This window comes from Strigops habroptila, chromosome 11 (genome assembly GCF_004027225.2).
Source record: "Strigops habroptila isolate Jane chromosome 11, bStrHab1.2.pri, whole genome shotgun sequence".
Classification (NCBI taxonomy): Eukaryota; Metazoa; Chordata; class Aves; order Psittaciformes; family Psittacidae; genus Strigops; species Strigops habroptila.
Genome location: NC_046360.1, coordinates 11697009 through 11841187, shown reverse-complemented (window position 1 = coordinate 11841187; position 144179 = coordinate 11697009). Strand labels below are relative to the sequence as shown.

Sequence of the window (144179 nt, the reverse complement as noted above, 5' to 3'; positions counted from 1 at the left end):
CCAAATACTCATCAGCCTAAGTTGAGATTTGTGATGGGATCACAGCTCACGATGGGAGGGCTGCACATAATGCTCAGTGTTCATTTAGAAGAAATGTGCTGTGTTTTTAATCCACAGTTTTAGTCTGTAATGTTCAGAATAACAGTTTAACTGTATTTACTGTAGTTTCAAAGTTATTGCCCCCTCGCTTTCTGCTTTTACAGAAATGGATTGTTTTATTGCATTACTTGTTCTGCTATAGAAAATGCTTACTCAGAATGTTTTTAAGTGGCAATGTGCATAAAATTGCGCTTGCTCTTCACCTGCGATGCCCAGGCTCATGTTCAGTTTGTCACTAGTGCAACAAGTTAGGCGCTGCCCAGCCGATACCTTGCAACACCCTCAGCAGTGTGCCTGAAGAGGAGCTTCTACTGGTCTGGTAAGGAGTTATTGCAGATGCAGATTGAAATGCTTTTATGAACATACAAGCATTGGAAAGCCTGCGCTCTCTGTGGCTTTCAGAGCAACGCCACATTGGGTTTCATTTGTATTTACAACTGGCTATAAGCTGGAAAAGGCTGAATTCTTTCTGTGTAGAGTCTAGAGCAGGAGGTGTTATTAGTTTTATTGATATAAAGGCTGTATGTGTTATGAAAATTGAATAAGCCATTTAATGAAACAGTTGCTAACAAGTACCATGATCAGAGCGATATGTATGGAGTTAAATTATTTGACAGATACGTACTTATTTTACTTGCAGCTCACAATATTTGTTCACCATGATCATACTGTAATGTTTGGCCTTAGAGAATCAAGCTGGTATAAACAGACTGCAACTTGTTTGCACCTCAGGGAACGAGACAGAGGGAGATGAGCAGGAAGAGTTAGCAGGAACACCACCCACCACACTGAACACAGTAGCTTAGTGGAGTGCACACATGGGTGTGCAGCCTTCTGCCCATCCTTCTAGCAATTCAGTTCAGGCTGGAGTTACACCAGCTTAGCTGATCAAGGGTTTGGCATCCTGTGTTCAGGAGTGCATGTCATTCCTCTAGTAAACCATCTCCCACTGAATTTACTTGCTTACCCAGTACAGGTGAGCTTGTTAACTGTAAAATTTGATCTTCTGGGACGAATACAATCCTTAGAATGATTCCTTTGAATTTAGTGAAGGTGACCGAGTGTACTTAAGGTATATTTAAACAGAATGTAAAAAAACCCCAAACCCTGGTAAATATCTAGCTTGTCTTTACCCCGATAGAAAGATTTCTGGCAGTATTATAGCTTCTTAATGTTTTTCTAGCACCTAAATTAGAATTAAGACAAGTTTACGAGTTCCTTTTATTTTTGTAAGTAATTTCTTATTCATCAAAGGCACCAAGAATCCCAAATCTGAGCTGTAAAAATTCAATTCCCCAATACTTTAATGGCTTTGTGTTACAATTAACTGTTGACCTTGAGTTCCTAAAGGATTTAGAGTAATTTAATTAGTATGTAGTTACACCAAGCTCTTAAAATATGCTTGCAACCAATTTCCTGTGTATGTAGCATGCTAGTGGGTCACTCGTTTATGTATGTCATTAACCCTTATCTATAATAGATTCCTGTAGAGAAATCTTGAAGTGTTCCATAGTACATTATTACTGCTCAGGAAACTCTTAATTTTCATACTGATAAAGATATTAACTTAGAAAAATAAGTCAAATCCTTTTGTCTAAATGACAATTGAAAATCTGTGTTGTGACTACAGCTGAGTGAAGCTCAATTACTTTAATAAATGTATTCCCAATTTCATCTCGATTACATTTGCATTTTAATGAATGATTCTCACCTACTTGTCAAATAGGCAGCCCTGCTAAATTCGTTAAGTTATTGTATAAACTGGGTATTGTGAAGCTAGAATTTAAATGGAGAAATAGTTGATGTCCTATTCCAGCATTACACTGTAAATCTAAAGTGTCAAAAAGCACGTTGGTCACCTCTGTATTTGTCTTTATTTTACTGTTCTCCTGACAAGAGTCCATTCGTATATATCACAGAAATAATTCTGTGGAATTTTGGGAGGATTTTTTTGTTTAAATCAGGTGGTTACCACAGCTGCCTTTTTTTTTTATGCATTTCTGTTAATTTTTTTTTATTTCTTTTTCCATACTTGGAGACTGTAGACCTACTTTTTGTCATACCTGGGACTTGAAGGAAACCACAGACTAAAAATGTTCATTCATAAATGTGCATAATGTTTCCTATTCCTATGGGTATACGAGAGTGATCATTGATTTTGGTATACGCATATTAGTCTTCTGTATTAGATAAACCTTTAAAAATATGATTGCACTTGCCATTTATGCATTTTTCTCCAGTAATACTGGTTATGGTTGTTAGTGTAAAAGAACTTCCTGGTTTATAATTATCTTTCTCTACCACTTGTCTTTGGTACATGTACTAACCTCACAGTTCACTATTTGTGGCATTGTAATACACACCTAGAGCAGGGGTTCTGGTCTTTAAGAAGGATTACTTACATCAGTGTGTGCAGAAATGTAGGAAAAGCACTGTGAAGGGGAAAAAGTACTTTTCCATACAAATATGTATGTAAAATATGTGTGAGGGTGCTGAGGCACTGGCACAGGGTGCCCAAATGAAGTGGTAAATGCCCCATCCCTGGCAGTGTTCAAGGCCAGGTTGGACAGACCCTTGGTGACATGGTCTAGTGTGAGGCGTCCCTGCCCATGGCAGGGCGTGGGTAGGTACTGGATGATCTTAAGGTCCTTTCCAACCCAAACCATTCTATGATTCTATATCTTGATCATTGGCAGAAGTCTGTTATGCAAAATACTGGGTTCTTGTGAAGAACATTAAGCCAGTCTGACACGACTCTAAAATCCCTATGTTTTTTCAAAACATGCATTATTTCTTATCAGGGACATCTTATTTTCTTATCGGGTTGGTTTGTTTTCATTTTCCAAAGTTAGTAGAGAAATATCTAGCAGACAGGTTATCTACCTGAACAGGCAATGTGTTCAGGCTTGTATTTATAGCTGCTGGACTGAAAAATAGGATCAACAAAACCAATAACCTGAATAACCCATCTCACTGCGCAAGTGTGTTTTCATCAAGGGAAGCAAGGAGGGAATAAACTGCTCCCCTTGAGAACTAGTGAATGCTGTGCCTGAAGTCTGCACGCTGTATGACCTTTAGGTGCTTTAATACATGTCTGGTAAGAAAAGGGAGTTACTGCTTGCCAGTAAAACAAATGAGGCTCAGCTTTGAAGCTTAGACTGTGTTTGAAAGAATCAATACAGCCTGATGACACTTGATGCAAAAGTCAGCAACACCTTAAAGGGATGTGTCCTGTGCCTGGGTAGGATGCTCATCTGACTTGGATCAGTTTGCTAACATTTTAATCAAAGGCAGTAGAGTAATTGTGCACCATGTCCCTTTCACTGCCCTGGCTATGGTTTCTTCTTTGTTTTTTAATCTTGCAGTAACACCCTGTTGCCTTCAGCTCTCTCGCAGGCTTCACTGGCACTTTCCCTCTTGCTAACAATGCAGCCTTCTGACAGCAGGTGGAATTTAGCGGCTAACAGGCAGCTTCAGGGCAGCACTTGTCAGACTGTGACAACTTGAGTTAAGACAGTGAGGGGCCCAGTAGTCAATTGGCTGCTATCAATTAGAATTAGGCAGGGAGGTTTTAAATCAAGTACTGGACAAGGTGATGCTGAGTTCAAGACATCCAGTAGTTAACCTATGCAGTGCTGGAAGAGATCATGGAAAGATCTGTCATTTCGTACTGGGGAATTGTTGTCCTTTGTTATCATACTGCAGAAGGAAATACTAATGTTGAACTCCTGAATATAGAAGAATGTGAAATCTCTGTTAAAATTTAAGTTAGTGAAATAAGTCAATTTGATAGTATGTCGTGAGCACACTGACCAACTTGTGATGAATTTTGGCAGGCATCATGTCAATTCTGTGAAGCGAGGTGGAGGCTACTTTCGTATCCTTCAACAAGAATCACTGGAGAGGAAGAATGCACTGGAAGCATCCCAACAGGCTCAGACCCTGGTATGGAGAACTGACTTCGAGCCACCCATGTACTCCCTTGATGTGGAGGGCCCACAAAAATTAAAAACCACGTAAGTCACCTCGGAGCAGAGAGCTTCTGGTGGTCTGGGGCAATGGTTTTAAAAAGTGACAGTTTCCAGCTTCTGTTGTTACTTGGTATTGAGGCAGAATATTACTACTTGTGTGAACTAGAAAGAAAAAATACTTAAAACCTGGGTAAGTGAGCTGCTGGAAACTTGGCAAGCATGGCAACAAAAAAATATGCTTGAAGTGCTGTCTAAAAGGAGAAAGTTTGGAAGGTAGAAGGTTGGTGAGCTCGGGAGAGGTTTCATGGGCAACTCAAACTGATGCTCTGAGGAGAAAAGGAGGAGGCCTGGTGAGTTTGTGCCATGCTTTTCTTCCCACAGTGGGACCACAGTGTTAAGAATGAAAAAGAATTGCATTCAGCAGAGTAAGTGGCTTAGCTTGCAGAGTTGGGTTTCTTTGCTAGTTCAGACCTATTACTTACTATCTTCTTCATGTTCTCTCCATTTGATCATTAAATGGTCTTCAATCCTTTGGCTCACGCTAGTCTTTTCAGTGCACCTCTAATGCCTGTTGAACTTTGTAGTTGTCTTCCGTTTGTCAACCCTCACGAAGTGGTGATTAAATAGTTGCTCAGCAGGACAGAGTAGCTCTTCCAGAGGTTACACACCTTTGGAGCCTCATTGTGCCAAAAGCTCATTCACCTGCAACAGTCTTTTCCCATCAGTTTCCTATGGCTTTTGTCACTCTCAGGTGCCAGCTTCCTCTCATTCATCTTTCTTCCATGAACTGACTCTTAACTTGGAAAACTCAGTCTCAGAGCCATCTGAGATGCAATTCTCCCTTCTGTGCAGTCCTAATGAACAACAGAATGCCAGGACAGCAAGACTATTGTATACCCATTGAAGCATTGTATACCCATTGAAGACCATTGTATACCCATTTCTTGTCAGGGTCATAAAGTGGGACAACAATATATAAACATTATTAAAAAATAAGAAATAAAATCTTCACTGTTTCATGAAACTCAGACCAAGAGCAAACAAGCAGCAAAGGCAGACTGAGAGGTTCTGAACAGAAGTATATTTACTAGAATAACATTTACTATCCAACATTCTGAAGGGTCACTAACTGAATAGCTAGAAAAGGTGGGGAAGAAATAGAGTATTACTGAGAGATAGTGTTATGGAAGGAGAAAAGGTCTGGAGTATTAGTTAGAGTAGTTTGGACTCTTAGCCTGCAATGTCTGCATCATCTGAAACTTTCTCCTCACTTAAGTTGCCTACAGCTGTGTTATTTAAATGGCACTGTTAGTGCTTTGATCCTGGGTTAATGAAGCCATGTGAACTTTATAGGGAAACAAAATGATTGAATTAGAGAAAAAATGAAAGTACATAAGAACCTGCCTGAAAGCTTTGTAAACTCCCTGTTCATTATTCTTTGTAATACATAACGGTTCCATCTACCCATAACTGAGCCAATACACATTTATTGCAGGCAAATACTTTATTACACATATGAAAAATGTCATTGCCTTTGTTATTGTGGCCATTCAGATTATTGAAGTCATTGATTTTTTTTGCCAGGGAAGATTTCTTTCTTCAGCAAGGCTGACCTTAAAAAGATTCAATATTCCTCTTTTTCCTTTATGAAGGTATACATATATAGGTGAAGCCAGATACAAAATATAGGTGCTGATGTGACCACAATAAACAGTTTTATTGACTCTGTCTTCATTTCACATACTCCTTTTTTAAGTTCAGTCTTTGTCCTTTCCCACAGTTGCTCTCAAGCAGAAGGCAACCACCTTGGGATGTCAGAGAAGAAAAAAATGACCTTACAGTCCTTCATTCCTGCTCAGACCAATCTCTTGATTCCAAGCTCCCCTGAAGCAAAAAGGTATATCTGAAGGCAGATTTATGTCCTGCCCTCCTTGGTGTAGGACATAAGCAAAATTCACAGCAACACAGACCCATAACACACATACCTACGGCTGCTGCTCAGCTGGTGAATGTGTATCCTGAGAATTTCAGGAGTTCATGGTGAAATAGTCTGGCTTTACTAATAGCAACTGTTAAATTCGAACATTAGATGAGTGAATCCTAATGAGTTACTGAAAGCCTTGTATATGCACCTGTACAGAAACATGCATCATTTGCCTTGCTGATCTTGACTCAGCAAGTTTTAAGTTGCATAAGACTTGCTGGTGTAATATAGCTTTCAAGTCTAGACTCATTTTAAGGAAAGGCTCTCAAAATTCACATTTAATTTGCCTAGTTTAAAAAAAGGCCTATGGAAGTGAATGGGAGAAGATGATATTTGTATTGTGTACCCTTCTGTATATTTTAGATTAGTCACTAATACACGCTATCTGTTTTGTTCCAAGTTCATTAATCCAATTTCTTACCAAAGTATCTTTACGTATTTACATTTGAATGTGGAATAAGCTAAAATGCCAAAGATAATCTTAGTTCAAAAGAAGATGGGTCCAATGTTTCAAACTCTCACACTTTTTGTTAAGCGCAAAATTTACCAGCTACTGTAGATTCCAAACCCCATAAAAATCCATACCTGAAAGGGTAAATGCCAGAATCCTCACAGGTATGAAATCACTGAGCACACCTCCAAGATAAGGCCATCAAAAATTTCACATCCAAAAATATGCTTTCAGTATCTACAGTTCTGTGTCAACATTGCAAAAGTTTGAGAGGTGTCTGGAGTTCACTGGGACAATTAAAACAGGTCATCTGCTGCAGAAAGGTTCAGATGTACCTATTTCAGCCAACACGCTGCTAGTTTGGCTGTTTCCCTGATGCTATACTATAACGCATTTGTTTCTCCTTTTGCAGTGAACATCTCTTCCGACAACTGTGTGTCATACACTGGCTTTTGGAAGCTTTGACTCTTGAATCCAACAGTTCGATGCGTCCCATATTGACCTGTTGGAATCCAAAGTATGCGCGCAATGCATGAGGATAGATGGAATGAGGAGTTTAGGATCTTTTGTTCTTAATATGTTGTTATTTCTCTTCTTTCAAGTAATAACTGTTGGAGTGAAATGGTATTAATTCTGTGCCATGCAACATTAACAAATCTTGCATTGACTTTGCCCGCCTGCAGTCAGCAGGGAGTTGTGCAGTAACATCAGCAGCACAGCATGGTCCTCTGTTGTTGCAAGCTGCACAGCTAGGAGAAAATACTGAGCTATCCCAGTATATAACAACAAATATTGTTGTGGGGTTGTTTTTTTCCTTTTTCTCTTTTGGTTAATAACTATGCAAATTAAATACATACAGTAATAGATGTATGTCTATTCCCTCAGCCTTAACCCAGTGAAAACAGGAATTCCATATACATTATAATTACAGAACAAAGGCAGCTGTTAAGGGGTATTTAGTGGCCGCTTTTATTCTGTCAATTATGCATGGTAGCGATGGGTACTTGTAAAAGATGCATTGCTTCTGAAATTTCATACTGTTAAAAGTAAATATTAATTTAAGCTCCAACATTTCTAGTCATGTTGACATAACATGTATTTAACTTATTCATGAGCATTTGGAAAAACAGTGAGCAGTTTATGCTCTGAGTTGCAGGGCAGAGCTCTCCAAAGCTGTTCTGTTTTCTCTGTATATTCTCAGTCCACACAAACTGTGCCTACGTATAACAGAGGTGGAAGAGTAGCATTATATAGAATTAGCCTGGAGAATCAGTCCAGTATGTATTTTGGATGGATTTTTCACCCCTTTACATATGAGGACCAACAAATAGACTTGGATTAAAAAAAACCCCAGTTTGTCAGCGAGTCTCACAGATACAGACTGAGAACAGAGTATAAACGCATAAAGCTCTGGGTTCCAGGCTCTAAAGGGTGCAATCTCTTGTGTACTTCCCTTCCTCTGCTCTCTGTTGCTGTCTCTAACCACCACTCCCCTGCTTCAATAGCGTTTGAACTGACCTGCACACACACATTCTCATTACACAGTAACCATGAAGAATTATGCTTACATTTAGTACATTTAGATCAAATAATCTATTTGCACAAAAAGAGGATGAGGTTTAAATGTGAAGGAAGCAAGCTTAGAACACTCATGTACTTTGTAATACCTTTGTTTAGGTGGGGACTAAATGATAAATGAGACTACCTCAGAAGCGACCTCTTGTTATATCACAGCTGCAAGGACCGCAGCTTCCACGTTTACCTCTGTCAACATGATGGAACACTTAAACTTTTGGAACAGGATAGGTCTTCATTTAGCCAAAAGCAGGAAAAGTCAAACTTGCATTTACCTGCTCTCCTTTCTATTCATGAAATCTTGCTATACTGGTCAAAATTTTTGAGTACTTGCACAGAAGAAGTTGAGAGCCACATCTGGCCCAGTACATGATATGAGAGTTTGTAGAACATCTGTGCTTTCTGGAGGTGGTTCTTAACTGTGACTATTGACTTACTCGTGGCTTATACACCTTGCATTTTCTTTCCATGTCTTATAAGCAAACATATACATCATGGTAGCAGTCAGCCACCATTTGCTCTGTATTTGTTGCATTTCTTAAAAGAACTTATAATAAAAGCAAGACTTTCAAAATGGAAAACTAATAATATTGTTTTCACCCAGGGATTGTGGTGGTTGCAAAAAAAGAGTAAAAGAAGAGGAAGAGTTAAAGTTAGCAACATACATGTGGGAACACTTTATTACAAAGAAAAAGGTAACTTCACTGTTAATGTCTTCCATGGGACCTAATCCAACTTTTCAAGCATTTGTTTTGTTGCTTAATTAAACTCCATGATGCTACATTTTATGCTCTGGATCTTGTGATCACAGAGGATTTCTCTCACTAGGTTTTAAAGAATAACAATTTGATACCAGGTAATAGGAAAAGCAGTATGTAGATTGAAACTGTGGCTTGTTCCTAGTGATAAGTACTGATGTGGGAAGAATTAAATATTCAGCTAAAACATAACTAGCCTCTTGCTTGCATTTGCCCTCTTTTTAATGACCCAGAGCCATGTAACAGTACTTGTTCATACAAATACATCTTTTTCAGTCAAATGGGGATTTCAGACTAGTATCCTGGAAGCCTTATTCTAGGATGTTCTAATCACGATTTGTTTGGTTGCCTTTTTACACAGAATTTAAAGCTAAATTTGGAAACAAATGCCAAATGTTAAGGCTTTTAAAGAAAGCAGGATTCACTTGCCACTTTCAAAGCAAAGCCAAGGAAAGACGAAAACAAGCAATTCAGATGAAAACTTTTAAAAGAAAAATAAAGTTACTACCTGAAAGGAAATTAAATAGTATAAAACTATGTGTAACACTTGGTAACTGTTTCACTGTCTTTCTGAAACTGGAGAAATACTTTTCTTTCTGAAACTGCTGAAGTGACTGGTGGAAAATGAAGGGGGAATGAGCGGTGTTTAGGGGTATAACCAGGAGAACTCGATAAAGAACCAGTGGGTTTCTCGCTCTGAAGCACATCTTCCGTCTTGATCTGCATCAATTTGCCTAAGCTTTTAGTTCCTTTGCCCCCTACAAGCTAAATTAAACAAGTTTTGTCAAGTACTTTTAGAAGCCCAGGCAAGGCACTCTTAGAAATATGAGCTATTGTTGCATGCAGGCTATTTGCTCTTGTTATTTGTCAACACCTCATGACATAATTCAAACGATTCAATAGAAGATTACAATTTCTATTGGGGAATAAGCAACAAAAGTTGTGAAACTTTTTGAAGATCAAGACTGTGGTTTTATGCAAATATTCTTCCTGCCGTTACCAAACAGAGAGGGAAAGTCAGCAAGTCACATAAGGAACAGAGTTGTTTCTAAATATGAGGCTGTCTGATTTTTCCATACTGTTGGGTCCAAATGAACAAGAGCAGAAGAAACCAAAGAATGTGTCAGTCTTCATGTGTCTTTCAGCATTTCCATTTTTGAGACTTTTTTTTTCCTCCCTGAATTAATGACGATTTCCTTTGTGCCATTTATGCTAATATTACTTGAAGACTGCTTTTCATATCTGATATGAAACTTCTAATGGAAATAGTGGGTTCCTTCAGAGGCACTTGCTTTATAATACATATTGTTCTGATTATCAAGCCTGCAGAATTCAGTCTGCTTTCAGACTCCAGTTTTACATTCCTGACACAGGAAATTCATTTGCCAGGTTGTTGGGAGGAGACCTGAACATTTATCAAACCACTTCGACCTATTCTTCTGTGTACAGGAGAAGGTTGCTGTATTACCAACCCTTTCTGCAGCTTCAGTGTTCCTCATTTATCAATTAGCTTAATCTGTTGCCATTAATGCTGTAGCAGAGGAGTATTGAAGAAAGATAACAAAATCTGTGAGGTTACAGGAAAAACAGAAGGATCTAATATTGGAATTAGTTACAGAAATGTGATTCTTTGTTGTCAAATCACTATAGAAAACCCCTCCTTTCTATTGATTCTTTTTCTTCTATCTACAGAAATACACCTGGAAAGCAGGATACAGACTGCTTAGCAGGACGATAAACAAGAAAGTTACTCCAGGTTTCTCTCAGTTTAGCAGTCAGTCATCTCCCCGTGGTCAAACCCCTCAAGGCAGTGACCCTTCCACTGTACATTGCTCTGAAGACAACATCAAGATTAATGATGTGAGTGAGCCAGCACAAGCTAAAGAACGACAACCTCGTTTCCTCTGTAAGTTACTTTTTCTTGACTGCCAGTATCAAATGGAATTGCTTGCAGTGTTTCTGGGGAAAACCTATGTCAAAGACACTGCTACATGTACCGGGGTATTTCTCTTCAGGCATGTGGAACTTTGTATGAGTCACTGTGCCCTTCCCATTAGCAAATTGGCTTAAAGACAATATAATCCCCTATGAGTATTAAGTAAGAGTTTTAATTAATATTCAGTTACAGCAGCTGTATAATCAAACTGTCATCCACATCTATAAGACCCAACAGGCAGTGAAAACAGTGAAGCTGTTCTCTGCTATAACCAACTGATCTGCTGAATATGTATCTGTCTAACTTAGGGGTTTCTTGCTCTGTATTCCTCCTACTCATCCATCAGTGATTACCTGCGCTTGATAGACCTGATAATATTTTATCTGTTAGCTCTGCAATACATTTTAATTTTCAGTCTTTTCCCTTCCTTCTAAATAAAGCTGGTCTAGAAAAACATGTTAGCATTTAGTACTGCAAATTACCTTTTAACTGATAGCTATATTATTATTATTATTAGGCTGACATAACACTAAATTGCCACTCAGGACAGAGCTCTTGGAGTCATTTGGTATAGTTCTGTGAAGGTTCAGTAGCTACCAAAAAGGCAAGAAGAACCCTAAGAATGAAGTGGAAGACGAAGCAGAAAACATGTTATGCAAAAATACAAATGTTTTTGTTTGTGCTGCTTCTGTTCTGGTCTTTCCAATGAGACAGGCTGGTATGAGGAGTGGTAAAGTTTGATAGGTAAAAAAATGGTGAGGTCTGGTAGAGATACAGAATAGCTTCCATAGAAGAACCAATTAAATAGACTAGGGCTCTTTGGTGCAGAAAAGAAACATCTGAATACAATGTTTTGACAGATCTCTAACATCATGAAGTGCGTGGAAGAAGTGATTGGAGAGTGGCTGCTCCCAGGTTCCCTTGACACCAGATTTATGACACACCAAATTAAATTATCTGGCAGAAAATTGAAGGCGATGGGAAGTGTCTTCATGCAATGAATGATTAAACTTAATCATTCATTGCTGCAATATATTGCTGGAAGTATATTCAGGTCCAGAAGCAATTTAAATTAATAGAAGAAAAAACAATTAGTTGCTCTTAAGCGTAAAGGAATTGACACATTCTCTGGGTGTGAAAGACCTTTAGGTTCAGAGCACCAGAAGCTGGGTAGATACATCAGGAAGCTTGCACTAATACTGTGTACTACCTACACAGCCCCTGCTGCGTGTGGCACTGAGCACAAGTGAATGGCCTTGAATGGCATGAATGGGAGTAGTGGAGAATTCAAAGCTATAATTTCAAGCAGTTTGTTTAGAGATGTATGTGAACAATTGGGTTTTGTGTGAGAAGAGATTTGAAAACAATCTTGAGAGCCGTAACAGCTGGGACCTTTGTTTGCTGTGGGACCTAAAGAAGTGTCTTGTCGTATGTGTGATACATGGGTGGGATGTTCAGTGTACCCTTTGGAGCAACATCTCTCACATGATTGCCTGTGATTTCAGGGGACTGGTTACTGGGACTGAGTTACCAGGCTGGTCATCTCAAGGATTATGTTCCTAGCTCTAAAAAATGGTAGAAGTCAGTTTCCACAGGGCAGAGGTTGGAGTCTGTAATGAATTCTGAAGCTGCTAGAATGATGTTTAATCCAGGATATTGGTTATAGGATGCTTCATGGACAGATCAGAAATGGATGGCAAGTACAGCTGCCCTGTAGCCTTATACCCCAAATTCACAAACTTTCATGTAACTCATACAGGCATCATTTTGAGAGCATACACAACCCTAACCCACATGTACACATATATCTGTATATCAGAAGTGGGAAAGAGATTCTGTAGTAGGAATCTGATCGGTAGATACAGCTGAGTGTGACTTTTACAGCAAGATTTCTTTTAAGGCAGGAATTCATAACCCAATATAAAGCTTTTTGTTGAACTGTAATTTAGATGCTGCTGTTTGGGCACTGCTGCTGTAGAATGTCTGCTTATACAAATTTGATTTTCCAGTGCTGTTGGCTGAGTGAGGACCTGTACTAGGCCAAAAGTTTAAATATTCCATCATGTTGACAGAGGTAAATGTGAAAGCTTCAGTCGTCGTAGCTGTGGTACAACAACAGGTCACTGCTGAGGTAGTCTCATTTATCATTCAGTCTCCACCTAATTGGTCAAAGGTGTTACAAAGCAGATCAGTGTTCTAAGCTTGTTTCCTTCACCACATTTAAAAAAATCCCTCCTTTTGTGCAGATAGAGACTATATGATCTAAATGTAAGCGTAATTCTTCCTGGTTACTGTGCAATGAAGAATTTGTATATGCAGATCAGTTCAAATGATGTATATTCTTCACACTGAGAAGTGTAAAATATGAGACCTGTATCTGAGATATTAAACACTAACAGGGTGGTATCCCCAAAGCTTTCTGGCCAGCAGTTTAACTTTGAATTCTTACTTAAAAACATACTTTTCAAAAAGGATGTATAAATATTAGTGTAGAGGATCTTCTTTATAAAACATACCCGAATTTGAGGGATTTTGATCAACGGCTTTTCAATTGATTTATCACGGCTAGATTCCTGCAAAACAGGTAAATTTTAGTACCCCATTTCACAGATGATTAACTAAGGCATAGAACTCAAGGTCGAGTGAAATTACTACGTTCTTCTTAGTTTTTTTCTCTTTTCTAATTAATGTCTGGCTAGCTCACAGCCATAGAGGTTAATATTTAAACAATATTATGAATATGGACAACCTTGAGTATTGTTTTCCCGATTTATCCAGCTGGAGAATTGGAACAGGTTCTAATGCTACAAAATGAAGGGCAGGAAGGTATTGCGCCCTCTGTTTCTGATGATCAGCCAAAAAGAGAAGCTGTATCTTTGTGGTATTAGCCCTGGTTTGCTTCCTGTCATCTGTCTCCAAAATGTGCCAACAGGGCTGCTTTCAAGATTGGCTTTAAACAACTGATCTTGGAGAAAACATCAAATGCAGCCACTGCTTTGCATAGCCCTCTTCCCCCAAAGCACCAGTATTATCTGCAGAGTATATTGGTTTCAAATATCCAGCTGCTCAATCTGCCCAAATGGTTACCATAAATAGAAGGGACTGGGTTTTTCTAAGAAGGATTCTGACCCTGCATGCCAAGAGCAGGTGAGGTTTGTATGCAGCCTTAGCTCAGTTTGAGCAGAAGCTCCCTGCCCATATCGATGTTCCAGACCCTGTAAAGACCAGCCTTTGTGTTCAAACTGCTCCTCAGGTCTAGAGCTCCAAAAGGTCCAGTGGTGCAACTGCATCTCACAGGCTTACACTTGCAGACTAGTAAGGATCACAGTGGAGCCATGGTTAGAACTAGTCAGTGCTAGAACTTAGGAGTATCTGACTGGGACCTTGGCTCTCTTGAAACTCACCTGGCCACAGCTAATAGAGGATCTTCATTATAAACATGATCCTTTACATTTTTGCCCATTAGGTGGTGCCCAGCAACTTCTTCCATCCATGTCTTACACTTATCAATTCACAGTGTAATATCCAAATCTGTGCTTTTGACAAGCAGAAATAATTTGTGCTGCTATTTAACAGAGTCAACATTCAGCAGTCATTTTCCGTTATACTATATGTGGTGCTTCACAAAAATGTAGGAATTTGGGGGTTACGACTTCAAGGTGTTGAGTGCTCAGTAAAATGTCACTTATGACCATGTAGGACGTATTGAAGGCCTCAGAGGATGACTTAGAATTTGACAGCTAACACTGGGATTTTTAATGACAAGTGTGGCAGCTGTTTTACTGCAAGTGTGATTGGAGGGAATAACACAGAGAAGATGGCCATCTCTGCCTCTCCAGGAGTTTGGCATCAAAGCATTAATGAAACAGCAGTGGGAAGGAAAACAAAGATGTCAATTTGAAGAAAACCAGTGAGTTAAATTGGCTTTTCAGGTATTCAAGGGAGAGGAGAGTATAAGCATTCACATTACAGTGGAAGGCAGAAAGAGTAGAGAGTGTTATTAGTGAGGGAGGTCTGCTCAAAAGTGGGTAATCCAGAAACTATAACCAGTGAAGGGCTACTTGAGGACATGTCTTTAAGTTTTAGTGGATGCTGGTAAGGAGACACAGAGACGTAATTAGATACCTGTTGATGTTAAATGGATTAAATTCCATGTGACACTTAAAAGAAGTGATACAGAAGACTTAAAAATTCAGAAGAATTGCTAGTTATGCCACTAGAATGCTAACAGCACAGTACAGGAACTGAAAATAGACTTTCTGCGTAGTTTGTTCAAATCCACCTGGTTTTCTGATATGCTATTTTTAGAAGCATCTAGTTTAAAAAATATTCAGTATCTTCTACTTGATTTTTTTTCCCCAGCTTATATTTTCAAGTGACTAATGAATTGGGAGCATTCATATTTGGGTACCTATCTTGAAACCTCTTTAAAAAGCTGCTTTTCTTTGAAGAAACTTTAATTTTTAGAAACAATGAATAGCAGATTTCTTTAGGATGTCTCATTCAGGCCGGCATATATGGCATCCTCTCTGCAAGGAAGAGAGGAATGCCCTATTGAGTTGGCATGTTTTGGTTTCTTATCAGCCCTACAGAAATCAGTCCAGATAGCACATGGAGAGATCTCAAAAGATGTCTGTAAAGAAAAAGCTATGGTTAAGAAGACTGGACCACAATGGTACGTTACCCGATGGGTTTCTGAATGACTAGAAGCAACTCATCAGGACAGAGCTTATCCTTTTCTTCCTTTCTTTCTTTTTTCCCCCTGAACAACTGAATTCAGCATTCAGTGCATTCAGATGACATTCACATATTTTGGCACGGGAGGTAGAATAGCCCATCTTACTGCTGTGCAAGCAGTATGTACGTTCTGGAAAGTACCACATGAATCTTGCCTTTGTAAACAGAAGAGATCTTCTGCTCCAGCAGCTTTATAGAAAAAGTGATGTTCTATCTTCCTCCAGTAAATTGTTTCTGTTTCAATCATTGCATTTTTCAGTAGTGTCTCTATTACATTTCCAGCGAAGTTTACATTAGATTGGTTGCCTCATCACTCAATTCTGTGGTGGTTTCCACAGCTGTAACATCAACCTAGCAAACCATTCTTACAATTAGACTTTGCTGAAGCATTTTTTTCTCCTTGGTTTGAGGTGAGGAGCCCTAACTTTGTACCTGGATAGCTCCAGCAAGTGTGTAATAGTAAGAATGTTTCCTCAGCACCTGTGAAGGTTTTCATTCTGGAGCAGGCATATTGCACGCTACCTTAAACCTTGTTGTGTCTTACAGTTTGCCAACGGTTCAGGACTGCAGCGTAAACATGCGCAAGGACAGTCAAACACCAGGGAAGCAGAGACCCAGAAAGGAGGGGTAAGGGTACAAATCTGCTTTGAAGCACATTATAAACTCAGTGCTTTGTGTGCAAAGCATTTGGCATGCAAATGTCAGAGAGCATTTTATTACAGGAGACCAGAGCAGGCCAGTGAGACCTCGCAGCATATCTAGTACACTTCACTGCAATGCGAAGGCACTTTCCTGGAAGGATGTGACTGGAATGAAAGACTGTAAAAATCCAAATTTAATATAATTTTCAATTTTTTAATTCATCAAATTATTAGATAAATTGGCTGAATTTAAGAAGAAAAAGAAAACCAACATGTAAATTATGTTAAATTTGGATTTTTACTGAGAATAAGGACGTCTCAAAATTGGTGGGCTCACATCACTGTGTGTTTCAAGCAACACGTGCTTACCACAAAATGGTTACCACAAAATGCTAATTCCATGTTTCTGTATTGTTTTGGTTGCAGCTGCCAGATCAGCTCTTTTGTTAAAAGCAAAGCTAACCTGTGTGCTGATATGAGGCAGAGGTTCATAGCAGTCCGTGAAGAAGCAGCTTGCTGTTTACATGATATCCTCGTGAGCCTGGAGAGGTAGGAGGAAACTGGGTTTTCTGTATTCATAAAACACGACATACCTTGCTTCTGACTAGATTTAGGACTAGTCTTCAGGCCTTTTAAAGATGCATTTATATGGATTGACATTAAAATAAGAATATAGGGATAATGTTAGAAAGTTTTATGACTGTGTATAAAAAATATTACAGGTGAAATATTTACAGCAGTGTTTTGGGATATTTCTGAATGATATTTATGGAAATTGCTTTGCTAAAAACATTGAATATGTTTCCTTTGGACATTGCAGTCCTTTACACCAAAGACTGAATAATAAATTCAGTCCACATACAATCTGTGTGGCTGTCTTGTGTTTTCAGTTCAGAGATCACTGTATTGTTCAACATTACTTTGACTCTTCTAATAGGAACAGTTACAACATCCTCTGGCAAGGCCTTTTCCCAGATCAGTGACATTTCTACCTTGTTGACCAGCCAAACCCTTTTCCTTTCACCCAGAAACATTCATCTGTGATGTTTGTGCAAATTCTTTTGTCTCGGTGAACACCAGACCCAAGATCCTTCCCTACATTGCTATTCTGAAGGGTGTTACAGGCACACTCCCCCCCCCACTTCCTTCTTTGCATTCTTATGTTCCATTTTGTACTTAAGATTATTTTTTTTTGTCCTCAGAGCATTCCTTATCTGAAGTTGAGTCCTTGTTTTTTCCCTGAGCAGCTGTTGTGACTGCATTATCAATCCAACATCCCACAGTATGGAAGGATAAGTCAGATGGAAACTTACTACTTGCAGCTATTTTGCCATTGCTATACAGCCACATAAGACTATTCTGTTTGGTCAGCTTTTGGACACCACTGCCATGGTGTCCTGGGTTCAGCTGTAGCAGTTGTTTTTCTCTTTCCTGGTAGCTGGTGCAGTGCTGTGTTTTAGACTTTAGCCTGGGAACAACGCTGATAACACACCGATGGTTTTAGTCGTTGCTCAGTAATGCTTGCTCTGATCAAAGACTTTTAGTCTCATGCTCTGCCAGTGAGGAGGGGCAGGGGGAGCCAGGAGGAAGCAGAGACAGGACACCTGACCCAAACTGGCCAAAGGGGTATTCCATCCCACAGCACGTCATGCCCAGTATAGAAACTGGGGGGAGTCACCCGGAAGGCCCAGATCGCTGCTCGGGTCGGGCTGGGTATCGGTCAGCGGGTGGTGAGCAATTGTATTGTGCATCACTTGTGTTTATTGTTTTCTTTTCCTTTTCCCCTTTCAGTTTTATATTCTCTCCGCTTGTTATTTCCCTTATCATTATTATTATTGGTGGTAGCAGTAGTGGTTTTGTATTGTACCTTAGCCACTGGACTGTTCTTATCTCAACCCGTGGGATTTACATGCTTTCGATTCTCCTCCCCATCCCTCTAGGAGTGGGGCGGAAAAAGGGGGATGTGAGCGAGTGACTGCGTGGTTCTGAGTTACCGGCTGGGCTTAAACCATGACACATGGGCAGGGACACCTACTGCTAGAGCAGGTTGCTCCAAGCCCCTGTGTCCAACCTGGCCTTGAACACTGCCAGGGATGGGGCAGCCACAGCTTCTCTGGGCACCCTGTGCCAGCGCCTCAGCACCCTCACAGGGAAGAGCTTCTGCCTCAGAGCTCATCTCAATCTCCCCTCTGGCAGGTTAAAGCCATTCCCCTTGGCCTGTCCCTACAGGCCCTTGTCCAAAGCCCCTCTCCAGGTTTCCTGGAGCCCCTTTAGGCACTGGAGCTGCTCTAAGGTCTGCCGGAGCCTTCTCTTCTCCAGGCTGAACCAGCCCAGCTCTCAGCCTGTCTCCAGAGCAGAGCTGCTTCAGCCCTTGGAGCATCTCTGTGGCTTCCTCTAGACGCAACCAAGCAGGTCCACGTTCCTTTTGTGTTGGGGACCCCAGAGCCACTCCACTCTGTTCCACCTCTCTTCTGTTGTATTTTGAATAGTATTTTACCTTAAATCACTGTACAGTATTCAGTTTGGTTTTAAGTAGTGGATACCTGTAGAAAGTGGAGGTTGAATTTCAGTTTAAATGTTTTGATTCTGAAGTTTGTTTCTTACCTACAGCCTAGAGCTGATATGAACCATAAACATTTGAACCATAAACATATGAACCATGGTAATATGTTTGTAGAAATACGAATGTATACAGAATACTGCAAAAGCCAAAATTGCTATTAGTGTCCACAGACTGAACATACAATGTGATCTTCACATTCATGGTTTTCTCCCTTCTTTGGTATCTTCCCAGTTAACTATGTAGAAGCATGGTAATATTTACAACACAGCTTTAACTTTGAAGAGGTATTTTTGTAGGAAGCAGGAAGAGCGATGTTACCGAAAATACGAGGCTATGAAACAATCAAAGAACTTCAGAAAAGAACTGGACAGAATAAGACAGCTGAGCATGAGAGTTGAGAGAGAACATGATGAAGATGAACTAAACTGGTAAGGAATCATAGAATCATAGAATGGTTTGGGTTGGAAGGGACCTAAAAGCTCATCCAGTTCCAACCCCCTGCCACGGGCAGGGACACCTTCCACTAGAGCAGGTTGCTCCAAGCCCCGTCCTACCTGGCCTTGAACACTGCCAGGGATGGAGCAACCCTCGTTCAGATGAGATGGTCAGAGTTACAGTACAGCCTTTAGTACAGAAGAGCTTTTTTCTTTTCTCTTTTTTCCTCCCTAAAGCAAAGTATCACTAGAAACTATTGAATCTGTTGCTGGAAATGCAGACTCTTCAAACTGGTAGCAGCAAAAATACAGGAGCAGATCCTGGCCTGCTCAGCAAATAGGTTAATTGGAAATGGTAAGAAAGGGGAGAACAAAGAGTTCTTCTCCAGTGATATTGGGCAAAAGGCACTCAGTGCTTGCATTCACACACCATCCCCAGTGCAGCTTTATAGGAGACTTCCTCCACCAGGAAGTGTGTAAAATGCACTGTACCCCAAAGATGAGTGATACTGTATAAATGTTAGATTCACAGCTTCTTACTGAACTGAACATTCACAGTACTAAAGCTGATGGCAAAGGAGACTGACTCTAGCTGTCCATCCATGATAGAAAGCAAAACATTTCCCTGCCAGCGTTTGAACTCTGCATGGATAATACTGCAACATTTACAAGGACAAGCAATCACCTAAATGCTTCCCAGTTACAACAGTTCTGCAGATTACTAGGGTGCTAGGTTTGAAATTACTAGTGGTTTATGTTTGAAAGAATATTAGTTGTATCCAGTGATCAGCTGCCGGATCACACATTAGAAATAGCCTACCTGAATACCTCAGCGAACTCCCAGCATGTTCTTTACTGCCCTGTCCATGAGAACTCCTTGGACATGGGATTACAGAATACACAAACTGCACAGAATGTCTGTTTTCAGCCTGCCCTCTTTTGATCTCATAGGCTAGTAAGCTTTCTGCCCTTCATCATTTGAGATAATGAAAAAAAGTCCATTTCTCATCTCGGGTCCAAAATGCAGGTGGCCCAGGACATGTCAAGCACACATCAGTCATGCGTTAATGAATAAACCTAGTCTTGGCCTATCTAGCAGAATGCTGGTTTTAATTGTCAAATATCTATGCTCCAGCTGTCCCCCAGATTTAAGATCTGGCATGTAAATAAGTCTTGAAACTGGAGTGGATGTGGTTTTGCTTTTATACTTATAGTGCCACTGGAAGCCTCAATTTGGACAAAACTCCATGAGCATAAAGGAGACTATAGTAATATGGCTTTTTACTGTTCTACCTATGCAAGAAGAGTACTGTGTGATATTCCTTCGCACGGAAATCGTGAGGAGGCTGTCTTGCTTTGACTGCCAGCATAGTTACTCGAGGACAGCTTTCCACGCCAGGCCTGTTCTGCAACGTGCGGTCCATGAGGGGTATGGAGCGTGAGATCTCTAAAAAGGCTGGTCAACCCCCTTGTGGAGACACAAAGTCGTGCCAGAGAAACTGCTTTCACCACACCACTTGCTTCATTTACAACAGGGCTGTTCTTTCTTTTCCACACTCTTGCAAACACTGCCTTGCCAAGAAAATAGGAACACTTCACTAGTTTATGCTGTCGGTCTAGTTGTCTCTCTCACGAAGTGAGAAAACCCCAAAATAATACAAAATATGAACAGTGTGATATGAACAGTGTGATATGAGAGTGCACTGAGCATGGCTTCCTTTCTCAAAGTATCTTAGTGCATGGATGGGTCATAAAAGGCCTGTGTGTGACATAGTTATGGTAGCCTGGGTAATCCAGGTAGTGACAATAAGAAGTTGGCTCTACAGCTACCAGCAGCATACTACTGAGTGTAGAGCTGGCCCTACTGAAGATGAGAACCTGCGTTTCCTTTCTTTACTGGTTTAAGGAAGAAATTCCTCACCCCTCTCCTGCTGTCCCAGTGACATGTATCCTAAACTGGAGGGATGCAGCACTTCCTTCTGATGTGCTGCCAACTCCTCAGCCCTTTCCAGTGAAAACTACAGCACGCCCCAGCCATGCACATTCTAGAAAGATTTGAAACATTAATCTCCAGGACTGTCAAAGCAGCATTGCAGAATTTACACAGAACATTAAAAGAAAAAGCAGTGTTTTCACAAGAGTTTTATTTTTGTTGTAATGCGTAGTTTTCCTTCTGAATCTTTATATTCAGAGTGAAATGGTAAAGACTGCATGTTACATCAGTGAGATTTATGTCAGCACACAGAGAAAGGAGAATGATGATAGCACAGGGAAAAGGGATAGTAAAGAAAATCAGAAAGTGTGTCAGATCAGGCACTGACTGCACTGGAAAACCCCTAGAGACTAAACAAAATAAATAGAGAAAAGATGAGAGGGCAAATGGAAACATTTGTTAGGATTTTATTATTTCCTTTCATACCCAAGTTTGTCATCCAAAATTTAAATGGACAATGAGAAAGCATCTGTTTCGGTGCCCTGCAAAGGGAATTGGCGTAGAAATCCAATAAAGTAAAGCTCTTTCACATTATTCACATTAAAGGTCCCATCCAACCCAGACCATTCAATGATTCACTCTGAATTACACTGTGTATTGCATTCCCCAAAGAGCCATTTTTCCTGTGGAAGTTATGGAGGTGGTGAAGTGGCAGTAACGCAAGCTAAAACCCAGAGTTCCTAATCAGATATGCAGTTGTTCCCATGGCTTCTCTTTTATTGCTGTTCTTCTTTCTGCTAAAGGGCTCCTCTATTGCTTGCCAGACTCCCAGAGTCTGTGAAGAATGACCATTATATCCAGAAAATCTTAAAGAAACTGGAAAAATACGGCAAGAATCGTGACTTGAAAATTGATCCAGACGCCTTTCTTAAGGTTCTGGATGAGCTTCGTGTGTGGGAGCTGTGTTCTCCAGAAATTGCTGCAGCTGCGGAGGTGAGATGAGTCCAGTTCTTGCCTCTCTGTGTGAGGGGGGTGGGGACAGCAGGTACCTATGGGTGAAATTCATGCAGTAGAAAGTTACCAGATGAAATCATTTAGGATCTTACTAAATGAAGATGCTACTATTCACCTCTTACAAGGCACTTTGAACTGCTCAGAAGAAAGATGTTACGACAAGATTGGATTATTAATCAGTATCATTATGTCATTGTTGCTTTATTCACCACTGCAGTAAAACTGACATCTGCCATAAATTGTTAGGGCACTTGGCAAGAAACATTAACTTGTTGTGCTCTGAAAGGCCTGTCATTCCCAGTAGTTACATCCATGAGCTATTCAAGTAATATGTCAGTGATCCAGGCACTCTGCAGATCTTTGTTTTGCTTCAGAAACATTAAAAAGAAAATAAATCTGCTTCTCAAGATCTCAAGTTGGGCTCAATTCTTGTAGCTCTAGAAGCAAATGGTAGAAGAGGAAGGATACAAGAAAGGGAAGAGAACACATTTAGAACGTTTATCATACGTAGTCTAACGAGGTAACTCACAAAAAATGGCAATGATGCCACCTTGTGTTTTTTCTTCTCATCACAGTTATTTCCCCTCATCTACAGGACCAACAGAAATCTCTAAGAGGCAGGAGATTATTGTGCATCTTATATATATTGTGTGTTCTCATGCCATACGAAGGCAAAGGTATTTTGCCTTTGATCACACTGTCTGTATTTTCCTGGTGTTTTGTAAAAATAACTATTTTGTCTTGTGCACTAATTTGCACAACCAGAGAGGCAGCCTTGCCTTAATATTCAATATGCAGGTCTCTATTGCTAGCTGGTTTTAGATCTATTTCTTTGCTGTTTCCATTCTCTTCCTTTTGCATTTTGATCCCTAATGTTAGTGTAATAGTAAGAGAGAAAACCACATGAGCCTAGCTGAATCTCCTGTCTGTCTATTTATAAATCTTTTGAAAATAGCCACAGAGGAAGGAGGGCCTTGGTGCTCCTTCTGACTGGAATAGATAAAGGAAACTCTCACATTTTAGGAGCAAGAGCAGCATCACTGAATGTGGCCTGGCTGCTACTGACGGGGATTCCAGATGAAGTTCTCATTTAACTTCAAGTTGCTTTAACGTATGTACTGCAGTGGTATGTAGAACACAGCTGCAAGTTTAAAACAAAAGACTTGGAAAGATTCAGGATATAAATTCCAATGAAGATTGTAGAGTTTTCCTTTTATTTCATTTTAGAGTATATCCATGTCTCCAGAAAGCTACACTAAAAATATTTGGTGATACAAAGAGTTCCGTTTGCAGAAGCCATTACATTTATTCTGTTGTTACAATGGTCACATTTTCCCACATATTATCTCTCTCTTACATGTAAGTCAAAAGCTTAGGAAAAAACCCTTTTTCTGTTTCAGTTTGTACGTGAGAGTATCGTGCGGATGCCAGAAGCAGATTTCAGCAAGTGGTTTCAGACAAAAGTAGCCCCCCATAGTGCTAGAATTCCTTCACCTTCTAATTCCTCGGCGGATTAGAAGTCGTCCACCTTCTAATCAAACAGCCAGATGAGATGGTTTTCCAGCTACAACTGTCTTCAACCAGAAAACTACTGCTTATTGAGATCTGCCTCGAGGAAGACCAGGGAAGGGGAGGTAACTTTAGGAAGTCCCACTGACCACTCTTGCACAACTGAAATTTGTCTCTCTACAGTGCTCTCTTGGCTGTAGTCAGGTAGAGAAAATAAAAGCTAAATACTGTTACTCCTTCCTGTATGATGTCTTGGACACACCATCAAATTTCAATCTCATCTAACCATGCAGGATGAAGACTTGAGTTTCTAATCACAGGCCAGGCCATTTCTTCAGATATTCCTCCAGCATCTACTCAGTTGGAATATACTGATTTCCACATCTAAACAGCATTGTCTCTGTTTTCATTTTATCACTCCTTTATAAAAAATATCCCAAGCACAGGGTAGTTGCAAGCTTTAAGACAATTCTTTGTTTGCACTCTTTTATGCAATTCAGATGTTTTATTTTTGCATGGAGTTTATTCTGTAGTTATTCTGTGATTGTGGATTAATTCTTGCATTATTAAATCCAGTATTTCAAAACGAACCATCTTTAGATGCATTTCCCAGGTTTTCACCAGAAGATATGTTCTCCCCTGATTACCTTAGCATATGTTTGCCATTACTCTGGTGGGTAAGACATCAGAATGACACCCCTGAACTCACAGACAGTGATAAATACATGACCTACATGAACCTGTCTGGGCTTAGCCATGTATTTTTCATGGTGGGTCCAATTGGTGGGTGATGGAATCAGTGACCCAGAGATCCTCTAAGCTGATGATCTTAATGAGCTGCTTACCTGCCTGTCAAGCTTCCAGAGGACCCATGGGGAGAAATGCTGTTGATCCTTCAGTGCAACAATGCCAGCTTACAGTCTAGGTGAGTACAGTGACCACTCGTATATCATGTTATTGATTAAAGGCCTTATTTTGTCCCCTCCTCCTTACCAAGAAAGAGATGTTTTTCAAGTAAAAGAGCCAAGAACACAGATTCCTTTGACTTACAGCCATCAGAGAAAAGTAAGATCTTAAAGTTTTGTTGTGCTTCCACTTTTCTCATTCTCTATGTGGTGTTGATAAGCTAGCATTTGTACAGGTAGTGAAGCCATATTTTTCCCTGTCTGTGCTTTTCTTTCCCTCCATCTCAATATCCAGTGGCAAACTTCCCTCCAAAGCTCTGTAGGCCTGATCTTGTGCCCTGTGAAATCAGTGACAGTGCTTCTGGCAGATGAGCAGGATGAGCTCTTATTCTGATCTGTGAGACCTCAACTCCGCTGTTCACTGTATTCTGCCATTTCTTTTAACTTCCTTGCAGGCCTCCATGCACTTTGAGAAACCCCAATTCTGCTTTCTTTTGGGATCATTTCACCATGATCTGAGTCAACTTTCATTGACAGTAGTCTTGTGTTACCCTGTGGCAAACAAACAGAAATCTTAATTTAGCACCTTGGGAGCTCCTGGTTGAACTGTGGTTACACAAGGTAAAACCTTCATCTTGGTCCTTCCTCACTATATAGAACTGCAGATAATAAGGTTGTGAGTTTTCCTTACCTTAAAAAATGGAAACAAAGGTGCTTGTCCTCAGCTGGAGTACTTGAACCATGCTGCCAAAATCAAAACTTCACACCAGCCGAGCACAGGACCTAATTTGTCTGCCTGCATGCAAGATGAGATGATTGTGCCAAATGCAATTAGCTAATGTCTGAGCAGCTCTTTGAGCTCCCCAAGCAGGATGCCCATGCTGAATGTTAGGAGTCTCTAATGTTTTTTGTGGGATTATGAAATATCTATGTTTTCATTTGGCAGTGACTCTCCTGTCTCTCCTATTGCCACCAGGTAACAAAAAAGACTCTTCCTCTAAAAAGAAAAGAGATCATCTTTTCTCCTCCTCCAGCACCATCTTAATGAAAAATTTTCTGCTTTTACTCTGAGGTGGAGAAGAGCTGCTCTGGAGCAAAATAGCAGCTTCTCTTTTCCTGCTTCCCAACAAACTTACAGTGCCCTCAGGCAAGATTCTCAACCTTACTCAAGTGATTGTCTGCCAGTTTAAAGGGCTGAAACCATACAAAGAGGTTAGAGGTCCATACCCCGATAAAAGGGGCTTTTAAAACTTTGGGATTATTTCCCTGCAGATATCCTGGATTTTTCCAAATACTTCTGTGAACAATCTCACAATTTCCAACTCACTGCTTCAGTAGACCCTTGTAGGTAGGTGCAAAGTAACCCATTGGAGATGGATGCACCAAGAGTCCAAGCAATTTGCTAAAGGTCAGCAGAGCATGTGGGAGACCTGCTTGGATTACTGTTCTGTCTGTTCATCCTTCCTCCCCTTCTGTTCTGGTCCTTTATAATTTCAGGTAATGGGCCAGTCATTCACAATTTCCATTAGCCAACACAAACCATGCAAGCTTGGGTTCACCACTTGCTTCATGCACTGGAGAGATGTGGGTGGGATTCAGGCACTGAACTCACATTGAATCTTGATCCCGTTTCCTGCTGCCTGATGTATTCCCGGTGTCATCCAAACCCCGCCCTCCTCAGGTTATGCCTCTGTGGAACTGAAATAAGAACATTTTCCTGGGTGTCACTAGTAGCAGAGCAGAAAGTTGTTGTTGCAGGAGAATTGCTTGGGTATTAGGCTGACAAGCATTACAGGAAATCTCATCAATTAAAATAGTGAGTATTGCCTCTTTGACCATTCACCCTCTCCTTCTGTTTCACAATGGTTCTGAAATTGTCATCCTTACTCTCTTTTCATAGGAAAGATTTCACCATGGTAGAAGAGAAGCCAACCATCCTATTCTATCATCACCAACAATACTCCCACTGTGGTTTACATTAGACATAAAAAGGAGCATCTTATAAATAGGGATTATAAAATCAACAACTCTGTCTTGCAGATAGGCTGTTAGATTGTAAATAAATGTCACAGTCATTGTGGGAGGATTGAGAAATCAGGGTACATCGTTCTAATCGGAATTTCAGCTTTATGTATCACCACTCCGTTCTGCTGTCTCGTATATTAATGGCACCATGCCAGCATGTTAGAGATGCAGCTATATTTAGCCTCACACAATAACAGCAGCAATTATTTTTGCTAAGTTTCAATAAATATCACTGTTGTAGCACTGCAGAAAATAAAATAAAAACTCAGGTCAACAAACCCCAGGATATTTGGGACTAGATGTAGCTCCTCCTATTAGGGTCAGTGGAAAGGTTCTTATTTACCATGTTGAGTATTAATTACTGTCAAATCAGAATAGGTTGTTGTGACAAGTGTGGTGGCTGATGTTGTAACCAGCAGCTCTAGCTTTTATTCAAGGCACTGAGTGTTTGTAGGCTTACTTTTTGCAATGTAGCAAGCCTACACAAAGCAAATTAAAATATCCTTTCCCAGTTGGAAAGCTGACCAACCACCAAAAGAAAGTGGTTGAAGAGTTAAAAAAGATGGGACAAAAAGAATACAACTGGGAAGAATTCTCAGATGCCCAAACCTTAATTCCCTCTCTCTGGTGAGATTTCTTCTCATGTCAAAGATGGGATGTAGATGCATTTTGGTCTCCCTTACACTTATGTTTTATGACAAAATTTGAGAGGGAGGGAAAAGTCGAGAATGTTTGGTAACAGTCCAACATACCAGTGTCACTGTAGCATGTTTGAAGTTGTATTTATCTATTCATCAGGGTAACAGGAAGCAGAAGGGATGTTCATTCAGGAGCCCTTTCAACAGAGAGAAGCAAGGAATACTCTTTTGCTGCTATGCTCAAAAGAAGGACAGGGACATGGCAGTATTCATCCCATTGAACCAGCCACTGAGTCCCATGTTTTGAGGATGCCACCACAGCTGACTGTGACTCTCTTCCTCTTCATGGTAAGTGGCTATTTCCACCCTAACGTGCTGTCTTAAGGAATAAAAGGCAGATCCTACGTTATTCTGCAGTCAAGAAGGGAAATAAAGGGTGTATTTCACTGGAAATGAAAGAACTTGCTCTTGCACAGAGCAGAGCAACCTAAAAGCTAACTCTTTCTCCAAAGGAGCTGGCACACTATAGCTACACAAATCTCCTGCTGGCTTTAGACTGATCACTGCATCAGCACCACACAATGACATCATTTTCAGTGGTGTCAGTCCTGATTAACAATGTCAGTTTTCAAGATTCTGATTTCCCATTGTTGAACTAGACTGCTGCAGCGCACTTCACAGGGGCAAGATTAGACCCTAAAGGAGTGAAAGGTTGAAAGAGAAAGCCTTGTCTCTTTATTGACATGGCTTTCCTTCTTTATTCCTGGCAAACGGCTGTCTCTTTTCTATGTGATTCATACAGCTTTTTTTTTAGGGTGGCTATATTTCAGTACATTACACTATAAATTACACCCAACTATATATGATAGATTTAGTCATTGTGCTATAAATTGGAGTGTATTTTTAAAGGAACCCATCAAGGTTGACAGCTGGAGCATCTAATTTCTTTTTAGTACCAGATTACTATAAGAGTCATCAAAACATTGTCTTGCACACATAGTTTATTAGAACATTTTTGAGAATATTCTAATGAATACTTGCCTTTAAGAGGCTGTTTCCTACCTATGGTTCTTTAAACCATGTTTACAAAGTATGGCAGATTGCAGCTATGGGAAATACATATTGTCTATAATGAAAACTTCACACAAAAAGTGTGGAGGGAAGATTACAATGTCCAACTGTTCCCATTTGTTATAGGAGAAAAGGAAGAACTGTAACCCATATAATCTAAGTGACTGAGATAAAAATGACAAAAAAGCAAGCTTTGACTCTTGGAGGAAAAAACAGACTTGATGACTGCAGGCTTGTAAAACGAATCTAGGACATAAGCAAGGACTGAATATTGTTCAACTCTTTTAAAAGCCCTCTCCAAATTCCACAAGAGAATGACCAGGTTTTCTCATGCATGAAGTGTAAAAAGAAAACACCGGAAATACTAAACAAAATAGTATAGAAACTGTGCAGAGATGAGCAATGGGCAATCAGACTCCTCAGTCATAAGCAAGGAACATTAGCTAGGTAGTCTTTCTCTACAGCTACAGCCCCCTCTGTAGCTAAAGGGGACAAGAAACCCCTCCACAGAAATCCAGGCTCACCTATGCCCACACAAGTCAGGGTAGGTACTCTGGATTCTCATCAGTTCTCTCACTGTTAGCTACAGAGGGTCCTAAGAGAAATCACCTGGCTAAAGGTGCATGGCTAAAGCTCAGTTCTCTGAGTAGCCCTCCAGGGAGCATTATTTCTGTGATAGGATTGCATCTGGATTTTTGACAGCCGTGGAGCATAACATGGTTCTGTCCCAAAATAGAGTATGTGTGCATATTCATCAGTCTGACGTGCTGGTGTCTACCCAATCAGTAGATTTATCTGTCCTGCAACTTGGCTTGACATCACGGGACAAAAGTGAACACTGACTTTATTCATTTGAACAGCTTTTTTTGGAATGGTGATAAATGTAATGTATAAATTGGGAATGAGAATCATGTCCTCTTACATCTACATCCAGGCTATTTCCTGGTGGGCTGCATATCCCAGAAACAGTGTCTCAGCTGCTTTTTCCCATTAAATGATCTCCTGATGTAATCGTTAAATGAGTTCTGGGTCATGTTCACCAGTGCACTCTGGGCCACTGCAATTACATTGAAATAGAGCTGGAGAGGCATTGATCAGTCAGATCCAAATTTGATGACTGCTCTAAATACTGTATTTGAGAATTCTTAATGAAAGAAGAGTACATGTGTATATGTGTGAGAGGAGAAAAGTTTCCTATGGGATTCTATACAATGGAAAAGTGCTAGGTGTATTATTTATAGAACAATTAGTATTCAGCTTATCCTACAGTTCAGGTCCAAGTCTAGATCCAAACTGTCCATAATGGGTGAATTTAGCCTTTTGATTCAAGCCTTCCTCTGCTTGTAAGTAGCAGAACTGACCTAATCCAGCCACAGAGCAATATGTATAACCGTGCCTGTGTGTTGCTCTTGTCTGTATTGTGAGAAGCTGGAACTGATCCAGAGAAATCTATGAAGAGATTCTAGACTGACTGTGGGGTGAGTGAGAACTAATTACATTCATTCTCTGCATCAAATGTCTTAACAGAATATGAAACAAGCTTAAATAATCCTGAAACACTTTCATAAGCACTTGAATTTGTGAAAACAAACCTGCAATTTTCAGTTAGTTGCTAGTACAGATCAGTTTGCAATTTCTTTGTTAATTCAAACGCCACTCAAGCTGGCAAAATTGTTCAAATTCCTACACTAACAGGTCTGTTAGATGTTTTCAGGAAGTCCTGGAAAATAAATAGCACTGCCATTTCAGTGCTACTAAAAGACTGCTACAACAGACTGTCTTGACAGTCACAAGGAGTAAAACTTCCAAGAACATGAACTCGTTTGCAGGGAAATGGAACACTGAGACAAAACAAGGACTCCTCACAGCACAGCACAGGTCTCCCACAGCACTGAGCAGATTAGTTTCCCTCTGCTTCCCTGTAGAAGAATACTTCTGTCCAAGCTGAAATACTTGGGTTTGGAATATGGGAGACCTCCATCCGATCTCGTGTGGCTCATCTCCAGGTGACCCACCTTTTGGGGGCAGGGGAGAGTCAGAGCATTGAGCTACTTAAGAGAAGTACTAGCCCTGCTGTGCACATACAGCCTTAATCCCCATGGGCTTCCTTGTTCCCTTTGTAAAACGTGTGGGTTTACTATCATGAGATACTGTGATGAAGTAGATGAAGAATTTTAAATTACTGTGCAATGGATACAGCATGAGAATTTTAGATATCACATTACTTAATTTCCAGTTTATAGTTTTCCTTTGGGATTACAAGGCAGCCTGGTTTACTGTTCTCTCAAAGAAGGATAAAGTATGGCTAAGTGCTGGAAGATGCTTGGGTGGGTTTTTCTTCAGGTAAGTAGAACTCAGTCTGGAGCCTTACGTGGCCATGGACTGTTCCTGTGACCTCCTTTCCTAGAAAGTGGTGTTTAAGGCTGGGTGGGGAAAGGTTTCTGCGGACATCCTGCCTGCTGTATTTGGAAAGGCCTGAGTCCATGATCTAGCCAGAGAACAACAGCTCTGTGGAAAGTATAGAAGTGTTGCTCACAGGCCTCCTTTATGATTTCTACAGTCCTTTTCTCTGTTTAATAACCCAGAAGGGTTGGAAACAGAGGCAATGTTGTGTCAGTTGTGTGACCATACTGAGAAATAACAGATAGTTTGGTTTAGAAAGACACTGTTTGCATTACCACCAGGTTTCCATTCCTCTGCTGGGCATACTGCACTCTCTTAAAAATTTCAGTTACTTTCTTTTTTCCTAAGAGTAGTTGGGAAAGAGCAATGTGCTCATTTTTGCCATAGGACAGCAGAGATCATGGTCTGAAATTAGATTTGTTTGAACATCACCAGCTCTGCTGCATCGGGATTGACTGTGCTAATCAAACACAGTCCCATGTTAAGGCCAGTTTGTTCCAGCAAGAGCTGTGATCCAGAAATGCCTTCCTCATCTCACATGGAGCTGGGGAAGCCCAGCCCAGCTGACCAGACCCTCAGGCCAGTGCAAGGCCCCGACAGCATCTTCTGGTGTGACTCTGCACTTGAGAAGAGTTCATAGTGCTCAGGATTTCCAGCAACTCTGCTCTCTTAGTGCTGTGGAGAACCAATGAGGAAGCTCCTCATATCATGTCTTGACATACGTGTTAGTCCCAAACAACCTCGGAATGTTAAACTACCATTTTGATTTTTATGTGAACTTTGACTTGTGTGTGCAGCCACTGGAGCTTCCCTCCAGGACCACTGCAAGCCATGAACATGCCTTTGAGGAGAGTCTTACCAGCTAGCAGTACAGCAAAGCATACTGGAGAGACCATATTCTACCTTACAACAAATCCTACTGTCAAGCTATAGCATCCTCTGAAATCAGGGAAAGAAGACCTTTAAAAAATATCTTGAAACTGTCGTGTCTTTAGCCCATCTGCTTTGCCCATCACGATAAGCAATTTGTCCAGCATCTTGCCTTACTCATATCACTGGGGAAATCGCTGCTCTGTGCAGAGTGATCAGTTTCTTTTTCAAGACTCAGCTTGAAGTGCAAGGCTGTAAGCAAGAATATTGGGTACTCTGACTCATTTTCTTGGAGGGCTATTTTTATGAGTGTTCCTGGAACTACATCTTAAAACTCTCAGTTAATGTTCTTAAATCATTTTCACAGCTTTTCTGCTGAGCCATCTCAGCACAGTGGTTACCTCTGAGGTGAGAACCTTTCCCAGGTTCCCAGGAATATAACTACCCCCCATCAATGCCATCTGTGAAACCAAACTACTGGCTGAATACCTCCTTTTCCTTTCCCTCAGTAAGTGGCTAGAAGTCAGTGCCATTTAAAATTGAATCTCTTATCCTAACAGGATATACTTCTTGGATTTTAACCGATCTACATAAAACAAACCACTAGATTCAGCTACAATAACTGCCTTATGACACAACTCTTTGTCTCAAGAACCTCTTAATGAACTCTCATTATAACAAATTGTCCCTGAATAATATCCTCTGTAGCTCCACACATCTCGCCACTTCCTGTCTCCTGCTTTCTTTACAATCCATTAGCATCCTTTAGCAGCCTCATTTGAACTTTACCGTTTCTAGAAATGCGCAATTCTACTATTAGGTCTGTGCTGTGTCTTTGAGAGACCTGGGAAGGGATTCACATGGTCTGATTTAACAGATTCCTCCTACAGTTCATGGTCCTCTAACAAAGAAGTAGTGCAGGTTGTTGGCCTGATGTGACTGGTAACTCCACCAGCCTCTGAATCACCCTCTTGGAGGTCCCCAAAAGGCACTTAAACTTAAATGTCTGACGTTAGACGGGGAGAATCTACATCCTTTACTCATACCCCAGTTTCAGGTCTCCCTGGCTAATCTCTGCACACAATTTAGTCTCCTCTATAGAGCTGATGTGCAGCAGCTTTTTGTTGTTAATGTTCAACATTAACGGCTCAAACTGCCCTAAGTGAGCTGGATGTTCTCATTCACATGCCTGATAATATGTTATTTACCAGTGTTTCAACTGCAAGCAGGCAAACTCACACTCATGAAGGCACTACAATGTTTCCCTGAAAGTACTCGCATGGATTAAAGGCTTGAGTGGCCCTGGAAGGTCCTGATCCCTTGCGGAAGATACGTCCGTGGTCTCCATCCCACTGAAATCAATTCTCAAAGTAATTGCGTGTTGTGATGTGAACTGTGTTTTCTGAGCTTGTCTGATAACTATGCTTAAAGTCCCCTGAGCACAAACGTATCAGAGATTTTACAGCTACAAAGAGCTTGTGCCTGAACACTAATGGATACATTGGCAAGCACGATGTAACTTGGTATTTCTTACTCTTTCCGAAAGACATAGACTATGTTCTTTTGACATTTTGATAGCTCAGCAGGTTCTCATTCTATGTTATATTCCAGGCATGCAGTTGAGAGATTAATTCATGTAAGTAAAAATATTGCACCTGCCTTTCTTATGTCTTTACTGTGTTGACTGCATTGTGTCTCGTAGGATGACATCCAGAAACTGGAAACCATGGCTCCATTCAAGTCATTTGCAAAACTCCCAGTGACAAAAGGAGCTCATTCATAAAGCTCATACCACACATTACTGTTTTCTGTAACTTCAGTTAATGAAATGCTCTCAGGAGGAGCTAGGCAGTGCAAAATCTCAACTCCATCCTTCATCTGATCTCTCTCCCTTTTGCTGAAGCTTCATTCAGGAATAAAGTTCTTTTTTCCAATATCATATGGCAGAAACAGAGCCCATTCCTTTCTAGGTGCAGGCTGTCATACTTTTCCTCACCACCTTCAAAACCATGATGGAAGCAGATCTTTATTTACTTGTTTTTGTGGGGTTGGGGTTCGTTGGGGTTTTTTCCATAGATTTGGGTTGGGAAATAATACAGATTCATTTGCTTCCTCCTCCTCCTGCAGCCCCCAAAGTGGATTTCACCTTAGAGGTGTTCAGTGAGGACTGAATCACTTGGTAAAATTGGCAAAAATAGCCATCAAACTGCTTTCAGTGGGTCATTTTCTGCGAATCTTCAATGTTTTCGCTAAGTTTAGCAAGTCACTGCGATTAGGAGGTGACAAATTCAACCCAGCTCAAAGGAAAAGCCTTTTGCTGATGGTGCCCGCTGGCATTAGAAACGAGGGTCTAAGAACACAGCAAACTTCTCCCCGGGGGTAATACAAACTCCGTTAAAGTCGTTTAACTGCAAACGGTTAACAAGTTTTGGGAAAGACCGGAACAGCCGAGGGCCATGTGGCTCCGGACCCGCCGTGCCAGCGGCGGCGACGGCTCCCAGCGCCGGGCAGGGGCGGCCGGAGGACGGTGCTGCAAACCCTCGACGGCTTCTGTTGGGTTATTTCCCCGATAGCTCCGGTGAATTTGCTCCCGGGTTGGAAGGTTCCGCCTAAGAGGGGCCGTGTCCCCGTCCGCCCCCCGCCGCCCTGCGGCGCTGCCGGGCGCGGCTCCTTGGCTCGGCGCCGCGGGTCCCGCCTGCCCAGTGCGCGGCGCTGGGCTTTCCCGGCCGCCCGCCGCACCGCACCGCACCGCACCGCAGCCCCATGTCCGCGCTCCCCCCCGGCGCCGACATCAAGAGGGCTCTGGAGAACAGCCCCGAGACCAACATCGAGGATGAGCTGCCCGACGGGCCGCCGCAGCCGCGGCCCAAGAACTACCTGCTCCTCAGCATCCTCGCCTGCTTCTGTCCCGCCTATCCCGTTAACATCGTCGCCTTCGTCTTCGCGGTCATGGTGAGTAGCCCCACGCTGGGTGCCCGAGCCACCTCCGGCTTGGGGCTGGGTGTTCGGCGGGGCGACCGCCAGCCCCCGGCGCGGCGCTCCCGGCCGGGACCTGCGGGAGCAAAGCGGGGCTGGAGGAGCTGTCAGGGTAACGGGCACTCAGCCGCCTTTTAACCGCTTGTCCCGGACGCGTGTGGATAAAGGTAGGTGAGGCAGCGAGCCTGAGGGCATCAGCAGCCCCGGCCAGGGTGTCCATGTGGCTGTCCTAGCAGCAGATGAATGCGGAGTAAAAGGCTGTTCAAATTAAGTTCTCAATAACAGGCTATGTAAGGGAGGAAAGCTTATCCCAGTTAATGGGATTTGTTGCATCAACTAACTTGCACACTGAATTGGACACTAGATCTATGTGTGAAAGGAGCAACTGGGCAACTGAAATCTGATTTGCAAAGGAACAGATGTGGTTTCTGCTTCAGCTAGTCAAATATGATTTAAGTGCCTTTTTTCCAGTAAACAGGTTCTTCAGCCTCATCCAAACTCTTTGCTAGAATAAAACACACAACAGTTACAATTGTAGGTTGGTGGCAAAACCTTTTATAAAATTGAGTATTTAGCACACTGAGAGAACAGCCTTACTCCTACAACCCGTAATGATTTGCATAGTCCTTAATAATCCAGCAATCCCGTTAACTTCAGAAAGATTGTTAGAACAGAATCTTCCTCTCTGAGTTAAAAGTTGCAGAGTCAGATCCAGACTTTTCTAATAGTATACATGATCAGTGTTCTCAGTAATACTGCAATGTATTTCTGTTGTTTAGGAGCTGAAAAAGGTTTAAAACATGTTGTGTATTTTCATCCTTTTCTCTGACAGCCAGGCTGAAAAGGTAAGTAAAAATATTATTTCTTTTTGCAATTAAGTATAAGAACAATTCCCAGTGTCTAAAATATACTAAAGCACACACTTAAAACTAGTAAGATTGGTCACAAATCACATTGCTTAAGCTTGAAAATTACTTAAAGGAACTCTTCCACTTTCACAGCCTATTTTGACCAGATAAGTATTAGCTGACTTCCCACCCCCCCATGTTTATTTTCTTTGTTGTTAACTTTATAATATGCTCTTTTCCCTGATTTAGGAAGATTGGGTTCTGCTGGTACCCAGCATCCTTTATCTGTGGACACTATATAAAGTAATGAGAACTGATGATCTGGGGCTGTGAGCATCTGTTCACTGTGATGGTACTTTCACCAAAGCACTGGGGCTGAACAAAGTTAACTGTCAAGGACACAATTTGGCCTCTAAAGATTTTTGCACCCCATATGGAGAAATCTCCACCCACACCCCAGCTGAAGTTCATGCAGGCTTTTGGAGTCAGGCTTAAGTAACTGTCACTGGGGGATATGTAGAAACCAGGGTGGGAAGAGCACTTCCTGAATGCTAAACAGTCTGTGCAGGTCTCAGCTGCCCACTCCCTTAAAGGGGGAAAACAAAAACCAAACCCATAACCTCCACTGTATGTGAATCCTTTGTTTCAACATATTCCTACCTAAAACCTCTCCTTTTCCATGAAAGTAACATGTCCAACTTCTTTTCCACAGCCCAGTACTCCTGCCTTTTAGAGCTGCAACCTGTACCTGCTCCATTAACCTCAACTCCAGGTTCTGCATTTTAACCTATGCTGGGTTTATTTCCACATCTGCTGGGATCTACATCTTCCCTCTCTTTCTCAGCTTGCTTCCTAGAGTTGCTAAGGGTTAACACTGAGATACAGGAGCAGGTTATTTTCTTTTCTTGCAGAAGATACCTTTATAATTTGCAGAGCTTGCATGGGATCTTATGTCAGAAGAGAGAAAGACCCATAAAAGTAGAGTTGTCTATGAATTTCCACTTCCTAGAATGGGTCTAGAAGAAAAAGTCCCATTGGCCCCTAGAAAGAGGGGCATGGTTCAGCACCCTGTTTGCCTGTGTCACGTCCTCCTTAAGTGCTCTCAATTCAGACGATGTTCACTCTAAAAGTAGAGTCTGGGCTCTAACACCCCTCGAATTAAATGACAGATTTGTCTTCGGTCTCTTCTGCTGCTACATTTACAACTCCAGTACTGGTTTCCTCACATCTTTCTCACCTTAACAAACACACACACAAACCTTATCATTTCAGATCTTACCTTCTTGAATATATTTTTAGCATCAACCTCTCTCAAGTTCTCCCTATTGTGATAATAACTTTTCTTGTTCCTTACCTCCTTTGTGAAGGAAATCTATTTTTTGTGATAGGGGTAAGAGAATAGCTGGTAGAATGGACACTCCATGGCATCAGGGCATTGATACATTGGCATTACAAGAGGAGTCCCCCAGTTGCTGGTCACTTGCAGGTGTGAGGATTGCTTGGTGTTTTTAGCAGATGGACATCTGTTTTCCCCAGGGTCCTGGCCAGGACTCCTGGCTGCAGGAGCACTTAGTACTCTCCTGCAGCTCCAGCCAGATGCTATCAGTTCTTCTGCTTCCTATTGCTTCCAGCTGCTATGTAATGCTGCTGCACAATTATTTGGCTCACTCAGCCCCCAGAGGTGCCTCACTCAGACCTTCCCTATTCTTTTCAGCATAGGTGAGACCACAAGCATCAGGGCAGGAGTGTGGGGCAGGTATCACGGTCAGGAGGCTCATGTGACAGAGAGACTTCCACGGTGTGGCTCCTTGTCTGCAGTGATCTCTTTTCCCCCTATTGTGAACCCAAAGAGCACTTAGCTGGCAGTGAGCTGCCAGTTGTATCTGAAACCTGGCTCAGGTGGGTTGACTGTGTTCAACTCATGGAATCAGAGGGAGACTATGAGACAACTCTGGAAAATGAATCAGATACATCTACTACCAGCACTAAGGACTGATAGTTGAACTAACTTTGGCCTTTCTCAGTATGCCATCTTCAGTTGTCTCTATTTCAAATATGTGTATGTCGGACATCATCTAGTTTTATAGAGCCTTAGATTTGTAACAACTTCATAATAGTCTCTCAAAAGCTATTTCTCCCCTGCCTGTTTGCTGCTAACTCCCTCTTTATGTTGACACATTTCTGTTTAATTATTTGCATGTTTCAAACAATGTATGTGGCCAAGCTGCAACAATCTTGGCTCATCTGCCTCTCATAGTAACAAGCTCTTTGCATTTGTTACCCTTGGATTCACATGCCTTGTCTGTAGATTAGTTTCCCTAAGCAAAGACAACAAACAAGAGGGTGGTAGAAGTCACGGAACTTGCTTTCTGAGGGGGTCACTCACCTCTTCTAACTGGGATCCTAAAAAGCCTTGTTCAGTGCGTTGGCTTTGGTTAGGTCAGTGACTAGCACAGTGACCAGTGTTCCTGTACAGCTGTACTTCTCTTTAGGTAGAAAGTTTATTTGGAAAGTTTTTTGTTTATACAGCTTTTCTTAAGTAACTTGTGGGTACCTGGACATCTGACACCATATGGGACAGCCTGTACCTACTTCAGGAGTATTAAACAAGGCTCAGCTGCTCTTCTTAAGCATTTTTGCATGGCCCTTTCCTTTGTGAACTGGTAAGCTTTTCCTCTGCAAACAGACACAGAAGGCCAGCATTGTTTGCATGCCACTATACAACCTGCAGAGCAAACTCCCCTTTCACTGTGCCCTGCTCATCACCTGCTTGCTTGCCAAAAAGCAGAGATCAAGCCTGGTTCTTAATTGCTCCCCGAGTCCCCCTCTTCTTTCTCTTTCTCTGTAAGTTGCTCTTACAGTGAGGAGTCACACTGACCCAGCATGTCTCATTCTTCCTTTGGTCTGAACTATAGAGAGTGTCTCATTTCCAGGCACAGCCAGATAAGGTTTGTTACAGTCCGGCTCATACAAAGCCAGGAGAATGTTGATCAGAGAACATCAGTCTGGTCTGCCCTGGTTTGAGAGATGTAGAGGAGCATTTCTGAAGTAATTGAGTATTCTGAATTACAGCACTCTGGGAACATGGAGCAGAAAATGCACATTAAAAGGGATTAATAGTTTGTAACTAATTCAGTGAATTTCTGCTCATATGAGGTGAAGCTGCTTCATTGTTGAACTGTGAATATCTTTTATAAATAGATGTGTGTGAACCTGGTGAAGTCACTGAGGTTACTCAAGTAAATAAGCAGCTGCAGAACTGTGGCTTTAATTTAGCTTATGACTTCATAGTAAGTGAGGTAGCAGAAACCTGAGAAATCATATGGTATTAGGTTGAAAATGGCTGAAATTGGTTTGAAAAGTTGGACAGCCAAAATGCCTCACACAGATGCTATATTCTGTATATATTGCCTAGCCCTTGGAAACGAACAAACATGACATTTAAGGCTTTAACTGTTAATGTTGTCTATGTCTAATATTGAAAACTGGATGCTTGATTCAAGGGCCGTCTGAAGCAAACAGAAGTAAATGAATTTCAAAGAGCTTTGCATCAGACCCCAACCACTCCCCAAATCTCTTTTCTTCTTGATCGCTGTCTAAGTTATGCTATTTAATTTAACCTCTTAATAAAGCAACTTTCGTCTCCTTCCTGTCTCTCCCAAATCCTCCTCTTTATCATTAATGCCGTTTTTCTCCTCTCCATCATGGATTTGTATTAAAATGACATTATTTATTAAAGTGCACAGGGTGAATTATTTATGTAGTACCTGCAGAAATCACATGGACATTCTCCAGACTTCCTAAATACATTAGTAAAATTGCACAGAACTGCAAGCTGGTGCTGCTGTGTCTTGCTTACAACTCTGTCAGTCTTGATATTGCATATATAGGGAACCGAGTTTAAAGTGTTTGCAGGACCATTCTCTAGATGTCACCCAGAGTGAGTGATGGGTGGGGAGAACAAAGCACGGGGCTGGGGTGTCAGTGATGCTTCACCATCTTGCTCCCTGTAGCCGCAGCTGCATTCATAGCTGCTGAGGGGCAGAAGTCAGCCTGCTCAGGGCCAAGTGATGTTTCTCCTGATACTCCTTTTGTTGATCTTCCCAAATGTATTTTGTGAAAAACCTAAGCAAGCTCTTCTGCAAACAGGAGTGTTGAGAACAGTGGAGTACCTTAGGTGAGAGGAACTATGCCAGCCACCCTTTGTAACAGGAGGCTGCACTGGTGAGGAATCAGAGGTGACATTATCTTATTTGACTAGGCGTTTGTGTCCATCTGCAATTTCCATCTCTTCCCTCTTTCCCCACTATATCGTTTAAGTCCAGCAGCCAACCTCAACAAAATCTGACAGCAGAGCAGAGGTATTAGCAATATTCTTTAGGGAAATAAAATAGAGAAATGTTTAGGCACGCAAGCTTCCAGGAAGAGAAGAAATGTATCAGTGCTCTCTTTAAGGGCCAGAGTGCCTTAAGGGCCAGAGTGCTGCATGAGCAGCTCAGTCTTTCTTAGACACCAGAGAATAAGTACCTGCACTTATCCATGAGATACAATTCTAGGAATACAGGCTTCATTGCTTTGGGACAGTCTTGGCAGAGCGATTTTACTGCAGTGCTAACACCAAGGATGCATCTAGCCCATTAACTTGTGTGTGCTCACTAATTGACAAAACACACAGAGATAATGTCCCTAATTATTTTTCTGCTTGGGAAAAAAGGCTCTGCAACAATGCTTGGTGTCCTCTGAAGTTCATTCCTTTCCTGCCCTCCACAGTCTCATATCTTCACTCTGTTGAAGTAGCTGCTGTTCTGTCTTTGCCGCAAGAAGTGATTTCGTAACTAAAGCACTTCCATGACAGCACTTGGCAATACCTCATCCAGTCGTTTTCTAAAGGCAATATCTGAATTATTTAGTGCACAGAAGAGTTAATTTGATCAGGTCCCCATATTTCTCCCCCTGTATCTCTAATTTCTGGGATACTTCCTGGAATACTGAAGAGATACTAAATAATAGTATGACAAAGAACTGAAGAACTTCCTCAGGGAATCAGGTTAATTATAACCTGATTCCCTGAGGAAGTATGCTGAAATAGTTCAGTAGTGCAATCTGATTAAGAAATTTTCACTTAATGTCATGGTTTATGAGCTCAAACTCTCCTGATCTTGCAAAATAATTCACAGAATCATAAAATCGTAGAATAGTTAAGGTTAGTAATAAGACTATTTTAAAAAATTCTTTGGTAATATCTTATTATTGGGATAGAGTTACTACAAAGTGCATTAGGCTCGTGTAGGAGAATACTTCAGTGTCTTTCACTGAGTCTTCCAAAAATACGGTCTGGTTAAACCAAAAATGAATTCAGAAAAATCTTACAGCCTGTCTCATAAAAGACTTGCAATCTCTGCATGTAATGAATATAAAGCATCTGCTAAATCATGGGTGGATAAAGTGGAGTCTCTTGAGCTAATATCCGTATGTCTGGTGCTATACCTCAGGATGTAGATGATGATAATTTCCAGTGTGCTCAAAAACTTCAAAGGGACAGAATTTCTAGCCCATGAAGATGGCACTTGGATCTTTTGTTCAGATGATCTGTATTTCTTTGGTTTGTTTTGGGTTGGGTTTTATTCACCACCAACAACCTACCTATTAGTTCTTCAAACTTTTTGAAGAATAAACCGTTGGAAAAATAGGAAATTAGTAAGCTTTTTTTTTAAGTTTTCCCGAGGCTTTCTGTAAAAATGCAGCTTACTTATGCTCCTTTTCATGCTTACAGGCCTATAAAGTGTAAGAGTTTATTTCACTGCTGGTGAAGTGGCCAACTAACAGTTCACATATGCTATAGAGATACTCCCAGAGATAAACATAACTAATTTATTCAAGTAGGTGGATTAGACTTGATCTAACAGCTTTTATGCTGTTGTGTACAAGAAAACTCATCATATGACTGTAGCCTCACTACTGAAAATAACAATGATGAAATGAGCAGAACAGAAAACTGGATTCCCTGCTTACCTCCAGCGGGTGGCAGTGGATGTTACAAAGCAAATTGCCATTGTCTGAAGTTCTTCCTACAGGACCAGTGTGCAGAGAACTTAATGTTAGTTCAAAGCAGTCACGTTAGTTTGTGCACAGATTTCTGTTTAAAAAAGTCGCAAGCTCTGTTTCTCTTTTACAGGCTTTAAACAGTTATAATCAAGGAGATATGGAAGGCTCAAAAAGACTGGGTCGCAATGCCCTCTGGGTTGCTGTTGCATCAATCATCATCGGCCTTGCTGTCATTGGAATCTACTGCGTAGTTCATTTCACAACGGTAAGCACAGTGCTGCTAGTTCCAATGCAAACACTTCTCTGCACAGGCTTCAGAATAAGAAACTAAAGATTATCAGAACTATCCACTAACGTTAAAATGCATTTTTTCCAAAAGAGAAATTTTTACTTCTTTTGCAATTTAGGAAATTCTGTTGTCTGTGGTTAAATGCAAATGACTCTGTCTCAGCAGCAGTGATTTTCTAGAAACTGCTGCAGCTCCCATTGGTGTTTCCAATTTAGGCCAGTTGCTTTTTGTTTACTTCTGCCACTCAGTTTCATCATGTGCAAGACCAAGTGCACAGAAATCCTTAGATTTCAGGTAATAGAGTCCCCAGGTGCTAATTTTCAGTCTCATAATCTGTCCAACATATATTCTTAACTTTGCAAGGGAAGGTGGCAGCCGATTACTATTTTAATGTTTGATGCTAAGGTGACCATAACTATATCAAAAGTGACCACAAATGTCATTTTGACTTGGCTTGCTATGGGGTAGGGTTGTTCACTCTCAGTGATGTGTGATTGTGACCTGCCTTCCTACACCTGGAACAACAGTGGACAAATGGATCTCTATGTACAGTGGTCACCCAGATGGATTATAAGCTTGTTTGGAAAAGAGGACAAAAGTAATGGGGTTATGATAAAATAAGCAAGATTATGCAACAGTATGTTCTTTTCTCCATAGTAACATGCACTTCCCATTAAAATAACCAATTTAAATCCATTTATTAATGGATGTTTTTGCTGAAGACCCTTTCAGTGCACTGTACAAACTTATGTATAAACTATAAACAGAGATCACCTCATCCACCACTGAAATGCAAACATCTCCAGAGAGTGGAATGGAGTGGCTGGTTAGAAGAATGCCATGCTGAACTACAGCAAAGTTAGTGGAGATGGGGTCCATTTCTGTAGGATATTAGTGCTGCAGGATCAGAAGCTTACTGTGTATTCATTCATTTCCTATGCATTATGCAAGCATGAATCTTTCTTTGGTTCAGCTTGTGTTCAGTTTGCTCAGCCCTCACATATCTAAAACCAAGCCACTTCAGGCGGGGTGTGCCAAGTTTTGTAACTGACAGCAGCAGTAAATTCCTCTCGTTGCTTCTGCTACCTCACTCATCATTCCTCAGACAAGGATAGCAGCTCAATAACTGACAGACAGCACTGACCTGAAGCATACAAACATTAACCAGGGCACACTACCTACATTTAGTTGTAGTCAACATTTCACTTCTGCTACAGTAAGACCCTGTGTGCTGAACATGTGCATGCTGCTTTGTGCTCACTGCCAGATATTAGTGGTAGTTAGCACTTTATATGTAGCTAGTATTTGTAAGCACCTCTCTCTCCCTACCCTTAAGGAAGTAAGTAGCAGGGTACTACCTGTAATATGTGCCTTCCTGTCATATGACTTTGGTTTTTTCTCAAGTTTTGTCTTTTGAGGATTTTTTAAAAGTAGTTTTAGTTTCCATGACCTACACATGATTTTTTTTCCTGAAAGTTAGTTTAGACTTCAGCAATATCTATGGAAAACTTGACCTTTCCAGGGTTCATTATTGCGTATTTTATCCACATGAAACTCATCAGCTACTGTATTACCCAGTTGCTCTTGCTGACATTCCTTATGGCTTCTTTTGCTCTTCAAAGGGTAAAAACTCTTATTGCAAATTACCATTGGGAGTATCCCCTTGTATTCCATATTCTTATGTATCTCTCCCTAGAGCTTGTTTACCATCCTACCATCCCATTTCTAATCTGTGCTGGTACTTTATCTTCTCCCATGACTGCTGGAGCTTCTCACAGGGGATGTTACTTGAGTATTCATAAACCCTTTGATAAACTTCACTTGCTCATTCTGATTTTCTCATGATCCTGCTGGCAGTATCAAAGATGCAATGTGTAATTAGCTTCAGGGCTGGATAAGCCTCAGGAGTTCTTCTGCCATGTCCCAGGCCTGAGCTTCTGGAATGCAACAAACTTGAGACATTCAAGTCAGGTTGGCAGGAGGGAATCTCTATCAGTCGTTACTCAACTTTTCCTCTTGGTACAGAAACTTGGTTCAGGGTCAACCGGCTCTGAATTCTCCTTCAAACAACTCTTCAGTTTCACCCAGGGGGCTGGCTGCACGTGTCGTGGAGGATCTGCAGGAGAAGAAGGAACCTTCTTCTGCAAAGTCACAAACTTCAGGCCTTCTCCATCCTGGAAGTCTCCATTCAGCCCTAGTTCAAGTGTAGTCTTTAGTTGTTCATCCTTTACTTTGTGGAGCTCAGGCACTCTCCTCTGCAGAGTCTCTGTGCAGACCCTGTTGGTCTCCTGTTTGTACATCCTGATTCCTGCAGTTTGCTCACGTCCTCCTGAAGCCCTTTTCTCTGGATACTCAGTGCTTCATTCAGAGTACAGCTCTCACCAGAGAGGCCACCAGTGTCCCAACCCCAAAAACAGGCAGCAGTCACTCCCTGCATCTGCAGCGTGGACAGCTTCATCTTCCTTCCAAAGCTCCATCTGTGTCAAGGCATCTGATATGCCAGACAGTTGCTCTAGCAGTTTTGGGCACCGTGCCCTGTGCCTACTGCTGCACAGTCTCAAGCAGTCCTTTGCTGTCTTCAATGGTTTCTAGGTCTCCTTCTGTGCAAACTCACATCTTAATGGCTCAAAACCCTCTTTGCCACTCTTGAGCATCTCTCATTGAAAGCACTGTGAATGAGCACTTGAGTACTTCTCCATCTCTGGATGCAGATTCCTTCAGCATCCACTGAACAGTAATTTCCTCTCTATGAATGGTATTTCTAGACCACTTCAATGAGATCATTGCCTAACTTGCTGAATTTCAGTAGCCTCTGAGTATCAAAACCCATATGCCCTATTAAAAATTCAAACCAAAGTTATCTGTTCTCACATCTCCTCTTCTGGCTTTCCAGTACCCAAACCTACTACGTGTTTCATCTTGCTTGGGAAAGGGGTTAAGTCTTGTGCTTTAAGCAGAGCTGAGAAGGGCTCCCATGGTACTTCACATGGCTCATGGTTGAGGTAGAAGCTGCAGAGAGAGGAAGTGCAAGAAATTATTTCTTTGAACAAACAGTGACATTATACCCCCAGTAATACCCTCACTAACGCTGGTAGACTTTGGGAAGAGGAAGACCCCTTCAGTTCTCAGAAAATTCCTACCTCTGAGCCCCAAGCTGCCCCGCTTGGCTTCTTTGGTGTATTTAGTTGCAGAGCAATGGTAGCACAGGAGTAACAGCAGGTGACACCTACATCTGCATGGAGAAACAGCCTTGACTTTTCATTTTGGAGATTTACTCAGGGCTTCTACTGGTGCCTTGGAGAGTCTCATTTGTCTTTAACACTGGCATGTTATCTTTAGCAAACATATATTAAGATATATAGTGATACACACACATATATATAGCCTGGAACAGGCCCACCCAACACTTGGGAACCATTTACCTTCTGCAGTCATGACCCTGCATGTAGACAAGGGGGAGCTGTCTCTTGCATCACTGGAGTTAACAGCCCAGCAGTAAAACTTGTCTGTCTTGATCACTGTAAACTGGTGTGTTCCTTGTTATACTGAGGAATCACTGAGTGCTCAGCTGTGATATGTGCTCAATCAAAGCTGTCCCTCATTCCACACCAGGCCAAATTTATTCTTAATCCATTCTGTAACTTTCACCCTTTCCTGTCAGCTTCTCCTGCACTCCTACCTTGCCAGTTCTGAATGCTGAATTACACTTCCACTGCTTGCTCAGATGTAGCTTAAACCAGTATTTGCATCACCACTGAGTCTAGCCCTGACTATGTGCCCATAGGCATGTTGTCCCTCAAGAACTGCAGTGAGAAAAGGGACATATGTCCTCCATAAGGAGACATCCCTAGGAACTGCAACAGTGCAGAGCTGCGTGCCACAGCCTGCATGTGGCCTTAGTCTGATGTCCTTGGCTTAAGACACACACACACCAAAAAAAAGGGGCGGCTGCAAGGTATGAAAAAAGTTTCTATTCAGACAGACAAAACAGACACAATCTCTTTGGCTTGGGAAAGACTTAGGAATCTGTAGTTAAAGGCAGTGAAATAGTGATTATTTGTTGTCTGTTATGGATGTGATGAAGGGGCACCAGAGGAAAGCAGCTTTAAACGAGAAGGAGGTACTTTCCACGTGACATAGAGTGCAGCTGTGGGACTTCTTCCTTCCAGTTGCTGTGGATGTAAAGAATACTAATTACTTGAAACAGCAACAAATGAAGTTACAAAAAGAAGCTTAACTTCAAAGATGCAGATATAATCTCAGGCTCAGAAAGTTTCTAAGCTTCAGATTGCCAAAGCTGGAAGAGAGAAATATCTCCCTGAGTGTAGCCTTTTCTGATACGGTCCCTTTAGGCGTTTGTAACATGTCACTGTCAAAGATGGGATGCTGCAAAGATGACTGTTTGCTCTGATCCAGTACCATGCTCTTTCATGAAGCCTCTTAGTAGCCTTTCCACTGACTTGGATAACTTTGGAGTCAGCCTTCCTGCCTCTTCCCAAGTATTTTGATCAGTAAAAGCTGATGCTTTTGTCAGTGAATGAGGGCTCTCCAGTAGTTCACAATCTGTGTTTTCAGAGCAGACTCCAAATTTTTGGGACAGATTGCGAAGTCTGTTTTGTTTTGCTTTTTGATAACACAAGACATTTGGTATCTTTGGTTTCCATTTGAGTCCCACTGGTAGGAGTTAGGGAAACACGATCCTGGGCCGGAACCACCTTAATTGAAGGAGACCCCAAGTATCCCAAATCCTTTTCTTAAGCGGTTCTCAACATGTCATATTCTACTTCATGCTACCACAGGAATCATGCATTGTTCTTTCATGGCTGGGTTTGCTGCATAGCCTCTTCTTAGTCTGAAACACTATGCAGCTTCTTACAGCACATACTTCTGGACTATCTATCTCTAGTGTCTGAGTGATGCTTGACAGTGCTGCTCAGGGCAGAACTAGAGCTTGCCTGAGTTTTGCTTCCCAGCTGAGCCACAACACATAGCATATAAAGCCCATGGGTTCTGTACACCTCTCTTGTGGTTCTCTGCAGCCCAGGCAAGTAGGAGCGAGCCAAGTAGAAATGTGGAGAACTACTAAGTAAAGTAAGTAAAGACAGGAGTCTTTTCTGTAGAGCTCTGACTGAGGCTCTTTGATACGAGGAAGGGTAGCCAAAGTACTGAAAGAAAGGAATGCAAGAGACTCCTGCCAATGGACCAGCATGCTAGACTTCTTAAATTCACATCAGAAGTTCATTGTTTATGTTGAAGCCCAGGGCCCCAGGCAGGGTAGAATTATCTTCTGGTAATAACTTCTGTAAGAAAGGCAGTTGTGTCCAGTGACTACGGAGTTTTGTGCAAGCCACTGTGATATTTTAATGCTTTCGTAGAGGAGTGTGAACTTCTGACCCCTTCTTTAATCTCACTTGATCTAGAACTTCACCCCAAGGAAGTCATAGAAATACCACCTGTCAGCATGGCTCTGAAGGAGCACAGAAACAGCCAGGCTGTGAGGGAAGTACTAGCTTGTACTGTAGGGTCTTTAATCAAGCATACGTGCAGTAATGCTACATTGGTGATTACTGGTAGAAGGAAAAGGAGTAAGCATTTAGCCTGTGCACCAGGGACATGTATACATATATTTTTCCTAGAAATAATTCTTCAGGGGGAAAAGGCATACAAGATTATTTTTAATATCTCTGCTGTCCCCTTCCTGAGGTTCTCAAAAGCCTTTGAAGCCATTTCACTGAGTGACTGTCTCTCAGACACAGAATAAACTGAGTAAGGTGACAGGAATTGCACAGCCAGCCTCCAGATTTTTACATTGCCAATCCTCTTCATTGTACCTTACCATAGGGATAAAAAAAACAGTCAAGGAAGACTACCTGCCTTTTGCTGCAGGGATTGATCTGCCAGTAACTGACAGAGCACAAAGTCTGAGGTCAGGGAATTCCTATTGTCTTTTACCCACATTAGTTCTTGGTGTCCACCTAGCCAGTGTGCTCATACTGCTGCTTTTCTCTCAGCAGTGACACTAACTGTTCACCTCCTTGGTACCCTGCTGCTTGTTACTGGGTTTGTAAAAACCTAAGAGCTTAAAGTCCTCCACCTGTCTATCAAACATGTTCAGTGAGCTCAGAGGCTGAGTAGTGGGCAGACACATATACAGGCACAGAGGCAAACCACCTTTCATCTGTGAAAGGAGGAAATGTCCCCACAATAGATTCTGCCCATTGGAGTCCTGAGTAGCATCCAAGAGACAATCAACAAAGGAGTTAATGCTGTATGGAGGATATATTTACTATTTAGTGCCTCATGCCCTAGATTCCTCTGTAAGGAGCTGCTAAAAGGCAGCTGCCTGATGGAGAAGATATCTTGGACTTCAGTAGAGAGCCCACCATCCAGGGACAAGCCAGTGGGATCAGTACATCCGTGGGTAATGTCTGAGACCTACCCCTACACAAGAATTTGAGGGAACTTCTCAGATCTTTCTTAATGCAGATACATGAGGGGTTACCCAGTCCTTTTAAAATGTCTGTCATGTATTGTTGTTGTATTTACTAACTTGTCTACTGCTGATAGTATAGTTCTTGCCTGACTGTTTTATGTACCACTCCAAGGAAGCAGAGATGCTGTTGACCTCATGAAGCTTTGTCAAATAAGAGCCCATTTCCTGGCAATGAAAGATGCTAACTTGCATTGATTCAGGTAACCCAGTTTAAAAATGCAGTTCAGATTGACAGATGACTAGTGCCATTAGAAACTTTGCTCTGATTCAAGTCTGTATTGAACCACTAATCTACAGGGATATTTGTTAAGAGAACAAGTGCCACTAATGTGGAATAATGTATCCATTAGATCTGTAGAATTAATAATTTAAGCTCACAGGGCAAACTCTCTGTCTTTTCCTCCTTTAAAAATACATATTTCTGTGTCCTTGCAGTATGCTATATGAAGACCGGGAATGCACGTGGATGATATCATCATGTAAATCTCAGGAGGGGAAAAAGAAGAGAAGGAAACCATTCCAGACTGTTAGATTTGACCCTACAAGTCTGCAGAGGCATGTTGCTGGTGGATGAACTGATAGTCCAGTTAGTTAATCAGCATGACATGACCAGGTTTTCAAATTATTTATTTATAAGAAATCTCAGTATAAAGCAGCATTTTCTCTTTTACCCTAATGTATAACGAGATCTTGCCCTAACAACTCCCTTTTCTTTCTCATTTACTTGGAATGTAGGCTGGATCCATGACGTTCCCTGGCTGACCCTAGCCAGACAAAGCCAACATATCTAGACTGTTTATAGTGCACAATGTAAGATCTGATGCACAGCCCGCTGAAGCTGGTAGAAGAATTCCTGTTGTCTCTAGTGGGTTTTGGATCAGGCCATTAAGGATTTTTTCAATACTTTAAAATAGTCTCAACATACCACAGTCATAACCATGGGTTTGTGATTCGATCCTGCTGTGAGATATTATAGTGCCTGGGCGTACTCTGACTCAGCGGCTGCTTTCTTCTGTCATCCTCAGCTTTTAGGTCTTTACCTTGGATTTTTAACCACCTGGGACCGATTCAATCACTTGATTATTAAGAGACACTCTTCTTCCATAGCATCCGTGTTTTATTTCATGTTTCAGTTTTGTTTTGTTGTCTTTCATTGTTGAACTCCCTTGACTTAGCTCGAGTCCTGCATTAAAGTTGCACTTGATCATATTTTCATCTTTAAACTTCACATATGTAAAAAGCTCCTTTTTTTTTTTATCTGACAAAAGATCTTTTTAAATCTTCGTCCCTTTGTTATTGTTCCTCTGGCAAGTCACATTATTTCATTGTGTTCTGTTTTGTCCATGTCTTTTTTCTTTAGTTCTTCCTCTCATCTTGCTATGAATAATCTATATATCAATGCAGTTAGAGGTGGACAGACTTTTGTACCCTTATACTCTTGCTGATCCTAAGATATTACTTAGTGAACAGCCTTAGGTTACAGAATCGATGGCCTCTGAATTACTGCAGTTTCTTGATAGCTTAGGAAAATTCAGCATGGGACAACTGCTTTTATTTGCTGAAAACTGTTTCAAAGAATATATTCGTTTTGTCACACAAATTCGCCATGTTAAAAGGAGTAAGCTCTGGTGAGCATTAAGATACGGCTACATCTTCAGTGGTTGTCACTCCATTTGCTGTAATTGTTACTACATCTTCAAGCAAGCTATACCAACTTACACTTCCTGTTCTTGCACTAACATAACTCTGGACTGACTACCCAGAAATGCATGGGAGTTTTTCAGGTGCAAGTGAGAAAACAATCATGCCTGGCAGGAGTACAACTACCTGTTTAAAAAGAAATAGTCTCCTAGAAACCTTTACCTTTTACAGCATATGCCTGGAAGTAGCATGTATTTTCTGTGCCTTGGTATTATTCTTGTAATGTGCTTTTTTGCTTTTCTTTCTGTTTTTCATTGAAGTCAGTGATGCATTGCCTGTCCTTAATGATTCCAGTGTAAAACTTCCCAAACACTGGTGAAATCAGTTGATTTCTTCAGCATTTACACTGATTGATTGGATTTGTCCACATGGGAATCTTGCCACTGATTTTGATGATCCCAAGAACTGGCTGTTTTGTGAACTCCTTTTTGGTTTCTGAATACTATTTCAGTGGTCTGATATGTCTTGTGGGACTTTTAGTAGCTTGCCTTATTATCAGATATGATAGAACTGTAATTGAGAAGTGGAATAAAATTACTTTTAATTCATGTCCATTCTGGTATGTGGGAACTGTCTTTCCTAAGTGTTGTTGCCTCTTCTATTTTACAGAGTAATATCCCTTTTCCTAACCTGGGATAGTTTCAGAATAAAGTGAATCAGAGCAAAAGAGCAAAAGCAGGATTTCTGGCCCATGTGATACTATACAACCAGCCTGTAGGGGAGATAGTACATATTCAGAAGTTACTAGAGATCACTTAATGCTCAAAACATCAACAAGGTAGGCTCTTTGCTTCATTTTCAAAATTGCATCCAGAAAGAGTGTTGAGGCCTTTTCCAAATGGTCCCTTTGGGGCTTTCCTGCCATGAGAGGAAAGTAGTCAAAGGAGGTCACCAAAGGAGGTCTCTCAGCAGGTAACAGAGGTCACATTTCCACCACTTTGAATTGCTGGCATCAAAGTAAGCACTACTGCATTGCTGTAGTAATAGTTTTCTACGTGAGAGAAATCAAAGCATGTACAAAAAGTTTCATCCTTCTGCAGAATATTAAACTCCAGTACTGTAAACTGAACCACAGCTAGTTGGGTGAAAGGGGAGAAACATTTCCAAAGTTACCTGGGTACTAGAGGATAGGGTTAGGCAACTTGAAATATGTTTTGAAAGTGCCTAACAAGGATTTAGATCAATAGGAGTTAGACACCTGATTTGTTCAGATGCTTTTGAAAACCATACTGGAAATCTAACTTGCATCTTGATGCTCGTAAATATCTTTGAAGTCTCGCTCTCAATATAATTGAGGATTAAGCCATTGTATCTTCAGTGCTTCTGAAGATAAATGTTGCTACCTTGCACTGCTATTGATTGGTATAAAAATAAAGGCTTTATATTAAACCACTTAATGTGACAGAGAGGGGAAAATGCAGCAATTCCTCTAACATCCTTTAGTGCTTCTATGTCATAGGTAATCTTATTTTTGCTTTACTAATGTACTGGTATCTGTTCATTTATTTATGTTTACATAAATTTTAAAGCATGTTTGAGAAATGCAGTCAAATGCAGTCAAACACAGCTTGTGCTGGAAATGGATATAATCCTTGTGCAACCAAATGGTTCTGGCATAGGTGTGACAGACCCATACAAAGTCAGGTAACGGACACAGGAAAGCTAAATGGCATTTTACTGCTCAAATCAGCAAGACCTCTGGTGACAGCAGTGGGTGTGGAAGGAGAATGCAGTTGTCTGGCTGAAGAATTAAGGGGGCATATGAACAAATTTCATTATCTCTGGCAGGCTCTGGAAATTGCTTGTTCTTCACAATCATGCATCTAGATTTAGACCTGGTCCATTATTATTTTGCATTGCACTTACCATTTTCTGGTGAAATAAAAAAAGAAGAAAGACCTCTCATGTGTTATGGTATTTCATGAAATAAGGGGGGAAAAGCAGTAAAACACATTTCAACTCAACATCTGTGTCCTGGGCAGCTGAACAGAGTCTTTCTTCCACAAAGCTGCTCCAGGCTTCCATTTTTTGATGCAGTCTTCCTGCATGCTGAAGGCACCAACTAATGCCTGAAGTCCAACTCTCTTTTCCTTCCTGCATGTATTACAGGCAGAGACAGATGGAAACTTGAAAATGCTGGCCTCAGCTCCTGGATCATGTTAGCATCTTCCACATCTTACAGGGCAGCTGCATTCTGCATAACACCGGCGTGCATGTATCTTGATATGTAACCCTAGAAGAGGGCGTCTAAATATAGGTGGAGTTTCTTTGCTGCCATGTGAAGGGGGTCAGCCAGACACTTAAACAACATGTGGTGTATGCTCCATCAGATTGCACAGAAAAAAACCACCAAGGGGACAATATGAAATGAAATTCTTAGGGTGCCCCCCTGCAGGCCCATGCAGGAGTTTACAGCTTGTGACTTCAGGATCAGTACTGGCTCTTCAGTTTATGTGATTGCAACCATAATCCACCAACAGTGTGGCTCGAGGCTCCAGAAGCTGTTGCTTTTGTACCTGTATCTTTAGATATGTGCTCCCAGTGTGAACTGTGTTCTGCCCCGCTGCTTGGAGATAGGTTCTATCTGATTGCTACCAGAGACTGGGCCATCTTCCAAGTTAGTTTTCACTTTGTGTGCATTGTGTGCACACATGCACAAGAGGATGCTATTTGAAAGACTGCATTCCCCAAGGCAGGTAACATTTAAATGCAAAGCAAGTCACTGGATTGATTCAGGGCCAAGCTGGGAAGCCACATCCTGCTTACCTGAGAGCTGTTCAGAAGCCTTTTATAGAGTGTGTTTTGTGTAGAGAAGAGTCCATATCACCAAACCTTCACGCCTGATAATGGGGTAAACTAAGAGGAAGCTGAATAAATGTGGATCCTACCTGCACTTTGAAGGAGATGCCTTAAGGCAAAGTCAGAGACATCAGAAGGCCTGTGCAGAGTAGTCTGCATAGCTGCTGCCTGACCCACAGCACTTCTGAGACTCAGCCTTCAGACTTTCACAGGTAGTACCTTCAGGCTGAAACACTACTTGAATGTTGGTTTCCTCTTACTACCCTCCCATCTCCAGCCTCATCTTTAATTAGCAGGTCTCTGAAGGTGTGCAGTGTTATGTTGGAGTAGAGGAGTTGAGAGGGGATGCAGTAGTCTATCTATCAGTGATTATTATGTGCGCTCACAATTTTCCACTTCCCAAGCACAACGGCATGTTCTGCATGCACAGCAACAGCATGTGTCCCTGAAATGTGAGTGAGCCTTTAAAGAGGCTGCCCAACTTCCTCTGCATCATGCCCTGGCAGCCTGGCAAAATGGGCTAAATTCAGAAGTGACCTAAAAGAAGGAGGGGGTTTGGAAACAGATCACTCAGCCAGTGTAAAAATGGAGGAACAAACTTGGGAGCCCAAGGCAGAAAGAAAGGTTGTAGTAAGAAATTTAACTGGGAGGTTTCTGCACTTAAGTTTATCCTGTCTTGCTCTCTAGGGTAAGTGCTGCTGCTGCTACCACGTAGCTCACTCTCTATGGCACAGAAGCTACAAGAAGCATTTGTATCTTGTGCGTCCTTTATAATGTGATTTATGGCACGCCTGAATTTGATCTACCATCTCCTGACTGAGGATGGCTCTTCTGTTTTTGTCACATCTAGCTGTAGGACTGAGTCAGCTTCCAGTTCACTTGCAATAACTTCTCTCTGGCTAAATAAGCTTGCATCATGTAAAGGAAAAAGAACTTTACCAGACAACAACAGATCCATCAGAACTTTAAACTGCACAGTCTGAGACTTCAGGCCACTGCATTTCTTTTTTCAACACGTACTCTGGAGTAAGAGAAGGGGAAAGTCCACAACCAGAGCAGGCTGTGTGGTAATGGTGAGCCACAGCAGCCTCATGTACACATACCTCAACCAGGATTCAATGGGGGTTTAACTGCCTTTTGATTTTAACCAACTCCAGGAGATAATCCAAATAGTGAAAATGAGATTCTGAGCTAGAGCACAAGTGGTTGGTGAGTGCTGTCCCTTCCTTGAAAGAGTTTAGCTTGAACTTTTTGAGCCTGAAACTTTTGCAAGGCCGTTCTTCACCCCACTTAATCAAAGGCATACATTGCCCTAACATAGGTCTGTCCTGACCCGAGATGTTTGACCTTACTGTCTTTCAAAAAGAGCCACCTAGGAAGAGAAGACGGTAAGTGATATCTCCAAGGGGGTAGAATAACTCAGTAGTAAAGATGTCACTTCACTTGACCCCCAGCCTGTACAACACCAAAAGTGCTCTGTCATGGTTGTTAGAACTCTGACATCTACTGATCCTCATGATCTTATGAATCAAGAACCAAAATGCCTTAAAATTAATTTCTGAAGAAGATGTTGTGTGTGAGTTTTAATAGTCAGGCCGGGTCTAGTTCATATTTATTAAGGAAGGTAGATGTGAGTAAAGGAGAAAAGAGCTGACCTTTGCCTGCAGATAGTGACATGGTAAATAACACAGAGACCATGTGGCTCTTCATATCCTGCAGGTGTTTTACAAGCATCTCCTTTTAAAACCCCACATTGCCCTATGAGGTGGTGTAGCACAGTCGTGACACGTGATGAAGCCTTTAATCAATTACTTTTACCTTGGTTTATGGGCTGTGGACAGTCTGAAAGTAGACTATGCTCCTTTTCAAGGGAATTTCTTATTCAAAATTATTCAGTTACATTTTCCACCTGACCCTTTTACCCTCAAGCCTGCCACTTGCAATTCAAACTGTTGATGTGATTCACCACACGATTTATTTTTCCTGAGCAAACAACCATAAATCATGGGACACTCACACTGTTGGTGTCATTGCTAAATGCCAAAATTTCCTATTTGTTTTTGTGATGTCTGAATTTAATGTTTACTTCAGGTGAGTATTTGTTCAATGGCAACGTGGGTGGTGAATGCAGGCAGGGTTGTGAACACGTAAAAACAAAATAATCTGCAGCTCTGAATTTGCACCTAAAAGATTTTGCAATATTCGCCCAACCTAATATCACCTTCCTTTGGCTGATGGAAAGCTAATAGCTAAAGGCCAAAGTGATTAAAAGTCTTCTTGTTGGTCATGCTGGCAGTTAGTGTCAGAATCAATAAGGAGATTTCTGTCTAATTCTTTTTCATGCTTACAGTCATGATTCTCGGGCATCCCCCAAAATTGTAAAGCAATGTACACAGCTAAGCAGCTAAGAAATAAACTATTCTGGTACCAAAGCCAGGAGTGTTTAGCAAGGGCTGAGCCTAAGTGGCCTGTTGCTGTCCCCCCTGTTTGAGAGATTCAGCAGTTTAGAAAAGGAGAGAGTTGTTGTGATATATTCTTGTTGTGATATATATTCAATGGCAAGTGATACCTCTGACGTTCTCACTAGGGAAGTAAACCAAGAACCAGGAACTCCATTTGTGACATTTCTGGAAGTCTTGATGGAAGAAGTGAACCACCTCCCCATCTGTTACACCCTCATCTGGCAGTAACAAAAAGGAGGTTAAGACAGATATGTGAAGGGGCAGGAGTAGAAAAGGTATTTTGTAGTCTTCCTTTGGAATGTGGAGGCTGGTGCTGAATGGGGTGGAAGAAGGGGAGGTTGCAGAGCATCGAAGGAGGCAAAAAGTCACAAATGCTGTTAAAGGGAGGAGCAAAACTTCAGGGTTGCAGAAAATCAGTAGGTGGATGAGCTCTGCCAGGCCCTTGTGACATGTCTAGCTCATCTCTCACTTCCCACATCTCCTGCATTAACAGCTGTAAGGGAATTGTGCTCCCACACAAACTGATGGGAGAAAACAATCCTGCAGCGCCTGTGAGGACCATGCATACGAGCCTGCCTGTGAGGAGGCAGGGTGGTGATTTAGTGAGCAGCAGTAAACCCCACCATGTAAGGCTCATTGTTCACGGTGTAAATGTCATCCAGCCCTCCTAATCCACTGGGACCAGGTGCCTCCCAAAAAGAGTTTCAGGCTGATTGCTCTAGGACTGTGTTACACCCACCTGTCACAACCGACCACGAGGGAAGACAAGAATTGGGGTTGAAGAGGAAGCAGTCACGGGTAAAAGAGGGAGAAGGTGATAACAGTGAAGTCCAACCACCAGGAGGCTGAGATGCCCATGTCCATTGCCTCTGCCTGCCCATGGGTCAACAACTCCCAAAGGTTTTGGCACGGACGGTTCATCACCGTGTAGGGAGGGACCATCACATTTTAATACCAGAACTTTAAACTCAGTAATGCTTGGAGCTACCATAGTCTAGGCACCACAGCCCTGTGAGCTACTAGGAGTCCTTACCCTGCAGTTTATTACCTTTCTGTGGTTGTTGGAAGTAACAAAAACCATTGCAAAGAAGTGAGCGTGGTCCCCAAAGTGAAGATGCCATTGCTTGAAATGAGCCTGGCTAGCCATTGTGTGGATCATCACAGGGCGAGTGATGGACAAGACGTGGTTGTGCGGATCTCCAATCCACCCTGCAGAGGCGTGTGCATCACTGGTGGCCAAAAAAGAACTGGGGAGAACAAAACTATCAGGTTTGGAGACAAAGGCTTTAGGAATGCTAAGCTGTGTGAAAGATCAGAAGAACAGCAGCTGCACTTTACAGCAGGGTGACTTGTGGAGGGGCTGGTGCAGAGTTGCCCACATGCATTCCTCTGTGTCAGGCTGTCCCGTGCAGAGGCATCCTTCCATGAAAGACAACTTGGAGCAACTGTTCCTCAAAACACAGTGCGGGAGCCAGGCACAGTGAATCTGTCTATCCCAGCAGAATTCTTCCCACAACATAACACCATGCCAGAAGGATACACTTTGATCTGGTAGGAATCCTTCTGTCTGTTGGCAGGTTTAAGATACAAGCAATTTCCTTGTATAGAGAACTGCTGACCAGGAACCCGCAGTCCTCGCAGCTTTGTGCCTGTTAGAAAAGTAGGAGAAAAGACAGCGACAGCTGAAGAGCAAAGGGTAAAATAAGAGAGTGTAATTGGAAATGCTTAGAGCGTTATGTTGGAGTAATATATGAGTGTAATTTAATTTGGGAAGCATTTACCAATTAAGGTCTTAGATTTCCAACTGTGCTTCAACAGCAGGAGAGCCGTGTGTGTGTGGCTTCGGGGCCTGAAAGGGCTGACCTAAGGGTCAGCGCCCGGCTCTCGCTGCCGCCCCCAAAGAGGAAATGTATAGGAAATGCATTTGTTTCCTAGCTCCAGTGTCCCGGTGCTCCCTCATCTACAACTCTGCAGCTCCAAAGCCTCCTTGCGGTGGCGAGTTGGAGCAAACGGCCCCAGAGGCGGGTAAAGAGCCACCACCCCTCCCGCTGCCCTCGCCCCTGCGGCACCAGCTCAACAGACGCGGGGCAGCGCCGGGTGCGGCGTCCCGCTACCGCGCCGGAACCTTCGCGCCGGGCTCGGGTTGTGCCCGGGGCGCAGGCGGGCGCGGGGCCGAAGGAAGCGGAAGCAGGTTGGCGGTGCGGGGCAGCGGCGGGCTGGCGGCGGGCGGTGGGTCCGTGCGGCGGGGCCGGGGCGCGGCGGGGCTGCAGGGCCCGGGGCCGCTCGGGTGCCGGTGCTCCGTGCGCGCTGCCGGGTGCTCGGCGCGGCGCTGACCCGGTGGTGTGCGCTGAGAACCGCAGCCGCGTCTCACTGAGGCCTCCCAACAGCTCCTCTCACAGGCTCTGCGGGTCTCTGCTCAGAGCCGATGCCGGGCGCTCCGAGCTGCTGGAGTTGCGCACAGCAGTTGGCATTGGCGTTTATGCTTGTTTTTGTAGTGCCAGTTAGAATAGTTGTTTGTTTACTCAAGCCGTGCCCGCTGAGACGGGTTTTGGGTTGTGACCCAGCTGAGATCTGTACATTTGGAAGTCGGGCAGTGTCTGTAGACAGGACACTGTCCTAGGCATGCACTTGTACCTTACAGGGTGCTCTGCAAGTGGTTCTGTCCGTGTGGTTCCCCACAGCCCCCTAGGCCACCTCTGAGTTGCTGCTCTTCACCTGTAGGTTGTCTTCCAGACAAGGCATGGCATGCACATCCAGTCTCATCCCCTCTGCATGTGGCCACATGGGCTGTGGGGTGGGAAGAAGCATTGGTGTTTCTTGCACAGCAGGCCCTTCCCTTCCCAGAGTCAAGTGGAGGCTGGAGGAAGCCTCCAGTGGGACATCAGCAGGACTGTGCTGTTTGTGCTTCGGAGCTGCAGGCTGTAGGGATCCTCAGCAGGTTGCCACCTCAGATAACTATTATTCTAGTGAAATCACGTTTCTAGTAGGCTGGTTTTGATGTATTCTGACAGAAAGTTCTGCTGGTGTTTCAACTGATGTGGTAGAGTGTTACGTGCACGAGTATTCGGAAAGCCAAAGAGCTTGGGAAGACAGAGTACAGTGTGCTGCAGTGACACATACCTGCTTGGTCAGCTTTTAGAGAGGCTGAGACTTGCAGAGTTGCTTGTATATTGAACTATAGCACAGCATTTGGGGTTAATCAAGTTTCTTAGACTCTTCAACTCAGAAACAGAGCCCAGGTCTGCTGATGAGCCTGCTTTCCTGCACACTGGTGTTCTAGCTTCAAAAGCATATGTGGTAATGTGGCTTTTCCTGCTCTTTTAGGTTCTTAACAATGGGAAACACAAGCAGCGAGCGAGCTGGACTGGAGCGACATGGGCATAAGGCATCCCGAGGGGACAGCTCAGGAGGAGCCATCAGTACAAAAGAGGGCGATAGACCCAAAATCTTAATGGATAGTCCTGAAGATGCAGACTTGTTCCATTCAGAGGAGATGAAGGTATTGCTGGTTTGTTCTTGTCTTCTAACATGACTAGCGTGGGCATGCTGTGGTGCTCTTAGCAACCCTCAGTAGTTCTGGAATTGAGTTTATATACAAAGCTATCTATCTCCCTCGCATCCCATGCCAAAGAGAGGTGGTGCATTGATGTTCTGGCAGATCTAATGAGTGTAATGTCATGGCTTCCAGCAAGAGCTGTTTGTAGAAAAACTAAAATGTAGCTGGTTCAAAGCTCTAAGTGCAGTGCTCCAGCTTCCTTTGGATCCTTAATGCTCTTGCAGTTACCAGTGATATTTTACCTGTCTCTTATTTTCCATATTAAAGGCTCTGTTAACTGGGTTTTTTTTTCACTCAGGATTAGATGTCTTGCTGTGTATCATGTTTCATAAGTATATCTAACAGAAAATTACACTTCGACTGTTGGACAGAGCTGTTTCCTCCAGACAACTCATAATCTTTCTGCCAACTACAGATTTTGTGTCTACCATATTTGTATAACCTAAATGCTTCTTAAGCATATTTCTTCTTAATGATTTTTCTCCCTGTTCTTATATCTGTGTATTTTGAAAACTTTCGTGAGCTCGAGTAATTTCTTTTTAACCTAATTTAGCTGGAGGGGGGGGATTATTTTGCCTTCCACTTCTGCAAATTTGAAGGCTTTAACATCTTTGCAGAATTAATGCAAATGAACTTGTGAACAGCATCTACAAATGCACAGTTTCTAATCTCCGTCTGACAAAAAATGCTTGTAGGCTTGTACCTTAGGGATTATTTAAGTCTTTTGATGAAGACATTGTGCTTGTAGGCTCCATTGGAGAAAGAAGAATTCCTAGCTTGGCAACAGGATCTGGAAGTGAATGATAAAACCCCCACACAAGCTCGACCAACAGTCTTTCGCTGGACCGGAGGAGGGAAAGAAGTTTATTTATCTGGGTCCTTCAACAACTGGAGTAAAATTCCTCTGACAAGGAGGTAATAAACTGCTGCTGCTTTATCAGGGATATTCCACCTGGATTGGGGATGCTTAGTGAAGTGAGAAAGGTGGTCAGCTGTAGATTGGTATTGTGCTTGGATTTACCACTCTTATGCTTCTCTCCTCAAGCCCTTGATGAGAATCTGACTTTTTGATTCTTGGGTGGCACAGGGTGAAAGTTGAGCTGTGTCAGTTTTGAAGGGGTGATTTGTTCACTGGGCACCGTGCATGACCTGAAACAATCCTCGTTGTGCAGTCTGCTGCCTGGGGTCAGAGTTCAGGCATAGGAGGCAAAGTTGGATTTAAGCGTAGTGTCTCTGATGGCACATGTACTTTTTTGCCATATTTGGCTGCTTTTGCCCAGCTCAAGGGGGCCAAATGCTGCTTAGGAAAACTCTGAGCCTGGGACACCTGCTGGTAAATTACATGAATGAGAGAATAAATCTGTGTGAAGGCACCAACTGCTTTTTCCTGCCGGAGAGCTCTGGAGCTCTGTTTAGTTCTGTACTAGAGTATTTCATTTAAACCAATGTTGGGTTTTTTCCAAAAATTTAAAACTTAATGGATGGGCAGAGAGGCTGAATTTAACTGTTGATCTGAGCCCTGTTGTCCATCAAAGGTGACATATCCATGAAAGATTGGTCTCCTGCCAGTTTCTGGCATTTCTCATCTCAGTGAGTGGCTACCTGCATTGTCATTGCTGCAGAAGGGTCTTAATTTCTTAGGAAACTTAAGGCAGGAACACAGTGGCCTAATGGAATGGTGTGGGAGGACTGTTCTGTGTATGAATGAAGAATGGGTAATAAATTATCAAGAGAGGAGCTGGAAAACAGGCCCGTGGAACATCAGTATTACTGTCATGCTCTAAGTAGGAAGCCTGGGAGACAGGAAATAGTGAAATGAATCTGGAAGAAGGACAAAAATGTCTCTTTACCAAAAAACCCCAAAAGGTTTGTCTCTTGTCAGATTAGGTGTTCTGGGAAGGGAGGTGTCTGGACCTCCTTAGAGGTTGGATAAAATCATGTTACTGAATCAAATATGCTCAAGTAGAAGAGTTCATTATTTCAGACTGAAATTTCAAATCCAGTTCCGTGGTGGTATGCTTGCACTCCTCACCTGAGAAGTAAAGAGAGATACTGGCATTGCGTAGCCTGTTTGTATTGTTCATAAAGCATGAGCTGTTTCTCTGCTCTTTTGAGATGCTGGTAAAGACTTCTGTAGAATCAGGAAGTTCGCAGCACTGGAGTATCAAAATTACCAAGCAGCAGCTACTCAGCCCCAAAGTGACTCAGAAGTATTGAGCTGCTTTCATCTTCTACTCATTGTTTACTTACTCGATAAGTAATACTTGATATGCCTTCATAGGTGTTTCTGAAATGCAGTTTGTGATGGCAAATACTGAAAGGTGAGGAAATCTGAGTAAGCTGATGTTGTTCCATCAACAGGAGTCTCGCAGATAAAATGAGGTCTCACGTACTGACGAGCAACTTGAAGATGTGAGGATGGCTTTACAAAAACTCAATTACTTGATGTCAGGAATGCAGATACTAATTTTGAATGTGTAGGGACTTACTGTCACAGAGGAAGTTTTCATTAACATTAACCTTAATATGATTCTTTACCTTCAGATTGCATCAGGGGTTCTCTTAAGTCTTTGCACGTTGAGGAGGCTTGTACTGTGAGTTACAGTGTTTGGCACAGTTTGTTATCAATGTACTTCCCAGAGTATTTCAGGGCTGATTGTTTGTCTTAAATTCCAGTCACAATAACTTCGTGGCAATCCTGGATCTGCCGGAAGGAGAGCACCAATACAAGTTCTTTGTGGATGGGCAGTGGACGCATGATCCTTCAGAGGTAACGTTTTCTTTGATTCATTGTATTTATTCACCTGAAGATGAGAAACAAGTGGATTCTCTACTAGTAACTGGCCAGTTCAGAGGGAAGGTTTTGGTTAACAACAAGAACTGACTGTTGAAGTTGGTGAGAGAGAGAGTTCTGATACTGGCCTAGGTGGGGTCATCAGACTGACAGCCTCAAAGGACAAGAGATGTTGTAACAAACGAGTGACAAGATCTCTTGGGGATTGGTTTATAAGAGGTGGTGAGCTTTACTAGCCTAGTGCCAAACTGTCTCTTAAAGCACTTTTTGTAGCGTTGCTGACAGCCCAAATTTCTCTGTGCTGTACCTGCTCTCTGTGCCAGAGTGTTGCTATTGCTGCTCTAGATCTTTTCATAGTCCAGTAATTGTGCCAAAATCTACCAGGCCTTTTCTTCCTCCTCTGCCATAGAATGAGGGTTAACCCTCACCTGCCCATCAGTCCCTTGCTGCTTCTGAACTAACCATTCACAGGTCATGGCTCCAGTCTTCTTGCTGTCTTGGCAAACCTTGCAGGTTTTACCTTGTAGTAAATTTAGCTCTTTGAACCCTCTGTCTTAGCTTTAGTAGTAAACCAGCAATACCAACTATACTCTGCCATGCAGATCGTAGCCTGACTCCAAAAGCCCTCCAGAAGCTAGAGGTAAAGCTTACTTCCTTGTGTTGTCACTATTTAACTTTAGCCCAAACCTCATCCCGGGCCTTATCTATAGCCTAGAATTTATCAAGTGCTGTGGACCTCACAGGCTCAACTGACATGCCGTCCCCCAGTCCTAAATGTGCCCTTGCTCTTAACCTCACACTAACTGAGCAATGTTGAGCTCTTTTCACATCTGGTACTGGCATGTTTTAAAAGCAATATATCTCATTTTTGATAATGCCTATTGTGTAGTTTTGGGAATCTAATAGTCCCACAAGCTTTTTATTCTGACTTTTGTATCTTGTCTCTTCCCAGCCAGTAGTAACCAGCCAGCTGGGTACCGTCAACAACGTCATACAGGTGAAGAAAACTGACTTTGAAGTATTCGATGCTTTGATGGTGGACTCCCAGAAGTGTTCAGACATGTCTGGTATGAGCTTACTGGTAATTTTCTATCAATCAATCACACTTGTTTGAGATGTTAAAAATTTCATCTTCCTATTTATCTGGAGTTAAAACTCCAGTATAGATTAATCTCCACTTTTGTCAGGCCCTGTGGACATGTACAAGAATCACAGATGCGCAAAGGGAAAATATGGAATGCACAGAAGAAAAAGCCTCTGGCAGAGCAGCACAGGTCACTGTACTGTAGATCTGGTTAGGAGGAAGTCATGGGTTTTTAGTAGCTGTTAGTTTGCCTGTATGATGTGAAATCAGTGGATTAGTGGATCAGTCTCTACCTGACAACATCAAACCAAGGTGGACAGTCTACACTGCTCCTAATTCCATCTTCCTCTGCCTAGGTGGTGGGCTGGGGAGGTCAGAAGTTGCACATTAAAAGGTAGGCATTAGGTGCACCTTTGCAGTGCTGACAGAGGGTCAGGAATATATCGTAGCCTCCCAGTTTAGTATAAATTATGTATATCCTAAACTAATTTAAAAATGCTATTTTTGTCTTAAGTTTCATGTTCTAGTGTAAGAGAAGAGAGAGAAGATTTAGCTTGAGTCATCTCTGAAATCAGCTTTGCTGCCTGTTCTTTGTAGACCTTCGTAGGGATGGAGACATGATTGAAGTAGTACCTTAGATGCTCCTTCAGAAGCCCCATCCTTTGAATCTGAGGCAGAGGGTGCATTTGGTTGATTTTTGCTCCGTACAACTTTGCCCGGGACAAAGGCTTTTTGGAGAAAAAATGTGGTCTGTGAGACTTGGACACTGCAGGGAGCCGGGAGGAGATTCTAGTAGATGCTTCCCTGCAATGTGATGTAACAGCCTTTCCTTATACTGATACAGACTCTGAAGATCTCTTTCTGTTACTCTGTCCCTGCATGGGAATAATACTTGCCTTTTACAGGTGTGTACCATGTTTCTGGTACTTTCCTTGGAGGGAATGTTGTAGAGCAGTGCTTAATAGTAAGTGTTTGCTGGAGAAGTGCTGGGCAGAGATGACAGTGCAGTTCTGGAGTGCAGTAGGTCCCTCCAGACTCAGCTTCCCAAACCTTCACAGCTAGTTTCAAGTCAGACAGAGTTTGGACATCTTAAGTCACTTCTTGGGCAGTGACTGCATCAGCTGCTGCAGTTCTTGTGTTTACATGCCATTGATTTCTTCTGTCTGCATGTTCCTGGATGTGAAAATCAATTTGGAGTACTGGTAAAAACATACCTATAAAGTGCAGATATTCTCACAGACTATTTAAGAATAAATACATAACATCTCTTTGGCAGAGTTGTCAAGTTCACCCCCAGGACCTTATCACCAGGAGCCCTACGTTTGCAAGGCAGAGGAGCGCTTTAAATCACCACCTATTCTTCCCCCCCACCTGCTGCAGGTCATCCTGAATAAGGACACAGGCATTTCTGTGAGTACATTTGTTTGATGAATAATGGCCTTGAGGGTGTGAACAGATGGGGAAAAAACCTGGGTACAGACAGGGGACAGCTTAGGAAAACCCATAGAATAGTTGCCTCGTTGGTAAATTCCGTACTACGTACGTTGAGATGGATTCATCTGAAGTAAATCTATTTTTCTACTTGAGTCTCTTCAAAATTGAGAAGAAAACTTGATTGCTATTTTACTCCCAGAAACCTGAATCTTCCCACTGCAGCACTAATGTCAGAAGCACATAAGGATTAATTGAGGCCTGTTTCACAGTGGCAGTGAGGTGCAGAGGGTTTCACCCTGGAGGGGTCTTGGATTGTCCTGGCACTTTGTCTGCATTTGCTGATGGACACAGTGTAAGGAGCAGGGTGGTGTATGTGAGGGTATGGCTAGCTACAGACAGTGTTTGGCACCCAGCAGCCGTGATGAGTAAACTGTGAGTTCTGTTATTTTCACACTCATTTCCCCTTTTTCCCAGTGTGATCCTGCTCTACTCCCTGAACCCAACCACGTCATGTTGAACCACCTCTACGCGCTTTCTATCAAGGTGAGAGGCCAGGCCGTGTTCTTTGCACGTGCAGTTTTTAGATAACCATGTGATGTGCTCACTTGTTTTCCATCTCCTGTAGGATGGAGTGATGGTGCTTAGTGCTACACATCGTTACAAGAAGAAGTATGTCACCACTTTGCTGTACAAGCCAATATGAACATCACTGTAGCTTATGACCAATTGTTCTGGGCCAGTGCAGTCTCAGAAAAACAAATCTTCTCTTAACCAAATGTACTCCTGCTCTGTGCTGTAGCAAATGAACTCTAATTTCATCTCATTTCTGAGACTTCCAAGTTCTCCTGTATTTGCCTTATTTTCCCAGTCCTACCTTGGAAGTTCTCAGAGATGGCAGCTTCATGGCAACTAGACAGATGGCAAAGGGTGTCAGTGCCCATTGTCAGCTCAGTTAAAAAACCACCAATTTAATTAGGCTGAAAAATGTGAGGGCAGCAACAGATCAAAGACCTTTAGGAGCGAGGCAGATTGTAACAAACAAGCCAGCCCAAAGTCTAGGAAGTTTGGGATTCTTGTGGAATCTCATTTGAGCTCAACACTCAGCAAGAGCAAGCCCATTGCTGCTTCCATAACTCATCAAACATGCAATTATTTCAGTAGCAAGTTCCAAACTTGCGTGGCTGAAGTAAGTGGGAATATTGATGATCTTTTTGTAGCAGCCTTTTCTAGGCATAATCAGCAACACAATCACCTACACACTCAGTTTTATTGCACAGTAGACCGGGGAGCACTGTTTCTGAGCTCTGTAGTTTTTCTCTTCATGAGAACTGAAATACAGCTTTTCCTCTGGGGAATTTCTGGTAAAGAAAGACAATTGTTTTTAATGGCTGGATTTTTCCGTAAATCATAAATGTGTCTTGCAGTAATCTGCTTTTTGAAACCAGTTTCTCTTGCTGTCGCTGGTGAGGACAATCCTCACAATTGTCCTTAAGGACAATCCTGTTCCTTAAGCTGGGACAGGTAGCTGTGAGGAAATCAGTGTGTTCAGTTTAGGGATTAGTTCTTCAGAAGGAGCCTGAAGGTGACTGTAAGTCAGCTGTGCCCAGTGCCCAAGCTTCCCCTCAGTGTAAGCAGTGGCAGTGCTGGGTACAGCAGCACCGTGCCCATCTGTGCCCAGGGTGGAGCAGGGCCCCTGCTCCAGGTTGCAGCGTTGACCGCAGGTATAAAACCCCTGCTGCTTCCACAGCGAGGGCTGTGGGGATCTCTGCAACTTTTCATTCTGTTTCTATTTTCTAAATGATGATACTGACACCGGGTTGCCTGTACTGGGTACTGACAGCCTGTTTTATCCCAAAACACATGCAACATGAATGCAAAACTGCCCGCCGGTGTGCCTCGGGCCTGCCCTGGAGCAGCCAGCTCCGGAGGCGACCTGCTGGGTCCTTCCCTCTCCTTGTTGTTTGGTGCCTGAGAGTGCCAGTGACTGTGCCAACCATAACCAGCCCCGTCCCTCGGTGGGAAGAGCACATTGCACAGATCAGGCAGGAGTCTGAGCAGGGACAAAAGCTGCAGCCGTCAGCGTTCCACAGAACCAGCCATGGCGCAAGGGTGCTTTGCCACCCTGCTGCAATAGCTCGAGTAGCCGAGTAGATCTGGGTCTAGTGCAATGGTTTTCTCTGAAAACTCTTTCTTCATTCTGTGCTATAGATAGTGTTTGGTATTCTGGAATATGGAATTGCTTTTGTTTTCAGCCTCTTTAGAAACAAATAAAACATTTTCAAGAAAAGTGGGTGACTTGCTTTGTTATTATCCTTCCCAACTCTTACCAGAGCTTCCGTTAGTTGTTATTTCTTCATAACCTGTGTTTGCAGTTCTGTGCCTTGGTGGATTGTGTAAGCTTCTCATTCGTAAATGCAGCTTAAAACACTTTGTCAGTTTGCAGTTAATCAGTAAAGGAGAAGAGGGAGGTGTCAGTGTGTATTTGTGACGTAAAGTTTACAGGAAGAACAAAGCTCCAGCCATCAGTCTTGGCCTTCAGCCTCCTGGCAGCTTCTCTTTGTTCCATCCACTGTTCCATCCACTCTTCAAGCAGACCTTTTATTGCCAGGTGTAGATTGGATGTTAGACGTGGGCTGTGGTGCTGCTGTAGCGTTTATTTGCACTGGTGAGGCCGGGGGTGCCCGCTCAGGGCTGACATTTGCCAGGCAGCACCTTCTGCAGGGAGGCCTCTGGGCCTTGCCATGGGCCGGAAGCACTGAGGTTCCTTTGTGCTTGGGCTGGTTGTGCCAGGGCAGTAAACAAAGATGCATCTGGGAGAGCAGGTTTGAACAGCTCCAGTGAACTGATGTGACGGGAGTGCCTTGTACTGAAACGGGAACTCGGAACACCGAGATGGGTGAATGCAGAGGTGGATGCTGGTAAACGTGTGAGCACAGCCCTCCTGTGTCATTCCCTGCCTGATGATGCCCTTGTTTGTTAAATACTGGCCTCTCCTTCCATAGTGGCATCAGCAGAGGTGTGCTGGCGCCCCGTGTCCTGTAGCGCAGCATGTTGGGGGGCTCTTGAGACAGGCTTTGCTGTTGGCATAATAAAAGTGGTGCTGGGCTGTCACCTGAGCTGGTCCCTGAGCAGACCATGAGAGGTGGCACCAAGTGAGCCCTCGTGCCACTGCCACAGCCAAGGCACGGGCACAGCGGGCTGGGTGTGCTTGGGCAGACATCATGGGCCTGGAGCTCTGCATGGGGCCAAGCACAGGTTAAATGCTGTGGAAGCAAACTGGGTGAGGGCTTGGGGGGTGGGATGAGGGTCAGCAGAGGAGAGGCGAGTGTCAGAAGGAATCTTTTTCAGCTGTGTTCAAAGAAAAGTAGATTGAGGGTGTACTGGCAGACAGGTCGTGTGGTGAGTCCTCCTGAATGCTTTTAGTGCCAGCAGGGAAGTGGCACCACAAGTTTCTTACCGGAATGACCTAGAATTAATTTTTTTGCTAGAAGAAAAGAGGAGCTTTAGAGGCAGCTTAATGAGTCTGGTTGGTTTCTTTGGCTGTGGTGGTTTGTTTTAGTTTCAAAACAGATATTTCATATGTCAAAGCCTGAAGAAGCTGATACTTTGAGAAATGAAGCCCAGCCTGGAAGGTGGCAGTGTGCAAGATGGAGCGGTATTTATGGACTCGGCCTCGTTAGTTCCTGCTGAGCTTTATGGATTTGTTTCCAATCACGTATATGCATGACTCGCTCCAGGCTTTTCCTCAGCGCTGGCTTGGTGGGACATGGACACAACCAATTACTTTATAGCCAGCGTTGGCTGTTTGTTCACTGTGCAGCCTGGAGCCTGGCTCAGTGCTGGGCACTCGGGCCACCAGGAACCAGGCTGAGGGCCCAGGCCCTGCACAGCGCCCGAGGCCTCGTGATCCACCACCGTTCCCTGCTTGTTGGGATGAGGGAATGCAGCTGCCCACAGGCTGATCCCTGACCTTTCCAGGAGCCACCCCCTGCTCCAGGTATGGCACAGCCCTCTTGGCCCATGGCTGGGGGGGATTTGGTTTTCACTGTGGGGTTGGTTTGGGAGGGATGGGGCGGGGAGGGGTGGGTGTCTTATTTATTTGGTGGTTGTTTTCTTCGTGACAGGTGAATGAATCAGATTAATCACATTGTGTTGTTCCCTCACTGAACCGGGATGAATCGAATCCCTCCAAAGGCAACAGCTGGATCAGGAGTTGGATGTATTAGCTCGCTTCCATTCCCCACCCTCAGCCCGCAGTGTGTGGTGTTGAGGTTATTCCTGGCTGTTGCTAGGAGAGCACAGTTTTAAGGTCGATGCAGAGACTTTAATCATTTTGGAGGACTCTGGAGTCACCAAACCTCCAGTACCAGGAGCTCCCTGCCCTCCCCGGCCCCCTGAGGTTCAGTGGTCAGGCTGACAGGGATTTGTGCAGGGTTCTTGGTAATCAAAAGGCTCAATAAATAATTTAGTTTTACTCCACCAGTTTCTGGATTATTTTAGTTGTGTTACAATTCTGATCATGCATCATAGGACTGCAACAATGAGCTTTAAATAAGTATTCTTTGTGCACAGTAAAATAAAGGAACATTTAACAAGTTAGCATTTCATCATATACATCAGATAGTAGGCACAATAGATAAATCAAGCAGCTTGGGGTTTATGTTAGAGCATTGTTATGAAGAATGTCATGTAGACCAGAATGTAAGAGTTGTTGTTAGTAACCCACCCCAAGGCCCTCCAACAGCCCTTCCCTGGGGCAAGGGGGTGGTTGTGTGCACAGAACCAAACCCACGAATGGTAGGAGGACAAATGAAGTTACTGTAGGCAGCAGTGTGAATATTAAAAACCTCTTCCTGTGAAAGAATACTTCAGACCCTGTAAAAACTGGTTCAGTTAAAAATAGATGTATTTACATTTAAGTCTGATCTAGCAAGTTTTCCCAGCAGGTGTAAGTTCAGATGTACAGTAACTGCAGGTTGTTATACTCAATCTGACTTGATTTGTGAATGGTTTTTAAGTTGCAGCTATTAGGCCTTAAAGCACCAGCATATCACAGCGGTGGGATGAGGAGCTGTCTCCGTCCGCTTTGCTACCAGTACACTGCTGGGATAAATCCCAAACCTGTCGTTAGATCACACTATGGTTAATTAAGATGTTTTTTTCCAGCTCAAGATGTGTGGGTCATTTAGGAGGGCACGATTGTTTTCCCAGATACTCACACGGTTCTTAACCTCTACCCCTATCAGGAGTTCAGGAGGCGAGGGCAGAATTTAGCTGTAGGTGTCCGCAGCCAACTGCTGCTCTAGTGAAAGACTTGGACAAATCCACCTGTTTGAGTTCCTATGAACATGCTTTGTGTTTGTGAAGCCACTTACGCTACTTGGCCAGGGAATTACAACTATTCAATGCTAAATGCCATCGGGTGAGCTCTTTGGTAAGCGCTGACGCCTATAGATTACACAGCCTCTGACGCTGGGGCAGCGGGACGAGGGGCAGTGTCACTCTGCGTAGAAGGAAGCGGTCATTTCACCATGCCAGTCGAGATAGTTATTTGTTTTATTTGGTTATCGTTCAACAACAAAGTTCAATACTTTCCAGGTGGAGCTTTGAACTGTCCCTCTGGTTCCCTCCCTTGTTGATAATAAAAAGGTAATGCAGAAAAATCCTGTACTTTTAGAGACCTAAAACCTCATTTATGCTAACAAGCTTCAATTGCAAGTTAATGTTACAATAGTTCTTCATGGGAGCAAGGAGGACTAAAGCTGAGGCCCCTCCAGTGTCTGAAGATGGCTGTCCACAACCACCGGTAAAACAAAAAGCTAGTGTTGAAAAACACACAGTTTACAATAAAAAAGTAGAAACCAATTCAATTCCCTTTTGTTACGAATATAAAGATTCTTGTAAATATGTACAGTCCTTTGAGCTATTTCTATAGCAGGAAGCATTTCACGAACAAGACACAAGATAGATATACACTTTCGGAACTCAACAAGCCCATTTCTGAGGTCTTGAAGATCTTCCATGAGATGCAAAGATTTAAAGACTGATCTCTGACCTTTCAAAAGATTCAGACCAGGAGACAAAAACTTTCAGCAAGGCTCCTGCCAAATCATCTGGCCTAAAATAACCCAACAGACAAGAGAACGGAATACGATATTCATGAAACTCGCCAAAGGACACGGACAAGGCATTGGACTTTTCTCATGGGTTTCTAGAACAGGTTAGCACAGGCTCGCGAGGGACTAGCAGAAGTATCAGTGGGGCACCAAGGGAAGATTGGATGCAGTTTTGCTCTTTCCAGTTGTAAAGAACGTGGTTGTTCACTTAGAATGTTGCTATTGCAGACTGAATGGTCAAAACCTGCTTTGAAAATCATTTGCGCTCTGCTTCATGTTCACAGCAAAAGAGAATAGGAAGCAACACATGGCTCGAGGTCCGACAGGCAGAAGCAAAGGCGGAGGTTCAGTAACCGCTAAAGCTGTTCACTCTGAGCATCCTCTTGTGCCATGACATGTGGTTCTTATTGTACGACAAGTTACAGGTCACGGGAGGAGCCAGCCCTGGGCCACTCCTCTCCGTGGGGACCCTGTGACTGCCAGGGCTGCAGCAGCCTTTCCGCAGGGACCCTGTGCAGTGCTGAGGAGAACACCAGTGTGACTGTAACTCTTGTCATAGAATAAGGCTTGGTAACTCTTCGGTGCCAAATTTCCAGAGTAATTGACTCTTATTTTGCAGCGTAATCTAAAGGTTTCAGTTAACTTACAAGTGAGGTACAATACACTACTCAGCAAAGCAACCTAAAAGGAGAGAGCAGCCAGTGATGGTGCAGCAGCATGCAGTGAACTGTCATGCAGAAGACCTGGATAAAGTCTTACAACCCAGTAGCAGATAGGTAATGCACTTTGTCTGAGGGCCGGGCGCGGGGGTTCTCCCCTCCCCATCAGAGCTGCTCTAGAGCGATTGTAGTGAGAACAAAATAACTTTCAGAAGTGGCAGGTGAACAGACTGATTGGAAGTAATTTGTTCTGTAGGGAATATCCAATCACACCTTCTACTGAAGGGCTCACTCGCCTCGGCCTGTCTGTTTCCAGGCCATCAGGAATTCCCAGTATGTCTCAGAACTATGATCAATTCTCTGTAAGGGGCACTGACCACATTAAGGATCTGGGGTGGGACTCCTGTCCCGCTGAATTTCCTTGATGAACTACTAGGGACTAAAGTGAATACAAAAAGTTCATGAACTGCTTGAAAGAGTAACAGTAGTACAAAGTGCAAAAACAGGAGTGCAGGAAAGTGCAGAGAAATTAACTGAGCTGCGGACGTCTCCCGATGCGGCGTGAGCTTTGGCCCAGGGATGCTGTTTTGGTGCCTGGGCAGCAGACACATGGAGTGCATATACTCAGTGTATTTCCTTTTTTTTCCTGCAGGTCAAGATGAGTAACTTTGTCTGGCTGAGACTTACACTGAAGACTGGTCCCAGACCTGGCAGGGAAATAAAGTGACAGTGAATGAGTCGCACGTATTTTTGTCACACAGGCACCGGTGCCAGCAGCAGCGCATCACCTCACTGCTGCTGCCACCGCTGCGCGAGGGCTCTGCGCCTGCTTCCTTCTAGGTGCCATGGTTCAGTTCACTGGCAAAGGCAAGTGCTGTCAGCATCACTCTGGACACAGCAGGCTCCCACCTTCCTTGCTCCAGACATTGTTCCCTTTCAGATTCTCAATATCATGATTTCTGTTGGTAAATGCCCCTTTGCTTTCAGATCTGGAGGACTTCAGCCTGTTCCAGAGTGAAGCTGCTTTTGCAGTTGCAGAACTGGCATGAGGGCAGGTGTTCACAGGAGCAGTGCATTACACCATATGTGCTGTTTTAATGGAAGTTGAGGGGCAGGGAATGAGATTTGGATTTGCTCTTGTACTTCACAGTACCACCAGCCCTTCTGCAGCACATGCCTCTTCCTGGGAACAGGAAAGTTCTCCAGGCTCCTGACTTACCTTATTGACTTGAGCAAGAGGAGTTCTGGCACCACTCACGGGCACCCGTCCTCGGCTGCTCTCGTCGAACAGTCTCCCTGGGGACCTTTCTCTGCGGGTGCTCAGAAGCCGTCCTGGAGACTTCTCCCTCTCCAGCGGTCGCCCAGGTGACTTGTCCCTCCGCAGCTCCGTCCTTCCCTCGCGGTACCGATGGGGTGTGCTTGGTTCTCGAGGGTGGCTCAGACCTTCTGGTGGTCCTGGGCTTGATGCTACCCGCTTGGTTATGTGCTCGTTGTATGTGGGAGGACCCCTCTTGTTTGGGCTGCTGTCATTCAAAAATAATGGACGCGAACCGCTGAGCAACAAAAACCTCATGTTACATTTTCTTTTACCAGAACTGTAACTTTCCGCCCAAACACCCAGCAGTGTTCAGGTGAAACTATCTGACCTCCCTGAGCCATGATGAAAAGCGCAAAGACTTTGGTAGCTGAGCATCTGTCACACTGGCCCCACTGGGCAGGGGCCTCAGTGAATCACTGGTGTAAGTCATGTCTGTGTGACGGGCCAGAGAACTGTGTGTTTTCATACACTCAGCAGCATCTTTTTCCATATACACTAAAATTTGACTTGTTTTTTCCCCATACAAAATTATCAGTGGCTCCAGGATGTTCAAGCCAGGTTAGGATAAGCTACAAGCCTCAGTTTCTCAGTTTCCAATGCACAGTGGCACTATCAAGCCCAGAACTATCGCTGTTCTGCTGACCAGAACAAGATCACATCACCACTTCCCAGCGCTGTCTCCCTAAGTTGTTTAAGAGGAAGGGGCTCTAGCTTTAGAGACTGTTAAAGTCAATCGATGTTTTGTGTCATACTGATAGCATTTAAGCTCACCAAGCTTTGAGGTCCCAGCTATATCCCAACATAAACCAGCTGAAGATCACAGAGTCTGTGTGGAGGTTACCCACATACTTCTACAGAGCTGATGTTTCTTTGCCTTCTGTATTTTAAAACATCCTTGTTCTATGCCAGCATTACAGTGACTGCCCACTGCCAACCCCTCTCTCTAGGAATGGAACATGGGCATTCCACAGCATCTGAGGGAAACAGCCACCTGGAGCTGAGGCTGCTAATGAGGCACACAGGGACACACTGACGTTATCGTACCTGCGTGTAGCAGAAGATCCTCTGTGGTGCTGCTCATTGTTGGTCTCCTTCACTAGATTGCCCTTACAGCAAATCACCCTTAATTTGTCTTGGTAGGAGGAGGCCAAGTAGATAGCTCCAGATGAAATTGCAGGCCCTAGATACCGCGGATTTGGGATCTCCAAGTGGGCTCGTGCAGGAGTTCTGGGTGAAAGGGTAGGAAAAAGTATTTACAATGACAACATGGTGCCTTTTCCTGGCAAATCATGTTTTCTTGCAGCACACGCTGGTCAAAGTAATGAAGAGAGAACAACTTACCCTAGAGAAGCTCGTGCCTGGATCTCAATCACTTCAAGGGAATTGAAGTGGGTCACAAAGAGATAGGGCTCCCTGTAGGCTGAAGGAGCATCACAAAGGCAGGAAAAACACAAAATCAATTTCTCTATTAAACAAAAACTTCTCAAAAGGATCAGTGAGCACAGCAGAGCTCCCAGCCCTGGGGAAGCCCAGGGAGTAGATTTGCTGTAATAAGACACGATGCTATGACTAAGCAGGGAGATGAAAGCTTAGAGAATTGCTGCTTTGAAACTATCCGTATCTCAAGAATTCTACCAACCAAAGACTCATGAACAGGCATTAAAAGCAGACTATTAACTGAATAACATCCCACTCGGTAGTGCAAAAGGGCTGAGGGAACCAGGCTGACATTCCATAGTCCTGACTATTTCAGAAACTTCCAAGCATTGTTACAAATCCCATTAGCTGGTTCAGTCACTGTCGGACTGGGAACATTAAGGAAACATAACTTCGCTTTAGTTCTCCTTGAACTGTTTCTCCTTCAGTTTGTCAATTTGTATTTATAATGATCTTAAATTGTGGGAAAATCTCCATAGTTTCTGGGAGAATTAGGAGAGGGAAGAGGAAACGGAAGCGCTGAGTGAGGAATATCTGTCCCACAAAGATGCTTCCCAGTTTCAATGATTTCCATAAGTCAAGAGCATGTCCCTCAACACCTACCAAAAGCTAAGGGCAAGCGATTCCATTTCAGGTCGTCCGTTCTACTGCGTCTTCCATAGGAATCCACAAAGACACCAAACTCTGCCAAGAAAAGCAATGCCGTGTTGTGAGCAACACCTGAACTGTGTTCCTTTATTGCTGAAGGGACAAAGGCAATAAACCCTGGGCTTTTTAGCAGGGACAGGGTGCTCACTGTCTTGCAAACCCCAGAGTGAATTTCTCCAGCTAATGCCAACTTGGCTACATGTAGGAGTACTTTCAGGTAGGAGTACTTTCAGTACTAAACAGTACTGCAGTTCTAGGTCTTGCTACTCCCAACAAGGTAAGGTTATTATTTAATCTACAGTTGAGAAGACTATGAAACTCCTCCTGTTACTCACTCAAAATTACTGCTAGTGGGCTTTTGAAAACCTCCTGTGCATTTCCATGACACTATCCTAGAGGGCCAACAAAAGCAGCTATACGAAAAAATAACACCCTCTTTTATTTCATCTCAAGAAGATTAAAAAGTCTCATCTGTCTGTATGGAAAGCAGAGGGAGAAAGGCAAAGGCTGAGAACCCCTTAACATTTTATCAGGATAATCAAAGACCTGGTTGCACCTGAGTTTAATCCCTTCCCTTCAGGCACAGAAGCCGGCACATGGCAACTGATCAAAGGCATGGAGAACCTTTAAGACAGATGCAAGGTGACCGACAGCACCTCAGCAGGTCTATTTTAGCATCAATGCCCTGTGTGTGTCTTACTGTTTGAACCACCAGCCACAACTCCCCCAGGGCTTTTGGATTCACAACAAATAATCATCAGCAGGCACTAGGAAGTCAACTCTGGCTTTCTTTTATAACAGTACTCCAGTACCTCCTGGCTGTTCATGTACCAGAGCAGATACAGTGCAACAACTACACAACCAGACAACACATACCATGGAAACACAGCAGATACTCCTCCCTCTGCCCCGTTGGGTTAACTTGGATAATACTGACTGGAAAACTGTTGGTAGAGGCAGCAAACACAGCAGAGGCCAAAGTGTGGTCATTTTTATCCAGAAACTCTGCAGAGAAAATGGTAAAAAACACCTTGATTGGCACCAATATTTTTTTCTTAGACTGCTTTAGAAGAGCCCCACCAAAAGAATGTGTGGAGCCAGTTGGTATGTTCCTCAGGAAACATCTCCTACCCTCCAGAGTGTACTGCTTCATCTCGATTTCATAGAATTTGTTGGTTCCAATAATGATGCTGTAAGTGGTCAAATGGATGCAGCTGCAAGGCTCAGAGGTTTCAATCTCCTGGAAAAGAAGAAAGTATGGACAGGGATCAGCTCCCAGTAACAGTTTTCAAATTTTGCTTTTTCTGGAAGGTTATATATTGCCACATTTATCTTTATAAAAGGGAGAGATGACAACCTCAAAGTCACTAACAGTCTCAAAAGCATCTGGAAAAGTACTCTTGGTAGAAGAGTTTTGTTATGTTGGAAGTGAGACTTGCTTGAATACAGACTTGCCTATCAACACAATTCCAGGTGCTAATCTAACAGGAACCTCTTCCTTTTGGAAGAAGACCCTATCCAGTTTTCTGGAGCAGTGGGGAATGGCTCCCCACCTACAGCAAGTCACAGCCATGCTGATGACTGCATGGCTGAACAGTGTCTGGAGGTGACACAAGGCCAGGACTGAGCAGTTAGGGTTGAATGACAGACTTGTCACTAGGAAGTCCATCACTCAAAACTGACCCAACTCCAGAGTAGCTCTGCTGGAACAATCACTCCCAGGGCTGGAACTCACCAGGAATCAGGGACAGCTGCTGGAAAGGCAGGCAGAAGATCCCCAGACAACTGCAGCAGGACTGACCCCAGTTAAGTCCCAAAAACCCCTGTCAGTAGGCACGTTCCCCCCTCCCAGCAGAAAGAATCAGCTCCCTAAAGCATCTCTGCTTTTAACACTGCAGAAATAAGCTTGATGGCTCCTTAAGCGAAAGGATGACAAACATACACAATCTTCCTTCCTTCTCTGTGCAATGTAACACACAGAGATGCTGTCCACCAAGATTTGCAGTGTGATTGAACAGCTATGATAGCTCTGCAGGTTAGCCTGACACAACACACAGATCCCCTGATCTTCTGAGGACGAGATTCCTTGCATAATTCCTAGTTCATCTAGAAATTCAGTTGGCAGAACAGAAGAGCAGATTCTGGGCTTGCTGCCATCTTGTTAGGATCTAAATTCAGTTGTCTGAATAAGGATAAGGAAAACCTTCCTTCTAAAACAGGCCATTGCATGTTTTGCATGTAAGCCCTTGTCAAGGCACTCAGCACTGTGGGGTGAGTGGCAGCACAAGCAGAGGATGGGGACTGCACATCTTCAGTGCTTCCTGCTGGCTGCTGCTCCACTGTGAGCAAGAGTTGGTATCAGATACAGTGCTTGCAGCTACCCCAGGTTTGCTGGTATCCACACTGTTTGTGCCAAGATCTCCATCAAACATGTCTTTACTTCCAAGGAGGGCAGCATCTGAGTTACCGTGCCGGCTCTGCTTCCCTACAGCAGTGCCAGTGTAGCACTCAGTGCGGATAAATCCCCAGTCAAGCTGTAAATTGAATCGGTGCCTTCAAAGTAACCTGCAGAAGCTCACAGGGAACTGCAGTTTGACCTGAACATTCCTTAATTTGTGACCTGGAGAGGACATGAGTTTCTGGTTACAAGCCCATTTTAAGACAGGCAGTGTTTAAACTCTCTGTTCTGAGGAGAGATCCCTATTATTTAGGGTGTTTTTCTGGATGTTTGTGAGCACATAAAATTTACTCATGACAATTTATTGGACTTGTCTTTAAGAGGAATAGTGGGTCAGGTGCTCAGGGCATTATCTGCCTGCAGTTGGCTGTCTGAAAAGAGTTGGGCTGTAACAAGACGTGTTCCAGCCCAAGGCAGCGCTGGTGCTGGAGGCAGGCAGGGTTATGTACAGGGGACCTGTGTACACAGCCAGGTGAGATCCATATCTCACTGCCTCTGCTGGCCAGGAGAAGGTACCCATGTATCAGGATAAGAATGGGAAACAGTTGCCTGCCCTGTGCTGGGATAGTACCAAATACCCTTTGATTTTCACTAGTACAGTAAACAAATTCAGATACCCACTGCTGCCTTAATTGGAAAGGAGAAGTCAATTGTTATGGACTTCTCCAAAGACAACAGAGGTGAGGGAACACAGCTGGGCAATGAAGAAGAAAGCCTTTTTTTGGGTAAATAAGCGAGGCTATGACTACAGCCAAGTCAGTATCTCAACAAATCACAGCCCTGTTCTGCATCTCTTCAAATATGCCAACTCCTGTTAAAGGAAATTGCTGCCTACTCCAATTTTAGTCAGTGCACGTTGCAATTTGTTATCATTTTAGCTGGCAACCAAATGTTCTCATGCATGCAAAAAGGTTTAAGGCGTTTGCTCCAAAGCAAAGTCTTAGTGCAATACATGAATTATGTGAGCTAATTACTAAGGGAATTAGTAAGCTTACCTTTCTGATACAGAACTTGCTCAAGCTCTCATTGTATCGCAGAACAACCACTTTACTGGGCATGGCTGCGCAGATACAAAGACTGTTCTCGACCTGTAGAGAAGATTACAGGCAGAGTTCAGGTTGGTAATAGAGTAAATTCTAATGCTGAGCATGTGAGGACCTTTCACCACAAAGAACTTTGCAGAGATAAGCAGGTACATTTTTAATAGGGTAGTTATTGTGAATTAGTGAAATAATGAAAAGCCTCTTCACATTCTCAAAAAAGAATGTGAATTTGAACTGCTTCTATGATTCAGTTAATGAAAAATTGGAAGGTTTTCCACAGAACAATGTTTCATTAAAAGGGATAAGAAATCCAAATAGGTTCAGTTTTAACCCTTGAAACTGCTACCTTAAACATCACTTTGAAAGGAATGATGTTCAGTTTGTTATTAAAGTAATCTGTAAAAGTAATTGTTAATAAGAATTTCTGTGGTGGCTAAATGGTCCATTAATGTAAATATTAAAGAGTTACCAAGTGACCCAAACCTAAGTAAATTTGCAGCCTGGCAAGTGTTACATGACATTCCAGAACAAATGGTGGATGGAATTCACTAATTATAAATCTCAAAATTGAAGTGAACTGTGAGGAGGCAGCTATGCTATGCTGTGTTGTATTTCTTATTACGTAGCAGTTCAGGCTCTACCATCTTGTCATCCTGACTGAATTTATTCATATTAGTAGTAGGTTTTCCATACTGCCTCCAGCTCAGCCTCTCTTCAGCCCCTCCACTCTTCTTAAAACAAGAATACAGACCTTGGATTTGTTGCCAGTGAAATAAAGATGCTGATTTGATTAATATTGAACTCAGTGCAGTGTAAAGGGTGGTCTGGGGGCAGGAGAGAGCTGTATCCTACCTTGCCAGCAGCAAAAAGGTGACATCCTTTGACAGTCTCAAAGACATTTGGTGAGATATCAGGCTGGGCTGGGAGGTGTGACTGGGCTAGAGATTGCTTCACTTTCTTCACATCAACAAGACACAGAGCCCTTTCTTCTCCTGGAAACAAAAATGGCTACATTTCATCACGGGAAAACTCCCTATTCTCTGCAAAAGTCTGCTCTATTACCTAAGCAGCAGCTCGTGGTTACAGGCTGTTACTGTGGTAACAGTCACAATGTACCATGCAGAATTCGTTCCATGTTATTCCTATTAAAAGTGAAACAGAAAACTTACAAAACCAGACAGTAAATCCACTGGGAGAACAATCAATCTCTCCATGGATTATCCGTGTCACTAAATTCAAGTAGATGACAGTAGCAGTGGCCTCATTAGGACACTGTTCAAAATTACCCAGGAAGTTCTGTTTTACCCTTCAGAACTTAAAGGTGGTTTGGCCTCTCTGTGCCACCAGAACCAGCAAGGGGTTTCCAAGTGCCCTACTAAACTGCATTATAGACCAAGCCCAATTCCTCTCCAAAGTCTAGCAATAGAATAACATTGACTTCTAACTTTGTGAGAGATTCATTTTTCCAGTTGCTTTTTTTCTCCGAAACAAATAAAGCATGGACAGCTTAAATCTTGACAAGGGGAAAAACACAGAAGAAACAGAACAAAAGAAAGAATTTGTTTTTCATTCTCTACAAATGTCATATAGACACTTGATAATTTGGGCTTTCAGATGAAGATACGCCCTAATGTTCAGCATGCCTACATCAGTGTGGGAAGGATTTTCTCTGGAAAACCACAGATGGAGAGATTAAAGCTGGTGTTCCTTTCATAAGGGAAACTTAAACCATGAAAGAAGTCCCAATTTTGTTACATGAATTAGGAGCAAGAGAAGAACAAGAGCAGTTTAGAGCAAGAGAAGTTAACAGCTGTTGGCCCTAGGCCATGGTTACCACATTGTGTGGTCCTCAAATGGCTAACTACATGAAAAGAAAGGCTCTGTAGTGATTAGGAAGATACACTCACTGACTTCTCTGGTTCTTCCCTCCCTCAGCTTTAGAAACTGAGAATTCACTTTCTCTTGAAGGTTTAACTGAGCCTTCATTCACATCTTCATTTACAAGAAAGCCCCAGACAATACTGTGTTAACCTCGGGAAGTGGTTCCTGACGAAACACTAATAAAAACAGGAATAAAGCCTGTAGTGCATCTAAAGGGAAGCAGGGCCCTTTGGCACTGCAGTACAAAGCCACTGCCATCTGTTAACGGCAGGACAGATGGTAACGTAAAGCCCCCTACCTGCTATCATGAGTAGCTTCTCCAGATCCTTGATGAGGTGAATTTGGAAGACAGCACCCATTCCTGGGATGTGCGTTAAGGAATTCTTCAGTACATTTAGGGCATAGAGACCTTCTTCTGCCCCCACCAGTACTACCTACAGTGACAACAGGGAAAAAAAATCCCACTACATGAGGATAACAAGGAACACTCTAGGAGCAAGCTTGGACAATACTGTTTACCAGTGAAGAGAAAAAACAAAGTGACAAACAGGTTTGTAATTGCACATGTTGCTGTTAAGCTGCCATTTCCATGAATGAAATAGCCAATACCCAGACAGGCCCAGCTGAACATTAGCGTTACCTGGTCACTGAAGGGCATTGTGCAATTTATATCCAAACGGTCTTCACCCTCTAGCTTCAGCAGGGAGTTTCCCAGCAATTTCTGCAAATGACAAAAAAGATGTATTTTTTTTGGAGTTAATCTTGATGTCTTTCTATATTAGCATTTTAACAATGTAAGGTCATCATTTCAGACAGGCAAAATGCTTGGCACAGATTTCTTTTCCTCAGAAAACTAAATGTTGCAGGGAAACCTCCTACAAAAGCATTAGTAAACTTTTATCTGCCTGAAACATGGTTAGGAAACCAATCAGAATGAACTTAACCTCAGATAGAACTGATTGTTGTCCCTATCCTTTCCATTTCCCCCAATCTCCTGCATTGTAGCAGTATAATTTTCCTAGGGGAAGAATTAACAAAGAAGTCCAAATGCTGGAGGGAGCATGTATTTTTCTCAGAGACAAAAGGAATGCTAGCATGAGAAAAGAGATGATTTCCTGCTAGTCAGATACTCCTTCCCCTAGGGCTAACATGCTCATATGCAATGCCATAGAATCAAATCTCCTTTTATCAGAAAATAGAGAGTAATCAGTGCAACAATGATGAAAAAGGCTATCCAAAACCAAAATAAATCCACTTAACCTCTTCTTCTTACCAGGAATAAAACTTAAACACACACACACACCTCCCCCCGCAAGAAACAAAACCCCTGGCTTTGTAAGAATGGGAGAGGGAACATTTTGCTTCCTTTCGTTTAATGTTTGCTCATTCCATGCAGTACATTATGGGACTGGATTTAAACCATGTCCTGACTGCTCGCTCTTCTTTTTCTGTTTGCTGGAATTAGAGAGATCTAATTTTGGGATCCTTTTACTACACTCCCAAGTCTGAAGCAGGGTACTGCAATATAAAGCATCAGTCACACAATGAACTAGTTCCTGGTACTCATTGCCCCTCGTCAGGCAGAAGTAACAACTTACCTGCAGTTAAACCTCAGTATGTCAAATACCGACAAAATATTTTTCAAAACTCTGCTCCCTCCCAGAATATTTTATGATTAAATGAAACTTTTATACTCACAGCATCAGCCTCAGCTTTTTCTCTGGAAACTCTCCCACCTGCCACTATTGATTCCAGTGCTGTGACCCAGCGCTGTTTGTCAGGGAAGCTGGGTGCTAACAGGTAGAGTGTTCTACCAGGCCAGCAAGTGGTGTGTGGATGAGACTCCAATTTTAGGATATATGGCACATCTGAGATGTTATATAGATAGAATAAGACTTAGATTAGTTTTTGGAATATTGCCAGTGGACTTAAAATCAACACCTTTCAGCCTCATCGGAGAGAAGTTGTATTTATCATGACGTGTTACCATGGCAATTTATACATAGGTTTCTCCTTTACAGGTCCTGCACAGGCTAGCTACTTAAAGCTACATATTAACTGGATGTTTGCAATCCATACATACAACGCTGCCTTTACTAAATAAAAATAACTTCTCACCTTTTATTCAAAAGAGAAAGACATTTCAGCATGAAAAAAAAAAAAGTACAAAACCAGCCACTTGACTAAAGTTTTCCCTGTACTGTTCAAGAAAAATCTGGTTATGGAAACCTTTGTTTTTAACAGTCTGCATGCTTTAATGTTAAAGTCAAGACATACATAAACTTATCATTGGTTCTATTCGGTACATACAAATGAAAACATCAACATTTTGTCATAACAACAGACTGTACACACCCCACAGTATTTCTAATTCATGACTTTCTGGTAAGAGCACAATGGTGGTATGAATTATGACAATTCACACTTGAGAGAGAGCATTGAGAGAAGGAATTTAAATCAACCGAATGCTTTTGAATATATTACAAAACTCTTGAAATTTACTTCCATTTGGCTTGATGATTATATTATTCGCAGTTCAACTACCATGACAGAAGCAACAGCCCATGTGTAACTAAATCTAGACGACTGAGCTATTCACCTAATTCAAGTAGAGGTAACCTCAAAATGACACAGTTACAGAATGAAAGTTAAGGGGAGAAAATTCTGTTCAGCCAAACGGAATGCCAACTGATGGCAAGCCAGATGAAATCCATTTGACCTCATCTACGTAAGACTCTCACCTGTCTTTGCAGTATTGGTAAGCTCAGTAGCTCCTACAGCTCCATGAACAGTTACATCGCCGTCAGGAAGGCAGAGCTCAAATTCCTCCAGAGGCCTCTGTCCAGCTGCAAAGACAATGGGGAGACAGAGGAAGAAAGAACGAACAAGTAAGTAGCAAGAAAATAACTGTGATAGCAAAATGACGTGGATACACACTGGATGTTCACAGCTGGATTATTATGACATACCAGCTGATAAAACTATTAAGGATCTAGAAAAACAACGACGTTGCCTTATTACAGAAAATGTAGCTAAATTAGTATGGCCACAGCAAACAGTAACAACCTTTAAGCCTCTCAGCTCACCAAACAATAGCTGAAGATTAAAAAAAAGTTCTTCCTAGAAATGCTAAGTTACCTTCTCTTGCTTCTGCATCATAAATGAGCACTTTTGTTCCTTCCAGGACAATATACTTCCTGTCCCAGCCCTGTTGCCCACGTTTATTATTCCTGAAGAAAATAAGCACAAAGTTACGTTGGATTTTCTGCCTGGATTCTGAATAAAACAAGCGTGCAACTCCTAGAAAGACAAATTTCAGTGGTAGTAAGTAATTGTAATGGGCATGTATGGATTATCCCATTGTAAGAGCCAGGGTAATACAAGGAACAGTTCCAAATATTTCAGCACCTGATACAGCACCAAGATTCATGTTTATACCTTGGCACCTTCATCCATCCTTCAAGCCGTAGACTGCTGCTTGGCTCCTTTAGCTGCAGACCAGGAGAATTCATTTTATCCCGGCAGAATGCTTCAGAGAAGTGCGTGGCATATTCTGCTGGCAGTCCACAAGTAGCTGGCAAGCAAGCTGAGCATTTTGGGTGACACATCACCTGGCATTCTGACAAAAGGACAGAGAAAAACTTCTGTTATATGACAAAAAAAATCATGACAGAGCTGCCTCATGTTCTAACGCAAACCCCAGCTTTCCAAAGAATCTCCTTCCACTCTAAACCATCAGATGTTTTCTGATGTAGAATGTTTGCACCAACTAGTTTCAAAGTCTTCATACTTGGTTCTTTCTTCAGCTTTCACTGAAAATCTGTTCTAGATGGCTGATGCTTTCTCATTCTCCCATCCAGTGACACTGCTTGAGCACATGCTCTGCTCTTACCAAGACATTTAGATGCTTGTCTTCCAAAGTGCACGGTATCCAGACACACGGCGCATTTCGTCGCTCTCATGTTTAGCCCCACGTTGAAGCGATGGGGGATATTATGATGCATCCGCTCCTTCAGGCGCCGGCTGTACTCTGGAAGGGACAGGATTTATTATCAGGATGAGCACTGTGATAGGGATGAAAATCAATAGTAGATTTTGGCATTTTAAGGCCAAGGTAATAAAAAGTGACTACATATCTCTATCAAAACTCTGCCGAACACAGACACTACTTCCCTTTGCAATCTGTAAATCTTACGCAACGTTACCACCTCAGTAATTACCTGATACAGATGCACAGAATGTGCTGCTTGAGCACAGACTGTAGAACTGAAGTGGCTAATGTTTGGTGTAGCAAGACTATGACAATCAAACCACCTAAATTTCAAGCCTGCACTCAGCTCCAGTTCTTACAACGCGCTAAACTAATTTCTCAATTTTGCTTATAGCTGAAAACTCTTCAACACCTATACTGTTGTGATCAACACACAGCAGGCTTTCTTCATACAGCCAACCATCAGTGCCAGCAAATCTTAAAGCATTCCTACAGTCCCTGGTAGCAAAGTTTATCCTCCAAGGCATGGTCTTTTACTGGTGAACATGACTCTCTTCCCTGCCCGTGACCTGCCTCTGAGGACATCTTCCCATGCCAGTGTTAACCATCCTCACAGCGCCCTGTGCCTCAGCTGGATGTGATCGCTGCTCCAGTTTGTGGCTTCTGGCTTTTTCCAGCTAAAGGCTGGAGGTTTTAGTTCCGAGTCCCAGGGTTCAACACTCACTCTGGAATCCTGGTTATCTAAGAACAGCTGAGCAGAGCCCTCAATCCTTTAACTTTTTGTGATGACCCTCTCCCCTCTACTCTCAAGTACATTGAAGGGTATCCCCTTTTTCTAGTTAACAGGACATTAATATTGCCTTTGACCTGGTATCTTCCTTTTATGCCTTACCAAAGTCTTTTCCCTTTACCAAAAGTCTTGTTAGAAACATTCTGCTAAGCAGAACAAATCAACAGTTTAGATGAGTAAAAATGCTAATTGGTAAGGAAACAGCTATGAATCCTTTTGATCAATGCAGAAAGTAGTACAGAAAACATCCTCCTTTGAAGAAACACATGCTCTTTAAACAATTCCTGCTAATTACTGCTGAAGAAATAAATTATATAATCCAAATAGAGAATTTAAAACAAAAAGTAAAGCAAAACGTATCATCTAATATTCCTAGCATAAAAAACATCTGGTTTTGAAATTAAAACAAAATAAAGAAGAAGAAAACAGAGATGGCATTGAAATAGGAGACAGGAAAACAGTAACAGAAAAGTTCCCCCAAAACCTACCCTCTGGTGTGGAAGATTCCTTCCTGCGACTGGAGGGTGGAGCTAGCAAGCTGATGGGAGTAGGCTGATGCTCTGGTGAGCGGACTATGGCAGACATGATGATCTGCTGCCTGGCTGTGGCTGGAGTAGATGGATGAGGGTGGTCTGATATCTTCCGATGAGCAGCTATAGATGAGATAAATGCCACTCGTTAACACAACCGGTATTAAACCCTCATTCACAGCAGTGGTTCTGTGTAACCATTCAGTGGTTACTACCCGCAGATAAAAGTGTAGCCTTACTGCACCTTCACAGCAGCAGGCAAGAATTAAACAACTTATGTTACTGCTAGAGTGACACACAATTAAAGGCACGTTTTCAGACCAAAAACGTGTGTCTCCTTCCAGATCCACCTTTTCTGTTAACCCCTACCTTCTTCACGAGCAGATCTGAGTTCAATGCGTGTTTTCTGTAGAGCCTCTTCCAGCTCGGCAGAACGAGCCTTCTCCTTCTCCAGTGCCACTTTCAGCTCATTGTATTGCAGGGGAACCTGTGTGGGTAAAGAAGGGTCCTCTTTCCGCCGACTAAACAGGCCCTAGCAACAGAAACACACAGACAACTCCTAACTCCTAGTAAGAGATGGCTTAAACTAGGCAAAGTGCAACTAGCTAGTGGCAGTCCGGCCAGAGGGCCTAATGGCAATTGTTATGTGTAAGGATGGATTTTTAGTTCATATTGGCACTAAAATGCCAATATGATAGAAAAGAAAGAAAATGTTGAGATATGGATTAATTTAAAGAGGGACTTACATTACCTGTTAGTACTCACACCTTGAGTTTCCGAAAGCATCTAAACAGAGGATCTCAAAATACGTGGTTAAAATTAAATAACTTACATCAAAATGACAGAACGACTCATGACAAAGATGCGACACAAGTCACATCACCTGGCTAATCAATCCTATGCTCTAAGTACAAGACAACCACTCTACATACACAATGTGTTCATACACACATACATACTTACCATTAAAAACAAAGCATGGTTAAAATTCTGTATTCCTACAGCCTCACTGAGGTGTAGCTACTGAGTTGTAACCTAAGTATAGTAGGAATAACAAAATGCTGGAAAAGCCACAAAGAACACATTGTGCCTAGTAAAGCTTGTATTCAGCAACTCAGAATGCTCTTAAATGAGGGCACATCTGTGTTACACAAAGAAAGAAAATGCTATATTATGAATATACATAACTAATCACAAAACCATCCTTTTGCACTGTGCCTCTTAAACCTCTTTCACCCACCTTTTTCTTTTTCGCTGGTTGGTCCATCTTTGCTTGCAGAAAATCAATGAGTTTGGTTTGCTGGGAAATAGTGCCCTCCATTTTCACTTTTTCATGGGAATAGAGAACCTGGGAACCACACACACATAACACATTCCATCTTAACAGAATAAACAAACAGATAACTCAATAACAGAAGAGCTAAAAACAGTATAAGGAAAATGTCACACAGAAACAAGCGGGTCACATCCTAAAAAAAACCCCCACACAGGGAGTGGGGTTTTAGGATGTGGAGCACAGAGTCCAGCGCCAGTTTCCTCACCCTCACCTGAATGTTTTCCAGCTGATACTCCAGGTCACTTCTTTCAGTCTTCAGGAGATCTGCTCGATCTAGAGCCTCTTGCAGACCTTGAGTTAAGCGGAAGATGTGATTCTTTTGCAGATCCATTTGCTGCTGCAGCTTTGCCTGCTGTTAACAGGAAAAGAAAGGCCAGTGTTTTGCTTTTGTTGTTTGCTTGGTTTTAAATAAAAGCTATTTATCACTCCTTGTAAAATAAGCATCATCTCAGATGATGTAAAATTGTCTGTAAACAGACAATTCTTTAAAAGCTGGAAAATTACATTCTAGAAGTTTGCCTTCCTTTCAAAAGGCATTATGACTAAACAAGCATTTCTATGTATTTTATCTTAATCTGTACCAACACCACTTCTTTCAACGGCATATTCATTTGCTTTATTTGCTTTTTCAAGCATTTAAAATCTTGCAATTGTTAGTAAGACTGCAGACACATGAAGAATTTCTGGATGCTGTTTTCTCAAGCTCTCTGTACAATCACCAGAAGCCATCACAGCACTTTGTAACAAAAAAAAAAGAATCTTTCCTATAAGCCAGGATAAACTCCTTCCTCTATAGTCATAAGAGATAAGGAAAATAATGTCCAATTGTTTACATATTTGTCTACAATTAACAACAGAAAAGGGCACATAGACTTATAGAATGGTTTGGGTTGGAAGTGACCTTAAAGCTCATCCAGTTCCAACCCCCTGCCATGGGCAGGGACACCTTCCACTAGAGCAGGTTGCTCCAAGCCCCTGTGTCCAACCTGGCCTTGAACACTGCCAGGGATGGGGCAGCCACAGCTTCTCTGGGCACCCTGTGCCAGCGCCTCAGCACCCTCACAGGGAAGAACTTCTTCCTTACATCTAATTTAAAACATGACAAACTACATCTAATTCTTTCAGGTTTTATACTTTCTTGATAAGAAAGTCCCCGAGTATGAAAACCATTAACACTCATATGTTATGGAGCAAGAGTCAGAATAATTTCACTGCGATGCATAATGTGGTTCTCAACTCTGGGACGACTTGTCAGTACCCCAAGTACACCAAAAGGCTCTAATTGCCTGTAAGCACCCTTCCTCCGAAATCCTCCTCTGCAACCTCTGCCCCCACTACCCAGGTTTGGCTGCCTGCATTCAGTATCTCACTGATACACAGTGCAGGTGTGTAACCTTGGATCAGACTTCTGTGAACCAAGCTACATTATGAAAAAGGAGCTCTGAGAAGCCTTACCTGTGGCCTTCACCCATGCTCCCTCAGCACACTAGCTCCAGAGCTAGTTTTAAGCTATGGTATTCACACCTGGTCTGGTCAGAGCTATGTTGTAGGAATGCTGTACCTGGGCACGGACATTGCTTTGCAGACCTCACCTAAGATGCACCTCATCACTACAGGCTTCTGCAATCATCACTGGGCCTCTGGCTGAGCCTGATTACCTTCACCAGACCTGCTCTGCTCTTCTTGTTCAGGTACTTGGGACTGTGCCCACTGGCTGCAAGGTCACTGCTCTTGCCTGACTTGCTGTCTCCCTTTGCTCCCAACATTCCTTCCCTTGAGGAGCAGTTCACTTTTACTGCTCCCTGGCATGGCCACACACTTTGCAAAGTTTTAAGTAAAAACAACCCCCCGATTTATTAATCTCCCCAGTTATAGAGAAAAAGGGCGGATGTGTAACACTGCTATTCTCACAACTTCCCCCCTGCTGAGATGTGGAACCTTCTTCTGAAGTTATAACTTGAATTTCCAAGCTTACCTCCTCCAGAAGCCTCTGCTTGAGCTCCCTTTCTGTCTCAAGCTTCTGTTGTAAACTGCGTGCATTCATCTCCAACATAGCATGCTTCTTCTCCAGGTCATTGAGCTAGGCAGGTGGGATAGATGGTCAGAATAATATTGAACACTAATAAACAGTGTCCCACAATCTTAAAATCCAACTTCACCAAGCACAAATAAAGAAAAATTATACAATTATCCTTTATTTGGTTTAAGGTGGAAAACAAAACAACCAGCATTTTGGTATGCTCTTGCTCGAATGCAGATACCAAGTTATTGAAGGACTTCACTGGACACTCTGGGCATCACAGGATGCTTTCTTGCTTTAGTCACTTTCTAAAGGAAATCTGAGGTCTTTGGCTTGAAGACAGACTTCTGTTCTATGACCTCCAGTCTTTTTAATTTGTTCTGACATCTTGAAAAAGCTGCTCAAGGCCACATTTCTACAAGTAATATCTCTAGAAAAGTATCTCACCTAATTAGTATTGTCTAGGGTTGAAAGTTACTTACCTTATCAGAAAGGCTCTCAGCTTTGAGTTTTTGTTCCTTCAGTGCTTGCTGGAGGGCTAGAATCTCTGCCTTGTGTTCTTTGACAGCTAGTTCTACCACCTGGCGAGACTCAGTAATACGCTGATCTGCTCTCACTCTGTATTAAAATGGAAAATAATGTTACCTAACTCCTTTCTGGGCCTGACCTCTTCCTAGCGTGCAGTGGCAGCAATAAGTCTTTTGGGGGTTGCCTCAAATTCAAGATGTTACTTTAGAAAGCCAGACTGTTTGCTGCAACACTTTTACATTACATAACCCTGTTCCAGCCCTGCTAGAACTACAGCCTGAAAATGTCAAGACCCCATAGGAACAGTTAGGAGCAAACACTATTTTTCCATATAATAAAGTGGAAGATAATAAGCCAGGACATTTTATAACATACAATGATAAATACCACTCCCCACGAATCGCTCACTTGCAAAGCAACCAAAGGAACAATATCACTGGTGAATGACTATTAACTAATAAACCATTTTTAGAACTACCTCACAAGATTTTATATTTAGTTCCAACTCCCATATCTTATTCTAAATATAATTTATGTACTAGCTTCTATCGAGCATTTTCATAAAAGTTAATAAAAGGGGAGGAGGGGAGAGAGACCTGCTCTGTTTCTCAGTATCCAGCATCCTCTGCAACTCTCTAACTCGACATTCAAACTGGGACTTCTCATCCCCTAGGACATTTCTCCATGCTTCCCACTGACGCTCTTTCTCCAAGAGTTCATCATTCAGGGCCTCCAGGTCCATTACTTGCTCTTCCAGCATTGTACATGTTGTCTTCAAGGCCTCCATAGTCTAAAAATAAATCCTCCTATCAATTCTCACATCCCACATCAAGCGTGCACTTTAAGCTTCAGCCTTACCATTTAAATTACAGTACATGCAAATTGGCAGCAAACATAAGCTGGTAAATCACAACCCATTTATTTCAAGGCTTCCATACATTCGCCTGTGAGTGCCTTAATGTCAGTTCTATCTCGTTAGGTAAACTTTGAAATTTCCAGGGTCACAAAATTAAAATGAATAATTCTAAATGAAAACATCTCCAGAGTGCAAAATTTCTAAATAAAATCGCATAAAAATACAATAAGGAATACCAAAACTTCCCATTCGCTCAACTGCTTTGGGAAGGAAGGCTCAAATGCCATTGCCCCTGGAAGACTATTCATTCCTGCTAGGTTTCCAGATTGAGAAGAGTTTCTTTGCCTTTCAGGTCATTAGCTAGCTATCACAAAGAGATTGTGATCCAGACTTGTAAAGCCTTACTTGTTTCTGGCTGGTAAGCTGCATCTCTCTCTCAGTGATCTCTCGACGGAGATGGTCAACTTCACTTCGCAACTGGACAACCTCATCATTGGCCCCTGAGGCCTCATCAAGTTGTTTGGACAGGAAGAAATTCTGATTGTTCAGTTCTGCATTGTCTTCACTGAGCTGGTTCAGCTGCTCTTCCAGATCTGTAATCACCTAGAAAAAAAAAGAAATTCAATTACATGTCAGTGAGTAGAGTTTTGTGAAAAAGTGTTCTCCTCTCACAGAACCTCTTATTGCCAAGCAAGGCGACAACCTGGCTATGAAATTGTTCCAAATTTAAACAAAAGCAATATTGTCAAGGTAGATTCTATGCACATGAGTGTACTTTAATTAGGAATAGACTTCTGTTTCTTACAGAAAAGAGCTTGGGTTTTTTAAAATTTGGTTTAGAGTATAACTATGCTGTGGTGCGATTTATTATTTGAGAGAGAACTGTCACATCTAAAGCACTGGTCTGGGAGTCAGGAGTTCTGGTTGTAGTCTCACATCTGCTGCTGACTTACAGTGTGCCTTTGCCAAAACACTTCACCTTTTTTTGCCTCAATTTCCTATACAGTGAAATGAGGCTAATACCTCTCAGAGAGGCTTTTGAAGAGTGACATTTAAGAAAACTGAACACGCGGTGCAACGGAGCACTACAATCTGAGGAACCTCCCTAGCAAGTGCTTATATTCCTATATGGAACACTGTATGTAACCAGGAAAAGCAGACAAATCTTAAGAAATATATTCTATCACAGTAACAGCATTATGGATGGCAGCAGGGGATATATGAAGAAAGAAAAAAGTGTGGCAACACAACAGACTAACAGAAAATCAGGGAAAAGCGAAAACTCAACAAGGACAACAGCCTTGCCTTTCAGGAAGTGCAAGTGTCCATTTGTTCAATCAGAATGGCCTTATACTAGATGCTTTAAGCCACATTCCCCTTCAATTTAATGAAAAATATGAACAACAATTGGCCATTTTCACAGTCCCATTTGATTTGTATGAATGAAAGGCCATGAACACAGGATGGATGAACACCTGGACCTCCTCCTAACTCAAACCCAACATCATCACAACAGAAGAGAAAGAAACCTCAGTGTAATCTTGAAATCAGCTTAATAAAAAGAATTTCTGAAACTGGTAAACTCTATACAATTCATATTCAATTCTAACAAGTTCTAGAGGCATTTTTGCCTAGATGTCAAAGAAAAGTGACTTTACTTCATTAAATTACTTCATTAAATACTTCATTAAATGGGAAACATTAAAATCCCAGAGCACAGTTGGCCACACATGCAAATTGGAATGTTCCAATTTCCTACACAAGCCAAGGACTTAAATATCTAAAGCAGTAGAGCACAGAGCATACAGCTCTTCTCAGCTATCTGGAAAGATGACAACCATTTATTTTTGAAGAATCTGTAATGCATATTTGGCAGCCTTTAACCATGCCTCTCCTAGATCTAAATTAACAGCATTTGGTTTTTAAACTGCAAGCAGAAAAAGTCCAACTGACATTACTCCCTGGTGGGTGAAGGGGAGTTCCTGCTATCCATATGTTCAGGGTCAAATCAAAATGATTCATATTACAAAACACAACAGTTCTAATGAAAACCTGATCATGTGGTTGTTTCTTGCGCACTTTTCCTGCCCTACTCAAAATACACACTTTGTTCTTGTATGCATCAAGTTTTCAAAGAACACAGACTCTGTCACAAGGATGTGTTAGTATCGGTACTGCTGTAGGAATAAGAGCTTAAAAATGTATTTATGCAAACAAAAAGGAACAAAAGAACATTTGTTTTTACAGTGTTTTACCTACCATTCTTACAAGTAACATCTGAGATTTCTACTAACTGCCAGATAAGATAATATCTCATTTTCTTCTACTTCTTTTTTTTTCTTATGTCTAACCACAACACGTACCTAGGCAGTTTTAAGATCTATTTTATACATCCATGGCTTCTTTCACATACATTTCATCTATTAATACAAGTGCTTGCTACAAAAATTGTTAATCTAGTTTTGAAATACAAGAAGAAAGCAGAGATGGGGAAACACAAAATGGATAAGGTGACATGCAGAGTTAATATTGAAACTACTTAATGAATCTTTTAAAACTGGCTGTATTTCAACTTGATTTCATTCCTTAAGGGCTGGAAATTAAGCTCCCATTTGCCTTTATTCTGGGTTCTGAGATTTTGACTTCTTTCTCTGAATATAACTAAAATTAAACCAGATCATTTTATATTTTATCTATTAGGAGATTTCTGGAAAACTTAAGACAAATAACGAAGCAGTTAAGAAAGAGGGGCTCCAGGAGAAGTTATGTGATCTCCTTTCTTGAATATTTTCCTATTTATTGACAATTCCAAAATGGCTTGGCTTAAATTCCATATGTATTATAACCTACCTTATGCAATAGCTTGATAGATTTTAATTTTTTAAAGAGAGAAAATTTGTTCTTTTTTTCTTTATTTTCATGAGGAAAATGGAATTTTGTTAACTAATCTAATTTTTGAAAGCTTTCTGCAGCTACATATAACCCAACAGGGTTACAGAGTTTATAAATCTATGAAGCCTAAATAGCAATGGGTAATACTGACACAGGAAAATGGGACATAGTGTGATATAAAAGCCTGTCCTGGGAACCAAGAAGAAAGAAAACACAGATCTTTTGATAGGAAATGTTGTCTTAGGCATACATACATACATAAAACCTATGTCAGAATCCTGTACTTGAAAAAAGTTAATAGCTTTAGGTATTCTTGTTTTCAGTTAAGGAAATCCCCAGGCAAAAAAACCCAAATAAACCAACCAACCAACCCTGAGCTATTCTGGAGTTAAATGAGAAGTATATTACAGGAAAGTCTGTAAGAAAACACTATTTTATCCTTTAGAAACCCATGAGATAATTACAAAAATCTTCACGTTTAAAGTTTACAAAACAAGCAAACACTTGAAAGCTTGGAAAAACAATTCTAGACAATGTAGGCAGCCACCGTAGCTGTGCCACTGTATCATCACTCACAGAGCAACTGAAATTTTCTCTTCCATCTATGCACATCTTCATCACAAGTAATCCATAAAATAGAGATATAATCTAACTACATAGGCTCATCTTGGCAGATTGCTCACTACATGCCACATCTAAGCACAAAACTGATCTTTATAGTGATACAGAAGACTGAATCTCATTTTTAAATATTACAGAGCACAACCCAAGGATAACAGCTCTTCAGCAAAAGTGACCATACTCAGCAGAATTCCCTCCCCATTGCATGGTTTCAGCAGAGCAAAGTGTTTCTCTACTGTGAGATCCTACAGATCCACAGCTATTACACCTGGCCCTACAAACTTCTCCAGACATGGATCACAAATTAAGTATCATAGTATAAGCAGTTCAGGGCCTTGGTGATTAGGTTTGCATATCAGACAAGGTACAAACTTAATCCATATGCTCCACATATAAAAACCACAGGCAAAATAATGAGGGAAAGAAGAAGAAGCAGTTTTAGAATACTACTAACTTCAGCTTGCAACCTTCTCCATAACCATGAAGATGTCCCTATTCTCACATGCCACCAACAAACATGTGGGAACATGCTAGGACACAGCAATGTAAACCATTTCAGGATGCTCTCAGCACTGTATATTTGAAGTTTAATGCAATTTTTCATACAGCCTTAATTCAGAACTTCCAGACTAATGCACTGTTTTACTCTATCCATTTCCACTCCTCCCCATCCCCACTAATCTTTACCAGAAAGCTAATTGTCAGAAGGAAATAGAGAAAAAGTATCTCTGAGCCTCATATTATTGTGAGGAGGAAGCATGAGCAGGCATCAGACTCACTTCATCTTAATCTACTCACATTTGGATCCAAGAGACAAAGCTTTTCTAGCACAGCAATACCAAGCATTGTGATGGAGCAGAATACCAAGCCTCTTAACAAACACAGCTGCAGATGGATACCAGTCTGCTATCTCCAGCTGTTTGACTGATGCGTAACAGGGAACTCCTCGCTTTCTTCCCCTTTCCATAGTCAGACATCATCTGTGACTTGAAACATACTTACATGGAGATCTCAGTCTCCAAAAACTCACTATGGCTTAGCTTGGGAGACATTGCTCTCGTTAGTAGCTGCAGAGTAGTAGGACATTACACAGTCTGTATCCCTCTCCTTCCCACACGAACCATGTGCTCCTCTACCCTAGCTCCCAGAACATGACCTGCCTCTACCCACCACAAGCCTCATCCTCAAGTGATGATGATGTCATTGTCCATCAGCCCATCAGCTGATGGACATCAGCCTCTTTCACAGGAACACCTCATCAACACCCTGGAAGTCTCTGACTTTTTGTAAGGCTACAAAAGCTCACTTTTTGTCTGTAACTGGCATCTGCCATCACATTTTCTGTGAAATAAGACTCAGGAATATCCCCTCCCACCCAACAGACATTTTTGTTTCTCTTTTTTTATGAATTTAACAAAGCCATGTAAAAGTTTTTGCCTGGGTATTAGCCTTGTTACAGTGGGCAATATCCCCTTGCTCTGAAACATAATTTAGCATCTAAGTATGTAACATCTTTAAACATAATTTTGGAAGTTCTCAAAACACAGGTTATTCTTGTATGCCAAGTCATTAAGCCAATGCGGAATCAAGATCTTAGACCAAAGTCAGCAGGACTTTACACATGACTAAAATTGTACATGTGCCTTAGTGGGCTTCCAGATTTAATGCCTCAATATCCAAACTCATAGACAAGTACAGAATCACGCTTGTTAACAGTCAAAATAAGAACTCAAGATGACAATCTCAAGGAGGGAAGATAAACCTTGTTTTATTGGAGAAACCTTGAGTAAGTGGAAATGCAATATCCAATTAGCATTAAGAAATGTCATTCTCCTTGCTAGAGTAAAAGCAATAGCATGTACCTGAAAAAAAAACTATAAGATTCAGACGGTGGTCCTCTGGAACAGCAATAGTATTTTACTAAGCTGAGTATAAGTACCCTATAGGATTCTTTTCTTCTAATTATTTATAGACTTTACCACTTGCTTACTGCATGTTTTCTTTTTGCAACAATTCAACTATTATTTAGATAACTTAGTTGTATTTTTAACTTCAAATGCCTTGATGAAAAAAACAACAAGCCATAATGAAGAGGCAGTTGGCAACAACTGACAAATACGTTAATTTTCCTATTTAAGAAAAAGCTTTTTATTTCTAGGTCTTTTTCTGATTGCCTGGAAAACACATTTAACACTCAAACGCATCACATTTTTGATAGAATAATTCTTTAAATGTAGGGAACTAGTCCTTCTCCCTCAATATATTTGCTGGATGAGCTCTCACTGTGAGAAGATTATGATAAAATAATGCTCTTTGTGCGTGCCCACATGCATCTGTGTGTGTGTACAGCAGGTACCACAGCTTACAATTTTTATTGTAATTATGTAGCCCATTATTTCTCGCGCAACTGAGAGACAGAGAAAACAAATGCTAGCAATTTCATTTTGACACCAAACAGTAAGAGAGATGTCACAAGAGGGAACAACGCAGAGCAATAAGAACAACTGAATATAAATTCACAAAAAAGGCAGAAATTGCGACCAACAACATAGCAATGTCTCTGTGAGCACCCCAAAACACAGCAAATTTGAAATAGGAGAACCTAAAAACTGTGTACTTGGTCAGAGACCTCAGCAAAAGGAAGAACAAGAGTGCAATGAGGATATAAGGAAAGCAGACACATATTGGAGGGTAGGCCTTCTCTACAGTTGGAACCTGTGAGCTTTGTGAAGCTGGAGAAACAGAAGAAATACCAAAGAAAGTAGACTAAGTGTTTTTATTTATCTTTTGAATACTACAAAAGTACTGAAGTAATTCAACCTTTCATTCTCCAGCCCCCCAGTCTAATCTTCTTTTCATAATTCTGCTGCTGTTTTGGGCTTCTCAGTAAGATTAAATAAACAATAATTCCACCCCAAAGTTTGACAGACTGGGTCAAGGAGTTTGTTTCAGCTTAAAAAGGATATATTTTGAATACTTGCTAAAAGAACAAACCCACTCATTATCATGCTGCATAAGTAGCAGCATGTTACAATTATTCCCTTGAAGTGTTTATTTTAAAAGGACTGTAAATTCTAATCACCTTCAAGTAGAATTCACATGACTGCCAAAAAGCAAAGCCTGCATCATAGTGGCCACAATCAGATAAAAATGAAGGTGAAGGAACCATAATAAATATTCCCTGATCCCTCACTGTCAGTACAGGGATTGTCCTGTATTTTCTCCCCATGCTCCTCAGAAGACAGGATGGACAGCTAGAACTACTCATAACAAGAAAGTTCCTATCCATGGTCCATTAAATTATACATGCATTCTCCTGGGCTGGAAAGAGAATGTATGATGAGCATGTATTATTCATTTAGGAACTATTTAATTAATTCCTTATTGATGAGGATGTCTGATCCCACTTATCTCACTGAAGGGCCCTACAATGCACAACACTTTTAGAAACCCTTTTATGCAGAGCCTTTGAAGAGCTCAAACATTCTTGAAACATTGTGGGTCACCCTCCGCTGCTGGAGATTGTTCACCACACTTAAGGAGCCAGAGTGTTACTAGATAATGAGTGACAACCTGGGAAAGGCAGCTTACCATGCAGTGAAAAGAAGCTACAGATTTTCCACAACTGGTTTTTGCCTGCGTGGAGATCACATAAGAACTTTCTTAGAAAGCTGTCATTCTGTATGAGGGGCAAGATAGAACAGAAGAAGATAGCTATGGATGCAAGATAGATGATGGCACATATGGAGCTAGAGGATCAAGCTACATAAATGAAGAAGGGAACAGAAAGTAAAGCTTCTTGTGCAGGATTTCTTCTAAATAGAGGTTAACCATTTTGGCAAGCTCTACATCCTCATTTCTTCATATCAGTATATTCTATGAGCAGAATAGAAGCATCCTCTTGCTTAGTGCTAAAGAGCAACTGAGGAAAAGAGCGTAACTCTCATCCTGAAAAGATGTTTTTGAAAGATGAAAACTTGTACCTTAGATACTTAGTCCTACAGCACAAAAAATGGAAGTTTGAGGAAACCACTGGAAGTAGGGAAACAATCAAGATCAAAAAAACCCCCAGAATTTAACCCTGCTTACAGGGTAGGGTAAAGAGAAAAAGTCTAGAAAGACTGACAGTCAGTGCTGACCCAGAGGACTGTGGTCCTTCTTCAACCCTTCTGTAATTCATGTCATTGAAAGACATGCTCCATCAATGTTCTCCATCAACTATCATAAACAAGTTTGAAGGTAATGTTAAATCTGTAAGAATCTCTATCAATAGACAAATCCTCTGACATCTGTCTTGGATTGATGAAATGAATCTAAAAACATGTCAAAAGATCTCAAGCAAAAGAAGGTGCAAATTAAGGTCCTAGAATCTTCTCTGCTCTTTGAGCAGATGATTATATGGCAATGTATTATTTCGAACCATTACATTTCTTGCCTCTCCAAACAGTATTAGAGTCCTCCTTAAACCCCAAAGTAGCGTGAAGGCTCTTCCACTCTGGCCTAGATCTACAATGCAGCTCAGGATTTGGACAGGTAGATCTTTTCTTCTTGGGAGTAGAAAAGGTCTTCACCTACGATTTTTTTTTTGCAGCTGATACACCATTCTTACTAGCTGCACTGCAATGAGATATTTTAATTTACTTTCTTCTCCAAAAAGAAGAATAGTATCAATTTCATGATCAGACTATAACCTCAAAATTGAGGTTTACCTGAAACCTAAAAGAAATCAAATCCAATCCGTCTAGCTCCTACTAACACCTTGAAGCCAGAAGTCCACATTAGGAACTAGTGTCATCAAGGATTAATTAATTAAATTGTTTGTTTCCTTAGCCTTAATTTCAAAATAATTCAATGATCTGTATTTAATACTCACTGTGCAGCTATTACGAAGGGCTTCAAATTTACGCTGGATTTCATCTCTATGTGCCTAAAGGAGGTAAGAAGTTAATCATCAATTTTTCATACATTAGAATGTGAATCCAACAGCTGTTGCTAAACAAACTGAAGAACAATCTATCAGCAAGCAAAGTTTGGAAGGCAGATGCTGCAGGCTATGAAAGCACTCTGTAGTGGCAAAAGCAAAAGTCACATCCTGCTTAAGATACACTTGTGGACCCAATTCCAATCCACTTCAGAAAAATGTACAAACTCAAGAACTGAATTATTAAAAGGTTTCAACTGAAATGGTCACCAGAAGACATGTCAATTCCATGCCAAGTTTGTACATTCTTGACATTTCAATTTGAGTTGGTTTTACTTCCATATCCAGATTGGTTATTTCATATAAAACAAATGCTGAATGCAATTTAATGCTTGAAAAGAAAATTATCATGAAGTATTATGCAAGCTATCCCAAACAGCTCTGCCAATCTCCCTGAATCCTACCAGAAAGTACCATTTCATCCTGAGCCTCTCTAAAAAGCAGTGATGAAACATAATAATCAATTTTTGGAAGATAGCACCCGGAGTATGGACAAGTGCAAACACTCATTTTAAAGAATGCAGCATTGCCATGCACCATTTTACCTCCTAATTGACAAGCAAAGCATGACAAAGCAAAAGTTCTTGTTTCAGCCTCCTGGCCTCTCTCAAAATTCATCAAACTGATTTAACAAGTGCCTAATGGCATATGCTATTGGAAAACTTAACAAACGAAAGGTTAGCACAATAGCACATCCAGCCACCTTTCTTCATTTAGAACATTTTCCTTAGAGCCAAGAGACTAAACAGGAAAACCCATTCAGCAGAAGTCAGACATGAAAGCTGAAAAGCTATCTTACCACAAGAGGAAATGTGAAAAATAAGACTAGTACATTAAAAAATCCATAATAGAAATACTCCCAAGCCCACCAAACTGGACTATCTTACAGCAGCTGGTCCAAAAGCACTACCATTTTGCCAAATAACTGAGTGAACATAGGACATAAATATTCAGCTGTTTCCCTGGTGGTGTAGGGTAAAGATATCAAGCACATTGCCATCCCATTGGCAGTGATATTAGTTGTTTTGTAAAGCTTCCAGCTGGGAGGGGACCACCTCAGTTTTGAGCAAAAAAGAAACTGATGCCATGTTCTATTCAGTTCTTCTCATGCCTTGATGGTGTTGCTGTACTTTCCCAGCATGTACCCACTTTAGAACAACTTGGAGTGAACGATTCTCCCACTTGTGTACCCAAAGCATCACCATAACACAAGCACCTATCTCGGCTGAGCACCATTCCTTCCAAAAAATAGCAATGGCAGCAATATTCTGAACAGTTCTTTGGTCAAATGCCACTGGAGCAAGAGAATGCACATTTTCAACACTTTAAAACAGCCGGATTTGAAGGTCATTAAAGACTGCTGCTCAATGGGGGTTAGCTGGTAGCAGGTCATCTACCTCTCTGCTCTCTCCCCTCACAGCCCCAGGAGTCTTTTATGAAGGAAACATTTCTTTGACTCAAGCAGTTTGAAAGCATCTGTTTGCCCTCAAGAGGCAGCAACCAGCAGCATATAATTTAGAACTGCATTTGCAGGGGGGTAAAAGGAGAAGGGAGAGGTAGAAATTGAGCTTTTTTTTTCCTTTATATCATTCACACACCTCACCAGAGACTGCAGACACACATGACAACTTGTAATGAAATAAGCATTGGAATAAAATTATGTTCTAACAACACTATTTTCCTAGGAATTTGTTTGATCCTCCCCAAATAAGTACACTCAAAGCAGGGTGATAGAAAAACACAACATTAATACCTTTATGATCATCAGGTAGTTTCAAACTCATGAGATATTATTTAAGCAAGTAAATCACAGAGTAAACCTCCTAACAATTTCATATGCAACTTTCACCTCATCACAAAAACAGTAACACTCTTACGAACAGTTTTGACATCAATGAACCACTATTAGGAAGCATTCATGTGGTTAAAGATAGTAAGACAGACAAAATCTGACATTTTAGCCATTCCTGCTCCTATCAACACAAGGCACAATCCATACCCTGTTCTGAAAATTAAAAATTAAATAGTATAACTTCTTTTTAACCCCTTTATGAAACATGCAACCTATGTAATTCTGATCTGTATATATAGCTCATAATAGAGATTTTAGGGCTCACCGTGAGAGCTTGAATCTCTTCCTCTGCCTCAGCTGTGGTCTCCTCTAGCTCAGTTTTGGCCTCACGGAGCTGGTTCTCCAGGGCTGTCCGTGCAGCCTGCAGCCCAGTGATTTGAGATTCCCGCTCCTGGAGCGTCAGCTGCAGTTCTGTCAACTGCCTTTTGAGTTCCAGCTTTTGCTCTTCATGCTCTAGGCTAACCTGAAGAAAAAAAAAGTAGCATCCAAATATAAAATATAGGCAACGCAATCTCATTTCAGACCTCACTTTAAGCCATTGCCATGTCTATCCCAAAAATCACATCGTGACAGACTGGTTAAGTCAAGAACGCAGCTTTGTCTACCTAGAAACTACCGGTTTGCTTTGAAAAGGTTAAAAGCGACCTGGCATTTTGAAACAACAACAAGGGCAGAAGAATATTTCCAGCTGTGACTCAAATACCACATTCCAAACACTGATATAAAAAGCATAAATGTTGAAGTAGTTTGTGATGAATTTTCTTCACTGAAATTGAGACTCTTTAAGAACCTTTATTTGAGAATCTTTAGGCATAAACATCAATACTTATCTTTACATGTATGTAAACATTAGATACATTTTGCAACTGACTTTCATATTTCATTTTCCTTTCAGATTATTTTTAAAGAAACCAACCAGACCATCTGGCTCTGGGTTTATTTGAATGGCTTCAGCTGAAGGTTTTCTTGAGGCATACTCAGGGATAAACATGTCATTTCCAGAAATGAATAAGAAATGAACAAGCAACAGAACAGATCTCAGTGCTCAAAATCGATTCCAAACCATAGCACCTTCTTCGGGCTGTCTGCTATCCCAAGTGAATCTGTCTGTTATGCTGTAGATGTGTGACAAGCCTGCCAGAAATCTCACACTGGTCCAAACCAACTTCTGGTCAAACAAGGACATGTGTTGGTTGTCCAACCCTCTTAGCTAAAGGCAAGATTTCAGTCTCAGCTGAAAATTACTGGACCTAGACTGGAGAAGGTAAAAGAAGATTTGAAGTGGAACCAAACTAGTTGATACAAACCTAAAACTGAAGCACAGCTCACAAATCTCTAAAAAAATCATATTTTCATATTAGTGTTAGGTTTCCTTTCCAGAAAACTTCTGAAAAATGTGTGTGAATCAACAGGTCTACTGTTTTCTTATAGCAATTCTGTTGTGTCTTTTGCTTTCTGTTCTGTAGATTCTAAGGCTATGGTTATGCTGGTCATTGCACATAGATTTTTCCATTTACCCCATAACCACTCTTGCTGAACAACTTTATAAGGATATTGTAGAGCAAAACATAAGTACGGTTCTGAGAAAACAAGATGATCTAAAGGCTCAGATTTTGTTACATCTAAGAATAACAAATCCTTTCTACTTACTTTTATCTCTTTCTAATGAGCCATTTTACAATTACGGGTTTAATTACACCTTAAAATACCATTTTTTATGACATGCAGAACTAAAACAACTTAATTCTAGTTCTCACTATGATGCTCAAAATGGGGTGCATTCAAGTAAGTTTGTTTGGAAGGGTTAAAGCCAAGTTTTCACCTCTCGCAGCCTTGTCTCTAACTCCAGCAGGCGGTTCTTGTCAGTGTGATCCTGGTGACTCATCTTCTCCAATTGTTCCTCTAGTTTTCGATTCTGGGCCTCTAACTTTCCAGCCTGTGTTTCCAAGTAGAACTTCTGCTGCCTAAGCTCTGAAATCATCTCCTCTTGGGCTTTCCTGATAGGAGAAAAGCACAAGTGAGAAACCCAAAATGTCCTTAACATTTATCCTTTCGCTGGGGTGAAGTAAGGAAGCATATACTACAAGTTTTCTATAAAGTGGAATAGTTAAGTTTATAGGTTAAATTTTACATCCCAACTAAAAAAAAAAAAAAAAAAAAAAGGAAGAAATATTAAAGGCAACTGTTTATTCCTGTCTGCAAGAAATCCAGGTACCAGCGTATTCATCACTCTATCCCCAGAGCCATGTCTGAAAGTTGCACAGAAAAATTAATGTGGCACAGAGCAATCTGCAACAATATTGAAGTTACAGTTCAGATTTCACCAATTCCTTGTTACATGTCTTTCTGTACAGGAAAAATAGATGCAAAGAGTAATTGCTTTCACACAATGTATTTCCTTGAGGTAAGAGAACCTCTATGGTTCAGGGGCTGGGGAGAGGGTAGTGTGTTGTAGGTTGTTCTGTTGGGGTATTTTTTAAGTTGCAATGGACCTAGAACTTGACCAACATTAAAGTGAAGTTTTGTTGTCTCTGATCAAAGTCTTAGTCTACAGAGCAAACAAAAATAATTGCTTGTGCTCATAAGAACTTTGAGATCTGGCAATGATTAATTACTACCTTAAGAACTTGAAATGGATATCCTCATAAAAACATTTTAAAAAGAAAAAACAAGAAGGAAACAAAGGACTTTCTTCATTATTTACAATTCCTAGAATCATTTTATCAAGCATTGGAAAGTTCTGCCCATATGCTTTCTACTTAGAAGTCTCACAAAGCTCTACATATATTAATGAATTCGTATTTTAAGAAGTTCACTGTGAGATAAGCTGTTATTAATCCTATCCCAGAGAAATTATGTGGGTTGCCCAGGATCAAATAGGAAGACTTAACAAAACTAATAATAGAACTTCAGTTTTCTGACTCACGTTTCTGAGCATCACATGAAAACCACCCTTTCACCCTTCTCTGTTTTTAATTCACCTCTACAGGTTATTGCCAGCCAGAGCTGCCAAATAGCGTTATTTCACTTCCTGCTGTTTACTGGGCTATCTTCTCAAGAACCTGATAATTATCAGTTTCCTCAGATCCTGATGGAACAATAGAAAGCAGAGTTCCCCTCTCCTCCGAAGGGTTTAATCTTTAGTTCTCCTTTTCAAACATGCTCAGATTAGCTGTAGCTTTTGTGGATTACAGGCCAACAACAGATTTATACATATTCTCCACCACAATTCACAAAATAAGCACAAATTCATTAGCTATCTGCATGCATAATAGAGCAATTTTCTCTTAAAATGTTGTTATTTCTGTACTATCTTCCACCAATCCTGCAAAATTACATTCCTTGACAATATGTCTTCTCAATATTCTATTCTAAGCCATATGTTAAAATGTTATGGGGTTTTTTTCGTTGCTTTCTATGGATCTTCAGCCAGGAGCCCTGCTCTCAGAGGATGCATCTACCTCAGCTAAGTTCTTATACACAGTTCAGCACCAATGACTGTGACACTAGACCTTGCGTATGCTTCCCAGGTACATGTTGAGACAACACTTCTATTTTATTTCGGACTGAAGTTACGGCTTTTGCTGGCTCAACAAACTTTCTGGGTGATTAACTGGAGGTCATCTGGAGCATAAAGCAACACAATTACATTTCTCTGTTATTTCTGTGAATATTTTTGGCTGCTCAGGCTTTGGCTGCTCATAACTTGCCAGACAGTTGAAATACAACAAAAATTGGAGCCATTACATATCTGGAGGCATAATCACCACGGGAAAGGAAAAAAACTGAAGCAACGCTCTGCCAAAATACATCCTTGCTTGGTTCTATTCAATATTATAGATGAATCTATCCAAGCATTTCCCACAGAGACACTACCTGACATTCCAGCAGCTGATGGACACTGCAAACCTTTCTGCAGGCAGCCAAAGCTGATGAATCTCTTAACTCCATAAAAGCATATACTACTTTAGCCTGCTTTGCAAGACACATCAATTAATCCATGCTGTTTCCTATACTTGAAATAGAATGCCTTCAAGCCATTTATGAAGTCAAAACATCATTAAAAGGACAAGAAACCTCAGCTGAAGTCCAAAGCAAAATAAAGTTCAGGCAGACAAAAAGATTGACACAGAAGATTTCCTCTGTGTTTAATAAATGAGAATTCACAAGAACAATTGTTGATTACACAGTGATTCAACATGACAGATGATTTTGACCAGTATTATACCCCAAAACCACTGAACTGGCTATTACACCAGACACTGATAAGAACTAAAAAGAGGCTGAAGCTGAGAAGGAAATAGAGAGACAAGCAAGTACTATCTGGGCTTGGAAGAGAACAAAATTAATTGAAGCAGTGTTCTGAAGCTGAAGCTGGGGTATCTACATCACATTACTTCTGCCCATTTCAGTAACAAAACATCTCACTCTTGCAATCAGCAATTAAAAAACATGCAAAACACTCTTGCTTAAAAATCTAGTTTTTTTACTCATCTTCTCACCCATCAGGGCAGGATGGAATGTTTGTGAAAGGTGTTTAATGTTTTCAGTTTAAACATCATGTAACTGTCACAGGAACCAAGAAAGCAAATCTAAATCTATTAGCAATATGTATGTTTAAAAGAGGAATATATGCTTCTCCAAAGGTATTTTAGACATTAAAATTATTAGTATTCATTTAACATGCTTGGTAAACCTGCACGAAGCATCAGCCTTAGGGAAGGCTCCAAAGTAAACATTAAAATACAAACCAATTTTCCTAGTCATGTTTGAGGAAACACAAAATACGCAGTGAACAACAACTACTGGAATAACAAGTGTATTTTTGCATCACTGAAAACCAAGCAGGGAGCGTAGCAAATCCTGCAAAAAAGAACCACTTTTACATTAAGTATCACAGAATCATTTATGTTGGAAAAGACCTTTAAGATCATCTTGCTGAGATCTGCTCAGTAGTGCCCAGTATGATTGCAGTTGCTATACTTACATGTTCCTCTGGGTAAAGAGGCTGCTATTTGCTGCCAGTTTATTGGCCTCAGACAGTTCCACTATTCTCTGCTCCAGTGACCGAATCTTTGAATCCATTGCATTAATCATCTGAAACAGAGCAATGTGCCTTTGAGACTGCCCAACACAAGGGATTAATAAAAACAATGTTTAAAAGAAGTCTGAACTTTTTCCAGAAACAGAAAGAAGAAAAAGAAAACCAATCAAATGACCAAAAGAGCATCAGAGGTGCAATTACTGGAGCTACGTACAACTGCTTTCTAGTGCTTTAATATTAGGAGAAAGCAACCATTCTATTATCAAGGCACAAAATGGTCGCTACACAGCAAGTCACATGGCTGCTTTGAAGAAAATATTCTTGAACATACCTTGAATTAAAAAAATATGTCTTTTAAAATGAATATTAATCAGTGGATTTCCTTCAAAATGGCTCAGCAGCACTACAAAACCTCAAACAAGATTATCTTGCCTGAAATCAGAGCCTTAGAAAGCTACTCTTAAAACGCTTTGATTTCCAATTCAACTACACATACCGCCTTCTGTTCAGCCAGGACTTTACATTTCTCACGTGCTTCTTCTTCATGTCTTCTGAGCATATTCTCAAGTGCTTCCTTATCTGCAAGATCTTTCTTCATCTGATTTTCCAACACCTAAATGAAGACATTTCTTTTGTCTAAATTATATCCGTTTCACTGGGCAAAGGGCAAGCAGAAAGAAAATCATCAAGATAGACAGGCTTTTTTTAAAGCAACTGATCGTATCTCAAGCAAAATTAAAGCCAAGATGCAACTGCATGAAATCCACAGAGAAGCAAACTCCAAAAAAGTGCACTCCCTCAGTTATCTCTGAAGACTGAATTTAATGATGGAATTATTATGAAGATGTGAAGATACTGTAGATGTTTTTTAATTATTATTTTAAGTCATATAAACTGTGTTCAAGAAATATTCCAGACTAACGCAAAAGAAAACAGAACAACTCTATACCCTACTATGTATAGTAGAGGAAGTAAGGAAGTGCACGTTCTTTGGCCATCCTACCAACATGGCTGAGAAGTAATTTGTAGGTTCTGTAAGTACACATGAGAAGGCAACTGAGACCCCCTGAATTGTTCAAGTTGGAGAAACCAAAAGAAACACTAAAGTAACAGACTTTTTTTTGTGGCACAAATACCTGTGATTAGGAACAGGACTAAAGTAACCATTATATTCTTCTGAAAATGCATGTTACGTGTGTATGTGCAGAGCTTTAAATCAGTTGTTAAACTGAAGGCCATTTCCTTCAAGGACAAAGGCATAAAGTCTGGACACCATGGCATATTTTTTACTCTTCCAGTTACAAACATCCCATGTCCTCTTTCATCCCTTTCAACCTCTTTCACTTGGCTTCCTGATTCCTCCTGTATCATATGTCCCTGTAATACACTGGCTCTGTCTTTTAATTCTTTTTCCAATCCCTTTTCTGGTTTTTATGGAAAACTTCTGCTTTCCAACATCTACCTCTTATCTTTCTGTTTTCTATCACTCTCCTCTCTTTACTGATTACCACATGCTCTGGTCTGCCAGGAAACCTTCTTTCTTCTCTTTTTTTTTTTTCCCTTTCCTTCATATTTCTCCCATAGAAATTTCTTCTCTCCTGTAAATACTACATCCTCTCACATTTAAGCTGAAATGTAGAATTAAAGTCCTAGGTAAATGTACTAGATAAAGATTGCTGAAAACAGATAATGCTTAGTAGAAACAAAGATTCTTACAAAATGCATTTAACTGGCTGACATACTGCAGGTTCTTTAGAAAAATCCTTAGCCAGTGCATACACTCCTATTTCCCAGTTTGTTTCTCCTAATTTTAGGGGGTGTCTATGATTCTATTTCTGTTTGTTAAAGTCTTATGCTACCCTGGAAAAGACAAAAACAAAGTGGGTGGCTTCTGTGGCTTCTTGGCAGATGTTACAGTTCCAAGAAAATGGAATTTCAGATATGCTCTACTATTTGCTGAATTTAAACCTTGCAGGTAGGCTGTGTGGATACTCGTAGAAAATTATCAGCAGGAACCGAAAGCTTTTTCGGTATTTGAAATCCAATAGCATTAGGTAAGTATTATATAGTCAGCAATAGTCAAGTTACAATCAAAAACTGCCTTCCTATAGCTCTGACTTCAAATGCCATCTGTCTTAATGCAGTGCTAAAGACAGATAAGGTACAGTGGCATGGACTAGAAAAAAAAACTTACTCAGATTCCATTAAGCTCTGAACATTTCAATAGCGGTAAGCAAGAAGGCAGAAGCATAAGCATAAAGCATAGACATAAGCATAAGACAAAGCAATCAGAGCCTAGAGGCAACTGTTTTTCCCTGAACTCATTCTACCCACAGAAGCTTGTAGGAAGATAAGAAGATATTTTTACTTTGAGTTTTTCCTCATAGAATTGTTCCTTCTGTTTCAGCTGCAACTCCAGATGTTGTGCTGCTATCTGAGCCTCACGATGTTTTTCTTCCAGCTCCTAAAAGCAGCAGAGATTCATATTCAGACACAAAGAAATAGTAGGTGCTAGGTGTACGTGTTACACAGGTATCAAACATTAATTCATTCTCTTTTTTAAGGCTTCACACTCCAAAAATCCCAAGACCAGGGCTGCTGTAGTAAAAAAACAGAGAGCGCTGCAGTTTTAAGCTTTGCATCTTGCTGCTGACCCACCTACAGTACAGCAGGTACACTGCTAAAGACAAACATTTCTACCTCCATGGTAAGCATCTTCATTTCTCAATAAAATATTCCCAAAGATGGGCCAAGGACATTTTGTGAAAACATGCAGTTATAAACACTTTATAGCTGCAGCGGCAATCACAGGAAGTTCAGATCTATTTTTAACAAGGTCTCTCACTTGTTTTGTCACAGAAGACCTCAATAATGGGGCACTGCTGTCTGTGCTTTTCATTCTACATTCATAGAGTGGGAATAGTATTTACTTTGCTATATGCCTCAGACAAATGTTGTCAGAATAACTATTTATAAATTGCTTGGAAAATGAAAAGTGCAGAATGCAATATGTATGGTAGAACATATCAGAATGGTTTTAACCTCTTCACATCAGTTAGTTTGCGCCATGCATCACAAAGACTCAAATGATTTTGTATCTCAGAAGTTAGCTACTTCTGCTGCCTGACTGTATTATTCAGAATATATCTATAATCACCTTTCAACAGGACACCTCACAAAAGTTGAGCTTAGAACTTTCTGCTCATTCATCATCCTATTTGTCATTCCAACAGTTTCCTTAAAACCAAGAGGCCGATCCAGGTCTGTCTTTCACTACCGCTGGGTTGATTCTTGCATAGACCAGTTCAGGTTTGGGGATGCATCCCTCCTGTCTGCCTTCGTTACTGCATAGCACAGGAAAATTTCCTGATACTTCTACTTTAGCTCTTTTCATATTCTCTTTTCTGATCTTCCTCATCTTGAAAACATACAAAGACTTTTTTGATCCACTAACTGCAATAGACCTCTTTTTCCAGAAGTGAGAATCAAAGATGAGGTTCACTAAAAGTAGGTCATCTACAGTGCCTGGTACCCAACACTTCTGCAAGGAATGGAGATGGCTGCTTTTTGCAATTGAAATATGTCTCCCAGCAACAAGAGGGACAACTCACCTCCCCCAGAAGCCCACACGTTTCAGGTCCTGGCAGAGAATCAGACAACCAGATCAGCAGCAGCTTCAAAGCTACCAGCATCAGACTGCTCATATTGTAGCAGAAGCTTCACCAATTTCTTCAGTGGCACTTAGCAGCCACTGTGGGTTTAAAAAGGTAATCTCTTACCATTCCAGTTAGCACTTACTACTCTCAATGTAGCACTAGCTTTGTTATTAGCACCATAACAACTGTCTACACTTTTTAGCAGTAGTAAGTATCTTCTCTAACTTGTTTCTCACTTGTTACGAAATTCTCTACAGGCGGATCAGCAGGTACTTCTCGGGTACTGCTATATGAGCGTGCATGAAACCAACGCCTTTATTCAACAATTTCTACCTTATTCTATGCAAGTCTGTATCTTCACCTCCCTTCCTTCCTTTCTGTACCTTCCATACCAGGAAAAATCAAAAGTATTTGAAGAGATCAACTTGAGGGAACGAACAGGGTAGAAAAGAAAACAAAAAGAAAACTATTACCCTGTGCTCCCAGAGCAGAGCTGCAAGGGACTACAAAGCACTCTGTAGGATTATTTCTTCCAACGCCTATTTGACTTTCTTATAAAATACTTTTGTGTGTCTCCAACATTCTGTCAGAACTCCATGGAAACTATCTATAAGAAGAGCTAAACATATCCCCCAGTGTAAAACAATTAGTTGATATTTCTGCCTTCCCTTCCAGTTTTTCCTCCACAGAGAACGTAACCACAACCAAGGAACAATCCCCAAATATACACAAGAGGCTTACGAAACAATTCAAAGTTTTACACTATTTCTAAACATAAAGTTGGCTCTGTGCCCAGTAAAACCAGTCTCCCACTTACCATGCACTCATGTTATCAAAACAATTTGAAAGAAATACCACTACTAAGGAACTGATTCTACCTTTTCTTGAGAGCACTCAGGCATTCTGATGGTAAAGTCCACATATGCAGCTATTACCCAGAACAAGTATGGGTCATCTGCTGGCTCCAAATATGATTATTTATATAAGTTTTTATATTTATCTATGTCTCTCTCTATATATACGTACATAGATATATATTGTATTTTGGCTTCCCTCAGGTGTGTCTACGCTCAGGATTGCTACCAATAAAATCTAATCTTTTTTAACTTGTCATGTTGGCAACACAAAAAAGAGCTCATGAGAAACAAAATATTAATTTAATTATTCCATTATAAAATTATACTTCCTGTCCCAGGGAAGTAAAAGTATTCAAAACACCCTCTGCTTGGTTCACTGTAGACTGACAAACCAACTCGCTCTAAAGATTTAATACGTTTAACAAGAAGAGAAACAAGAAATTGCCAACAGAGAAGGTATGTGGGTGAAAATGGATTCCTGACAAATATTATCACTGGAGACGAACAGTTTAGATGACTAATTTCTCTCTGCTTCAAAATGTAAGCATTTCCAGTAGATCTGATCTCTAAATTCCTTTGCAATTTGGTTTAAAAGCTAGATAATCAACATTTTTATTGGTGCAGCATCCTGTCCTGAGAATGTTTTACTTCTGAAACAATCATTAGGTAATTTATTTAAATAGGACTACGTTGACATAAAAGTGCTCCCACTGAGAAAACTAGAAGTTTCGAGTAGTATTAGGACTACAGGTACAGGACTGAGTTTGTAACTAAAGGTGCAAATATAATTTCAGTGCTGAAGCTTTCTCCGGTATGACTGGTACAAGAAACAAATCCTTTCATTCAACGATTTCCATGTTATTCAGTGCAATTCTGTCTTCTGTTCCTTTCCTACCCCTTTCTTACAAACTCTTACCCTTCATCTTTCATTTTCACCTCTGCTCACCAGAATTTTTTCTGCCATCTGCTGAATCTGTTGAGATTTAGTTTGAATATCTTCCTTGAGACGGTTTTCTCTTCGTTCCACGGTCTCTAATCTCTTCACTTGATTCTCCAGAGAATGGCGCCGTTCCTGTAGAGCGATTATTAACTGCATTTAGACTAACCAACCCTGCATTACCACAAAGCAGTGAGTAGGTTCTAGAAGTCAGCTGAAGCAGTCAATATATGGTTGTCTTTTAGGTTTGAAATGCTCATCATGCCTCAAATCCCTTAGGTTAACCACACCTTTATTGACTCCTCGCTGCAAATAAAAAGCCTCTCAGTTTTCTTCAAAGAAATACAAGCTTTTTAATTAAAACTGGATTAATGTCTAACATCACTTTTGCATGAATAGTTACTACAGGAATACAGAAGGTTTACAGTCCTCCAGATGAGGGTTCCTAAACTGAGGCACACCCTAATAGCTACTTTACTCTAGATAGACATTCTGCACTCACCTCCGCTTCAAGCAATTTCTTCTTCATGCTTTCATTCGAATCTTCCCGATTCTGCAGTTTCTCTAACTCCTTCTCAGCTCTCTCCTTTGCTTGGCGGATATTCTGAAGAAGTTCAGTTGCCTCTGAGCTGGCTTTCACAGCCTAAAGGTTCAAAGGGAGGTGGAGAAGGTATTATAAGAAAAACATACACACAAAAACTTGCCTGTGAAAAGCTCCTAACCTTGAGGTGGTCAACATTCTGAACAAAACTGCTACAGAACTTTGGCCTAGCAGCCTAAAATTAAGACAACCTATAAATGCATGTAGCAATCCAAACTCTAACTTCTGTTACATAATTCTTTTCTGTTTCACAAAAAAACCCCTGAAAATCCGAGAGATCTACATGTTTGTCTTGCTGTACTGCAAGTTTCTAATTGTCTCTTTATACTGAAAGTAAAGTCTACCCCCAAATTCAGTGGAAGTTCTTGGGAATAACTCACAAAATACTCTTACTAAAACACTAGGAGAATAACCTGTTTGCCTTAGGTAGAATTAATGAAAGGAGGAAAGGAGAAGGGGATTAAAATATGACTGTTTTGAAATATTAGAAGCAATGTTTCTACATAGTTTTGGCCTCATATTCATATTCTAGATCACTAAACCTTGAAAAGCCCTCTCTCACCAGGTGCCAAGTTTGAAAAGTTCAGTGAATTATTATGATTATTATTTCTTTTCTGCTGAAATATCCCAAGAAGAGAAGTTCCCCTACTATTCATACAGTGCCACCTTAAGTGACAGACTGACCACAACTGCAAGCATCAGATAGTGGGTACTTCCTTCAGCTTACATTGATAAGGGATTTTAATTCTGTTGGGAATCCTTATCATTCACCATTTTTACTGTGAATAACTGAATGGAAGGTGATTTTGCAATTAAAGCAGTATACTGAGAGACTAAACCAAGTCCAACATATATTTTACTAGTGAGCTAAAAACATATGAACCCTCTTTTCAGAAGCCAGGGACCAGTCTTTGCATACAGCATACCCAAACTGGCCTTTTAAATTAGAATTTCTCTACACTACTCTAGTTCTGACTCAGCTTCATGTTGACATGTCTCAAGAGCCAAAAGCATACTGAAAACACCGATGCTTTCAGATACCAGTTCCCACCCCCTTTTCCTTAACATCCCCCATGCTATGACTAATTCTATTTTTGAGGATAAAACAAAGTGGATCCCTCCTCTGCATTAAGGTTTCACTGGAAAATCTTGTGGAAAAATGCACTTTCACCAACCAGACATTACCTTTGTCAGCTTTTCCTGTAGCTCCTGGATTTTGGCCTGCTGCTCTGTATTGATCTACAGTTCAATAAAAAGATGGGGGAAAAGAGTGTCATAAATCCAAAAAGGAAAACATGCTCTCTACTTATGATACCATATTTATTTTAATTCACTTCCCAAAAATGTTTTGTTTCTCCCTATAAATTCCAACACATCAAAATGCTACTTGGCAAGTCTATTCCCATTTTACTAACTTCTGGCTGATCCTGTATTGCGGTCACCAAGTAGACTGTTCAGTGTAAGAACACTCAGAATTCTTTTTATTTTTCATTTGTTATTCTTTATTTATAAAGAAAACCCTTATGTATCACTAACCTAACTGCAAACTCAGACTACACTAGTCTGAGTCTGAACACAATCCACTAAGAACAGGATATCAAGACACAGCTTTACATCAAATCAGAACAGTGATTTTATTTATCTTCACATCAAGAAGATAAATAAAATAAAATAAAAGTAAAAAATAAAATAATGTAAAAAATAAAATAAAATAAAATAAAATAAAATAAAATAAAATAAAATAAAACGAAACAAAACCAAAACAAAACATGAGGGGGATGTGAGGCTGTGAATGGCACTGACTAGCCTAAGACACTCTTGGTTTCTATGCATTAAAATATGAAAGACCCAGGAAGCAAATTCCAGGACACTGAAGTAACATACCTTCTCCAATTTGGAATACAACTCTCCTGCTTCATTTTTTCCTTGATCTTTAACCTGTAACTTAAGCATAAAACATATGAGAGTCTCAGGAAAGGTTGTCGTATGCTGGCCTCCTATGCAATCATCACCTCATGCAATTTAAACACAAGCAGTTACACAAGGTGTAAATGACATTATTTCAAGGCTACAATAGAAAGACATTTTGTATTAGTTGTAGAAACCACTTGATCTTTGGAGGGGACACACACCCCGCCATGAAGCCTCAACTACCTTTTGCAGTTTGTTGTGACATTCTGTAGCTTTACGTTTGAATTCTTCAGCTGCCAGTCGGGACTCTCTTAACTCCGATTCGTAAAGATCACTACGTCTGCGAGCTGAAATAAGGTCCTCCTCTAATTGATTCATCATCAACCTCATTTCTTCTACTTGAGCTTGATATTCCTGCAGTTGTTGTGGAAGTGAAGGAAAAGGTATTATATTTTAGAGGCAATAAGGGAAATACTTGAGGCAGCAGATCCCAGAATACTGATTGCAGGCAAGAGGCACATTTTAGAACATGTGGAAGAAAAGTAAAGTACAAAATAAAACAATAAGAGCTAAATAAAACAACATATCCGTTGTATTCTGGTTTGAGTTGTGCCATTTTTAAGTCATTATCCCATACTGTCAAAACACTGACTTTTTGAGAGTGGCTGCACTGCAGAAACACATGCATACATCTACATACAAATGATGAAAATTACTTACATTTCTAATTTCTGAAACAGAAATGTGCCTTTGAGTTGAAGTTTCTACTAAATGCTCAGGTGCTCCCTCAAGATATATTTTCTCAGGCTGATAACATGACAATTGCCACAGATCTGCACAGCTTGGGTAAAAGGGAAGGAGAAGCAGAGGGGTAGCACACTGTGGCTTCTAACCTTCAGTTATTTTCTCTTGATAGAGTTAAAAAGGATCATATTGCTCTGGATGGGAGACAACCTAAAATTAACCAGTAACCTAGAAAAACTGTCTAAAATTCACATTGCCCATAGAAGATATTTGCTTATACAGGCAAAAATGATGGTTCCCCATGCAGGACGCTACGAGAGAGGGCGTCTGGATGGGGAAGGTGGGAGCAGAAAAGAACAACTGAATCGACTATCTCAATGAGACTTAGCACTCAAACTGAGATGACCTCATGAGATGGCTTCTCATATCTTCACTGGAAAAATAGATTTTAATTATGTTTATTTAACATTTACTAAGTTCTGTAAGAACACATTGTATAAAATTACTCTGAAGCAAAAAAAAAAAAAAAAAAACCAAAAAAACCCCCAAAAACCAAAACCCCAACCAAATGAACAAAGAAAGTAGTATTTTTTAGGAAGGAACAAGTATAAAACATGCACATCAAGAGCTAGGAAAAAAGATTATGAAGGACTGACAGTGGGGGAGTCTATCCTTCTTTCCATTTTAATATCTTACAATATGTCTGACTACCTCCCTATTCAAAAGAGTAACTGTCTCATGACAAAATCAGGTTTGCATCACTCCTTCCAGACAGCCAGCTGTCTTTAGTTAGACAAGAGATTGCCTGAACACTGACCCTAATGTCAGCTGGGATTCTTTAGCAGCACGGAGAGCTTATGTAGAGATTTAACAGATTGCTTTACTATGGGGAGCATGGCAGAATGGCTCTTTGGTTCATAATCCCCAAATAGGTTCTCCAGTTTGTAAGGCAGACAGGGGACCTACTCTTTCCAGTTAGTCACTCTATGGTTGATAGTATTTTCTCACTGGAAAGAATTAGAGCCTTTTTATAACAAGTGAGCATAGACTAACTCAAATATTCATTTCATGCAAATACATTTGTGAATAAAAAAGGCAGAGTGCTTTGAAGGAATACATGTTCTGCCCAGAAATCATAATTTGTCAAGACTTCCTAAAATACACATCTTTTATGTCAGCAAACACTTGACCAAAGAATTATAGGTATGACTACAGTTGCCACTGTGAAAATGAGTGTTTGGGAAGGGAGGAGAATTGAGAGGGAGAAAAGAAGGAAGAAGAGGAGATATTTAGTAATATTTCAGGGGTTTTTATTTCTTCACATTTGCAAGACTATCTTTGAATAAATCTCATGCTCAGGTCAGAGGAACACGCCACATCACTCAACGTGACAGAAAAGTACCTCTTGCATATGCATTGGGCATAGTTTAAAATCTATCAGGATGAATTTAAGTGCATATTAATGGGCAAGCAAAGCTCAGGGCATACACCTGAAGCAAAACACATCAGGGTAGCTACATACAAATGGGTAGGCCTTTCAAAAAAATAGAGATTCTGGTTTGGTGCAAGTTCATCCATTCATACAGGTCTTCATCAAGTAACTACCAGATAAAAGGTTTAGTTAAAAAAAAAAAAATCAAACCCAAATCAAACAGAAAATGAACACACACCCCCAAACAAAACAGACAAACAAAAAACCACAAAAAAAGCCCACAAACCACAAAAAAAGCCCACAAACCCACCACACTTTTCTATTCAAGTACCTAGGGTTAAGTTGAACCTACAAGTCTTGCCCTAAAAATACCAAATGCCTCATTATTGGGTTTTGAAGATTCTGGTTTGCTGTTAATTTTACTCATTCTCTCCCAAGCTCCATGTTTTCAACAGTAATACTCTAATGGACTCTTCCATCTCACCTCCCAGTTTCCTTTGACTTCAAAACAATGATCCAAGTCTTTAATGGTTAAGATCTGTCTCCTGGCATGAGTCAGCAAAAACATCTCTGCCTATTTTGTTGCAGTGTTCTTGCACGTGGGTTTCAGGTGGCTCAGGAGACCACCCCAGGTATGAAAGTGCAGACTCATTCATTGACCTAAGCAGCATTTACACCTCATTGTAAACCTTCACAAGCCAAATTAAGAAATTCTGGGCCAAAATATTTGATTAAAAACTATTTGCATTATGTTTCCTCTGTTCCATGTGTCTGTACTGCCTAAGAATCTATTGATATTTATCTTCACCAAAAATGTTCCACATTTCAATATTTAAAGTAACTTCACTACCAAAGCACCAGAACACAGAGTAATGAGCTTTAGATCCCTCGTATTACATAAAACAACCATTCAGGAGAATGCTGTAGAAGTCTATGGAGGCCTACTACATCCAGAGAGTTGTTTTTGCATTTCATTACTTTTTACATAAGAGCTGCTCATGTCTGGAGAATTATTACCAAGGCTTCTGGGTTTCCTTGTCTCAAACACTATGAAATTAGTCAGTTAATGTTTGTAAAGTGCTTTGAAGATGAAAAACAACAGATAATTGCAAATAACTGTTTGAATACCATAGCAAATTTCTTTTTCTCAGTACAATATGTTGCTAGTAATTCATAAAACTGAATGGGTTCTGTCTTACAGACAGGATTTTACATCCTAAAATGTCCACATTTGTCACCATATTTTCATTTAATTGCAACATTGTTTTTTTCTTATGAACAATTGTCTGCATTAGTGAATTTTCAACATTCTTCTGGTGGTAAAAAATTATGAACATCTACTTTGCAAACAGATTAAATTAGGCATCACACGTTCTATTTTGAAAGACTATTAGAGCATTTTAAATGGACAGATAAGAAAGAAGAAAAAAAACCCACCATAAAATTAAGGATTGCCCAGTTCTCCCCAAGGTGAAGATTCAATAACTTGTTGTAAAATCTGTATAGCTTGAACATTCTAAAATGGATAGTTCATTTCCAATGCAGCATATTACTAAAGCATGGCAGCTTTCTCCTCAGCTGATTTTATAGACAAAGTACTTTCAGGAAGAGGAAAAGAAAAGCTTGAAGTTTGGCGTTTGTGCTTACTTGCAATAGGCACAAAAGTGTGTATTTTGTTCCTCCTCATTTTGTTTAAGAAACCATGTGAAAACACACAGACTGGGAATCATCACAGCCTACCAACATAAAATGTAATCCTGGCAACAGAGCTATAATATGCCAAGAATGCCTATCTGTAGATAGCCACCCTGCTCCCCGCAGAAGCAGGTATACCTGTTCCTTGATCTCTTGCAGTTTTCGGCTTTGCTCTCTGATATCATGAAGTAGCTGCAGTGCCTTATCATCTTCCTGAGACACTTCCATCCGTGCCTGCTCCAGGCTTCGCTTTAAGCTCTGCAGAAAGCAAAATGTTCAATACATAGCCTTTGTTTTTTTCAGATGGCTGTAGAATAAAGATCTTTAGCTATACAAACACCTCCTTGACTGCAGGGAGGCATCAAAAAAAAAAAGAGGCCACAGTGATGGAACCCTAAAGAAATCCATGGCCAGTGCTACTTCTGCAGCCCATTTTACAAATGCTGCTTACTACACTTCAATCTTAGTTCAAATCTCTACTTCCTCACATCAGGTTTAGAGACAAAAAAACAAACAAAACAAACGAAAAACAAAAGGCATCCATTATTGACAACATTTATCTACATTTTATCTAGCACTATTAATTCACAACCCAGATACAATCCTTCAACTTCATGTTACTACCATTTTCCTTGTTGCTGTTAAGTGAATTAAATCCTTTAATCATTGTTAACATTCTACAAAGAACAGAAGAGCAGCTTCTGTATCTCACCACACTTACTACCTGCATATTTTTGACAGGGCAGTGGTCCTCCTGTCAGCTGTGTGTTATTCTTCAACAGAAAAATACAAACTGAATTCTGTTTTTTTACCTAGTAGCATTTGGAAGATCACTCAGTCCATTTTAAGATCTGCTTCCCAACAAATCAACCCGTCAGAAATGCTTTTCAGTTCTCAGAAACAAGAGTATTATCTGGATTTTTGTTCTTCGTACAAGAGAGGAAACAGAATGTTATATCCAACTCAAAACACACTGACTATTAACTAGAATGAAAATATCCTCACTGGAATCTTGCCAGGACAAGTAGGCAGACATTCCAGCTCCCATGAAAAATGCCAAATGATCTTTGAGGACATGGTTTTACAGCCTCATTTTTACATTCTACCTGAACAACATCACCTGTCCTTGCATCAGCCCTGACATTGTACTGGGAAACTGGATCAGTCTGAACTCAGAATACCACAGATGGAGGCAACACCACTAATCCTCTTATTTGTCCTTGAAGATTTCTGTCACTGATTAGGCCACATCCTCTTCTGGCTAAGAAACCTACAAGAATTCAAACCCAAGCATGTTCTAGCACAGCCAGTTAGACAAACATCACAGACAGTTTCAGCAAGACCAGGACAGTAGTTATTCCTGTATGTTCTAAGCACATGACCATGAAGCAAAGTTTGAATACAAATATCAAACAAGCCTCTGCAAACAAATTCAGGGCTCCATGTTCAACAGATATCCTCTCACATATTTTCTCTCCATCAAGTACCCCACTGAAACCATGAGGGAAGAGAAAGGCAAAGACCACCAGACATCAGGCCTTCAGAGCTGAAAGGACTGGTGTAAGGGCTCACACTGCATTCTGTGATATAGGTGGCCAGGTCCTGCTCCAGGAGGGATCGCTGGGTCTCAGAGGCTTTCAGTTCCACCTCCTTTTGGCTAAGTACAGCCTCCACCTCTGACACTCTCCGGTGCAACCGCGTCATTTCCTGCTCCATCTGCAATAAATATCAAGAGGTTACAAAGGTGGCTTCAAAAGCTTTGTTAACTGCTACTTTCAGAACTCTGTTTGTAAGGAATTTGTCTCCAAGAGACTGCTAGCTATGCTTCTCCAAATGGTGTTTAAATTCCAATACCATTGTCTCTGCTCCAGGAATGCACAGTTCTTCTTAAGGACAAGTAGTAAGTCTAAGTCACCCCATTCATTCAAGCTGCTTGTTCATATTCAGTCGTTCTTCGAACCCCAGTTAGCAAAGAAGACACAATCATTTTTCACCTGACTTGCAGAGATGGGTCACTTTAACCTTATCCCAAATCCATGCTGGACCAGAAGATGGTTTCCCCCCATCTCCTTGTCAGGAGTAAATGGTCAAATCCAGAACAGAGCAGGGAGAAAAGTAAACAAACTCTCATAAAAGTCTCGTACAAGCAGTAAGTTTTAAAAGACTCCACTGGGTTCCCTTTATTGGAGCACAGCAACTGTTACAAGATGTTCACCATAACCAGTGATGTGACAACAGTTATGTAAGTAGAAGCTGATGAGTTAGGAAGAGAACCTCAGAACAGTACTGCTGTAATTGTGCGTATGACGAAGAGGCACGGCCTGCAGGAAGAAGCAGTCGTCTGTGTCACGCTGAGAAAAGGACTGTTTAAAATCCAGAGCCGCTTCTTGTTAAGATAAAAGTATCTAGAGCAACAGCATGGCCTAAATTCATTTCCCTTTGTATTGGACAGGAAGCCACCTCACTGAAGGAAAAGCACTTTGCCCACCACGAGTCTGGATGATCAGCAGCATCTGACAGATCCCTGGACATACAGTGGTTGCAGATTCCTGGAGCAATGGAGATGGCCAATCGCATAAATAAATACCTTGTAACACTTGTCCTGGGCGTCTTGGAGTTCTTTGCTCTTGAGAAGAAGTTTGTTTTCCATGGAGCTGACCTTGGCTGGAGAATCCACACTTGAAAAAACAGATCTAAAAGAGCAAAGCCAAACAGCACATGAATACAGGCAAAAGGTACAGAAATCTGCATTTATGCAGCCTTGGTAAAGCCATTCTTATACAAGGATAAAAGAAAGGTGTAGCAATCACAGTCTAACAGCCATCCTTTCAGATCAAACATACCATAAAACCTGATGACAGTATTTCATAGAATCACAGAATGATTTGGGTTGGAAAGGACCTTAAGATCATCTAGTTCCAACCTCCCTGCCATGGGCAGGGACATCTTCCACTAGACCAAGGCTCTGTCCAACCTGGCCTTGAACACTGTCAGGGATGGAGCATTTACCACTTCTTTGGGCAACCTATGCAGTTCAGTGTCTCACTACTCTCACAGTAAAGAACTTCTTCCTTATATCTAACCTGAACTTCCCCTGGTTAAGTTTATTAGACAATCCATGTGTACTTCTAGTTAGAATATTAATATTTCCCAGCAGTGACTTTTATGTCAAAGTGCAAAACAACAGATCACAGCAACATTTTTGCATAACTTGCATAGATTTATAAGTGCATAAAAAACAAAGCATAAAGTCAATGTAACCATTTGGAAAGATACCAAATTTACAGAGAATTGCTTTCGACTTTGTACTTTATTTTTAAATGAGTTTTAAAATCATCATCAAAGTAGAAAAGACTTAAAAACTTTAACCTGTGATAATCTGTACCACAGGAAGAATTTAATATCCTTAGTTACCTTCTGGGAATCAAAATTGGAACTTTCCTAACCCAATTCATGCAATCCCTACGAACTCAATCAATACCAATATGATTAGTCACACTGCAGAATATCAGAGTTCCACTTAACGAGTAATTTTTTTTCCATGAGACACAACTTAACTGTACTATTCAAAACAATCTGACTCCAGAAACCTGGGGGAAATATTCACATGTTCTTAAGCTTTCTAACTGGGACTCAACAGTTAAGAAGTTTACCATTGCTGTTAGTCTAAATTCATTCTAGGAAAGGATAGGCAGCCACTCAATGTTTTGGAGCACATTTTTAGTGCTTTGCAGTCTTAAATCTGTAATTTGCAACCAAAAAAATTAAGTACACACATCAAAACATAATTAAAAAAAAAATATATCACATTCTCCCTCGCATAAAATGATTCAAATGAGAAACTTAAGCAGTTAATGATGTGATGGAACCAGTGTTAACTGATAGATGAAAATGCAGAAGTAGAATGAAGGTGCTAATAAAAGATCATACAGTCTGCCCACACATTGCTTTCTGCTTCTCCTGGCCACAGTTTGGTATGCAGCCAGTTATCCCCATGGAGAGAAATGAGCTTTGAGCAGCTCTCTGCATATAGCCATACACCCACACACAGCAGCACAGTCTCTCTTAACACCAAGGAAAAGTTTGATTCCATCACCACCATTTTCTGAGAAAAATCTACTCCTTAATTCAAAGAGATAAGCAGGATAGTCACAAAAGAGAAAGACACCTGGGGTTTTATGAAAATGCTGCAGCAACCTATCTATATCAAAGTAGATCTTCAGGACCAACACTTCAAGCAGTCATTAGGAAACACTGGTTTGATATTAGCAAACAAACATAGCAAAGCCCACCAACTCTGCCTTAAAAGGTCAAATATTAATATTTTTTCAGACATCCGAGATGGAAAAAACTTAGAAGAAAGATCCTGCATGTTAACTATACAGGTGTGATCAGGACTTCATAAAAAACAAACCATAGAATCCCAGCCTGGTTTGGGCTGGAAGGGACCTTAAAGCTCAGCCAGCTCCAACCCCCTGCCACGGGCAGGGACACCTTCCACTAGAGCAGGTTGCTCCAAGCCCCTGTGTCCAACCTGGCTTTGAAAATGTGAATGCTTTTGTAAAGCATTCCTTTAGTCCTGGTCCAATCAATCTGATCCATCAAATTATCATATTTTAAAATCAATTTATAAAGCGTGTCTACACTCCTACAGAGAAAAGGCAGCCATCTGAGAAAGATGCATATTAAATCCTATAACAGCTGGGTGTACAAACAAGGCTAAAAATGAAGAGTTGAGAAAAAGCAGTCTAAAAATACAAATTAAAGCTCACATTAACTAAAAAAGACACTAAGGAATCTGCTTTAAAATGTTAATCAAATATATGTAAATAGCTGCAATGTACTGAGACAAGTCTGAAAATCTTTTTATAATAAAAATTTAGCTTCACAGGGCTGAACTGTACTGGCTAAAGATATTTTTTTGGCTTTTTTACTTATAGTTTCAACATTAGCCATCACCATTTTACTGTTATTCTTTTACAAATCCGAGGCATTACCTAAACAAAGTCCAGCCAGTCCTCACAGACCTGCCTTTATTCGCTGCTTCTATTTCCCCTCCCTAAGGGGCTAATTTTATTTGTTATTTTTGCTTATTTATTTTATTTGCTATTAAAGGAGTCCGAGCCTAATGGCATTCCAGGCACCATTTTGCATTTCAAACGTTTCTCCTAGCAAGCCAACTTAAAGCATCCATAAGCACTGCAGCACGCGAAGCAACAGCAGAGATTCGGGCAAGAAGCTCAGAGCTCTGCAGAGACCCCGTTGTCCAGCCGGGAGCGATGGGATGGGACAGAGCACGGGAGAGCCGCAGCGACCCAACTTTGAGTTTCATTAGGCGACTGTAGAGGGAGCTGCTCCTCAGGGTTGGTGTCAGTTTTGTAAGGAAAGAGAAGGCTACAAACTAGAACTACAATCTTTCTTCCTCATCCCTAGACAAAGGGAGGAAGGAATTCCTTAAAAATATGTGTCCTGGTGACACGACAATTTTCCTGCCATGGAAACAGCACATGTTATCCCCGAGTAAAGCTGATTTCAGTTAGCACTGGACACACAGTTTTTAAGAAACATCTTTTTGCAGTAATTCTTTCCTGCATACAAATTATATTAGAACAACTTCAAGAACATCCATACAACCTTCAGAGTATCAGAAAGGGGGCAGACAGAGGAAATCAAGAGAAATGGAATACTGACTAATCTAATAAGCCTTGTCATGGTGATACAAGCTCTCAACACAGCATGACAAGGTGGAAAATACCCACATTGCTGGGGCATTTATATTCTTCCTCAGTCAGGAATCATCTCGGAAATGAAACACATACAATCCAACATCAAAAGCCACCATGCAAAGCTATGATTCGGGTTGGTAACCCCTCAGAATATTTCATTTAATTAACTGCTACATCTGGATCAATTCTTAGCACAACAGAGCAGTTTCTGCTGTTTCCTTTCAAGTGTGAAGAAAAGATTAACAAAAGCTAACCAGCACACATCAACAAGAAAATTGCAATAAAAAACTGAAAAGCCCCAAAGTCTATAGTCCCAAGTGCTGATAGCACTAGCTGTGCCAATTTAGTTTCAAAAGAGGCACTGCCTGCATGGCTAAAAACCAACCGAACTGACAGCTGCCCATCTAGTGATTGCACAGCCAGATCTGCAGCATCCTCAACCAGCAGAACTATCAGAAACGGTGCTAGTTGTGTAAAAGCTCCACCAGTCTGTGACTGAGATGAAGAGGAAGAAAGTATCAGTACAGCAAAAGCTCTAAACTGGTTCTGGTGTATCAAACTCACATCTTAACCCCTCTTGTGCATCATACCTTCCTTTGTCCTTTTATGCCACTCTCACAAACCCCCAACTCACCTGTGCTTCTTCCTTCTCACAACGCTTGACACCATCTGTCCTAATCCTGGCCCCCACACAACATGCCTATAATCTCATCCCCCAGCCCTCATGCTCTATTCTTTTTAGCATTATACTCATCTGTACCTTCCACCCCCTCGTAAATGCTTGCTCAAGCCTAAAAAAAAAACCCAACCAAAACCAAACAGTGATAGCATCAATCTGTGAATAGAGCTAGCTGAAGCAAGGCATATTTTTGATATGCTCATCCTGTGCTTCCTCTTTAATCTATCTTTGGTGAAAGAGTTTACCAGAACCCGACAAACTGTTGGAAGAAATCAGTAGTCCTTCTTTTTGGAAGAATGGCCCATTTTAAACCCTAGAACCTTGCAGAAAAGGTTCGGACCATCTACCAAAGGCTCACAGACCACAATTACTAGGATTACATTTATTATATTCCGATAGATTATTTCCAAAAATAAAACCCTATGTCAGCAACTGAGGTTAGGTACTAGCCCCGCTGTCAGCCTTGCTGTGATTGTATCTCTAGGTTCTGGTTTAGCAAGTATTTTTGTATTAATCTAAGGTTTGCATCATAAGGAGTCAGACCGCTTTAGCTCCTTGCTCCAGTCAGAGGCAGGCAAAAATTGACATCATAAACCATTTTTTATTTTGGTATTTATTTTTAATTAGGTATTTTGGTATGTTTTATTAGGCATTGATTTTTATGAAGTATTCTAGATTATTTTATTAGGTATTTACTTTTATTAGATGTTTTTGGTATATTTGGTTAGCCCTGGATTTCTAATGTATTTCTCTTGTGCCTTAAGGGCTTCTGAGAGTCACTTGCAAAGGACAAGAATTTTCTTTCACCACTTGATGCATATTTCTGGCATCTAAGGGTTTCTGTCACTTGCTCTAAGCACTGGAGATCGGCCACAGTTAGGGACAAGAAGTGAAGTAGGGCTGGCTTTTAATGGAATTAAACTCTCAGTTGCCTGTTATCTTGTCACAGTCCCACACTCGCAGCCAAACCAGCAGCCAGATTTGCAGTTAGACAGGCAGTTCACCCCCTTATCAAGAATTCAGAGGCCATGATGGGAGAAGTTAGCTGGTCCTTTTCTGCAGCTTGATCCCACTTCTTAGAATCATACAGGAGATTAACAAACACTTGGCTAGTACAGGAACCTATGACATAAGCAATGCCCTTGATTTCTCCCGATTGCTTCCTACCACACATTATTGTCATGCCTTTTGCTCTTTTGTTCAATCTTATGTTTGTTACAGGGTCACAAATTCTTCCCAAAACTCATGGTATGGGGCAACACACAGAAAATTTTCATTCAGTGGAACCTTCCAAACTACACACTGACTATATGATTTCTGGCAACAGGTCAAAGTGACTTCAGTGAACCCTTCTAACCCAAAGTGGTTAGGAGAAAGAGGAGACTGGAAAAGAGAACTTCTTTTATTCTTCTCTCCATTTTTTTAAACTGCCATTTCTCTGACGTATTTGAAATTCAGAGCTCAGCTACAGCTTCTTACTGTCCAGTGAACAAGGGCACCAGGATAACCCTAAACTTCATAGCTGGACAGCCCTCACATTAAAAGCAATGAAAGTTTCAAGGACCTTGTTAATGGCACTCTGCAGTTGCCCGGCCTGACTACGAGCAGCACTAGAGGCATCAGAGCTATCATGCTGCAGGCACGGGAAAACAGATCTGCAGCACTTAGCAAAATAAGGGTTAGACTTTTAGAGGAAAGATTTTAAGAAGAAAAATTTTGGACTGATAAACTATGACTTAGTACCTTCCAGAGAAGACATCCCAAGATTAGCAACAGATAAGCCTACCCCTCATGTACAGTTCTCTTTCCCATCTAGAATTTGATATTCAAACTAGTGTGGACAGAAACAGCACTTTATTTCCTCAAGTAAAACATACAACACACAATGTATTATAAGTAAGAAGCGAGCTTTATGACCCAGCGTTGCAGTCATATTGAGAAGAAACTAGTCACTGCATTATTTAAATACAGATATTTTCAAGTCTCCATACACTCTTTGCTATATTTAAATCACCTTCTTAGAAGAAAATGCAAGTATTTATTGGGGGGAAAAAAAATCAAAGTATTTATCAACATCTTATTCAGAAAAAAGGAAAAAGAAAAAGGAAGTAAGAAACTGAGATCTACTTCTATTAAAATTCATTTTGGGGAAAATGAAGTACACGATATCTTTCTATTCCAGCTCAGGAAAAAACAGGCCACACCAAGCAGAAATTTTACTTCAGTCAAAATTTCTCCAGAGCACATTAATCTTTCTGTTTGTTTGCTGTACCTCTTGTCATCGATTACCAGAATTCAAATGTAACTTCAATAGTCATTTTCAGTACGAGCTCCACAAAGAAAGCACATTCATCCATCTGCTGTATCTGTATTACTTTTCAGCCTTCAACCTCCAGCGCAGTTACACCACTGATCCTGGGACTTTACCTCATCTCCTCCTCAGTTCTAGTCCTGGGACCGATTACATACACATTTTTACCATACATATATGGTCACTGTTGAGCCTCTTCTGACTGTTACGCGAACGGTCATGTAGGTTTGATAGATGGATTGCAGCTCCCAGGCAGAAAACGTAATGCCGTAAGTTATTTCACTTCTAAATCAATAGATTTTTAACCCCAGGATCTATAAATATAACATTCCATTTTCCTAATTCTGCTGACAATATTAGATCATTTCAATATTAGATAATAATTTGATAATTAGATAAGTAAAAGAATACTTTGGGGGGTTTTATTTCCTCTCCCTTCCTTCCTCTTTTATCATCAAAGCAACTCTGCTGAGGAGAGACTGTCAAAGATTCCTTTTTTATTATTGGCATAACCATCACATAACCTTGATTCACAGTGTGGGCAAGATCAAAGATGTCAACAGTATCCCCAGATTTGGTTACACACTTACCGCAGAGCAACTATCACAACCAATATGACAAAAACATGAAAACTTGATTAAGGCAGATTGACAACGAAGTCCCTGAAGGGAACTAACGAGCAGCAGTGAACGATGGTTGACACAAAAACACAGCACCTTGGAGTGCATTGAGTCACTAACCCAGCTAAAGCCATTGCATTCCTGAGAGGCCTCACGATACTGAGGGAAGGACTTTGCAACTTAACCTACTGCACTAATACTTTTTCAATAGCTCTGTCATCAGAAACTAACCACCCACCGCACCAAATGGTTTATACCACACTATTTATATTCTTCTTTTTCTCCGACTCCATTCTCTCAGAAAGCATGTTTTCTTTCAATTGAAAACCACTTTTTCTAGATCTTTACCTCCCTCCACAAGCACATACCCTGCATACTCCATCTGAATCTCCACTCTCTTAACACAAAATACAGCAATGTCCAGTCTTCATATTTAACTTGACCCAACAGCACACAGGCAGCTGCCCTGAAGCTCCTTCTCTTCTTCACTGACCCATCATTGCACATTCCCAGATTAGCGGAGCTCCATTTCTGTGGATCACTGATTCAGCCTTACATATCCCCAGCACTTGGTGCCCACTCTCTGACCCAATAAAATAACACGCACCCCCTTTTCCATCTCTGAACTCCTCAGTATTCTCCTTCTTTCAGGGATCTGCAATACCAGAAATGCAATCACCTACTGCTCCCTGGTTAACAGCAATAACTAACTGAAAGTATTTGAACAACAATTTTAACAGTAACTGGTTTAGAATCAATCTTTCCATTCCATTCCCTCCCCCTCATCCCAAAAATAATCACAAAACAGTAGGACAGGCACAAGCCACAGTAGCAACAGATCCAGCCAGAATCTGGCAGCTTCCCTAAAGCAGAGTACAGGCCAGTTAAAACAGCTTTTCCTCACACACACCATCCTCACTGTAACAAACCTTCACGTTTTTTCCAACGGTCCTATCCACCTAAGTAATAATTCCTACTTACTCTGATTTGAGGATCCCTAATGCCTTGATGAATGAAAACCCCACAAACGGCAGATCTTCACCCGAGAAACCAGCTGGGTTCAACTGGCGCGTAGAGGATAAAACCCGCGAATTCTTCTCTGGTTCATCAAAATTTGAGGTGTCATCATCAGACTTGAGAGTAGGAACGAAGGGGGGAGGAGCTGGTGAAAAAAAGCAAGAAGAAAAGACAAAATTCAGCTACAGTTCACTCTGCAACAGTCCCACTCATTCAGTGCTTGCAATGGCACTGCAGCTCCTGCTTTTAATCTTGCTAACACAAGCAGACTGAGCTGCTGCTCTCAAATGTATTACAGCAACAAGAGATTAACCCTTAAGCTACCAACATGGCTACCACTCTGCAGGCAGAATGTCTCCCACACTGATTAAACTGGGGTTTAGGATGGGAATTTGAGATTGTTGGGTTTGGGGTGGGTTTTTTTCAGGTTAGGTTTTGTTTTTTTAAATACATACATGGAATCAAATCAAAGCATCAAGCTTAGAAAATCAGTACTGTGATATAGCTAAAAGTAATTCCATTCTGATTCATCTAGAAAATGTCTCCAACCTATGCAATTAGTGACACTACATGAGAACATAGCCTGATCCTTTGCTAGTCAGCTAAGGGATGTATCTAACCTTTAATACTACCAAGAATCCTCCCAGCATAGGCTTCTAATCAACAGCAAGCTGGTCTTTCTCCTGGACAATTCTAATAAACTACAGCTACCAGAAACTAATTGGTCTTTAGGAAGGGAAGAAATATCAGTGAGATTTTATTTCTCTGTAAAGAGCTTGCTAAAGATCTGGAACTCTTGTCAGGACACCACTGCAGTCTGGCTCCGACACAACCAGCTCTGAAGAGAGGTATAAATAGCAGGAATCACAATGTATTTCTTACTACAATGTCTAAATCGGTACCATTTAACTTGTTAAGCAGTTGTTTCATTTCAGCTGATTTTCTCGTGTTTGCTTCAGTTTAATTAACCAGCAGAACAAAAGAACAAGTTCTTCTCAATGATGTGCAGCACCCAAGCTACCTGCTGGGTCGGCTACGTGTGTGAAAGGAATGAATGCAAAAACCTGCTGTGCAATTCCTGCTTCATTAAAGCACTTTTTCTAAGAGTTTTTTTTTTTTTTAAAGTTATTTCATCACTCAGGTCCTCACTCACTGCAAATCTACTAATCTCTTTTTTGCTCTATAAAGGAGACACCTCTTCAGTCAGCAACTAGAACACAGCCCATTGTCACAAGCTGATGGAAGTGTAGTGTGCTAAAACCGTTACCATGGCTCCAGTATAGATCTCCTGTAGCTGAAGGGCTGATGAGAATTGAAGAACCGGGAACAAACATTACAACCCCTGCAGTGCAGGCTCCCTGCTCCTCACTCTGCATGCTCGGAGTTTAACCCTACCTGCCTGCAGTCGTGACACATGCTGAGGCTTATCTGACTGACAGGGCAGAATGAGTCAGGGCTGGGGCTTGCTGGCTCCCTCTAGGTTGCCAAAGCCTTTCCCAGCCCGCTTTTTAACTCTTCATTCTCTAGACAAATTCATGCTTCAACTACCCACCAAACCAGCATTAACAGCCCAAAAAAATAAGGAATCCGTCCGTATAAACCGGTAAATCACAAGTGCACATGCAGGCTTTGTAAGCAGCTCCCCAAGGAGCCATTCTGACGCTGCTCCAAAGCAGGGAAGTGAGAAGAAATTCCATGAAGCAGATAGGATGCTGCTCACGTATAGCAGTTCCAAGTACATTAGAATGAGATAAATGGGGAAAATATACAAATTAAATAGGTTCTGGAGTAAGCAGTTTTACTGACTGGCTCCAGAACATTTCAATTTTCTGTCAATAGCATTAATTTATTAATTTCTGCTAGTTTATTGGTTATAATATAAATTTAGATCCAATATAAAGCTGACATTTCTGTACTGTAAACATGATTTTGGAATACAGATTGTTTATTAGTATCTGTGGGGTTTTTTTTAAATTCACTTAATGTCAGGATAGCATCCAGCCACTCTTTCATATGCTCTTCATGATTAAAACCAGAAAACGGTTTGCAAGTATATCATCTTCAATGTAAATATAAACCCAAGTTATAGTTAATTCATAGCAGAGGAGGAGAACTTCAGGAATTATTTTTTAGTTTAGGACCTTTGCTGAAAGAACTTTGCTCATCATTTCAGAGGAAGGGGTTGTTGGGGGCGGGGGTAATACTGTCTTTGAAGACTGGCTATGAAGATACTGTCTGTGAAGTGAAGTAATAGAGAAAACAGCAAAAACTCTTCACTTTGTCTGGGGAACTCTAGAATCTTTCTTAAAGAGGTAGCAAAGCCCAACATAACTGCCTTCTTAGAATGGTCTAACACCAGGTTATATACTGCTCAGAGTCTGACAGATAACTTCATCTTTGAAAGAGAGATCTAGTGCCTTATTTCTCTCCAGAAATTAGCTAAGATGATCTTAAAAGTCATCTCCAACCCTTTGCAATGAAAAATAAAGGCTCTCCTCTTACCAACAATAAGAATTCCTAGTCAAACCATATGCACAAAAGAAAATATAATTTAAATATGCCTAAGATCAGCATGCACATAAAAAGTGGAAAGGCACTCAACAGGGGAACAGTGGATGCAGAAAGGTAAAACTGAATCAGAGACAGAGCAAACCTTTGAGGCTGGTAGGAAACTAGTTTACAAAGCACAATGTTTAACACCACAATTTCCTCTAATGTTCAATAAAATATGTGAACAAAGAGGAGAAATTTTGAATACTAGATTGAAAAATAATGAAAAATCATTTGCCCTCGATTTTACATTCACTATAAATTGATGACTAACAGTCCAAAAACTCTGCAACTTTGCAGCATAACCTTGTTACAACAGTTGTATCAAGAAATAGTAGCAACTAAAAAGAAAACTTAGAAAAAGCAGTCATTCCAACAGAAACACCTCTAGATGTTAAGTAGTCCTGAACTGCTGACAGTAACTGACAATGAGAAGAACTTCAGAAGTTTTAGGACCCTAGAAAAAGACTCACTTAGGAGTAAGAGGGAATATCTTTACAGAAAAAAAGCTAGATCCACTCTGGGGTTTTTTAGTTATTTGGTAGCTTCTTTATATTCCTTTATTCCTAAGACTAAGGAGTCCTTTGTCTGATGTCCAAAGCATCTACAGAATAAACAGAGTAGTCTTGTAAAAAAACAGCTAAAACAGAGAAGTAATGTTGTTTTCAAACATGGGTGACATGATAGCTAATTAAATTATTTCTTGCTTAAAATCAGAGAACTGTCACACAACTATAGTATTTTCAGATCAAGATGCAGATTGGTGAATGCAAATACACTGACACGCTTACCAGTTGCTTCTTTAAAGGGAAGGATCCTTTAGTAGAGGCCAAGATGTGCCTCTAAATGTTAAAACCCTGAACCAAATGTTAAAACCATGCCATCACATCTGACAAGGTGAAAAATCTGCACGTTTTTGAGGCTCACCTCCTCTCAAAGGGGAGGCAAAACTATTACTCAAAAAGGCAGTAAACCTGATGCTTCTATTCATACAAACTGGTTGGGTATAAAGACTTCTTTTTGTTTCCGATGTTACAAACAAACATACATGTTCTGTTTACCATTTAAAGTATCTTGTAGAGAACTGCATGTTTTAAAAAAGCCCATTGCTTGCCTAGATACCTCCCCACTTGTGGAAGGATGTAACCCTCTTCCATCTGTTCCAAAGAATGACTTTCAGAGGAAAAGGGGGTGTTGTAGGTTGCTAAGTTTGAGAAAAAAAAGAAAGCAGCAAACTCCAGCACACATGCACTGCAGTTCTGTAACTGGTTTATCATTAGGATTAGAGAAAATGTCTCTATGGAAAGAAGCTGCTTTTGGTTTTTTAGGGTATGTATTTCTGAGTAGTTCAAGGAACGTTGCTTTAATCAGGTCTCTCCATCCTTTCAAAATATTTTCATGCAAATTCAGAAAAGAGATACTGCATTTCCCCTGGGACAATGAAAGCCTGAAATAGGAAACTGAAAGGAAATACAGAATGTTTCTTAAGAATAAAAATGTGTCTTTCCTTGATCTGCAAGGTGATCTGTATGTGCCTTTTGAGGAAAGGCATCCACACAGTAGGTTAGGCACTACTCTTCCTCAGGCTTTAAGAGGCCTATGTGAGTAATGTGTTATGGAAGAAATGGAAATTAAAAAGTAATTCAAGGATGTAATTCAAGGATGTAATTCAAGGATGTAATTCAAGGATGTTTTCTCTAAGACCACTTTAAAAAAAAAAGGCATTATACTAGTTGTAACCAATCTATATAATATTAACAACTTTACTGTTCTGTCAAGACAATGATCCAGCATATACATAAAAGTGATCTTCAAGCTGGCATGAAAGTGATCTCCACTTATAGAAACAAGTCAACACATTTTTCTCAAGACAAGCATTTAAATGAAACATCACAGTGTTTAACCATGAATGACACCTTTGGGTTCCTGAGGATAAGCAAGAGTCTTGGACTCACAAACAATGAGATTTGTGTCCCTGCCTGCTTAATAGCAAAATATACACCCTAAAAATCAGTCTTCAACACTTTCTCAAGTTCTTCTGTTTGCACAAGACATTCATTCTTTTTTTCTCATATATACAGTTTCCTCATGCAACTCCACATATGCCATTCCATTTTCAAGACCTCTTGGACTGCAGTTACAAAACAATTCTTAAAATGAAAGATTCTTTATGCTATACATATAGACTGCTTAGATGACAATAAAAGTCTTCTGACCACCTCTCAGCAGGTAGATTTTTGGTTCCAAATTAAACAGCTGGTGGAATTTATGGATTTTAATTAACAAAAGGTGATTAACAAAGTACCCAAATGATATACAATGCAACCTCGTTGCTCATAACTCAAGTATGTCATTCCCCCATTCTCTACCTCCAGCTTTAGATGCTTAGCAAGTACTCAAACAGTTCTGTTATCAACTTTCCAGTTAAAATGCTGATCATGTAGCTGAAACACAGACATAAATATGTTTATTCTAGGTAGATAAATTCCATCACATTTTCAGGAAATTCTGTCAAGTAAATCAACACAATCTTCCCAAAGTTTTGTTTTCTTTTTTTGAGGGAGGTGGTGGTGTCTGTTTTGGATTTTTAGAAGCTTTAGAAGTCATTGAATAGCAGAAAACAACAAATGCAGAGAGGAGAATCTACAAATAAGTTTCAGTAAAATACTCCAAGGTAGGGGAAGATTAGCTGTTGACACAGATTCAGTTAAACCTGACCTTACGTTTAATGGTTGGATACTGTTTCTGTAATGTAAGAGCTGCCCCCACAGATACGTGCTGCTTGAATCCAAGTTGGGAGCTTTTTTAGAGGCAACTATCTTTTGGGAAGGGGGCTACTGAAAAGTCAAGTGTTTCATAGGTTACCATAACAACAAAATGTAACACTGAAAAGCCTCTTAATGACACATTCTTAACCAAAATCGGTGCATTAAGAGTGGTTATCCTGGAGCTCCCAGCATAACAATTTAAATACCTGCAAGGCAAGGGTACCAATTTTTTCCCTACCTTTCTCAGTCTATAATAGAAATAACATCATTGCTTTTATAGACCAGAGGAAAGTCTGATTGTGCTGACACAGAATTTATTTAGCAATCACAGAATCATTTAGGTTGGAAAAGAACTTTAAGATCCCTGAGTCCGACGTGCCATGCCCCAAAACTCTGACCAGGTTAACTTGAGGGAGTGAGATTCTTTAACGTAAATCTAAATCCTGTGACCTTTTCCAGCACTCACTGGATTCCTTATTTTCTGAGGTTGCCACTGCTCCAGTTAAACACCACTATCAGGAGAGGTCAAGATAAGAAAGAAACCTTTAGCTTTTAGATAGCCTGGGTCAAACCCAACAAGGGTTTTGAACAGAATGACAGCGACAGTGCCCTGAATAAACCAGCAAATGGAGAACCACTGCAGAGAGTAAAGCAATAGGTGATACATTGAATCTGCTGCTAAGAGCTAGAAGACCGCTGTGTTTTGTGCTAGTTACAGTGGGGTTTTATGAAGTATGAGACATAACGACGAAGTCAGGGGTCAAAACTGCACGAATCTTCACAGTAGGTAGGTCCGGATATTACAGGGAATGATGCAATTCACTGGCCAGCTGCAGACAGAAAGTGATCTTTAAATCCCAAATGATTTCTTTCAACATTGTAATGACATCAGGGCTGCCAACCAGCTTGTCCATCAGTATCACTGTTGCCACATGAAATGACAAAACACCCCATTAACTTATGCAGTTGTGTGAATACTGGACAGACAATTGCCAAGGAACCACCACGATTCATGCTCACATGCCATTTTTTTTCCAGATCTGAGATCATATGATACAAATGCCAAACAAAAGTTTCAGAAATGGAAACTGGTGGCTTAGGCAGGGCTCTGGGGAAAGAAGGCAGAAAGAGCTGAAGTCTGGGAAATGTATGATAAAATGATGGAAAAGACTCAAGCCTCAATGCCTCTCAAAGGGCAGAAACAATGGAATTTAACAGAAGAGCAGCTCCACAAGTTCAAAATTAATGAATCAACAGAAAAGTGAGTAAATATTCTGTGGAGCTGACAGCTGAAGTGCTGAGATAGTCATCAAAAGTAGAAGCACTGGCTTAGCAATTTATCATGAAAATGGAGCACAATCATTGCTCTTACAGCATACTGGATAAAGAATATAACCCAGACATGTTCCCTGCCCAGATAATCTTACAGTCCAAATAATCTCAAATACTATCCAGCACAAGTCAGGCTCTCATACACAGATCATTGACAATCTGTGGAAGATTTGCTTTTGCCATGCAGTTGGTGCCTCAGTACTTTCAAATACTGAATTCCAGTGCTTCCATAGTCTTAGAAACAATTTTCTGCAGAGAAAATTATCTGCTTCACTGGTTTTATTCTATTCCTAGTGGAATGAATGGATTTTTGTCAATAAAAAAGAGTCATCTATTAGCCAAATTAAGCTTGAGGAAAAATTCCAATGTCCCTATGACCACTAACATATCACCACCTATAGCAGCTAAAACCCAACAAAACACACAAAGCAAAAAACAACTTAAATGAAGTTGGATCACAAGCAATGAAAGAGAGAAAGCTGAAGATTCAACAAAAAGTAATGAGATTAAGCCAAAACTAAGCTAACGGAGGTGGAAAAGGCCTGAAAGAATGTACTGATGCATTTTAATCCAAGGAAGGACATGGAAAGGACCATTTTGATTTTCTGGTTTCGTGCCTGCAGTAATAGGGCAATTGCATCAGAAATTCATATGGAAGTGTATTTAACTTCATCTTACCCTGCAATTTGCACCTGAGAGGTAACATATCCTATCCAGAAACCAAAATGAATTGTTTTGTTAAAAACACCTGCTCCAGGACACAGCCTGTTTCATTATGAATAACTATTCAGATCAAGCTCACCTAAATATTCACATCGTACAAATGTTCATGTTACCCAAAGCAACAGGAAATGTTTATAAATACAGTGTTATTCTACTTACAGTTACGGATGTTGTTCCAGTCAACTTTATTAAAAAATGGATGGCAGCAGAGTCCCTCATAGCCCAGCCTTTCCTTCTGCCCACAGAGCAGGCTCTGGATCAGATCAAGAAATTCACTACTAACTTTCACGTCCTCTGGGAACTTCAGAAATCTCTACAAAAAAAGAAAGAAAAGGGTTTCTGCTCAGTAGGAAACCAGTCCCACAACAGTAAAATTAAGTTTCATTATTCTATGTCAGGCAGACTGGATAAATATTTATAGCATACAAATTCAAGTATTGGGCATTTTTTCCAGCTAGGCTTTTATATGCATTTACTGCAGCAAAGATAAGAACACAGGAACAACCATTCCCAATCAGACAAATGGCAGTCCCAGATCACCATCTTATGCTGAAAATGGCCAAGGCATACATAAACGGAAGAGTAAAACAAGACACCTTCCCAAAAAATTCTCCCACACTTCCAAGAATTTGTGGCTTTGGCTTTTCTGAGCCAGGGATGACGTGTTTGTGTTCCACCCCTGGCAGTGTTCAAGGGCAGGCTGGACGGGGCTTGGAGCAACCTGGTCTAGTGGAAGGTGTCCCTGCTCATGGCAGCAGCTTGGAACTGGATGAGCTTTAAGATCCCTTCCAACCTAAACCACTTTGATTCTATGATTCTATTTGCCAGATCTCAATAGATTCTTCTTCTATGAATTTTTCTAGTCACTTCTTGAACACATATAAATATTCAGCAGCTGCAAACTTACAGCAAAGAGCTCCTCAGTATAAGAATGTGCTATATGAAGTTTCCTTTTTTGTTTGTAGCATAGTTATTGCTGCCTACTTTCATTTGATGCCCCTAATTCCCATATTAGAAGAGATCATAGGCAACCATTCTTTGTTGACTTCCTCCAAGCTACACATGATTTTTTCTTTTCTTTTTCTTTCCTACTACCTCCTACCATTCTATGTGCTGCTTTTTGGACTGTTACTAAAAACTAAACTAACATTTGCATAGATTATAAAATCAAGATACTGTTCTTGAGCCCACCACTGGGTACAGTTGGGATACTTTTCCATTCATATGCATTGGTTTAAACTTATTTAAACTAAATTTCACATGATGTTTTAATCATGCAGACAGTCAATATCCTCAAGTCTTTCTGCAGCCCTTCATAGCCTTTCTCTTTACTATCCTGAAACACTTTGTAAGATTAGAAACTTTCTGAATCCATAATTAATCCTTCTGATCCCTTTTCCAGACTATTTTGCACAAGTTGCAATTATAGTTGTCTAAGAGGACAGCTAAACCTTTGCAATTCATGCACTGCAATGGTTATTTTTAGACACCTGTTACCAAAAATCATTTGATATCTACAATACAGAGACATATAAAAATATAAAGCATATACTCCAAACATTCTATGAACTTGACAAAGTAAGAGACATCCATAAGCTTCTTATCTCAACTGTAAAACCACAGTCTTTAGTTATAGCCTTTTTACTCAAGAACATGGAAGGAGTTTTCTCTACCTGGAAGTTCATGATATTATTGAAGGTTTTTGCTGAAGTCCCTTCAGTGAAGGGAGTTCTCCCATAAATCATTTCATATGCGATGACTCCCAGGGACCACCAGTCGCATTCCAGACCGTAGGAAGCTTTGCCATCCCCGTTCAACCCTGTTAGCATTTCTGGTGCCATGTAGTCAGGTGTGCCAACAGGTAGCTTGGCATTTACCTAGATGCAAAGATACACCAAATGAACTTACCGCACCTTCTGTACATTGTGATCTTGGTAATAAACCAAATCTTTTTTATTTGCTTTTTTCAAACGAGATACAATTTTCAGGCCTCTAAGTGAATTTTAAGTAAGTAAATTTAAGCAAGGCTGTTAAGCAAAAAAGTGCAAGGTTAAGGAAACTGCTGATAAACAAACAGAAAGCAAGCTATTTGATAGAAAAAGAGTCAAATTATCAGAGCTAACTGTTACTAGCAAGTACAAACAGCTAAAGGAGAAAACCAGCATTCTAAAAAGCACAGGATTACTAAACTAATGTTTTAAGCAGTATACATACTCTAGCACTACTGCTTCAATTAGTATAAACAGGGACATCAGAGCTGAAATATCAAAAATAGTCAAATTTAGACATAAATATTCCCTGCCCTCATTGCATTCTGTGTCATCTCTACCTTCTACCTTGTGTTCATTATCAGCAAAGTACTAGTATTTAAATTTCTGGAGTGCTTAGAAAAGGTAATTCAGGAGCCAAAATTGCAATCATTTTTGCAGTTCATTGAGTGGTATGAAAAACCGAAACAAAGAAGCAGGCAGACTAACATAAAAACCTCGAGATAACTGAAATGATAATGTGAAGGAAAAAAATTAAAAGAAAAAGACAATGCAAAGAAGCACTGAAAAGGCAAGAACAAAATATTAAGAGTCGTAATACTAAGAAAATGCTACCAAAAAAAGTTGTAAACCAAGACAGGAATGTGGTGTAGAACTTCATGTTCTCGCTTAGATAGATTTTAATTTCAAATTATCACTTGAATTTGTATGCAGTTACCTAAATTTACAAGCAACTTATAAAAAACCTCAGCGGATTCACAGCTTTGAATAGAGTGCTTTCTGGTGAGCAAAGCCCAGAACGTTGAAATGTGACTCATTTCAATCAAGAGCTCCCAAGCACGCAAAACTGTTCCACCTTAGTTACAACAGGGGTTCAGTCCAATCATGAACAATTATAAATCTATGTCCTCCTTTAAGCACAGCACTGAACAGTTGTAAGGATCCCTAGAAGTATGATTCTGTATTGCAGTGCAGCACCATGAGAAAGTAGAGCTGCCTTTACAAGTGTATTAAAATATTAAGAAGCAGATATATCTACCAAGAGCTGCAAAAGATGCTTGAGTTCATGTTTGAAAAACCATTCATAAATAGAAATATATCATTATGAATAGATTCCATATTGGACAAGAAAGGCAGAAGAACCAGGTGCAATCAAGGAACAGATAAAAAGTTAATTTTCCCTTTTTGACTGGACCAACCAACCCATAGGCAAAACTTCCAACCACATTATTACCATTTTGTTTGCTGTCATTTTAGCTGCTGACCCAAAGTCCACCAGTTTAATGTGTCCTGTTCGGTCAATCAGAACATTCTCTGGTTTAATATCTCTGTAAGCAAGAAGAAAGCAATCAGTACCTTTCCATACCATTCCCAGCTGTCGCATCTAGATAACAGGATATCCCTATTCAGCTGCACTCCGCCATGTGCTCAGTTGCATAAAACCTTAACAAGTGGGAGTCCTATTTCCAACTGTTGTTCTGTTTCCAAGCAAATATGAAAGTAGTAAAGTTCCTATTTATTTCACAGAAAGTTAATAATTACTGACGGACAATGGAAAGAGAAGGTGGTTTTGCACCCTGACTACATTGTAATTGAGTTACAGTGAAGTATTATGTAGCTTTCATCCCAAATATCCTCACAACTTATTCTATACATCTTTCAAATCCAGGCAGCTACATTGCATTAGAAGGTCACAGCCTCTGCTCTAAGTGTAGCATAAATACTTCATAACATAAATACTTCATAACATTTCCAAAGCTTCAGAATGGAATAAATTTATTAAACACCAGTAAGATGTGAAAATACATACAGTAACAGCCTGCAAGCCTTCAGATGATCTTTAGAAAACTCTGCGACATTTAACTACTCCAAGATCCTTTACTGCTCTGTTCACCAACCAGCACAGCAGAAGTTTTAACAGTGACACTAATTTCCCAAAAATATTTGGTGCTAAAATATTGGTGCAACAATCTCTGGAAAAGATTTTAATTTTTTATAGTGCAACATTAAGGCTTCTTTTTCCTATGCCTCCCAAAACTATATGTAACAATCCTTTCTTGATGTTAGTCTGAACTTTACATCAAAGTTAATGCCTTTAGCTACAATTATAGTTGGAGTCTGATTAATTTTCTAATTTTCTCTTCTGATAGAGCATGTGAAACACTGACCTGAAAGAGGATAGAATATATATAAAAAAACAACAACCAAGAATGCATCATTCCATAATGCTTTTCATGGAATGATACTAATCACATATTATGTGCAATGCAAAGCAACCTTTACCTACCGGTGTACATAACCCATCTGATGGACACTGTGAATGGCTAAAACCAACTCTGCAAGATAAAACTGCACCATACTCTCATCTAGTTGGTCTTCATATCGGTTTAAGAGTGACAGCAAGTCCCCTCCAGGCTGATACTCCATAACCTACATAAAATTTTAAAGGAACAGATATAGTTCATATATAGAAAAGATATCCTGTTCAACTTCTCCATATTACACTGGACACATATCAAACAGTGGCATGTAATGCAGGAAAACTTACAGAACAGTAACAGTGTTAAATAGAGGAGGAAAGAAACAAAGACTAGGCATTACCAAGTAGAGATTCTTCTTGTCTTGAAATGCATATTGTAACTGTGGAATCCATGGGCTGGTGCTCTGAGATAATATACTGCGTTCTTCCTCAAAAAAAGACATCTACAAGAAAAGGAAGTTATAAGAGTTATAGCATGATGAAAATGAGTTAGAATACATTAGAATCCCCTCGTTTTAGAAAGATTTGAGTCTGTGCCAAAGGCACACATAAAAAAAAATTGCACAGAAAATATTAAATGCCTTTCCCTTGTGATGTGCACCTTTAAAAGGTAATTTTACTCATCTGTTTTCTGTTCTCCTTCCACTTTCTGTTGTCTAGCTTGCTTTCAACTGAATAGTCCCTGCAACAAAGGCCAGCTTCCCTTTCAAACTGGTGAAGCATCTACCAGTCTGGAGTGCAACTGGTTGACCTCATCTGGCCTGGCCCTAATAAAAAAAAACTGATCTCAAAACAACCAGACAAGAATAAACTAGAGCAATTATGAGGTAGTATTTCATAGCTAATTCAGTAATAAGTTCATTGTAAAGTATTAAAATATAAGGCTTCCTTGAAATCATCCTCTAGCAACTATTTAATTATTCAGATGCGCAGCCAGAACAAGAAATTAATTTTATTACCAGAGATACTGCACATTCATTTAGATCAACATTCCCTATTTCACTCACCCACACTCAAGAAGACTGAACAAGTCTCATACTGAGGGTAGTATCATACTTTGCTTCTTGTCAGCCCATGCCATAGCAAGAGTGATTTGAGTTTATCTTCATTTCTAAAGGCCACAAACAAGGCTAAGGGATCTCAGGAGCAATCTAACTGCATCATGTATTGGGAACAACTGATGCAGATACTGCTGTATAAATTCACAAGGTCTTTCATGGAGTATCTCTGTCCTACTTGTCAGCTCATGTCAGTGAAAGATTAACTTCTATTTCTCACCAAACTATGATCACAACCTCCATTATCCCTTTTTTAAGTTCTCAAGTAACACATTTCTCAAGCTAGTGAGAGGCTCTCCATAAAAATCCAGTCACCACAGTTTGCCTTCACACCCACTCCTGACATTCTACGTCGGTCTTTAAAATAAAAAACTTAATGAACACATTGCCTGAAAATTCAAGCCATCAAGAAGCTGATCAATACTGATCCAATATTTTCTCTATCTGTTTTTTCTTGTCTTACAATTAGATAGTAAGTTCTTTAAGACAAGGGCCATTTTTGGGGTTGGATGGCACCTCACGCAGTAGATTCAAGTCTATGACAATGGCTTTTAAATACAGCAAAACTACACAGAACTACATTACTTCACTGAAATGTAGGATGATCCTTTCCAAGACACACTTTTAACTTAATTCTAATAGTAGTGACAAAAAGGGAATGTTCAAAGTGTACTTTATTGTTCTACTCTCATAACAGAAAAATATACATACGTGCTCCTGCGCCAGCAAGGACTCCTTGCTCATCACCTTCATAGCATACACATCACCAGTAACTTTCTCTCTTACTACTTTTACATCTGCAAAGTGACCACAGCCAACCACGCTCTTCACTTCAAAATCCTTCACACCAGGTTGCAGATCCCTCAATTCAGCTATAGTCTCTGCATCTAGAAAAATAAAATGCTTATTTTTACAGTAGCCAACTGGTACTTCATAACAAACACACCGTCAAAAATGGGGAATTAAAAAAAACCCACAAAAAACAAAACCAACAATATTTAGTTCCAGACTCTTGAGAAATGTGAAATCATTCCAAAATATGCATCTTAAAAAAAAAAAAACAACAGTATGTATAAGAACTAGAAAAAGACTGCATTAATGCATAGTTAAGACTGAAATATGGCTCATACAAAAGACCCAGGAAATGTTAAGAGAGTTCCCATAGCAACCATAATTCTGCCCCATTCATAACATCATAGGCTGATAGCCTCTTTTGTTTCTCATTTCTTTCCAACCCTCCTTTACCAATACAAAGTCTAATCTCTAAATAGGAGGGCTTTACCCAGCAGAGTTCTCCGAGTCAAGTGGCAGGGTTTCCTCCTCTGCCTGTGGGAGGCACTAGTCTATTTTCTAACAAATAACCAGAGACATTTGTTTCAGCTACTCAGTTCAAGTTTTCCATGGACTAGTTTCAAACAGCATGCACTGTGATAACCAACTGCTCACAGGAAATTGCTCTAAAAATTCTTCAGACTAGCAGAAAATTACTCTCTGCTAATAATATCTAGAAACTGTTGGATGGAACTATCATAAGGGGCATGAGAAGTTACTTGAAACCAAATAGCTTTCTAGTATATCTCAATAGAAAATTTGATGAATTTTTCTCTTTTCCCAAAAAGAATCTGAGCACATTATCAGTAGAATATTTACTCCATCAGAATTGTGTTTCTGAAGCACTATTTACAACAGTGCTTCAGATTTACAGAGTCACTATTTACAAGTTACACTTTCAAAATTCAGATAACACATGGAATCCAAAGACTACTAAAAGCTGAAAGAGCCAACAATTACCAAATTCCTTTCTAGAATTCTTTTTCCTCATACCTCTAGTCACTGTCCTGCTCTCAACTCCTGACATCCTCCTATAGTGTGTTCTTGGAGCTTTGCTGTATGTACTACTCAGACACTTTCAAAAAAAGTACCCCCTCAACCCTAAATATAGCATAGACTAAGAAGGACACATATTTGAGTCACCACACTTCAAAAGCCACTTGCATTTGACCTTTTTGGACCTGGTCACAGCTTCACTGAGGTTGCCAAGATCCCCTTCACAATACTGAGTCTGCCCACAAAAAGTCAGACGCTCCAAGTCCTGGGTTACCATCATTAATGGACTCAAAACAACTAAAGCATGATTTAAACATTAAGAACTATCTTTTAAAATGGCACCTGAAGATTAGTCTAAACAAACTTACACTTCTCAACAAAGTTGCCAATGTGTTTAATTTTCATTAAAGCAGGGTTTCTGCATTCTTCAAAAAGGACGAATAAGGAATCAAGGATGCCTTCCCGGGAGAGAGGAGACATCTGCTGTTGAGTTACAAAGAGTGGCTTCCCCTGGAAAAAAAAAGGAAGCAACAGCAGATGGAGTCTCAGACAACAATGAAAAGCCTCAAATCAATAACATATGTATAGAGTAGATTATATATTATTCATTTAAAAATCACTGCTTCAGAAATTAGACAAACAATGCAGAAGTGTGAGGTAAATATATTAATTCACTGTATCTGTCTGTAATAGCTGTTACAGGTATTTTACCTTTAGGCAAACCAATCCTTTAAAGATTATTAAAGTTCAAATCACAGCTTTTAGGAACTATCTACATCCCACTGATGGCTCTGATCACCCTGGCTTTTTTCTTGACATTGTACAATGTGGGTTTTTCTCATGGTATAAATACTTCAAGCAGTCAGTATCAATATTAGCTCTAGAAGGAAAAGCTGCTGAACCTCCAGTGATCAAATAGAAACTGGTTAGGTAAATCCTTTTCAGGGTAAAACCCTCAGCTACATCACGCATGAAAAACTGCAGATTACAGGATACAGACTGCAATATTCCATCATCATGCGGGGAAATCCACTTCAGGCTATAATATTAACAGATGCATATAAACTGTCTATCAAACTTAGCACAAAGCAGATGCCTGCTTGGAACTCCAACTAGTTATCCCCTCCTTTTACCCCTTCCTCCAAAGAACCACACAGGCACTGTTATCAACCTGTTGTCAAATGTTAAGCAGCTGAAGTGGCAGATGGGGAGAGCAGAGGAGAGAGAGAAAAGCTGTGCAGTTTCCATGATAAATGCAAGCAAAACTCTGTTTTGATACGCTGACACAGATACTAATCCCAGCTAATCCCAGTCCAGGCGCTCTTTACCTGGAAGAGCAGATTTAGCCGAGAAATTCGGCTGGTGATGGGCTCCATCGGTCCGGCCTCTGCCGGATTTCGGGCACCGCATTTAAACTTCAACATCTTTACAAGTTACCATGTGTAAAAGATCACCTGAAAAGGGGACTTTCAAAGCAGAGGCACTTGAACAGCTGACTTGAAATTAAAAAAAAAGGGGATGAGAGGGTATAACGTGAACAACGTCTTTATTTCCTCAGAAACAACATTTATTAGAACTAGTAAGTTTGGACGCATCTGGAGCGTCACCGCAACTTGTGTTTTGGGAAGGGCGGGAGAACGCAAGCTGACAGCGCGGAGCCCCCCGACGGCGGCGGCGGTTCCCTCAGCCCAGCCCCGCGCCCCCTCGGCCCCGCGCCCCCCCAGCCCCGGCCCGAGCCCGACCCAAGCCGAGTCCCCCCCGGCCCGCGCCCACTCAGGCCAGCCCCGCGCCCCCTCAGCCCCGAACCCGCGCTCCCTCAGCCCCGCGCCCACTCAGGCCAGCCCCGCGCCCCCTCAGCCCCGAACCCGCGCTCCCTCAGCCCCGCGCCCCCTCAGGCCAGCCCCGCGCCCCCTCAGCCCCGCGCCCCCTCAGGCCAGCCCCGCGCCCCCTCAGCCCCGGCCCGCGCCCCCTCAGCCCCGCGCCCCCTCAGGCCAGCCCCGAGCCCCCTCAGCCCCGAGCCCCCTCAGCCGCGGCCCGCGCCCCCTCAGGCGAGCCCCGCGCCCCCTCGGCCCCGGCCCGCGCTTCACAGCAAGCCCTCACCTCCGCCCCGCTTTACCGCCACCCAGGTTTGAACGGAGCCATGGGCGGGCCCCGGCCACCATCACTTCCGACGACGCGCGCCTGCCTCAGCCAATCGCCAGCCGGGCCTGCCCGGAAGCGCAGCGGGGAGGAGGTGCAGCCTCGCCGGAGGAGCGGCTGAGGCCGCTGGGGACGGCGGCGTCGCGTCATTCCCGGGCTGTTAACGGCTGTAACCGCCCGACCGCCGCGGAGGGGGAGCAGGACATGGCGGGGAGCCCGCGAGGGGCGGCTCCTGCTCGGGTGGCGGCTGCCGGGCGCTGCCGGCGCGGCTCGTTCCGTGCGCCGCTTGGGCTGGGGGTTACCGCTGCTGTTTGTTGTATTCTTTACTCCTTTGCCAAAGTTTAAAACA

At 41.2% G+C, this 144179-nt stretch overlaps 4 protein-coding genes across 16 annotated transcripts in view; 3 read left to right on the top strand and 1 right to left on the bottom strand.

Moving 5' to 3' along the window:
• The window catches only part of CCDC60 (coiled-coil domain containing 60), a 71159-nt gene extending 37775 nt beyond the window's left edge, over positions 1 to 33384 (top strand). The window contains exons 5-16 of one of the 2 annotated variants that reach the window (XM_030501993.1): positions 3936 to 4115; positions 5851 to 5967; positions 6918 to 7022; positions 8685 to 8775; positions 10531 to 10744; positions 15359 to 15449; positions 16058 to 16138; positions 16579 to 16701; positions 19012 to 19143; positions 21886 to 22075; positions 27334 to 27521; positions 33220 to 33384. In XM_030501993.1, coding sequence (XP_030357853.1) covers positions 3936 to 4115; positions 5851 to 5967; positions 6918 to 7022; positions 8685 to 8775; positions 10531 to 10744; positions 15359 to 15449; positions 16058 to 16138; positions 16579 to 16701; positions 19012 to 19143; positions 21886 to 22075; positions 27334 to 27480 — 1471 coding nt within the window. In that variant the 3' untranslated portion in view covers positions 27481 to 27521; positions 33220 to 33384. Of the gene's footprint in view, positions 1 to 3935; positions 4116 to 5850; positions 5968 to 6917; positions 7023 to 8684; positions 8776 to 10530; positions 10745 to 15358; positions 15450 to 16057; positions 16139 to 16578; positions 16702 to 19011; positions 19144 to 21885; positions 22076 to 23496; positions 24015 to 27333; positions 27522 to 33219 lie in introns of those variants that run through there. The other variant, XM_030501995.1, reaches the window with a different exon arrangement.
• An 896-nt stretch (positions 33385 to 34280) lies between these two features.
• TMEM233 (transmembrane protein 233) lies at positions 34281 to 49272 on the top strand. The gene is made up of 3 exons (XM_030501992.1): positions 34281 to 34469; positions 41517 to 41651; positions 48604 to 49272. The coding sequence occupies exons 1-3, from the start codon at positions 34281 to 34283 to the stop codon at positions 48613 to 48615; spliced, it is 336 nt and encodes a 111-aa protein (XP_030357852.1). The 3' UTR covers positions 48616 to 49272.
• An 8072-nt stretch (positions 49273 to 57344) lies between these two features.
• On the top strand, positions 57345 to 66036 carry PRKAB1 (protein kinase AMP-activated non-catalytic subunit beta 1). The gene is made up of 8 exons (XM_030501755.1): positions 57345 to 57359; positions 58455 to 58629; positions 59435 to 59601; positions 61363 to 61456; positions 62433 to 62547; positions 63841 to 63974; positions 64473 to 64541; positions 64624 to 66036. Exons 2-8 carry the CDS (start codon positions 58465 to 58467, stop codon positions 64699 to 64701), a joined length of 822 nt encoding a protein of 273 aa, XP_030357615.1. The 5' UTR covers positions 57345 to 57359; positions 58455 to 58464; the 3' UTR covers positions 64702 to 66036.
• A 2850-nt stretch (positions 66037 to 68886) lies between these two features.
• On the bottom strand, positions 68887 to 143841 carry CIT (citron rho-interacting serine/threonine kinase). Of its 12 annotated transcripts, XM_030501541.1 has the most exons (48): positions 143792 to 143841; positions 143020 to 143157; positions 142060 to 142201; positions 140576 to 140751; positions 139148 to 139249; positions 138834 to 138976; positions 137781 to 137874; positions 136232 to 136435; positions 134718 to 134871; positions 127150 to 127330; positions 119420 to 119525; positions 118405 to 118548; positions 116971 to 117090; positions 113205 to 113375; positions 112935 to 112994; positions 112236 to 112289; positions 110952 to 111092; positions 110459 to 110584; positions 107368 to 107463; positions 105496 to 105612; positions 104943 to 105052; positions 101778 to 101952; positions 100221 to 100418; positions 97996 to 98049; positions 90015 to 90212; positions 89350 to 89543; positions 88708 to 88843; positions 88181 to 88285; positions 86417 to 86557; positions 86110 to 86217; positions 85239 to 85401; positions 84828 to 84992; positions 83451 to 83588; positions 82997 to 83177; positions 82697 to 82788; positions 82300 to 82404; positions 81257 to 81426; positions 80199 to 80279; positions 79857 to 79992; positions 78530 to 78669; positions 77630 to 77722; positions 75308 to 75416; positions 75053 to 75181; positions 74132 to 74212; positions 73433 to 73511; positions 73136 to 73318; positions 71993 to 72326; positions 68887 to 71480 (listed from the first exon to the last, which is right to left on the bottom strand). In XM_030501541.1, exons 2-48 carry the CDS (start codon positions 143113 to 143115, stop codon positions 71457 to 71459), a joined length of 6249 nt encoding a protein of 2082 aa, XP_030357401.1. In that variant the 5' UTR covers positions 143116 to 143157; positions 143792 to 143841; the 3' UTR covers positions 68887 to 71456. The 12 variants fall into 12 exon arrangements, with proteins under 12 accessions (XP_030357401.1, XP_030357400.1, XP_030357403.1 ...); XM_030501540.1 differs by lacking the exon at positions 143792 to 143841 and having other exon boundaries at positions 143020 to 143187; XM_030501543.1 differs by lacking the exon at positions 143792 to 143841 and having other exon boundaries at positions 71993 to 72296; positions 143020 to 143187.
• Positions 143842 to 144179: the final 338 nt, after the last annotated feature.

What these genes read in the sequence shown, in the direction of transcription:
- PRKAB1 (XM_030501755.1), top strand. Translation starts at nt 58,465, where the DNA reads ATGGGAAACACAAGCAGCGAGCGAGCTGGACTGGAGCGACATGGGCAT. An exon ending in GGACGCATGATCCTTCAGAG is followed by an intron (nt 61,457 to 62,432) that starts GTAACGTTTTCT and finishes GTCTCTTCCCAG; the next exon opens with CCAGTAGTAACCAGCCAGCT. An exon ending in TCTACGCGCTTTCTATCAAG is followed by an intron (nt 64,542 to 64,623) that starts GTGAGAGGCCAG and finishes CATCTCCTGTAG; the next exon opens with GATGGAGTGATGGTGCTTAG.
- CIT (XM_030501541.1), bottom strand. Translation starts at nt 143,115, where the DNA reads ATGTTGAAGTTTAAATGCGGTGCCCGAAATCCGGCAGAGGCCGGACCG. An exon ending in TACCAATACTGCAAAGACAG is followed by an intron (nt 81,427 to 82,299) that starts GTGAGAGTCTTA and finishes ATAACATCTCAG; the next exon opens with ATGTGCCATATATCCTAAAA. An exon ending in ACCTTTTTGCTGCTGGCAAG is followed by an intron (nt 77,723 to 78,529) that starts GTAGGATACAGC and finishes TCTTCTCTACAG; the next exon opens with GTCGAGAACAGTCTTTGTAT.
- TMEM233 (XM_030501992.1), top strand. Translation starts at nt 34,281, where the DNA reads ATGTCCGCGCTCCCCCCCGGCGCCGACATCAAGAGGGCTCTGGAGAAC. An exon ending in CCTTCGTCTTCGCGGTCATG is followed by an intron (nt 34,470 to 41,516) that starts GTGAGTAGCCCC and finishes TCTCTTTTACAG; the next exon opens with GCTTTAAACAGTTATAATCA.